Genomic DNA, 121,896 nt, shown 5'->3' with positions numbered 1-121,896 from the left:
CCTTTGGGGATTTGCCTGTTCTCATCTGCTGAAATCATTCTCTATAAATTAAATAAATCTAAGACGCATCCTCTGGGCAAGGTTATATCCAGGACAGTGGTCACATACAGGTGCTTGGAAATCAGAAGACATGCTGTTCTGCAGCTGAGAGAGCTGAGAGCATTCTTGCAGGCAAAAGCCAAGAAATATCATATAAAATAGGAAGTGATAATAAAGGGACTGAGAGCACTAATGATTGGGGGGCCTGGAAAACCCCCCAGCAGTTCAGAAGGCATGTGGAAAAAACAGAGGGAATCAGAAAGCATTATCTGGTGAGAAACATGTTTTAAAAGCAAATGTTTGAATACTTCAGGCCAAGAGATAGAGCATAAACAATAAACAACAGAAGGGAAAGCAGACAGACAAGGGGACAAACTCGGGGATAGGCGCTGCTTCTACAAAATTCAGGCTGGAAATTATTATTCTCACTGCTAAAAAAGTGGAGAAAACTTCCACAGTGAAGGTAAACCAACCTTTAAATTTAGATTGGACTTCTCCCTACCAGAGTGGAGAGAGCCAGGCGCAAAGCAGGATCCCTAGGGCAGGGCTCTGGGTGCAGCTGCAGGTCTGCGATCAGTCAGGCAGCAGGGCAGAGGAATCAGGGTGCCCCAAGAGATCTGCCAAGAGTACGGCTCTTGGGCGCACCTGCATGCTGGAGAGCCAAGCAGAGACAGGGAATGACAGACCCACTCTGTCTCCCTGGATTCCAGGATGCCTTGAGAGCTCGAAATAATACATTTCGCCTCTGTCCTTCGGAAAACTCCAGGCACTGCCACCACAAACCCCTTTCACTCTGCTGCCTTCAGCTACAAGGAGGGCAGGAGCCCCAGGCTCCACGTCCACGTCCCGCCTGCTCAGTCTCCATGCTGTAGGCAAAGAAGTTCTGCCAGCGGGACCTCCCGTGTGCCCAGGAGGCAGCCTGGCTCCTCTCGCAGCAGCACCTGTGGCCGAGGCTTGCTCCCACACGTTCCCGTTTGGAGCGGCCTCTGCTCAGCCCCTCTCATTGCCCCGGCCTGCTGTGCCAGCCTGCCCTATGGAGTTGGTGGGTAAGTGCCTTTTCCTTGCTGCAGGATATTAAGGTAGCTATGGCCAGGCCGTGGTGTGTATTTGAGTTGCTCTATAGACTAGCTCCTCTCTGGAAGCCAATGCGCAGCACAGAAACAGGTGGGAGAGTGAGAAGCTCTTCTTTTATTTTCAGATCTCAGAGATTTTTACCTGTCCTGAACGTTTAGAGACTGTAGAAAGTGCCCAGCTGCTTCCCTCACCTGCCCTGTGGCTGGCAAGGGAAACACGGTGGAGGGGGCCCCAAACACAAGGTGAGACAGGAGCTGAGATAGGAGTGGGCCAGTGCCAGGACAGGTTCCCTCAGCCGTTGTTTGATGAAGGGTTAACGGATAAGACTGTCCTGACTGCTGAGCCCTTCAAAGGCAGGGGATGTTCTCTCTGAAGAAACCTCATTAGAGTCCTCCTGTAGGCAAGGAGAAGGAGAAGGAGGAGGCGGTGGTGGCGGTGGTTTGTAGGAAGGGTCATCTTCAAATTCCTCTTTGGCTAGTGGAACTGCTCTGCCCGGATACTGGACTTCCTGGATGTAGCACAGTGCCCATGTACCATCCTCCCTGCTCACAGCGCGCCTGGCGTATATGTTGTCCCAGCTCCCTTTTCTTGTCAAAGGCTGCTTGTGCTCTTCAACACCTGGCCAGAGGATAAAAGAAGAGGACGTGACATGGGACCAGCATTGCCCCGAAGTGCTTCAGTCCGCTGTGTTCAATCAGACAGAACAAGAAAATGTCCCCAGAGCACAGAACATGAGACTGAAACCATGATGGATGGGCTTCTTCTCACCTATCCTGGGCTCCCAAAGGCAGGTCTGAGTTAGTGGCTACACTAGCTCCTTCCACCAACTACCAAGGACCCTGGATGATTATCATGGATGCTCCAGCTTTAGATCCTTGATATTTCATGATATAAGCCCTATTTCTCAAGAAAAGAATTGCATGCCTTCAGTTCAGGTGCAGTTTGGAGTGAGTCTGCTGGACTTGGCCCAGTGCCTCTGACCTGTCCTCAGGCTTTCCACAGTAATGTCCAGTATGATACCAAGTCTTTAGAAATATTTAGTCTGTCACTTGCAGTAGTGTCACACTTGCTCCTTTCATGCTTCTTCTCAGCACAACCATCCTTTCACGGGCCAGCAAATTCTTGAAATGTGGGCATTTTGAGTGATTTTCTTATAAAATACCGTTTTTGCACCATGTTTTGGTGAACAACAGATTGATCACCTATCAGGCAAGGAAGCATTAATCTCTCAGTCAACTCAATCAGCAAAAACAGTGCTCCAGTCCCCCCCAGAGAGACCAAGTGCACTGGCTGAGAAGCGCTTGTCCTGCCCTTCCCACACCCCAGTTTGCTCTCTGGCTACTGCACTCCAAACGCAGAGCAGCACCAGCATCACTCACCCTGAGGCACCAGATTTGCTGTGCTACTCTTGCCCAGCACAGACTTCCCAGAAGATCTCCTTCTCCAGAGCTCCACGAGCTGTGCCACAGGGCTCTCCTTTCCATGATGCATGCCCTCTTTAAACTGAAAAGGGGCACAAACATTGCAGATATCATAGAAGGAAACCGTACTTTTTGGGGGTGGGACAGAGTCATGTAGGTAAGCAGTTGGGAGCAGACACAGCAGGACTCTTGCACTGGGCGGCCAGGAGGAGAATCAACCATGTTATTTCCCTCAACAGTGTCTTGCTTTTCTCAATGCATTGCTGCATCCAGCCTACAGCTACAGTGATCTTATTTACCTAGGGCAACCTTCACCACACATTCATTCATCATTAGGAAAGTCTGTTCAGCTCCACCTGGCCAAGCTATGAGCACGTAAAAAGCCAGGTTAATGGTGACATTAGCATCTCAGAGAGGATATAGAGAAAGGAACCACCTCAGTTACTTATTGCTAGGAGAGGGTGGGAAAGCTCAGACCCGTGCAGAGTGCGGTGACTGTCCAGCAACACTGAGGAAATGAAGAGTCGCAGGCCTGTTGTAAAATCTGCTCAAGCATTTTCTTTAGTCCTGACCTTGTGCTGAAGGACACTAAAATGAAGGAATTGCTGTCTAGGTCATTCTGTGTGCCAGGTTTTATTATACCTTTGAGGCTTAGAGAATGAACTCTTCTGGGCTTGCTGTTGAATAGAAAACACACTATTCTTGAACCAGAACCCCCTGCAGAGAAAAGACGAGGTGGCTACACTCACCATTTCCACTTTGTGACTTTCTTAAGTAGCTCAGCATACAGTACAGGGATTCAGGACCAAGACTGAACATGCACTAAGGAGAGCGGTACAAAGAGGGAGCCACCTGCTTTGAGATTTGAGCTGCTGGTGGTGTTTCCTCTTGTAACTGCTCCTGACAATGTGCATGACAGAAATACACGGGTGACTGCTCTTAGCAAATCTCCTGCTTTGACCAATTAAAGACCTCGGTGGATTATGCTTCCTGAGCTGCTACGGGGCTCTGCTTAAGCCACAAAGCCAGGGAGAGGCAGGACAGGAAAACTGAGATTCCAGTTTGAGTTATGACTGAACCTAGCACTTACTGTTTTGGGTGACAGATCCAGCTCGGCAGGGGGCTGCTCAGGGCCACCGTCTGTGCAGCACTGCAGAAACTCAGCAGGAAATGCAAACAGATCTGAGTAGTCCGGCTGTTCTTCCAGTTTCGAAAAGAGGCACAAGGGCATGCTGTCTGCGTGAAACAGGGAACAGACCGATCAGCCCCTCTGCAAAGCCATCCCTTAAATGAGCTCTTAGCTCAGAAAGCCTTTCTGTAACCAGGGAAAAGCTGACACCACCCAGTCACCAGCCAGAAGAACTCAGGCTGCACACAGGGTCCCACGCTCCACACCCACACAGCACTCATGGGACACACGCAGGGCCGCTCTGCATCTGCCCTGATGCTGCTTCTTCCTCCAGGGTCATGCACATCCAAACCACTCGCTACGGGCCGTCTCTCAGCCCTGACACAGCCCTTTAAAGTGTTCAGTTAGGTTCATGGCACAGAGAATAAACCAGAGACACAAAGAATCACAGTCATGTTGGAAGATACCAGATACCTGACAGTCCAAAAATACTACGGAAACACCCACAGAGCAGGAACACCATCTGCACAACATCTACCACAGACATTCAGTCAAGAAGGGAGCAACTTAGTCTTGTGCTTCTGGATGAATTTACACCTACTCCTAGTAACATCTGAGACTATTTTCAGTATTTTCCCCTCATGAGGACAGAGAAACATAGGCAAAGAGACATACTGGGCTGAGTTAAGGTTTGGCTGACTAAATTGTGTTCCTGAACCTAACCTGCTTAAAAGCGCTCATGGAGCACATGCCCTTTGAGAAAGTGTTGAGGAAACCGGGCTTGTTCAGCCTGGAAGAAAAGCAGCTTTGGGGAGACCTAACAGCAGCCTTCTGGTACCTACAAGAAGTTATTGAGAAGGCAGAGCCAGGCACTTTACAGAGGTGCACAGCAGAACAAAAGACAGTGGTCATAAATTGAAACTGTAGTGGTTCTGACTGGATACAAGGAAATATTTTTAAAATTATTATTAGAAGTTATTATTAAAGGTTTCATATCTGAACCAGGAACCCAGAGAGCGCCTTCCTTTGGATATTTCCACTAACAGAAACACCTGAATGTTACCACACTGTTTTGGTGACATACAGCCGCTGCAAAACAGAACACTAATCCCTGTATTCTGATTGCCTTCAAAGATTAAAAGGAAATGCTGAAATTTAAGGTTTAGGCTGCAGATCTGCAAATCATCAGAGATACATTACAAGGAGCACTCTTTTCAGCTTAGTGTCTATGCATAAAATTTTAATAATACATTTTAAAAAGGAATTTACAAGAGAAAAAATATGTATTCCCCAGAGTTAAGTTTACAAAGATCCTAGTACACTAAAGCACAGAAATGCAGTAGAAGTTCTTAAAGGTATACCTGGAGTTTTTATTTTAATACTTGGTCCGGTTTTAATTTTTGTTGGTTTCTTCAGATACCGGCTGTTTTTGATGCTTTGTGTGCTTTTTTCTTTCAAATTCACCATTACTGGAGCCTAGCAAGCAGGAAAAAATAAATAAAAAAATCACAGTTGAATTAATAGCTGTAGTCATCACTATAATATATTTTTTCCACCTGCCCCACACGGGCCCAGCTGACCCCACCAGGACCCCTTGCTTCCCTCTCAGCTCCCCAAAGTCACCTATTCAGCCTCCATAGCTCTGTGCTAAGATGATATTCTAAGACTCAGTTGTCAGTTTGAAAGGGACCGGCCTGGAAACGAAAGATGAGCTCTTATGTGCGCTATCACAGAAAAGAATGAACCAGTGGAAGGATGCAAAAAGAAGAGGTAAAACGATCAAGGTGAAAAATTAGGTGAATGATCTTAGCAACTTTTTGAATTAACGCAACTATGGCAAGACTGCATTTGTCAAGGCCACAGTCGTTGCAATGCAAGATAACAGAAAACCAGGCGAGAGTTTTCACAGGTGGTATCACACAGCACAAAGCCCCTCTAATGACGCGAGAGAGTAGCTAGCCCAGCGCCACAACAAAACAGTGCAAAGATGAAAGGAATCAGCCCAGGAGCACAATTCCCAGCTGACAAATTTAAATCCTGTCCAAGCCAAAAATGGCAGAGACATGCTTTATGTGACAAGGTATTTTAGAAAGGGAAGCTTCCCCAAAGGAGTTGTACAAGCAAGACTTTGTGCAGATTCACAGTTTTCAAGCAAATGACGCCCTGGCTTATTTGGATGTACCTAAGAGCAGTTTAAATATAAGGCAACTTAAAATAAAAACAAGTATATTCTAACAAGACATTGAGTTACAGTATTCATAAGAAGTGACATGCAGAAAAGAGAAACAAGTAGGAAAATTCAGATTTTAAACATAGCTGGGATTAGTCTCTCTCTTGCTAATTAGAGAATTGCTCAAGGTTTCTTACATCTCTTCTTGCTTCTCTAATTTTCATTCTGAACTTTTTGAGCATGAGCTTGTAATCATTTGACCTTATGCCAATATTATCCTTGAATTGTTCTTCCTTCTTGAAATCTACCCCAACAGTATTACAGAAACAACGTATCCCCTCTTAACTAGCGTTTGACTGGGCTCTTCATCTCCCTGTAAAATAGCCAATTCATTCCCCTCTCAGTGAGGGTTAGATAGAAGAAGCAAAGAGTTTCCTCTGAGAACGGCATCACCTTCTCAGTCCTGGTGATGTTGACGCTGGCATCAGTGTTGAAGCTGATACTGATGTTAGAACAATGTCCAAGTCAGCACCAGGTGGAAAGAGAGAAGTTCGATCTTAGAAGCAAGCCCTGGATTTCGGAGCTGGGGGCTAGCATTCCTTCTGGGATGGCTTCTCAACTCTCAGGACAAAAATCATGGATTCTTTTCGGATCTGGCCACAGATGTCTTGCTATCAGCCTCTGAACTTAAATAATTCAATGATCTGTCCTCGGAGTCTTGTTTGCTAGACAGGTATGTTGTGCTTTCACAGTTGTGATTATAGATGATCCTTAATGCTCAAGGTTGAGTATGTCACAAAGTCCAGGAGTTTGTACTGAAATTATTCGTATGAGGAGAAGCCTGTCTTACCTGACAGCTTGTCATCACCTCCCGTCCTAGTATGGGTGCTGGCTTGGCTGCTTCTTTATTCTGCTCTTTGTGAGGGCACCAGAAATACAGTAAACAATAGGGATGCTCACAGAAGGCAGCTCTGTAGATCTCTTCCCTGGGGTCAGAGATCACGATTACAGATTGCTCCAGGAAACGCAGTTTAAGCTTTGCCTCCCTTAGGAGGGCACGGCCAATGAAGCATTTTTTGGTGAGTAAGGCTTTCTGAGCCAGAAAATCTACTGCTGTGTACATTTTACTGACATACCGCACAATGGAGAGGGTAGATGCCAAACCATTTCTCATGAATCTTCTTCGCAATGTCCAAATGAGAAGACAACTTGAAAATCACAGCAAAGAAAACCCGAGAATTTCTTCACAAAAGAGTGCTCATCAGTGACAAAGCAATTGCAGAGCGTCAAATGCAGTCAGGGCTGTTTCACTGCTAAAGGCAGTAATATACCTTTTTATGTCCTTAAACAACAACATGAGTAGGCCTGGGGCTCCAAGGGTCACATCTATTAAAAAGACCCCTACGTTGCATGCACTAAGAACAAGAAGCACATTAAGGGATACCCAGAAGACATGGAGCTCCCTGCTCCGTACTGGCTCAGGACAGGCAGACCCTCGCTTTCTCACAGAGCTTATACGAAGCAGGTACCTTTTGCACTAGCAAGGGACGGGATGACTTTGGTTTAGCATCAGACAAGCCTGGTTGCCTGTTCATCAGCTTCAGGCCACCCTCATCTTGCAGCTCCACCATGGTTGCAATCTGCAGCCGTCCAGGGCAAGACTGGCTTAGTACCCCATCTTTTTCTGCAAAACTAAAAAGAAAGCAGAGAGGTTTTTTATTACTTTGGTTCAAGAAGCAAGGCACCAAAGAGAGGAAAGGTTGAAGTCAGCAACTCTAAACCCAGGAAGAGAGTGAGACAAAAATAGCGGAATAAAGTCTTACATAATAAGCGCCTTTAGGAGTTTGTGGGGATTCAGTCTTCATATGTAACTTTTGGGTCTCTTTTTACACTTGCTAGTAGAATTTCTTTGTCCTTTTACCTTGTCAGCCAGGCAGCTTTTAGGCTGGTTGGACCCAAGAGAAAACAGATCTTTGGACTGAACAGAAGAGCAGCACGAGAAATTGCCTTTGTTACACTTCTGCCTTCAGGAATTCTCCCCACAACCTTCACCATCTAAGTTTTCCCATATATCCTCTCCCCAGCATCAGCGCCAGTAGCACAGGAGCAGACTTCCCTCCAGAAATCAGGAGCTGACCCACTCAATGAGGGGCAGGGAGGGGATAAGGCAGGCAGTTAAGACACCTGCCCTACCGTGCACTACCTCTGCAGATGCAATTGCAGCACTGCAGATTAGGCAGGGACTAAAAACCCTTCAATGTCAGAGCACATTGCTATGAGGAGTTCAGACAAAATGGCTTACCCTTCGGTTTTGTAGTTTAGAAGTGATTTTATTGTTTTGGATGGGCAGCTAAGTATCTGGCTTCTCTTTGGATACATGAGACTGGGCTGGCCTCCTGCAGGGATTTTCCTGGATTTCATTCTTCTCTGAGGAACAGAACAGTTATGGTAAAATACAGAGCTAAGAGGAAGATGAGTCAAGCCTGGAATGCTTAAGTCCCCTTAATGGCTACCTCTCCAGGAAAAATGTCTTCGAGTGGAGAAATCAGACAGCTGGGCATTTTATTCAAGAGCAACAGAATGCCCCAGCTCACACTGATTATTTCCCCAAAGGCGAGAGAATGGGATAACTCATATGCGTAGTCCAATCAGGAACACAACATAATCAGTCCCAATCAGTGTCAAATTACATCTCATTTATAGGCCTACTGTTTGATAAACGTTAAAAATCAGAAAACTCAGACGCCCACCATATAACGCTTTTTGCAGCAAGGACAAATAAGGAGTTCCCTTCACAGCTCCAACTACCCTGATCTTTAACCCCATCTCTCTTCTCATCCTCAGTTCATTTGGAAATGATCCCTTTGAAAGCACAGCAATGCTCCTTGGTCACTGCAGAAACTGCCTGTGCAAAGCTTTTCTTCCAGGGACTGGCAGAGCATCCCCCTGCCACTCTTTATAACTATACAGTGGAAACAGCAGCCATAAATGATACAGGCAATCAGAGCAACCTGTGAACTATCTTCAGGAACACGGCACACAATCTAATTTACTCTCAGAAGGCCGAGAGGAGATACTGACTCTTTAGAGCAATGGGTCAGAATATTTTTTCTTCTTCTTTCTTTTTCACTTTTGCCATTTCTAGCCTGCAGAATAACAGCAGGCTGGGTATAGAGCTAACCTAGGAAGATTACACAAACACCTCAAAACCCTACCGTGTCAACGTCTCGTCCTTGGCTTTGCGCTTCTTTAAGGTCACTGAGACTTTCAGAGGCAAGGTCTTTAACACATATCTGTCTTACAGGCTTCAACCTGAATAAAAGCAGAATAAAAGCAGTGTGAGCAGTATGCGAACTCACGGCGTCATTCTTCCCCATGCACTCTGAACCCTCAATTACACTAGCAAAGAGTTGTACTGTGAGACATTCCAGTACCATTAGAGGACGTCTGGATATCTTAACATCCAGTTCTCTTTCTGCAGCAGTCCTAGGGCCTACTACAATTGATCAAGAAGGCAGTCTAGACAACTAGGTCACACAGAGACACAGACATTGAATTAAGCGTGCTGAGCAAGATGCACAAAAAAAATACAATGGAAGAAGGGCCAAAACTTCAACAGCAAGTGGTGAGGTAGAGCAATCCCTGGACAAGCGTTATTTAGTCCCACAGGTCGCAAGAGTGGCTGCTGCCACTTAGCAACTCTTGTGTGAATAGGGGGGCTACCCGATCTCTGCACTCAGCCCCTGCTGGCCTGCATACAGAGCTGGGATAAAATATTCCTCTGCACTCTGCTGCTGGAGCAATTGTTACCTCTGTGGATACGTTACTCACTCTGACACTGCTTGCAGTCCAGGCTTTTGACATTTTCGATGTTTATTTGGGACCCACTTAATCAGATTTCCACTCTCTGAACAGTAACCCTGCTTAGGAGGAGCTATCTCGGGAAAATGAAACACTCGAAGCTAGAACACAGATATGGTACAATTAAACACTTTTAGAGGTATCCTTTTTTGAGTCAATTTTGAGCCTGCAGTGCTGCTGTAGATTACTGCGCTTTGACAAATGCTAAGTATTACGCCACTGCTGATTTATTTTAATGAAATAAAAATGATGTATTAACCCTGATCACTAAAATTTTCAGTGACACTTCTCATAAGAGATAGATTTTTAATATAGCAAAAGATTTGTTGGGAATTACGATTTTTGCCTTAGTATGGTCACATGGACTAAAACAATTAAGTTAAAACAGCTTAAAAAGTTACTCCCTGTCACCTGAGCTGAATTGTGTGCACAAAAACAGTTTGAAGCTGTTTTCAGGAGATAGTTGAGCTGCTCCATCAACTTGCTGACAATGTAAATCCAGGCTCTGCTCCCTGGTGCTTCACCAGGTCTGGCACTATCCAACCTCTCCGTGAGCCACTTCAGCTCACTAATCCAGCAGAAAAGTAACTATTTTTTGCATTGGCATAGCAAACTGACATGGCCAGGGGGTGTGGCGGGAAGAGACAAAGATCAAATGCCAGAAACAGCACAGCGGAAGGGGCCGAGCTACCCTTTTTGTAGGTAGAGATCTGTTCCAACATCTGGTGAAACCCTACCTCTAGGCTGCACAACTGGAAAGTAAAATGCATTAGGTTCTCCTGCATTTTCATGTCGAGATTAACCTAATCTAACTGCAGCCTGCTGCTGACAGGGCAGCCCTCTTCTCTGTCTCGCCCCAGCCGTACGTTCCTGACTGCTCCCTTGTGTCTGCTCTCATGCTCGTGCATAAGAACGTTAGAGCGGACGTACCGGGTCAAACAAAGGTCTGTGTAGCTCAGTATCCTGTTTCTGACAGTGGTCAAAAGGTGATGCCTAGAGAAGAACATAAGAATAGAACTAGCAGATGAAACATTTTCCCAGGACAGTCACCCAGCCTCCAACAATTTTCAATTCAAGGACTTCCTGAGCCAGAATTGGTCTCCAGGTATTTAGTAACCGTCAGTGGATTTCTCTCTCATAAACTTGTCCTGTCTCGCCTTAAACCTTAAACACTTTTAGCAACTATAGCATCTTGCAGCAAAGAGTTCCACAGCTAAACTATACACTGCGTGACAGCCTTTTGTTTGTTCTGCGCTCACCAGCTGCTATCATCATTTGACCCCTTAATTCTTGAATTGGAAGACGCAGTGAACAATTTAGTCTCCATCTACGTTCTCCATGCTACACCTGATTTTTACAAACCTTTGTTATATCCAGCCTCCATCATCTCTTTTGCAGACCAAAGAGTTCTAGCTTGCTAAGTTTTTCCCTGTATAGAAGTTATTCCAGACTGCGCAAATGTTACAGCAGGGTACAACTACATGCTTCCTATATACACTTGGAATTTCAATCCATAGTAACTCTGCGTTATTCCTTGCTGTGGTTACCTTGTCAGTCTGGTTTGACTCTAAGCTTTCTATACCACAGAGCACTTTCCACTACAGCACGGCCTATTCTTCTTTACCGTACATTTTGTAGCCATAGGAGGAGTTGGATCAGTCCATAGATCTGACCAAAAACAAATGATTTTTTGGAAGATTACTTTCCAGTTGGATCAGCTCAACCCAGTCACATACTCCTAGAACCAGCAGTAGTTCCTAAAGCAAATAGTAGAAGCACGTGGCCAGGAGTAAGCTCTTTCAGAGGAGTGAGGATTAAGATCCGCTTAAATTGGTCAGGAAACCACATTTAAAGAATGAAGGTACATGTCACCGCCAAGCAAGTCAAACAGTTTACCGTCATTGAAAGTCATCCCGTTTTGGTAGTGGCACACCATTAGTTCAGCCTTAACGTGGCCCCCTTAAGCCACCTCTGTGGTTTCATTTGCATCCCGAATAGATTAGCTGAGCGTACCCAGTCACTGCAGATATAGTTTCACAACTGTTCCAATCTCTGTAGTAGTCAGAAAGACACTGAATGATCTATCGTTACTCGATGCAAACCACTGAATATCAGATGCTCGGACGGATAGCGTTTTTCTTGGTTATGCCTTTGAAAGAGTCCAAGCGCTCCATACAAAGGCATCATTGCTCAGTTTCCAGAAACTTAAGGATATGCTACAAATTTCAGTAAACAGACACACGTTTAACCACTCTGACCAGCCTCCTCCAAAGCTGAAAACACTCACTTTTCCAATGTTATTCAAGACCATGAAGCTCATCTGTCTAGGTGAGATAACGTTTGACCCTGCTGCAGAGTTCAAGCCTGGGAAAACAGGTCTTTCTGAACTGGAATACAAATAGAAGTGAGATTCACGATGAGACAAATGCAAATGAACAGCATGAAAAGCAAATCAGAGGTTACCCTACAGGTTTCCTTTTCAAAGCACTTTCCAAAGAGAATTAACAAAGCCAGCATTAATGGAACAGTTGGTCCATGCAGCTGAAATAGCTCCTTAATTCTGTCTGCATACAAATAATTTGTGCTCATATCATTCTCGTGTCAGATGGGAAAATCTTCCCAATCAGTAGAATTTTAGCCTGATGATTTTTCTCATAATCAGAACCACTGAATCAGTTTATAATAAAAGGGACTCTAGGAAACGGTTTTGATTTTGACACTGTGATGGCTAGAGTGGTTTAAGCTTTGAGGATGAAACAGTTGGATTGGAAAGCCTTAGTCAGAGATGATCTAACCTTGGAAGACCTGAGTTAGGAAGAGGAGTGTGTGAGTGACATCTATATGCCAATGCATTCCACTGGGAACTGGGCTCCTCTTTGTTTCTAGGCTATTTTTACTTTAGGGAAAGGACAGCGGGAATGTTTTGAGATATTAGAGCTAAGTTTCAGGACAGAAGTATAAAGAATAAAAGCTCATTTTCTTTAAAAAGAGGATACCATCAAGTGTTTAAAATTCATTCTTCTTCTATAACGAAAAAGAAAAGAATGCAGAGCGGCAAGTCTATGACAAATTTCAACTAGTAAAAACAAATGCTGTAACAACAGCCCACACCACGGGAAGCCCCTCAGATTTGAGCTACGTAGCTATGTGCCTGCCTTCGGCTATGCGAGCATTTCGTCCCTTCCTGTTTTGTTACAAAAAGGAGCTAACAGGACACGCGCTTGACTCTGCCCTTGAGCGCTTTACTGTCCCCTCTGACTCAAGCTCTGTGATAACTTACTCTGTGAATAGCTCCACAGCAGGTGAGGGTGGATCCAGATAGCACTAATGACGGGGAAGAGGTGTGAATTGACTCACAGGCCTACAGGGGTTATGAACATACCCAACCATTTGCAGGTTCAAGGTCTAATGACCAGATTCTACACCGCTGTAGGCCCAAATTTAATCAGGACCTGTGTTTCTTCAAGAATTTTATTGCACCTATCTTAATAGGGCTTCAGTACTGACAGGGACCATATACGTACTCCACAGCGATTATTCTATAGAGGAATAATCTGTACTTCAAATTTGTTATTTATTTGGTCTTAATGATACAGAAGCATCATTTTCAAGGAATTAAACTTAAGCAAGACTCAAAACCGTTACTGCTAACAGTGTGTTCTACACAGTACAAACAACACTTTGTAAGCTGTGTCCACTACAGCTGAACCTAATATTTTCGGGAGCTCTTTGAGAAAAAACAAGCAGGCCATCACCCTCTTGCCCACCCTTACTGCAGGCTTAAAACTCACAGATGGACGTTCAGAGCAATTCACCTGACAGTACTATCTTCATCTGAACTTCCTTGAAGCATGGAATTTAGAAGAGAGGGTGCAGCAGAGATGGAGAAAGTTCTGGGACACTTGGAACATCTGACGCATCTTCTCAAAGACTGGCTGGGAGGCATGTTTACTATTTTCAATGTTGGAAATTCATCTAAGCAAAGTAAAGCAAATGCAAGGTGAACATCAAGGATCTGATAATTAAAACCTGTGGAGTGTTTAATAACTATTTACTGCCACTGAAGACAACAGCTCCATCAGTGTATTAACTCCATTTAATAGGAGCCAGAATTTCTAGCTAAGGAAACAATAATTCACCTTATAGCAACTGTGATTCTTTGAGAAGTTCTCTATGTGCAGATCATCTATGTGCTTGAGCAGGGGAGTTGGACTAGATGATCTCCAGAGGTCCCTTCCAACCTCAGCGATTCTGTGATTCTGTGATTCCCAGGGCCCAAGCGCCAAAAATACAAGAAATCACCACCTTCCACACCACAGCATTTGCTGTGCCGTGCATGAGCCCTGCAGACCCTCAACCCTTCATTCTAAGAGCACGAAGGTTAGTGCAACATCAACCCCCAGTCAGCTCCTTAGCTGCTCAGAGTCCCCACTAAAGGGCTCTGCGAAGCTACAAAAGAGAAGGGCACATTGTCAGGCCACTGTGTACAGTGTATCTTGAGGAATTATAGCAACACAAGTAAAACAACTCTTTCTTTTTAATTATCTGTCCATAGCGACCCAAAGATGACAGCAAGATTTGTCAAACACTGATGAATCGCTTGGTTGAACAGGAGATCAGACCTACAGGCAAACACTAGGAAGCAGTGATCAACGAGTACACACAGCTGATATGGAAACCTCACTTACAAAGACTTTCCTGAAGCGCGTTGCTGAGGTCCTCAGGTGGAATGAAATCTGCTATTAGCGAGTGAGGTCTTATGGACATATACTTAAGGAAAAATGCATGTTGGAGATTGAGCACCTAAATTTAACAAGAAGCCATTGAAACAAGCTGCCAAGGAGAGTAATAGATTCCATCTTTCTTGATATCAGCCAACCTTAGGGAAGGGATGCTTTATCTGAACAAGCTATTGAAATAAATACTGAAGGGCATGAATACTTTATACAGGTCAGACTAGGCAATCTAGTGATTGCTTCCAGCTTTAAAAATCTAAAAATCTATGAACAGTCTTCAACTTCACTAGCTACCTCACGTGAAAACTGAGAATTGCCTTGACTTCACTAGGATTTCAAGTTAGTTATCTCAAATGTAAGAATGCTTTTTTCCCTTCTTTTGTGAAAATAAGAATTTAACCAAAACTTTACCTTCACTTTCCAAAAACATTCTAGAAATTGAATCAGAATTTCTTAAACAGATCCGAGGATGTCCCTCTTCAATCCTCCTCAGTGTATCCCAGCACTGGGGATGTTGACAAATAACCTTATCACAAATAGTTTCATCCCACTGGCTTACATCTGCAGTCATCATTTTTGCAACCACTCCAGGACGAAGGCAGGGCAGTAAGATGGTATCATCTATTTAAATACTCTGCAAAATAGAAAATTAGTGCATATTAATTTAGCAGAAGAAAACAAACCTGAAGATGTACACAGTATAAAAATAAAGTTAAAAATAACAAAATTGCGGGGGGGGGGGGGGGGGGAATCAGATCACAGGTTGTCCTCAGGCATATCCATCCTAGGTCATGACGAGCTGGCATTGTACCCTGTAGATCCAGAGCTTTTATATCAAAATACCTTTCTAGTCTCATCTAGCTGTAACTTGTAGAACATGTAACATATAAAATGTGACTTGCAGTAGTGAAGCTTACTACTGCAAGTCACGTTTTACACTGGTACAATAATTTCTGCTTGTGGCTTTGGCATAACTACAGTGACACAAAAGGAGTGGTTTGGCTACGCTAGCCTGTGTGGAAAAACAAAAAAGCATGAGACAATATTGCCATTAAATGTCTCAAAGAAAACATAAGTTAATTATTACTTTAATAGACCCAGCTTCAACCCTCTAGATATTGTAATTAAAAACAAGCACACCTTTTTAGTCTCAGTTATTTCATTGGTAATCAAAGCATCCAAGAAAGAAGAGAGTCCATCACATCAGAAAGATATACACCTCTTCACGACGAGAAGCGTCTAGAACAGGTTCATGAGAGCAGAAGCTTTGGGCTGCACCATTTCTGTTTCTACTCCAGTCCACCTCCTTCACCAGAAAGCAACATAACTCGCCTCGCTTTCTTCTCAAATTAGAAAAGGTGTGTACAAAAGACAACCTTGCCCTCTGGCAAAATGAAAAACAAAACAAGCTACAATGGCTTCTAATGACTCTTCTAAGAGCAGTGAGCAGACAGCCAGCTCCAAGCCAACATTAATACCATCTATTACACTTACAAGTGGACCAGTTACAATCTGTCATCGCTTTCATTAGAAACTAATCCAACGCCTGCTACAACATCTTGTCTCTGCACGCCATAAAGTGGCCGTACAGTTAACAGTAGAATACGTTAAACTGTGCTAAAAATGAGACTCAAGAGCCATGATTTGTACCTATGGGTGACGGCTTTTATTAATCCAACCAGTATAACTGGAAACGCAATCACGTTCTCAGGCACACAAGCCTTTCTTCAGGTCTGACCCTTCTATACTCAAAATGCGGTGTACTATTCCCGGAACACTATCAGCTCCAAAACAAGCTCCAACCTTTTCATATAAACTCATCTCACAAATAAGCACAAACTACTGCTGGAAAACGTATGCTTTGTACAGAGAAGAGATGCACTGACAATTAACACTCCCAATTTCAAAAATCACCTCTGACACTGCACCAGATCAATCTACTACCTGCTAACACCCTGAGTTTGCTTACTTTAATTGCCTTATCACATTATCGAAAGGGATAAAAACTTATGAACTGAACTGAAGAGAAACTGAGGCCCAGCGTTACACGCGTGGGGCTGGGGGGCAGCGATGCCTCAGCTGAAGGCGGCTTCGCGCCCAAAGGCCCAGGCTGGCCAGGAGGCCCTGCGCTGCGGGCACGCTCCAGCTCCAGCGCCAGCGAAACCACTTCTCACCCCGAGACTCGCTGCTGGCGCCGGGGCCGGCGAGGCGAAGGCCCGGGGGGGGCGAGCGGCGGCGGGGCGAGGCGGCCCCCGCGCGGGGCTGCGCTGCGCGAGGCCGGGAGCGGCTCGGCGGGGCCGCGCGGCCGCCTCGAGGGCTCCCACCAACCGCCTCTGCCTCCCCTCGGGCTCTCACCCCCCCCCCCCGGCTCCCTCACCAACCGTCCCGGCTCCCACCACCCGCCCCCGCCAGGGCTCCCATGAACTGTCCCCCACCCCATCCTTCCCCCCCCGCAAGCTCCCCCGAACTGCCCCGCCCTCACTCCCGCCACCCGCCCCCGCAGGCGCCCCGCCTCCCTAGCCCCGCCCACGACACCCCAGCCCCGCCCCCGATACTGCTGGCCCCGCCCCTGGCCCCTCGATCCCCGCCCCGTCCTGCGCCGCCCGCCCCTGGTCCTGCCTCCCGCCCCTCCTTGCCCGTGCCGCGTGCCGCCAGGCTCCCGCCCGGGCCCAGCGTGCTGCCGGGCCTCAGCCGTCGCCCGCAGCGGCCCGTCTCCTCGTTAGCGGGCGTGCGCTGCTTACCAGGCAACGGCCGCGCTCGGGCGCGCGGCGGCCGCGGGGCAGGCCGGGAAGGGGCGCGCTGCACGCTGGGAGGGGTCAGAGGTGAGAGGGCAGCGGCTGGGCGCGCGGTTCGGTTCGGCGCGGCGCGGTGCGGCGGCCGGCACGCGGCGAGGTACTGCGGGCACCGGGCCTCCCCCCGGCCCGGCCCCGGCGCGGCGAGTGACGCTCCCGTTTGCCTTGCAGGGGGCGCAGGATGGCGGAGAGACCCGAGGACCTGAACCTGCCCAACGCCGTCATCACCCGCATCATCAAGGAGGCGGTGGGCGCCGCGGCGCGGGCCGGGCCGGGCCGGGGAGGCGGCGGGGATCGGCGGCGGGGCCCTGGCGCCGAGGCGGCGCTTCTGGGCGAGCCCCGGGGGGCTGCGGCTCGTCCACTAGCTCGGGGCCCGCTGCCCCGGGGCGAAGGCAGTGCCGGTTACCGGGTCACCGGGCCGCGTCCCCTCGGCGGTCGTGGCGGCGGGGGAGCCACAGCTCAGCGGTGGAGTCGGCCGTCAGCGGCCCCCAGCGAGCGAGGGAGAGGGGGTGGGTGCCGACAGACAAACTCCCCCAAAACAGCCCCCGCAGCACTTTCTTTATTCCACGTCTTTGCTGCCAGCTCGAGTTCCCCAAATGTGCCCAAGCGCCAGGAATAGCTCGTCCCAGGAGAGCGGTGGGTGCAGCCCCGCGTGCTGTCACGCATATTGTGCACCTCTGAGGAAAAGCTCTGCCCTCAGCCCAGTTTTCCAGGTGCCAGGAGTAACAATCCAGGCTTTGAAATCCTACAGTAATGTTCAGAGGCAGGAGTGATGAGGCAGTGAGAACGCCTCTTCCTGAACCGGCTCCCAGAACAAAATCAGAGCAGAAACATGAGTTTTTAAGTGCAATTTCTTGTCTATGCTGAAGACTGGAGTAAGTCCTAGTAACTAAGTTAATGATATGATGGTCTTAAGCCATGAGGCATCAATGAATGAATTCAGATATTGCTGGGTGACTGTTCTGTATCAAGAATTTGATAGTAATCAGATGAATCGTCACCAAGATGCTGGCCAGACCCACTGCTGATGCAGAATTTACTTTCCTTCTATGTAGCTTAGAGAACGCAGTAAGATCGTTAACTTTCAGCTAGCATCAAACTTTCTGTAATAGCATCTGAAACAAATAGTTTCTAGTCATGCTGAACTCTCTGAATGCTTTAGCTGAGCTGACACGTGAATTATGCAAGTCTGGAGTCATTTATAGCAGCTACTGATAAAACTTAAATTTGCTTTTCAGCTTCCTGATGGCGTAAATATTTCTAAAGAAGCTCGGAGCGCAATATCTCGAGCAGCAAGTGTGTTTGTGCTCTATGCAACATCATGGTAAGAAATGGTTGGATCAGATCACCAGTGCAGTTCATTTATAACTAGCCTCTTTGCTGGCTCTCCTGGAGATGATTTTTTTCAGTGCTCCAGTGAAATATTGACTGTTTATATAAATAAAACAATCTTCAGCATAGCCCAATCCATCAAATTGCAGCAGTGAGGGAAGACAGCTAGGACTCTCTAAATGAGGGTGTCAGCCTACACCATGAGGAATAAGAACGGCTCCCGCACTGCCATCTGGCCTTGGAGCACGGCCAGATTTTTCCAGGCAAATGCGAAAGCCCTTTGCTCATTTTCCAGGCTCACCATGTAGCTGAATTAGCACAAACCTGAGATAACCTTAGTCTGCCTTGGAGCTGATCCCAGAGGATACAGTAACCTCTTTTGGGTGGCTGGGAATATGGCCATGTGTGTTTGCTCGGAATATGCTGTGCAGACAGTCCCTTCTCGGGTATTAAGTACTCACCCAGATTATGGAATTACCATCTTATAGCCAATGATCAAACTTCTCTCCTTCTCCCGGTTACTTGTAGGAAAGGTCCATACAAACAGAATACTATCAATGTGGGGAAGCAATGCAACTAGATGAAAACATGAACAGCCAGTATAAACAAGAAAATATCTTTATTATAGTAAGTCAGCTATAGTATGTGATAAGAACAACTGAATGTTTAGGAGCTCACTTTTTTGGGGGGGGAAGTTGTTTGTGACCTTAAGAAGCAAGAATAAATTGATAGTTATCAATTATCTCTGTTCTTGTTTTTTGACTAGTGCAAATAACTTTGCAATGAAGGGGAAGAGGAAAACACTGAATGCTGGTGATGTTCTCTCTGCCATGGAGGAAATGGAGTTTCAGCGATTTGTAGCCCCTTTAAAAGAATCACTGGAAGGTACTGGTCTCAGTTCATGTCGAAGGAGTCTAAGTAGCACCAAGTCCTGTTTTTCTAGAAGGTTCAACAAGCAACACTTATTTCCCTGTCTTGTTTCTCTTTTCTTTGCCCAGCATCCTACACTGCAGTTTGCCTGGGGAATAAATAATGTGCACCTTAACAGGACTGGGATAACATTATTTCACAACTGATGAGGATTGGGAAAGTCTCATCTGATATCACTCCCCTATTATGTTTGTCTAAGGAAAGTCTTAGGTGCTGCCTGTAAATGTGAACTCCTGCGGCCTTTTCAGCATAGTTCTGCTGAACAGCACTTAACCTGATTTCCTATGGAGCTGGTCAGCACAGCTCAAATAATAGGGTGAGTCGCTGCTCCGAGTTCGCTGCTCCCGTTGTAACCCTGGAGAGCAAGTGGGCGTTGGACTTCAGCCGCTCTACTCTTCATGCAGTGCACAGGCTGACCTGCGCTTTTTCAGTGTTCTCTTTTGTTTTAGTTTACAGACGTGAACAGAAAGGAAAGAAAGAAGCAAGAAAAGATAAAGACAAGAAGGCAGACTCAGAAGAGCAAGATAAGAGCCGAGAGGAAGAGAATGATGACGATGATGAAAGAATGGAGGAAGAAGAGCAAAATGAGGAGGAAGAAGTGGACAACTGAGCTTTCTGATGAGACGTGTGCGGGAGTTGGGCTCTGTTCATAGGGAGATAAATGCTGTAAATCAGTCTTGCTGTGTCCCCTCTTGGTTTCCAGTAGAGCTTTGTACTGTTCCTCTGGGGCCCATCCCTTTTTGGCTTTAACTTGTATATAAAGGACTTCTACTACAGCTTTTCTAGTGGAAGGACCACCTCCTCCCTGTGCACAGGGAACTTGGCACTCTCTCCAGATTCTGACCAAACAGTAATGACTGGGTAAAAAGACTGTGCTTTTTATGCTGGGTTGGCTCTGAAGTACAGGAAAAAGAAATGTCAGATTCTCAGTATGGAAACTGGTCAGGAGAACATGAGGGAACTGTTGAATAAGCTTGTTAAACCAAGTCAGAGGCTGAATTGAATAGGTTGTAGCTTTGGGGTTTAGAAACTACATGATGATGTTAAGAGAGAGACCTTCACATCTCAGAAGCTGAACGTTTAAGGATTTTATCTAAGTGACTTCATTTTCCCTTCATTTTCTTGCATTCTGGCTGTGCCATCTCTTTGTGCTGTGACACTGATAATGTGTTTTACAACCTTACCAGTTGTATGCAGTGATACAGTGCAACTGCACAGGGACCAGTGGTCCACTGAGCTGACTTTCTACCCGGAATCAGTCCAAATCAAAAGAACTTCACTGCAATTATAAACTAAATACCCAAAGTGCTTGTTTTATGTCTTTTAAAGCCCCTGGGAGACCAAGAGCCATTTTATTAAAAATATGAAGCAAAACTAAGAGCGAAGATGTGTTACGTATCAGCAGTGATGCAGTGTTGTATCAAGCGGTACATTTGTTACAGGTCAGCAGTGGGCGCTGGTGGAGCTGACGGTCTCACCACATTTCGAGTTGCAGTTCCTTCTGCAGACAGGTTGGTGACTGCAGCAAATTTACACGTGGTATTAGAATAGATTGGTTGGGTTTTCCTGTGGGTTTTTATTTTTTCAGATTGGAATGGGCTAACTACATGGAACAAAGGTCCTCCATTAGCCTTTTAATACAAGCTATCCAGAGCTTATCAAAAAATACAGTCTACCTCCCAGTGTGATGGGCTCTAGGAGTGCAGTGAGGACAGGGTATTCCTACGTAGGAAGGCCAGCCTCCAGCCTGTGGTTTTTGCATGACTCCCCCCAAGAAAGATGGGTTCAAGCAAGCTGTTTGTATTTCTAGCATTCCTGTAGTTTTGTTCTTTCATACTTGAATTCTTAGTTTTGATACCTTTCCTTTCTCTTCTGTGAGAATCTATTTTACTAAGCCCCTTTTAGGAAAAAAAAAAAAAAGTTTTATCATTTGACTGCTCATTTAAAGGCTTAATAAACCTAATAACTGGACTTAAATGAGCTCTGCTGAAGGAAACCTGAGGAAAATTTTAGGTACATTTAAGTAAACTCAAAAGTTTGCTGATGCGCAGTTTAAAAGTGAGCAGTTGTGTGGAGTGGTACATTCTTTTCAGTGTTTCTTCTGAAAAACTGATGCAAAGCTTCCCACAAGAGCTACCCTGCCTTTACATTTTCATGGCATGATGTTTTTTCATCATGCAGAAGCCCAGCTCATGAAAAGAACTGGATCAAAAGAGACTTTCTGCCGTCTAGCTTCTGCTGCCATGCAGTCAATAACGACAGAAAAGACTGAAATGTTGACAGTGTCTCCCCAAGGTCTCCAAGTACGAAAAAGGCCTTCTCTCTTTTTTTTTCATCCTCTTATAGTACAAATCTGGGGTGTATCTTCTGGAAGGGAACAATATTTAAATAAAAGCCAGATTCTTCACAGAAATGGAGTCAGTTATTTCTGTTTTTTAATTAAAAAAAAAAAAAAAAAGCAAAGCCATTTGCCATTGCATAAGCACACATCTGAGCATGTAGCAAAGGCTGAAGCAAACTGTATAAAACTAGCTACGGAGTAGATAGCGAAGGACAGTAGTGTCTGCCCGGGTTACTGCAATCTGGCGTCCGTGAGAGGAGCAAGGGAAGCGCTGAGACTAAATAACTGGAAGGTTTCCCGTTATCGAGGCAGTGAAGCTCTGGCGCTGCCGCCTGCGGGGCTGTATCGCTGGCAGCGGCAGCCGTGGCCTTGGGGTCACCCTGGTACCCCGTCGGACGCCCTGGCCGGGGGGAGGGAGAGGGGAGAGGCGCCAGGAGAAGGGCGCTATGGCGTGGGAGCAGCAGGCGGCTTCCTGCAGTGACCTCGAGCAGTGTCTCCTGGGAGCGGATGAAGCAGAGTAAAAAGCGTGACCCCCAGCACAGCCCTGCGCCCCCCCCATTGCCCCCCAGCATGGCTCCGGACCCCCACATTGCCCCCCAGCATGACTCTGGGCCCCCACATTGCCCCCCAGCATGGCTCCGGGCCCCCACGTTGCCCCCCCAGCATGGCCCTGAGCCCCCACGTTGCCCCCCAGCATGGCTCTGAGCCCCCCACATTGCCCCCCAGCCTGGCACCAGGCCCCTACAGCCCCAGCTCCAGCCCCCACAACTCCGGCCCCCCCCCCAGCCCGTCTCCAGCCCCGGCTCCCGCCCGCCGCCAGGGCCCCGCCCCTCCCCCGCCCGCCGCCGCGCGCGGCTTCCCGCCCCGGGACACGCTCTTGGGGCGGGGGGAGGGGATATGCAGATAAGAGGGCGGGTTTATGCAAAGCAGGTGGCGGGTTACTAAGGGGGCGGGGCGAGTGCCGGCCCGCGGGCGGCGGCGGCGGCGGCAGCAGCGGGAGACGAGCGCGGCGGCGGCAGCGGCGGCGGCAGCGCGTAAAGCACCGCGGGCGGCGGGTGACGCGCCGGGGGCCGGGGCGGCTGCGCGGGGCCGCTCGGGAGGACGAGGCGGGGGCGACCGGGAAGCTCCTGCGGGTGCTGCAGCGCGGGGGCGAGGAAACCGCGCTCTCGGCCTTGGCCTGCGGCGGCCGCGGCTGCCCCGGGTCCGGCAGCGGGGCTGCCCGCGCCTCCCGCGGCGTCGTCGGTGCCGGTGCCGCCGCGGCCTCCCTGAGCCTGCCGCCGGCCCGGCGGTAGCGCGCGGGGCGAATCCTCCGTGACGCCCTGCCCGCCGCTAGCGGCTGCTCGCTGACCTGCCCTCGAGGGTGCTGCAGCCCATTCGCCTCTCCACCAAGCCCTGCTTCCCGGTATCCGCTCCGCCCGGCCCTGCTCCCACCTGGAATTTGGGGAGCTTGTGCGTCCCCAGGACGCGGAGCAGATCGCTGTGCAGCGAAGGAAGGGGCCGCTTCCATTCTCGCCTCTTCAAAAGCTGGAATGTGGCTGCCGCCAGGCTGGAGGGTTCGTGGTTCAGCAGCGAAGAGGCAGCTGCCAGCTCGGTAGTAACGTTAGCAGCTGCCAGCTGGAATAAACCTTTCCAGCTCGTGCTGTTGGCCTGCTTTTGATCTGGCTTCAGTCCGCAGAGCAGGTTTGTTTAACGTGCACTAGTGCAAACTGGAGGGTGCCGCGTGCTTAGCTCTCCCTCGTGCTCTTACAGCCGGCCTGGGATGTCTCGTTCCTGCAGAGCTCGCGCAGAGGCTGCAGGAGCCCAGAAGAGTTTTGCAGTGACGCCTCTTTCCTCACGTTCTCTGTGTTGTAGCTAAATATAGTGATGCAACTGGTTGCTTCACCTTCGGAGGCCTGGAATGAGTGAAGGAGCCACTCCAGGTCCGGAGCGTTTGGGCTGGTTCCGGGGCAGTCCCAGCACAAAGGAACAAAGCCAGAATGTTTTTTTCTGTCCTAGAGCCTTTTGCTCTTGGGGTGGGGGGGCTGCACGGTTGTTCTTAACCGTGTATTTATTAGCGCTCTGGAGGGAGGTGGCCACGCGACAGCTTCTCAGACCCTTCAGCTTCATGTGTGTGAAGCAAGCTTCTTTAGAAAGACAGATTTGGTCCCAAAGAAAGGCTACGTGCTCTGGTGGGAGCCTTTGGGGGATCTGCCCAGCCCTGAGGGGAAGCAGGTCCTCAGTCATGGTTGAGGAGATAACGTAGGTGAATCATTCTCGCTTTGAGGGGCCCCTCGTCGCAGGCTCTTTTGCTGTCCTCCCTCTGCATCGCCGCAGTCTTTCCCTGGCTTTCCGGCAGCAGGTGCACAGTGGCTCTGGTGCAGTAAGGTCCCGGTGCCGTGTTCTGACACTGGTGTCCTCTTCTGACACCGTGCCTCGTGCGGGTCAAAGGAGCGTGCGGGGTGGCTGCAGGGAGCTTCACGTGCGAGCAAGGCGCGTAAGGAGGGCCTCGGAAGAGAGCCCATCTGGCACCAGAGCGTGGGCGCTGCAGGCCCACCCATGGGGGCTGCTATCTCCGCTCCACAATTCTCCCGCGTGACCACCTCCTCCTTTCCCCAGAGAGCTCAGTTTCTGCAGCTGCAGCCTCTATCTGTCTCTTACAGAGCAATTGCAGTCCGTTGCCTCTGATCCCCCCCACCACCACCCCCCTCTCCTTCCTCCTCTGGGATTAACTGTGAAAACAATTTCTGGATTCTCGAGGTGCATTTTGCTCGCTGAACCCTTTGTTCCCGAGAGCGGCGGGCTGCGAGCCGGTCTGGCACCCGGCCCCGAGCAGCTGACCCACGCCGCGCCGGAGCTGCCGATTCCCGGCCACCGCGGGGCTGTCGCCTTGGGTGCGAGGCAAGAGCGGAGGGGCAGCTTTCCAGATCTAAAAATTGTTTCCAGAGTGATGCAGTGACGCTGCCAGCATGCCTCCCACGCCAGCACCAGCGTATTTGGTCAATGGGGTCCATTCAGTGTTTATTTATATATATATATATTTTTTTTTTTTTTTACATATATGTATATATATATATTTAATAATAAGTCACTGAGCCTTTGCCCCCAGCCCCAAACACAGGCAATTGCCGGGGACGTGAGCGACTCGATTAAAGCCCTGGATCGAATGTGGTGCTCCTGCGTTATAGGTGAGTGCCCTAGGCACTGGGCTAGTCTGATGCAGGCCGACAGCTTGGATTAATGTTGAAATTGTTTGAAAGGTCTAGAGCTTATCCCCATGCAAAATAGCAAAACCCTTCAAATTTTAAGGCTTTTAAGAAGAATGGAGCCTTTTCCTGCACAACTCCATTGCTGACTGGTGTAGCAAGGGGCCAGTGTAAAACTCGTCTCTGGACCGCGGTCCTGGAAAGCTAACGAATGTTTCTGTTTTCCGGAGCGAGCCAGGCGCAGTGGATGCAGGTGGAGGGGTCAGCAAGACTTAGATCATTGGGGGAATCGCTCCTGGCTCTTGGATTTAAGCCTGTGCATGGGAAAGCTGTGATGGGATTGGGGACCGGGGGCTGCTCCCCAGAGATGGGTCACACAGCTGTGTTAGAAGGATCTTCTGCGTGAAGCCTGGTCCTGGCCTGGGGGTCGCCAGGCTGAGGAATCTCTTTTTCTTCTTTCAGAAGTAAATCGCTAGCTCTTCCCCCATCCGCATCCCTCGACTTTTAGCTCTGAAAACAAAGTCCGTGATGTCCCCTGGGGACTTTGCTAGTAATTTCTGGAGGACAGTCCTCAGACGCTGGAGGAACGTGAAAGCTAGCGGCGCTGGGAAATGTGCTCCGACCTCTGCCCGGGGAGCTGCCTGGGCTCCGCGCTCTCCCGCAGCGGCTCCGTGGCTCTGCGCCTGGCGCTGATCCAGAGGCGCTAAACCCTGCGGCACTGCAAACGGCGATTCTGGGAGCAAGCGGTGGCCGCTCCGCGGGACGGCACAAGGAGCCTGGCCACGGAGCAGCGAGGAGGCCAGAGTCACCCCGGGCCTGGGGCGCCGTCGGCGGGTGCTAACCTCGCTCGTGCTGCTTTTCCGGGCTCGCCTGACCACAGGCATTTGCAGGATGTGGCCCTGCGTGGGCAGAGGCCCCAGAGTGCCTGGCACTGCCGGTTAGCGCCTGCATGCCGTGCGCTGAGACGGAGCAGGAATCCCTCCCGGCGGGCACAGGTGAGCAGAGGCAGCCTCTGCTTGAACCATGGTAGCTGTTCCACAGCCGGAGGCTCGGCGGACCTGCCGCCCGGAGCCGATGCGCGCAGCCAGCAGAAGTCCTTGGAGCCGCTCCGTTGTTCAGGCTGTGGTTTCCAGGGCGTCCTGGCCGTGACAGCTGCTGTTGCGCCGCAGCCAAGCGCCTGGTCCCGGGCGAAAGCGCAGCCTTCCCCTGCAGGCTCCTTCAGTCGCGCTCTCGCCAACCGAACGTCACACCCAAAATTTTATTATTGGCAAAAGGGAGAGCTCCTTGTAAGCAACACCAAGAACTTGCTGTTGGTGAAACTGAAGTCTTACCTGTCTAATCAGAGAATTATTATTAGCCAGGTCTAATCATTACAGAAAAAGAAAATACTTACGGAAGAGGTTTCAACGCTAACACAGCTAAAGTTGTTATACATTTGCCTCCTAGCATGTACCCCTCTCTCTGCCCCCCGCCTTCCATTGCCCCTCTGGATCCCAAAGTCTCGGTTTCATCCATCAGGGAGCGTTACAGTGAGTCCTGCAGGAGCTAGAAGTTCACGGTGGAGGGTTCCTCCTCCTTTTTGCCGCGAGCAGCAGGGTATTGATGTCGGTTGTTTCTTCCTCCTCACTTTAAAGGCCCCTGGGGGCTATTTTGATATGTTTTCCAGCATGCTCTGTGCCTTGCTCTTTCTTAATGTGTAGGCAATTCTCTGTTGTATCCGAGCTTACCGTATATGATGTGGTTTATGTATGTTGAATAACTGTTCTTCATTATGCCTAAAATCAGTTATGCCCAACTCCCAAGGCTGCATTTCTTTATCCAGCAGTAAGTGACCACCAGTGAGTCCTTTATAGCCCTGGTGTCTTCGGGATCATCCCGTGCCCTCTTTCCTCAGCCTGTGCCTGTACTCTTCTGTGACTGCCCCATTACGCTACAGCCATAAATACTTCAGTCTACACTGAACGACTTGTTACTGCTATGTATATGAAAGTTAGTTATTCTTATCTCACAAAATTATACAGTTAAGTAACACAAATTAAGCAATGACCCTCTCATCGTTAGAAAATTGCTGTTACAGCTAAACAAGCTAAAACAAAGCCCCAGACAAAGCCCGACAAGTCCTGAGGCCTTGCAGAGCGGGTACCGAGCCCGTGGCGTGGTATTAGCAAAGGCCATGCTGCGTTTACTGGGCTCCGGGGCTAAAGAATCCTGTTTCATCCCCGCGCAGCCCGGGAAGCAGGTGCCCCAGGGGCTTCAGCAGACTTAAAAAGCACGTGGAGTTGCTGTGCTCTTCCCTTCCTCTGGCAGACATCAGTGGAGTCTAGCGGCTGGGATTTCCAGGCTCAGGGACAGCTGACAGCAGACAAGCCAGCTAGTCCCAGACCGGTATCTGCCAAGGCAAGAGGTGTTTGGTACCAACACGTGCAGAGCGATGAAAGAGCTTTCTCAGCGAGCAGCAGCTGCCCTGGGCTGGCCGTGGGGCTTCCCCAGCGCTGGGGGCACGAGGGTTGGACTGCTCCAGCCTGCTCTGCGCCCCCCGTGCTGGAGCGCTGAGCCCCGAGGGGCTACAGAGTAGTTCTGAACGTGGGGGAGAACATGGTTCCTGCTATAGGATGATGTTTGTGGCTGTAAATTGATGGTTTTGTACACAGAATGGGGAGGGTTTTGGGGGGAGAAGATCATCCCCGCTGATGGGGGAAGTGCCATGCCGTGATTGCCGGTGCTGGGTCTCCCAACACCCACTCCAGCATGGGCCAGAGCCTGGGAGAGTTGGGCTGGGTGCGAGAAGCAGCTTTTGACAGAAACTGGCTGTGACTTCCCGGGACGCAGCCGCTAACCTGCCTATTTCTTTTGGTATTTCAGACTCTCCTTCCACGGTCTCCTCGTGAATTCCCAAGATGCAGGCAGAGTCCCTTCTCCACAGTGGCTACTTCCACCCCGTGCTACGCTCCTGGCAGTGTTCAGCAACCACCTTCGATGCTTCCAACCTCATCTACCCCATTTTTGTCACGTGAGTGAGTCCTGGTCCTACGGAGTAGGGATAAACCAAACTCAGGCTGACTGTGCTTGGGGCTACAGGCTTAGGCACTCCCTGAGCTCTTAGGGAGCTTCAGACTCCCTGAACGATTCCCTGGGAGCAGGCCGGGATGTGCTGTGTGGTACTGTGAACGTCTGGGAGAGGGACTGGGTTGGTTGGGCACAGCCTACCTCTGATCTTCCTTGTCACGCCGAGTCCTCACATCTCTGTCCCATCCCACTTCTGCAGCGACAGCCCTGATGCGGTGGAGCCAATCGCCAGCCTGCCCGGGCAAGCCAGGTAGGACTCCAGACTCCCTGAGCTGCGTGCCAAGCTCTGCCATGCCCCAAACAGGGCTGATGTACGGCCAGCAGTGAGCACAGGCCAGGGCCAGGGCTAGGGGACGACGCTTCCATGCCTCTATATTCCCTGGCTTGGGGATCCCTCGGAATTGGGCAGGGTGGGAGCATTCGCCTACGGAGAAAGGGAAGGGAATCGGATCGAACATGCTGCCTTCAGCAGGTGTTAGCAGGGATAGTACCGGGATCCCACGATGCCCCAGAGCACTCGCATGTTGTGTGGGCAGAGAAGTTGGCAGAGAATGGGGTTTCCAGCAGCAGCTGGAAAATCTGCGCAAAAGCACGGCCTCTTGTCCTGCTGTGGATCTTGTGGGACTGACAGATCCTGTCTCCATCTGCTGCTGCATTAGGCTTGTGGTCAGAGGGGCCGGAGGGGGATATTCCTGTGGGGAGGCAGGCTGGATCTCCCTTGTATAGGGCAGATTTTCCAAATAAAATCTCTGTCTTTGCGTTTGGGTGGCGGGAGGTAGATCAGGGCGGGAAGGGCACCCGCTGCACCTCAGCCAAGCCGTGCAAAGGACCTTGCGGCCAGGAGCGCTCTGTCTGGCCTGCTGGCCTTGGGCGCTTGGCCCTGCTAGCCCCAGTTGTGCAAGCAGAGAGCCCACGGCAGAGCGCCCGTGCCACTCTAGCACCTCACCTTGCGCCCCAGCTCACCGTGCTGAGCCCCAGCGTGACTTGCTCAGGGCTGAAACAGGAGAGCTGAGATAAGGGATCCAAGAATAGGGTGCGCTTCTCATCTCGGAGCAGAGACAGAGCAGGGCCCAGCCCCCTCTGTGTCCCTGCCCGGTAGATGACTCTCCTGTAGCCCCAGATAAGGCCCTGGATTGTTCCTCCCAGTGTTCAGGCAACACCTCTGTTTCTCCAGCTGCTTCTTGGTGCTTACAGACTAGCAGCTGAGTTAATGATGAACCGAGGTCCATCTCTGGCCCAGCAGGCAGGCAGTGGCCCCACAAACAACCGCCTGGGCGCCTGAGCACTGGTCAGGCTGGAGGGTTGCGTGTTTGACCTGGATGCAGTCATGGTGTTTTTGCGGGGGCCGCAGCTCCGTGCAGCCGTGCATCAGCCATGATAGCCGGGCCGATGCCAGGAGCCAGTCCCAAAGCTGAAGCATGTGACAGCTTTTGAAACCTCCCTGAAGAGCAGCGAGCAGTGGACTCTGTGCTGCCTCTGGAGCCTGCTTGGGAGCAGCCTGGAGGTGGGCCCAGCTGGGGCTCTGCACGGCCACCAGGAAGGTGGATCTGAGCACAACACTGTGGCAGTGTCCTGCTCAATCACCCCAGCCCCCATGTATGAGCAGTCCCCCTGCTTCGTAGCTGGGCTGTGGGGTCTCCAGGGAGCTCTCGTAGCCAGAGTGAAGCACCGTCCCTGGCCAGGAGAGCAGGGCTGGGTGCCTGGCAGCCCCGCTTCACTTTGCTCTTCCCAGGTATGGAGTCAACAAGCTGGAGGGGATGCTGCGCCCCCTTGTCGAGGATGGCCTGAAGTGTGTGCTCATCTTCGGGGTGCCCAGCAAGGTCCCCAAGGTCAGTGTGCGTTAGCAGGTTGTGGGAGCAGGTTTGGGGTAGCCACAGAGGTGTGGGAGAGCAGTGTGGGATCTGGGGGGTCTCCTGACCAAACACGGAGGTTCAGGGTGTCTGGGCATGCTTGTGCTCCGCTCAGCAGAATGGGACAGGAATGGGAGACTGCAGTGACACCTATAAGGCTCCTGGTGGCTCTGGGTGTCTCCTCTGTGCCTGTGAACATGCAGTGCAACACTGCTTGGTGGAGAACGAGGGAGCTCTGCACTGCAGAAAGCAGGATGGATGACTTGAGAAGATTGTTTCTCTTGATCTAGTCTTGCACTGGGAGCTGTTGCTAGGCGGTCCTGAGACTTGCAATCATTACCAGAAGCTCCACTGCCCTTTTCCATCATTGGTGATCACACTACTCTACACCAGAGGGTCTTACAGTTCAGAAAACATTTCTTGGGCAGAAAACTGCCAGAGGCACTAGTACAGAAAGGGCACGGGAAGCCCTTGGCTCTGTGTGCGGAGGCATTTCTCTTCTCTCACAGGATGAGAGAGGCTCTGCCGCGGATGCGGAGGACACACCTGCCATTCAGGCAATCAAAAAGATCCGCTCCACCTTCCCAGAGCTGCTCATTGCCTGCGACGTCTGCCTGTGCCCTTACACATCCCACGGGCACTGTGGTGAGTGCACGGTGTGGGATCCCGGGGGTGTTATTCACACACCTTTCTGCAGTGGCGCCTTCCTGTGACTGGGAGCCTCTGGGGGCCTGCTGTTTTCTGCTAAGGAGCAATGGGTGCTGGTGGGCCTGGCCAGCTCCTTCCCCGAGTTGACTTGGGCTCCAGGTACTGGGTGCAGTTGCGTTGAGCCTGGGGGAACCTTCTGGGTTATGAGAGCAGCCAGCTAGGGTGGGGGGCACAGACGGTTAAGGCACCTGCAGCAATGGGAGAAGCAGTGTCACCCACTCCCTGATCAGCTGAGAGTCATCTGAGCACCCATCTAGGCCCCCCACCTCTGTATTCCCTTCCTGGAGCATGCGTGTGTTGAGTTTGGTCCCTGGAGTGCCGTGACGTTGGTCTCCTGGTCGCTGCACCTCTTTACTCAGCTCTCTAACAGTTCCCACCGTTGGTCAGAGCATCTCAGTAACTTGTTTTGGACATGTGTGAGGAGCCCTGAGAGCCATGCTCCCACCCTAGGGATAGAGCCAATAGGCAGGCTGTCCTCTACCCTGCCTAATCCCATCGTCTCCTAGGTATCCTGCGTGAAGATGGCACCATCCAGAATGAACTCAGTTGCCAGCGGCTAGCAGAAGTGTCACTGGCTTATGCCAAGGCAGGTGAGGAGTCTCCTGGCAGCAGTATCCAAGTTTGGCTCTTGCAATTTTGCCCCTTTTTGCTTACTGCAGACCCAAAAGCAAACTATGCCTGGCTCCAGGCGGGAGTGCTTGTGCTCTGAGCTGGAAAGGGCTCCACCTGCCCTCAGTGCACTGCATCCCAGACTCACCTCTTTGGTCCCCTGACGGGAGGTGCTCTGGGGTCACCTTCTGCAGCAATGGAAGATTTTTTCCAGGTTTGCTGAACGGTACTTGCCAGAGCGAGCTGGGGCTCTTGGCACTGTTACAGCCTCAGGCAGTTCTCGGTGTCTCTGGTCTCTCCCTGCAGGCTGCCACATCGTTGCCCCCTCAGATATGATGGATGGGCGCATCGCGGCCATGAAGAAGGCACTGATCTCCAATGACATGGGCAACAAGGTGAGCGTGGGATCCGTGTGTGCCAAAGTCAGGAGCAACTTCCGTGGGGCCCATATGGAGGCTGCACTGGGAAGTGACCTGGGCAAATGCTGGAAGAAGTAAGGCTCCACCTTCCACAGCGTGTGTCGCAGGGCGTTCCCTGCGCCAGTGCATGCAGGAAGGGAATGCTCTTGGCCAGACGCATGGGGAAAGTGAGGTGCCAGGCCTCTGGCAGGAGAAGGAGGGTGTGGGGCTGAGTACGAAACAGCTGTAGGAGGTAATCGCTCTTGCTCTGGAGCTGGGATGCAACAAAGCACCTCTGGTCCTCATGGCTCCCCTCTCCTCTGCAGGTTTCAGTGATGAGCTACAGTGCCAAATTTGCATCCTGTTTTTACGGTCCCTTCAGGTGAGTTTCTTTGCAAGGAGCATCAGCACAGCACCAGGCTGGCCAGCAGGTGTGTCCTCAGCTAGTTATTAGGGAACAGGGCTCAGCCCAGAGTCTAAGCCATGGCTGGGTCCACACTGGCCACTCCTACTGTGAAACATGTTTTCCATGCTTGCTGGGGCTGCCAGCATGGGACAGCTTGGGCCTGTTGGAGCTCCCAAATTTGCAATGGCTCAGGGCAATGCAAGGGGGTGAGGTGGGTTGGGACAGCCCACCCTGGGCTGGATGGGGAGGAGGAGGAAGCAGCTCAGACAGTTGTTCCAGTCCATCCTCATGCTTGTGAAGCAGCACGGGGTGAGGGGCGCAGGGAACCGTGTCGATGCTTTGCTGATTTCCCGCCCGCTGCCTTGTTCCCAGAGATGCTGCGCTATCCAAACCTGCGTTTGGAGACAGGCGATGCTACCAGCTGCCTCCGGGCGCCAGGGGCCTGGCCGTGCGAGCCGTGGTGAGTGAGCCCTGCCCAGCGCTGGGCTAGCAGGCCAGGCTGCCTGAGGCTGGGCCAAAGAGTCACGCTTTTATAGCTGCGGGGACCAGAAAACCCTTGCGCAGTGACAGGGCGAGAAGCCTTCACACGCAGCAACACAAAAGGGTTTGGGGAAAGCAAGCCCAAACGCGTTTGAGGCAGGAGGAGGTGGGAGGCATGCTGGTCTGAAATGGCTGAGGGTGTCCCCCTCCACAAGCTAGCGAAACGTCACTGCCCATCAGCTTGCTAGAGAGCTGATTCCCAGTGTGGGCCTGAGCGTTGTGCATTAGGAACGATGGAGTTGGTGACGCCGTACCCCACTGCTTTCTCCTGGGGCTCTGAGTGACAGGGCATAGGACGGGCAGCCACCAGCTTCCCCCAGGCACCGCGCTGCTGGTGAGGGGAGCATCGTATCTCCGATCGCAGCCTGCCCGTGGCGTCCTGTGACCTTTAGAGGCTTGCCAAACCCCTCTTGTGACAATATGCTCCTGGGAAGACCAAACTCTAGGTTAAAACTTTTGGAAAAACCAACTCAACACTCCCTGGAAAGTGTTCTTTTACCCAGAGCTGAAGGGATCAGGTGTGTGTTCTCCTCACAGGACCGGGATGTGCGTGAGGGAGCAGATATGCTGATGGTGAAACCTGGGATGCCCTACCTGGACCTCGTGAGGGACGTCAAGGCCCGAGTAAGCCCTGCATGCTTCTCTGCTCATGAATGAGGGCACTGAGTATCCCCAGAGACTAGGAGGAGGTGGAGGAGAGATGCAGATTTGGGTTAGCCAGCGACATCATTCCAAAAGTGGAGGGGATGCAACTTTTTCTTGGTTTAACATGTTGCATTAGGGCACTAGAGCACCTCCTGGGCAGCCTCTGTGCTCCCCCCCTCAGATCACAGTTTTGGTGCTGCAGTGCTCTGGGAGGGGAATCTGCACCGCCGAGGGGCCGGAGTTCCCTGGGCGGCAGAACGGACCCGAACGGGTTGTTCCCTGTGGTCCTGCTGATCTCCTCGCTGTCGTTCTCAGCATCCCACCCATCCGCTGGCAGTGTACCACGTGTCCGGGGAGTTTGCGATGCTGTGGCACGGGGCGCAGGCTGGTGCCTTCAACCTGAAGGCTGCAGTCATGGAGGCGATGACCGCGTTCAGGCGCGCAGGTGAGCACGGCAGCGCTGGGCGCTCGCTTCCCCTGAGGGCCGGCTGGGGCCAAAAGCCGCCCCCCCCGGCAATGCTTGGCTGGAGCTAAACGTGGGACAGAGCCGGGCGCTGCAGTCTCCGGGGTGCCCTGCTTCTGCCGCACGCGCACGGCTGCCCTGGGCTCTCGCACAGCTCCTCTCCCGCGGCTGTGCAAGGCGGCAGGGTCACCGGGGACCCCACCGGCCAGCGCAGGCAGGGACGGGGGCCCCGGGCTGCGCAGCAACGGTGCAGCCGTGTGCGAGAGCGGCACCGGCCTGGCGAGGGCAGCCTGTGTCCCAGCCCCGACCCACGGGGGGGGGGGGGGCTCGCCCCACGCCACCCCCGACCCACGCAGGCTGGGGGGGGGGGGGCTCACCCCACACAACGTGACCCACACCGGCTGGGGGGGATCGCCCCCCTCCAGCCCCGCTCCTCGCAGGCTGGGGGGGGGTCTCGCCCCACGCCACCCCTGACCCACGCGGGCTGGGGGGGGGGCTCACCCCACACAACCTGACCCACACCGGCTGGGGGGGATCGCCCCCCTCCAGCCCCGCTCCTCGCAGGCTGGGGGGGGGGGGGTCTCGCCCCACGCCACCCCTGACCCACGCGGGCCGGGGGGGTCTCACTGCCCTCCAGCCCCGCTCCTCGCGGGCCGGGGGGGCCCGGGGGGTCCCTGCGGGGGGGGGGGGGTCCCGGCCGCGCCCCAGCGTCTCTCCTCTCCGCAGGCGCCGACACCGTCATCACGTACTTCGCGCCGCAGCTGCTGCGCTGGCTCAAGGAGGAGGCGGCGGCGGCGACGGGCCGGGCCTGAGCGCGGCCGGGCCGGGCCGGGCGGGGGCAGTAAAGGCTCGTGGCGCCCGCGCCGCTCGCTCCGTCTCTGCGCCGCCGCGGCGGGAGGGGGCGGGGGGGGAGGGGCGGGCCGGGGCCGCGTTTCCGCCCGCGCCGGAAGCGGCGGCGGCGGGAGCGGCCACAGGTGGGTGCGGGCCGGGCCGCGGGGCTCCCGGGCTGCGGGGAGGGGGGCGGCCCCGGGGCGCCCACGCACCTCACCCCCAGCCTCCCTATCCCCCCCCCCCCGTGACCCGGCTGCACCCCGGACGCCCAGGCCCCGTATGCCCGGCTACACCCCATACACACAGCCTTCATACACCCTGAGTACAGCCCCACGTGTCCTGCCTACACCCCATACACCTACCCCCCCATACACCCTGAGTACAGCCCCACGTGTCCTGCCTACACCGCATACACCTAACCCCCCATACACCCTGAGTACAGCCCCACGTGTCCTGCCTACACCGCATACACCTAACCCCCCATACACCCTGAGTACAGCCCCACATGTCCTGCCTACACCCCATACACCTACCCCCCACACACACATACACTCTGGGTACAGCCCCACATGTCCTGCCTACACCCCATACACCTCCCCCCACACACACACACCCCCTAGGTACAGCCCCACGTGTCCTGCCTACACCCCATACACCTACCCCCCCCATACACCCTGAGTACAGCCCCACGTGTCCTGCCTACACCCCATACACCTACCACCCCTGTACACCCTGAGTACAGCCCCACATGTCCTGCCTACACCGCATACACCTAACCCCCCATACACCCTGAGTACAGCCCCACGTGTCCTGGCTACACCCCACACCCCCAGCCCTGGGTCATACCCCCAACCCAGGGGGTTGCAGCACCTCCGCTATCTTTGCGCTGTCGTAGCTGCCCTGGCCCGAGCGACTTTGCACCCTGGGACACGGAGCACGACCAGGGTTAGCGCTGGGCCTTCCTCCCCCGTGGGGTCTTGATGCCAGCCCCATAACAGGGGCCTGAGCCCCCCTGTGAGGCCAGTGATGGCAGGGGTGTGATGTCCACCAGGACCTGGTTCACCCCCACACCTCTGATACCCACCGGTCCCCCCGTGGATGTGAGCCACACTCAGTGTAGACACGTCTTCAGCAGCGCACCTTGCTGCACACAGCGCTGCGGTAGTCTGTAGGTGAAGCGTGTAACTGCACTCGCCTGGCTCTTACCTCTGCATTTGCTTTAGGTTTTCCTTAGTCCTAAGCTTCACTGAAGCAATGCTTAGACTACGCTTATTAACATGGGATGTGAAAGATACGCTGCTCCGGCTTCGGCAGCCGGTGGGAGAAAATTACTCTGCTGAGGCCCGGACTCACGGAGTCCAGGTGCAGCCGGAGGCTCTCAATAAAGCTTTCCATGAGGCTTACAAAGCCCAGCAGAAGCACTTCCCCAACTACGGCCTGGGCCAGGGGCTGAGCTCCAAGCAGTGGTGGGTAGCTGTTGTCAAACAAACCTTCAGGCTCTCAGGGGTGCGTGAAGACAGAGTCCTGACGCGGATGGCAGAAAACCTCTACCAGGACTTTTGCAGCGCACACACCTGGGACGTGCTGCCAGGAGCCAGCGAGACTTTAAGTCGGTGCTGCGAGCAGGGCTTTCGGCTGGGGGTGATCTCCAACTTCGATAAGCGGCTCGAAAAGATTCTGTCCCAGTGCAACCTGCGGCACCATTTTGAATTTGTCTTGACCTCCGAGGACGCGGGTGTTGCCAAACCGGACAAGAGGATCTTCGAGAAGGCCCTGCGCCTCTGTGGGGTTCTGCCCGAGCAGGCGGCTCACGTGGGAGATGACTACATGAGGGATTACAGGGCAGCCAGAGAGGCGGGCATGCACAGCTTTCTGCTCGCGGCTGCTGGGCAGCGAGGGGAGCTGGAGGTGCCGAAGGAGCACGTCCTGCCTTCGCTCAGCCACCTCCTTGCTCTTGTTGAAAAGGGTTAGCTGCGGTAGCTGTATTTCAAAGCAGGACCAGTGCTGCTGCTGAGCAGGTAACGTCCCTAGCGCTTGACTTCTTGCTGCCGTTTGAGCGAGAAACAAGTGCGTCCTTCTGAGCACAGGGAGAAACGCTCCCCATAGCCTGCCCCACTGAACAGAAGGGGCATTAATATAATTAATAAAGCATATTTGACATGCTCTGCTTTCATGCCGTTTTCTTCCAGAGCTCTCAAAACACTGTATGGTAGAGGGTTAGTGGCGTTGTCTTCCCCCAATGGAGCTGGGGATGGGGTGCAGAGCAGAAAGTGTTTCACCTGGGGACATCCAGAGAGACCCCAGAAAGCTAATTCTAGCAAGGAGGGATGGAGGCAGACATTAAGATCAACCCCGTTAATCTCTGTTCCCCACCCTGAGGAGGGGGCTCACACACAGCCCTGCGCTAGCACGTCTGCATGGCCGAGGTTATTCGCTTTGGAGGGGTAGGTCTGCCAGCAGAGCGCAGCCAGGAATCCTGCACGCTGCCCTACGGATTTCAGTATCCTCCCAGTTTGCCTTCATTGCCAGCATCCCCCTCTTCCTGAGTAGCAGCAGCTGGGAGGGAATTACGCCTCCCTTTCACCAATTTCTCCATCCCTCATGCCAGAGCCTGGACCCATAGGAGCTGGTGTGTCTCCAGGGGAGCTCAGTGCTGTGAAGTTGGCAGCTGATCCTCACGCCTTCCCCTACCTCTGCCCTAGCTGGGCTACAGTGATGAGGTTGCATCTGCATTCAGCAAAACCTTGCCTTGAGCTGTGGAGATGCAGGAGGAAACATCACACTGGGAAGGGGAGCAGCTCCGGTCTCCCCAGGATCCCGAGGGCAGTTCAGCTGCAAAGCACAGCCCACCGCTTCTTTATCTAAAACCTCAGCCAGCACCCCACCAAGCTGCTGCCCCAGAAAACAAAATGACAGCACTTTTGCCAGGTGCTGTGAAAAATCAATTCCAACACCTTGCAATACCCAAGATAAAAGAACCTGATGGAGCCCCTTGCTGTTTTCTAAAGCCCACCATCACATTTGCAACTCGACTAGAAGGTTTGTAATTGCTGCAGTTCACAGCACATGTCGTCCACTCCTCCCCACCACCAACAGATGGAAATAAGCCCTTGTTCCACAAAGGAACTAAATGATTCACTCAAAACAGACTGGCAAGAGCCAGGACAAACTGTTCCCAAGTCCCAGCACTGCTGCTCTCACAGTTTGTCTTAGCCTTGATCCTGCTTCTAGCTCAATGCTGAGCAAACTGCACGTGCTAGGTCTGAGGTCCACCTCAAGCTGACCTGGGCTCCCGGGGGAATTGCTGCTGCTCCTGAGTAGACAGCTATTCTCCATTTCTGGACTAATCAGCCCCAAGCAGATCTCTCCTCTGGCTCTCCAAGTCAAGGCTAGCAACACTAAAGTCAACGTGGCCGTATTTTGCAGGGACAGATCCAGAATGGGGAATGCTCAAAAAAAGCATTTGGCTAAAGCAGTGCAGTTGGCAGCACGGTTACACCGAGAGCACAACCTGTCAGCTCCTGGCACGGAAGAGTCATGCCCCATAAATGCGTAGCAAACAAAGCTTCACGTGCCTTCACGCACGAGTTGCTTCCTGCAGGGTTCAGGAAGCACAGCATTATGTTCCCAGGTACATCAGGACCTGTTTCTGCTTCCCCTTGAAACTTGAGGTCCTGGCTACAGGCGAATAGTTGGATGCTGCAGGGCAAATACAGGGTAACTAGGTAGCCTAGAGGAAGAGAGGAGAGCTGCCATAAAACAGGCAAGGAACAGGCACTCAGCTTGAAGGCCTTTTCTGAATGCCACCGTATGCAAGCTGGTAGCCCTCTCTGGGTTCCTTGCATTAAATAAGGAGACTGTATATTGTATATACAAATATATATTAACAAGGAGATCTGCTCCTCCACCCCCAGCCAGTGCAATGCTTCACTTAGTGGACAAGCGAGATGCTCTGGTGGGCCACAGCAAAGACAGGATAGAGGGGCGCAGTGAAGGTCTCCCGGTGGGAGAAGAGGATGGCGCAGGAATCGGGGTCGTAAAAGAGCACCTCCCCTCCAGCAAAGTCAATCAGCACGCCGAGCTCTGCTGGAGACTTGATCAGCTCCACAGTTTGCTGGTGACCAGCGTGCAAGAACCTGAACTCTCCGTCATAGCGCGAGAAGACCCAGGAGGCGGGATTGTAACCCAGGCGGGCTTCGTTGCCGGAGCCCTTACGCTGCAGCGAGCTGTACGAAACCCCCAGCTTGTAGGCACGGCTCTTTTCCACGCTGATCCTCCAGGCGCAGACTCCTGTGTGGAAAGCCGTGGTAGCCAAAGCATTGGGCCAGTGGTCGAACCTCTCGGGACAGTCCAAGTACACCTTTGCTTTCTTGGGGCTGAACGTCAGGGTCCTCTTGTCTTCCGACAGGGTCAGGTGGGGGCTGACAGTTTTCTCGTCTATGTGAATCTCTTCGGAGCCTGGGGAAGAAGCCACGCAGTGAGCACAGACTCCGCGGCCCCCGCCTGAACCCCCCCAGGGGACCGTGCCAAGAATAAGTCACGGGCATCAGCAGCAGAGTGAGAATTGCCTTCTCATCGTACATCTTGCTTGTGGGCTCGCCCGTTCCCCCAGTGCGACTCGGTGAGAAGGGGGGATGCGGCACTCCACACTACCACCGCTCGTGGCTAGCGGGTGCCCAGAAATAACGGAAGGAGCTAGCCAGGAGCCTGGGAGCGAATCTGCTCAGGATTTAGTAAGCTCACTGACTTGAGCAAACACTACCAAGGCAATGGCTTGGGACACTGGCCCCATCCAGCCAACCTGCCAAAGCCACCTCTTCTTCTGTGATGTGCCTCCCCCTCGTGCTAGGGAATGGTTGCCCTCGACCTCAGGCTTTCCGCAGAGGAGGCAGCTCCCTGGGAAGAGGAGTGCTCTGTTCCAAAGCCTAGGACCCAGCACAACAGGGAGCACAGGGTGACAACAGCAGGAAGAAGGTACACGGCCTTTGGAGTCCAGCAGCACAACACCCAGCTATCGCCCCGACTTCCCTCCAGCGCTTCCCTCGGACTCCACCAGGAAAGCAGGCACAGATAAGCGCAGAGCTTCCCGCTCAGCCAGATTCCCCACCTGCCTAACCCAGAAGGTGCCGCTTGCTTGTAGGACACTGGGGGACTTTCAGACCAGGGCTGAAACAACGTAGAGACTCGTCAAGGTGCAGATTCCCCCAGGCACGTCAGAAACGCCCAACTCCAGAGCGAAAGCGCGTGGGGGCACCGCATACGTGGAGCCCCCTGCTCTCCCCCCAGGACACCCTCTACCCTTGCACCAGAAGTTTTGCAGTCACATCCTGCAGAGTCAGAGCTACTCATCTTATTCTGACCCTGGCCTGAATCGTCACAAAACAGAATTCAGCAGCGTGGCCAAGCAGCGGCTTGGTTTATCCTGGTAGCAGGAAGGAGATCAGTGACTGGAGCAAAGACTCAGCCAAGTTTCCACGTGTGGCGAGGAGAGACCCAAATCTCAGCCCCGTTCCCTGAAGTCCCTCTCAGTCAGGTTGCCACCCCTACCGCAGAGAAGGGTTGAGCTTCTCCTCCCCTGGTTGAGAGCCTGAGCAAAGACAGCGCTGCGCTGTTTGTAGAGAACCAGCAAAGCCGGTAATACCAGAACAAGGAGGGTCGGCAAGGGCTGGGCTGGGGTGATCCCTCTCCTCCTATAAAGCACACTCGAGGCCAAATCATCATCAACCCACCACCCATCAGCCCAGAACATGTGTGGAGCAGCCCTGGGAGGTGACGCCAGGCGTTAAGAGATGAACTCAACCAGGACTCAGTTCAGTTTGGCTGTGACTTAAGGGGCTGCCCAGTTGCGCTCGTACCACACCGCAAAGCGAGCGATCTGCACGCCTGGGGTCAAAGCCAGGCTTGGAGACCACAGGGCAAAAAGGACTCTGGGCGCCAGTCGGGGGGGGGCTGCACCAGCTCTTCAGACCTGTAGGCAGGGCAGGGGTGCTGGCAGCACCCAGCACTGCTCACCTCGCCTTGACTTTCACATTTCTGTTCCCACCGTGAGACACCTCAGCAGGGCTGCAGACCAGGGCGCGAGGGTGTTGAGTAACTGCACAAATATTTCCCTTGCTCTAAGTTGCCTAAGCAAGGAGAAAAGGCTGAGGCTCAGCTGACTCACCTCTGCCTGCTCCTAGGGGAGATGGAGTTTGCATCTGTTGGTGCCTCTCCTCGCCCTGCCTTCCCTCTGCCCTCAGTTTATTCATTTTATGTCTTAAACTGTCACAGAAACAAGGTTGGGGCAGGTGAGTCATTTGCTCTCCCAACGTTACCAGAGGGTGAGGCTGGAGCTCTGCCGGCAGGAAGAGCTCTATTGCATGAAGCCCGTCCCTGCCATATGCCAATCACCTCTGCTTGGCATTCAGCACTTAGCAGGATGAGGCCCGTAATGAATCAGACCATTACGCTGCCCCGTGAACATGGCCATCTCAGAACCTAATCTGCTCCAGCTCCTACACACCGGCAGAGCGTTGCAGGAGCAACGGGAGCCACGCCAGCACCCGCCTGACCAGCCAGCACCACGGGCACAAAATAGCCCACGACATTAAACAGCAGCGCTGCTGGGTGAGGGATTTCCTAGGACTGCAGTTGCCCTGTTGCACCCTGGCAGCAGATGAACCGAGACTGAAGCTTCAGTTTGCGCAAAGTGGAAGTGCCACATACGCATAACGTGGCAAACTTGCACGTGAGGTGAAAGCCGTTGTGGGCAACGGCAAGCAGAAGGGTGCTGAAGGCAGCATCCCCTTCTAGCCGAAGCAGCCGGCCTCATTTGCTTGATGATTTATCATCAATAAATCCTTCGCGGCGTGCCTGCCTGCCGTACTGTGCTCTCCATACGTCTCCGCAGCTCACTCGCACTGCCCATTTGAAGGCTGACTTTCCAAGAAGCCAAACACTGCTACGAATTCATAGAAGATGGAGCAGTGTGAGACTTTCTCCATCTTTCGCTGGGAGAAGGAAGGCACTAAGCCTCGTACTGTGCAACGCACATCCAGTCTAGGTACGACGCTGCATTCTGGTGTCTGCGTGCAGGGATTACCTGCGCGGGGCAATACCAACCTGACTACACCAGTGGAACTTCGTTAGGGAAATGATTCCAAAAGCGCATCCAAGCAAGGAGCAATGCTGGTATAATTAGCAGAATAATTTAGATTAGCAAATTTTCCCATGCAGACAAGTGTTTTGTCATGCTGCTATTCTCATATATTCTGATGAGGAATTCCACCAGGGATTCTTCTCACCTCAAAATCCATTTTATTTGTGCTACTCCCTCAGTATAGTACCTTCCAGTACAGCCTTGCCTCTTTAGAGAAAGGATAGATGCTGTGTAGATAAGTTAATGTCTGTTAAGTACATGTGTATTACTTGAAGCACATTTTACTACTCTTAAAAATCCAACATCCTATTTCCAAACTCTCGTATCTGAAATTAAAATCCTCTTATCTAGATTTGGGCACCGGGGTGAAATCTGGACCCAGCCTGGTGCTTGGGGCCAAGCAGCAGAACATCACCATGCTACGGCTCAACATCTCAGCTACCTGGGACAGCTTTAAGCTGTGTATTTTCGAGTCACAGGATGTCCCGCTTCTAACAACCCCCAACCTGCTAAAAGTAGAGAGGCTACGAGATGGGTCACCTCTGCAGAGAGTTTACTCACTCCAGTTTCTAGTCAGCCTCACCACTTACTTCCTGCCCCCCAGCAGGACTGACGTAGGTAGCTGCGAACCGAGCTCCCTCCCAGAACTGTGCTGGGAGATGTACCTCAGGTCTTGGTTTAAGGAAGAAGCTGCCAACCCCACCCACAAGTGATACAGAAGCTGGCCGCCAAATAAAGAGATCAAAGGAACCGTGTTTATTTTTGAGGTAATGAAACGTAGATTCTTTCGCGTTCTGGTTTCCAAGTTTCCGTGAGCTTTTACGGACCAACTGCTAGAAATTAACTTTTTTCAAGGAAACAAGACTGTCACTTATTCAGCTGACTTCGGGAGGAGGGACCACTAAATAAAACATAACATTACCGTGTCTTAAGGAAAGCTAGGACTACTGCAGTTAATATTAAATTTTTAAGGCTATGCCCTGGGTGGACTACGGACTCGTGAGATTAGCACGGATATGGCAGGCATCCTCAGCATATAATAATGACATGCTAAATGCAACCACAAAAAAAAAAGTCAAAGTGAAATTTCGGTGTAATGATTACACCGACAGACCCACCGCTAGGACTGAAAGCCTTAGAATCATTACATTTGACAAGTATCCTACCGGAAAAAGAAGCCATAAAGAAATAGGTCACAACAAAGAGAATTAAGGGAAAGGTTTCCTGACTGCCTTGATGGCTTTTAAAACATCTGCTGAGAACCCGTTCAATTTTGTCAATGTACAACTTCAGGATTTGCATAATTGCCAGCAATCAAAGACTCGAAACAGAGAAAGGTCTTTGGCACGGGCAAAACTGAGTAATTGCAAAGGGAGAGCAACATCAGTTTGCAGTAGAAGAGGAACATGGTATGATCTGGTATGCAGATTTTCAAGTTAACACTTAAGAACACTAGAGCGATAAAAGTCAGAAGCACACACCTTCAAAAGGGAACTGAAAGCAGGGAAAAACTGGGGAGCACTCATCAACATTTAGAGCAAGATCAGCAAAAAATCAGAGGTTATCGCAAAACCTTTGGGAAGATCACCCCAAATGCTGTTCATGCGGTAGCACCCAGGATAAATCTTTCCAGATTATGAAGGATGCTGCCCCCCCTGAGGAACAAACAAATACATTTGAAATACCCTACTGATGGCCTGGAAATAATACTAAAAGGAAACATTTCACCATCAGCAGTTCAAGCAGATCACTGCCAGAAGGAACCTGTCTCTCACCGTTCAAGAGAGCTGACACCAACTTGGTAAGATGGTATCTCGAGCGCACTGCTGGCCTGACGAACGCCTCTGATGCAACCCCAGCTTTACAGCAAGAGCTGAACTGAATCACAGCTCCCAGGTGTCTCCAACAAACTGCCAGCTCCTGCACAGCCACCACCTCAGCTTACACAAAGCTATTGCATTTATCTATTTCTCATTTCGGCACATTAGAGCTTCTTACAGATACCACACAGGTGAATTTACCCTCTTTTAAAGTTACCAGTAGGCCAATGCTGAAAGGGGCAAAGAGGAATTTCTGTAGCAAAGATTCCTATGGCAGCATCACTCTTACTGGGGTGTCTACATGATCCCGGAAAATAGCGAAAGAAACAAAGAGATCATGCAACGGAGCCAATTTTTATGGCCTTTTCAAACTCCAATTCTCCTCACAGCCACAACCAGCTGCTTTGAGCCACAGTCCACCCCCTTTCTCCTGATCCCCTACAACTGCTGCTGCCTTCCTGGCCTGGGGGGCTCCAAGCAACTAGCAACAGGAGCAGAGCTGGGACAGCAAAGGGGGCTGGAGGCTCCAGACTCTCCCCGTGCCCAGGCAGTGGTGACAGCACACAGGCACACCTGACCCCACTTAGGGAGCACGTGTGGCTCCAGGAGCTGCAGAGGGGGCCGAGGCCAGGCCTGTCTCCAGGCTGGGTCCTGGGCCAGTTTGCACCCAGCAGCAGGAGCAGAGCATGCCCGGGAGCCCGTGCTGCCCACCTGCTTAGCGGCTCCTCTTGCACGGCCTCGCGGCTGGGAGCAGCCTAAGCCAGGGCAGCACAGCTTCCCTTTCGCAAGGGACAGCTACTGCTTCCCCGGGACAGATCCTCACTCGCAAGCAACTGTCTCTGTGGCTCAGTGCCCATGTTTGTACACCAATTCTGAAGCATGGACTGAAGCTGCGTGTTTATTCCCAACATCCCCTTGCTTTTAAGCACTGGGCAGATATAGCATCAGGATGTTTCTTTGGGGACAAAAAGGAATGACTTTGCTGCAGGAATCACCAGAGAGCGCGAGACCTGAGCAAGACACTGACCTGCGATGCAGCAGAGAACAGCAGAGGCCCATAATCGGTGCAGCAATGGACTCTGAACACACTTCTGATTAAAGTTTAACTTCTCAGACTCCTGTGGCTCTAAGATTCCCTCCGCTGCCTCTGTCCTAGCAAAGAAACACAAGGGTTATTTTGAAACACTAATTTATTGACCAGAGCTGAGAGGTGCTTATGAAGATCACTAGGAAGTACTATAGAAATATGAGCTGGAGCTGCTGCAAGAGCACCACTTGTTGCGGAGAAACTATGCAGGGGGGAGGTTTCTAGACAAGCTCTGCCTCCTGACATATTTTCGGTGGGTTTTGATTACAGGCACTTCTGAAAGGACTTCAGTGTTTTAAAATACAATCCCGGTAGCCTGAGCCGACAGCTTCCTTACTCAGCTGACGCGGAATAAATGGGTCTGAGACCAGCAATCAAGACCCAAGAGGAATACAATGAACAGGCTGTGGTGAGAGAATCAGGTTTCCCTGGGAGGCCTTTTGTCGACAAAGCCTTATTGTTAGAGCAAAGGGGGATGCTACCGGAAAGCAAGCCAGCGCTCCAGGAGACTGCACGCAGCACAGCAAGGAGACCAAGGACTTGACAGGTTCCTGCAGCCTGCAGCGCACACAGGGAACTCCCTGTTTGTAAGTAAAGGCTGAGGCTCTGGCACTGGCTGCTGGTGATGTGCTGCGGTTCACTTCTTTTTCTCTACGGGCAGGCTCCAGGCAAAAATACTCCTGGAAGGTCTCTGTATAGCAGAACCCAACAGTGCTGGTTAGCGCGGTTGTAGCAGCCACTGAAACGCCTCTAAAAATCCGGCCGCCAAGCTCCCTTCACAAGCAAGGGCAGCCCAACATTAGTAACGCTCCATAAGAGATGACCTTCAGAAATATCGACATCTGCACCTGGTCCTCCATTCGCAGATACTGTGCGAAGGGTCTGTCTGCTCAGGAAGGAGGCAGCGTGAGCGCAGAGCTCGGACACATTACCCCTCCAGGCAATGCCGCACCAGCAGTTCTCCAGGCATGAAGCATGCTGGTTTTCCAGGTGGACAATCCTACGGTCAATCAGCCAGGGTCAGGTTTGCTCCCAGGGAGCCCCATGGAGCTTTCTAAGGAGCTAGAGATGGTCTCCTGTAAGCGAGTGCCAGAGCATCTGCCAATGCCCCTGCGGACACTATGTGTGCCCTGGTCTCCATGTTTCTAGGTGCCAGGTCTCTGTCCGAGCTGCGGTGCAGCAGGTGAAGCAAAGACAAGAGGACACATTGGTATCTCTTTGGTCTGTCCTCAACAAAAGCAGCACAAGGAAGAAAGAGAAGGGTGTCACCTGCTGCCTGGGCAATGGCACGCTGCTCACAGCAGGAGCTGAGGAGGGTACAGCCAAGCTTGGAGAACAGGTCAGGAAAAGGCCAGGGAATGGCCAGGTACTAACCTCTCGAAGATCTCTTGTTCTGCATGCTGTGGACAAGGAGAGAAAGAGTCATCACAGCTGAAATTCCCACATTTAAAATCCCAAACACAGGCTGAGTGCTTCCAAGGACTACAGCTCTTCAGGGACACAGCAAACCCCCCACCCTCACCTGGACAGCAGAGATGCCCTGCCCCAAAACAGGCTAGTAATGCCTTATATGGGGACCAAGCCTCCACTACAGGGATTCCCTGAGAAACCAAAGTTGGAGCAAAGAGAAGACCCACCGGACACAATAGGGTGGGGGAACCCTCTGCTTTTTTTTCAGGCCTCCTTTCCCCAGCTCTGCTGACTATTCATCCCCACACTCAGAGCCTCTACGAGCCGCTCCAGTGCGTCTCCTACAGCGGCAGAGACTCCTCGCAGCCAGCAGGAGACCCCCATGCCCCACATCCTGCACGTTTTGCAGCAACACGTCAGAAAGGCCTGCTCCGTCCACGTGCCTTTCTGCTGATGGCCTGCACCCCAGGGAGCACTGCTCTCCTTCCTGTCCCAAAGAGAGCAGCTCCTCATCCCAACCTTGGCCTTGCAGAGCAGGGGGAAGTGTCCAATATATATGTTCTGTAGCTGCAGCACTTCTTTACTCCTTCACTGAGAAAATGAGTGGGAATGGCTGAGGGTGATACATCTTCTACGTGTCCAGGGCTACTTTCTGCTGAGCCAGTGGGACTGGGTAGGTGGATGACAGTGGCTCTAGCAGGGCATCAGGACTTCTAGACAGAGCCCGCCAGGGCCAGAGCACAGCTCTGCTGAGCAACGCAAGCACTGTTAGAGCAGAGCCCTGCAAGTACAGCTGGATCAGCTGGTGCAAGGGAAACACGTGGGAGATCTAAGGCAGGTAGAAGGTCTCCGGAACCATAAAGAATCTGATCTGCTTCCAAAGCCTTTGGCAAACACCAGGCTGCCAGCATCTGGGAGCCTCTTACTGCTGCACCTTTCCCCTAGTCAAAGTGTGAAAACCCCAGGGCTGTGAGTTTGTCGTCACATTCTCTTCCGTGTCCCTCCCTCTTCCCCCACCCCGTCAGGCCACACTGCAAGAACATCCTGTGCTTAGAGCAAACAACCCTGAGAGCTTTTGATAAGAGGTAAAGCAGTCCTGCTGCTCTGACATCCTCAGGGCCTCCTTCAGAGCAGATGAACAGGAAAAGTGCTTTTGCGGCACAGAGGAATTACCCAAACATTTAGAGAGACATCGACCTTCCCTGTAACACACCAGCACAGTTATAACAGAGCTATTTAAAAACAAACCAACCAACAAATCCCTCTGTTTTTAACATAATGGCTGCTATGTGCCAGGCCCCCACCAGTTCTCTGACCCCCAGCATTTCAGAGGTGTATGCAGCTGCACTGGGCACCAAGGGCACGTAGCATGTCTCAATCCCTCAACTATCACAAGAGAAAGGCTTCAGAGTATTAAAAAAAAAAACGGGGAAATTCCTGCTTACATGCCAGGCACTCTTCTGCTACTACCCCAACAGCTCATTTTGGTTGCACGGTAGAGCCTGTATTAATTAGCCAAAAACTGTCCAGAAAAAGCATGTATTTTTGCATAGGTTCCAGTCCAGGTGTGGCCCTGCTGCTACACGGGTTGGAGAACCTAAGCCAAGAGTCAAATAAGCTTGGGATCAATTCCATTTGTTTCTGTACCTGCTGACGCTGGTGCATTCGCACTGTTCAAGGGATAGCCCTACTATCAAAGCGGTGGAAAAATAGACACACACCCTGCTCCCAAATACCGAGCTGCACAGTGAACCTACGGACCCCTTCTACCTTCCTGTGACACGATATGTATTAGTTCCTGATAGACACGAATGCCAAGACCAACAATCCAGCGTGGAGAATTTATCATCTCTATTTCCCCTCCATCACATGGCAAAAGAAGAAACAGAGGGTCTCGCTGGTCTCTTTTCCCCGCTGGCGTTTGACGGAACTTGCGTTCCAACCTCTGCTTTCTGCAGTGAGGCCACAACCCAAACAGCTACGGTGCCTGGGCAGGACACACGTTGCGCTCACCATCAAAGGAACAGCCAGCTACGTTCTATCCTCGGGACCGATTCTGCTTTCCAAGCAGGGCTTCTGCCACCCGCTTCAAAAAGTTACATGTGACAAGCAGTGGATAAGAGCGAGGAGAAGGAGAAGGCAGAATAGCTGCTTGCCCACGTCTAAAACAAAAGGAACTGCTCGGGTACACCGAGACAATTTAATAACCAGAAAAGGAATCGAGTAAAGGGAAGCACAGGCTGCTTTGCAGGATAAACATACAGAGGTATTTTAGGTGGCAAAACAGACTTTTAAGAAAAGTTGCAGGTGCCCCAAAGACCACATTTTGATTAAAACTAGACAAAATACTATAAAATTCATGGTACAGTCTCCTGCTCTCAATCCGTAAGCCAAACCTGGTTCTGTCCCAGCTGTCAAGCCTGAAAGACACCTAAGCAGGCAGGACCAAGCCAACATCTCGGAGACCTGAGCCTGGATGGTAGTTCTGACAACCAAACCTCACTTCACGCAAAGGCAAAACCAGGCAGAACGTGTGCTCTAGGAACCACTGAGAAACCATGGGGGCTTGTTGGCGCCAGCTGAAGGGGCTTCCTTGAGCTAGATCTGCAAACGTAGATCCTGTCCAATTCTGACTTCTTTGCTGTCAGTGCAGCAAGCTCCTGAACCCCATATTTGAGCCCCATAGGATCCAGGATAAAAAGTTTAGGTTCGCTTCTAGGCTGACTGACCTGTCCCTCAGTACAACGAGCAGTACTTACCACCAGGTCCTGGTCATCCAGGTTGGTGATCATGTCCACCAGGTAGGTCCGGAGGGCAGACAGCTTCTGCAAAGCCTCAGCCCAGTGCACCCGCTGTGTCAGGATGCTCTGGTGTGCCCGCTCTTCCTCCGTGTGCACCTTCTCCAGCAATCGCTGTTCTTCGTTTTCACACATGTTTCTCACAAACATCAGCCTCTGGATCACCAGTTCCCGTGCTTCATTGGCTGCACTCTGGCAGAGCAAGGAGAGGGAAGAAACATCAAGCTTGCTTCAAACCAAGAGCACCAACAGCTCCTGCCAGCTTTCTGCGGGCTCAGCTTTTAAGATTATCATGTTAATTCAGCCCAAGGCAGACTAATCATCATGATGCAAGCAGGTGAGTGGGATAACCAGTCCCAAACCTGCCTACCGCCGCCTGGCTTAACCAGCCGTCAGGACAGCTCTGCGGCGACTGCTAATCACTGTGGCACCTAAGTGACAACCTGTGGCTCTGCTACGGACCAAAGCCCCTTCCCCTCAACAGAGAGAAGCGCTATTAACAGGAAACAGAGCCGACGACAAGAACCGTCTCTTGTCATCGTTCAGGGTCAGCGAGGAATCCACGAGCCGCTGGGCCTAGTGAAACGTTTAACAGCATTACACTAACACGGAGAAGCTTTTTGTTTGCGTAGCCGCCGAGACAGAGATGGAGAGCGCTCAGCACCACCGCGCAGCGCTGCCGCCACCGCCACAAGTCAAACCCGAGCCGCCGGGCAGCCAGGCACCCACATCGACCTCCTTCCCGTGCCCCGAAAGCCACGGCGCGCTCCTGCCGCGCCTCCCCCGCCTGCCCGGCTCCTGCAGCGGGGCCGAGCTCCGGCCTGCACAAGCAAAGCCGCTGCCGGTTGAGGGGGACGAGGACAAGCTGTGCGAGCGGCCGATCCGCCCCGGCGCCGGCGCGTCAGCGGGGAGAGGCGAGCGTGGTGCCGGGCCGTGCCGCTCTGCGACGAGGGGAAGGGAATTACCAGGACGGCCCGGTTCTTGGCCGGCAGCACCTCGGCCACGTGCCTGGCGATGGCAGCGCTCTGCAGCTGGAGCCGTTCGCACTGGTCCACTATTTTGTTCTGAAAGGCAGAGCAGAGCGCGGGCGGTCAGGTGCCGCCGGGGCCCTCGCGCGGGGCCCTGCACCCCGCCGGCTGCTCCCCACGGCTCTGCCCACTGCCACCTGCCCCGCAGCCTGCCGGGGACACCACACACGGCCCCACGCGCAAGCCCACAGCCCACCACGTGCCCCACACCTGCCACGAACCCCACACACGGCCCCACACACAACTCCACAGCCCACCATGTGCCCCACAGCCCACCCAGGACCCCCCACACAACCCCACAGCCCTCCACGTGCCCCACACATGGCCCCACGCACAAGCCCACAGCCCACCACGTGCCCCACACCTGCCAGAGACCCCACAGCCCACCACGTGCCCCACACATGGCCCCACACACAACCCCACTGCCCACCACGTGCCCCACAGCCTGCTGGGCCCCCCCACACACAGCCCCCCACACAACCCCACAGCCTACCATGAGCCCCACAGCTTGCCAGGGACCCCACACACGCCCCCACAGCCCACCACATGCCCCACACCTGCCGGGGACCCCACACACAGCCCCACACACAACCCCACAGCCCACCATGTGATCCACAGCCCGCCAGGGACCCCCCCCACACCCCCACAGCCCACCACATGCCCCACACCTGCCATGGACCCCACACACAGCCCCACACACAACCCCACAGCCCATCGCATGCCCCACACCTGCCAGAGACCCCACACACGGCCCTCCACACAACCCCACGGCCTGCTGGGGACCCCACAGGGCCCCACACACAACCCCACAGCCCTCCACATGCCCCACAGCCTGCCAGGAACCCCATACACGGCCCCGCAGCCCTCCACGTGCCCCACACATGGCCCCACACACGACCGCACAACATGCCCCACAGCCCACCAGGTGCCCCACACCTGCCGGGGACCCCCCACACGGCCCCCCACACAACCCCGCAGCCCAACACGTGCCCCACAGCCCACCAGGGACCGCACGCACAGCACCACAGCCCTCCACGTGCCCCCCCCACCACGGCCCCACCCCGCTCAGGTGCCCCCCCCCACGGCCACCCACGCAGCCCCGCACCCCCGGGCGCCCCCCCACCGCGCCGGGGCCCCCTCGCTCCCGGCCCCCAGCGCGGGCAAGGGGCGGCGGGCCCGGTTGCCCCGCAGCCCGCCGGGCCCCGCGCAGGGCGGCGGCCGCTCCCGCTCCCGCTCCCGGCCCAGCCGGCGGCGGCGGCGTTGGCGCCCCGGGCCCCGCTCGCCTCCTGGCCGCGGGGACCGGCACTGCAGCGCCGCGGCCGCACCGGGCCGGGCCCCCGCCGCTTACCCGCAGCTCCGCCGCCACGTCCGCCAGCGCCCGCGGCCCCCCGCCCCGCCGGGCCATGCTGCGGGCTCGGCGGCGGCGGCACCGGCACCTGCCGCAGGTGCGGGGGGCGGGAAGGCGGCGGCAAGGCGCGGCCCGCCCGCGGCCGCCCCGCCCGGCCCGGCCCCGCCACCGCCACCGGGCGGGCAGCGTGAGCCGCGGGGGGCGCGGCGCGGCCTCACGGCAGCCTCCGTCCCTGCCTCCCTCCCTCCCTCCCTCCGTCCCCGCGGTGCGGCCGGGCCCCGCGGCCCCCCGCCCCCGCCCTGCCCCTCCGCGCGCTACGCACGAGCTCGGCGGGGCTCGCGGCGGCAGGTGCCACAGCGCGGCCCCCCGCGGGGAAGGGAGGCGCCGGCCCGGCCATGGCGGCCCCGGCTCGGCGGAGGCTCCCGCGGCGGGAGGCGAGAGGCGAGAGCCCCCCGCGCCTCGCCCAGCACCGCGCCGGCACCTCCCGTAGCGCAGCGCGGCGCGGCGGGGAGGGGAGGGGAGGGGAGGGGAGGGGAGGGGAGGGGCGGGCGCGGCGGGGACGCGCTGGCCCTGCCCCGGCCGTCGCCAAGCAGCGGGGCGGCGCGGGGCTCCGCCCGGCCCGGCCCGGCCCGGCCCGGCCCACGGTGAGTGCGCGGCGGCGGCGGCCCGGTGCGGTGCGGTGCGGTGCGCGCCTACGGGCCGGGGCGGGGCTGGGGCAGCGCCGGGCTGCGGGGACCCGGGGCCGCCCCATATCGCACCCACGGGGCTATCGGGAGCCGGGGCCGCAGCCCGGCTCGTCCCCGCGGGGCTCCCCCGGCTGTGGGGAGCCGGGGCTGCCCCGTATCCCACCCGCGGGGCTCCCCCGGCTGTCGGGAGCCGGGGCTGCCCCGTATCCCACCCGCGGGGCTCCCCCGGCTGTGGGGAGCCGGGGCTGCCCCGTATCCCACCCGCGGGGCTCCCCCGGCTGTGGGGAGCCGGGGCTGCCCCGTATCCCACCCGCGGGGCTCCCCCGGCTGTGGGGAGCCGGGGCTGCCCCGTATCCCACCCGCGGGGCTCCCCCGGCTGTGGGGAGCCGGGGCTGCCCCGTATCCCACCCGCGGGGCTCCCCCGGCTGTGGGGAACCGGGGCCGCGGCCCGCTCAGCCGCCGGGGGCTGCAGCCCGGGGCCCCGCGGAGCAGCCCGGGCACCGTGCCGCCTCCCGCTGCCCTCCGCAGCTGGGCCGCTGCTTTCCAAGCGACGTCTCTGCTGTGCCGTTAGGTGTAATGAGGAGCGTCTGCAGGGGACACCAGGTGACCGACCGCCTCAGCCCTCGGCACCGCGGGTGGCAGCTCGGGGCAGGAGGCGGCCGCTTGGTTTGCAGCGGTCGCAGCCCTGCAGCGAGAAAGCTGCTTCGAGATAACGAGGTTTTCTTTAAACAGATAAAATTTCCGGCCTTTGCCTTTGCCGACAGGAAAGGTTTAGCTTTGCCCGTAGGAAATCCTGGGGGATCGAGTCGTGCGCTCGTTACTGCGAAGCGCTGCGGGAAGCCCCGTGCGCCGCCTTTGCGCGGGGTTGCTGCGCTTGTTTGCTTTGCGCAAAGCCCGCCGTGCCCGGCGGCGTGAAGACTTTGCAGCAGCCCCGTCCGTGCTTTGGTTCTGCCACGCTAAAACCGGGCTTTATTTACAGGGGAATCACGGCCCTCGTGGCGCGCCCACCGGCTCAGCGTCCCTTGTTTTAAATGCAGAAGCTGTTTGCTCGGCTTCTGCGGGTTTGTGCTGCTTTTGCCAAGGTTTTGCAAAACGCTTCAGGAAAAGACGCACACGTTTCGCTGGATTTAAATGCCCCTTTTCTATGGCTAAATGAAACGTGTGCGTTATTATTGCTATTATTCGGCACTGCATTGAGGTGCTCCCTCTGGGGCACTGCACAAACATACAGCGAATAGAAGTTTATGATCTAAAGCAGTGGAAATTGCTTTCCCTTCAAAATATGTTGCCTTTACATGCAAAATCCTGGTGAAAGACACGTCTGATAATGTGTTTTTCCTGCTGTTTTATACAGCTGATATCACTGTAATTAAAAAATCAGAATTAAGGTCTTAGCTTTTTCCTAGAATTTTATTTTGCAGGTGAAAAAACTCCCCGTGTTCTCTTGTTGTCAAAGAAAAATCGTGTTTGTTCCTAATGTACTGAAACAATTTGCAAACTCGATCTCCGTCTGACTGAAGGAAGTAATTTACCAAATTAACACTGCCCCGAACTGTGAGATTTATTTTCCTTTATATCTTTGGAACATGCAAACTCCCAGATAGCACAAGCAGAGATTAGCTAGGTCTTGCTAATTGCTTATCACAAAGGCTCTCAGGGTAAAATTAGAAAGGGAACGTTTGGTAGAAAACTGGCGCCTCTCACTTGTTGCTTCCGGTGTTTGGTTTTCAAGTTTTTGTGAGCAGAGACTTGAAGCACTTTTTTTTTTTTCCTTTGCTAGAAGCAGCATCTTGATTTTTTTTTTTCTGATTTTTATTAGCAAAAAAACTACACGTCTGGAAGACGGGAATGCTAATGTGCACCTAGCACGGACTGAATTCAATCCAATTAGTGTGTCTGGAGCTAAGAGGAATCCAATTACTGTGAACGGCAATTCCCTGACATTGAAATGGGCTTGTTGGCCGTGGCCCTTCCTTGTGTGCCGCCGCGGTGGGTGTCTTTCCTGAGCTGGCGTCGGCATCACGCGCGAGGAGGACTGGTTTCCCAGAAAGGCAGGAATGAGGGGACGGCTCTTTGCTTTCCTCTCTCCCCGCTTTCTGCCCAGCCTGTGACCCGCAGCGGCGGGTGGGAGACTCGGTGCGTCTGCTAAGAGATTTAGCAAGGTGGTCTTGTTTAGCCTCGACCTGGGGCTGGAGTGTGGACATGGAAGCTGCTGTTCCCAAACCATTACTTGGCCTAAGCTAAGACCAGCTGAGGCTTTACATTAAGTCAGGCTGAACGAGTTGAGTTCAGGCTGCCCGTGACCGACGTTATCTTGGTCTAAAGCTGCAATCACATCAGTCAGCCGTACAAACCAAAGTCTGAAGTTGTTTGCATCAGCCAGTCTGGAAACTGGGATCTCCAGGGAACCTGGAAGCCAAGACCATGGTGGCTGGAGATATTCCCCAGCCTCATGTCCAGTGGTCGAAGAGCATCAGCCCCTGCGGGCTCTCAGCTTGGGGGTCTCTCTTCTTGACTCGCTTGCTGATTTCCATGAAACACCTAAGAACCTAATGGTCTTTAAACCTGTCAAAGTCATTTGGAATGGGCCAGCTCAGAGGCAGAAGGCTCAGTAACCTCGGTTTTGAAGCTAGTCCTGCTCTAAGCAGGGGTTTTGCCTAGCGACCACCAGGTGTCCCTTCCTCTGATTTCTTCTTCTCTGATTCTAAACGAGGTTCAAATGGCGATGCCGTGTTATCAGCACCTTATCCTGGGTGCGTAACGGTCAGAAATCTCTGCGGGTTCTGGGTAACGTTGTGTCTCCTAACCTCCAGGTCGTGTCGCAGCAGCGAGTGCCCGAGCTGCTGGCGCTGTGATGCCCGCCGCGGCTCGCTGGAGCTGGAGCCGTGCGCTTTGGCGGCGCTATGGGGAAACTGCAGAGCAAAACCCACCTCCACACCTCCAAATACAGGTAAAAGCCCCAGATGAACAAGTCTTAATAAACCAGGCTATAGGAGTGAATAGAGAACAGCAGATGAACAGAGGATATAGCAATAGGGAATATAGCAAGTATCTGTTTTAAGTTGTTATTAATGAATGTATGAATCCGATTTGCATTTTTGACTCCTGCTTCTGAGGTCTGCTCAGCTCCTTGGGGGACTGAAGTCCATGTGTAGCTCCCAGGAGTGGCCAAGCATGTAAGCGTGAGCAGCAATCATGCACTGTGATTGCTTATTCAGAGCAACCTGCATGCTAAAAACGCCAGGGGTGGCTGTTTGGCCAAAATATCCAAACTGCTTCACTGCCTCCTCAGAGACTGTCATGACTTTCATCAGCGGTGGGAGCAGGATAACATAGATCTTAGTCTGTTTTCTGTGAAAGCGGCTCCTTTGCCAGAACAAGTATCCCTCTGTCCGGTGCGCTGCGGACCGCCTGAGAAGCGGGTGTGAGCCGCTGAGCGGCAGAGTGCGTGCTTGAATCCCGGCAGTGCGGGCTGAATATTGGTAATTTTGCTGCGGCACAACTGTATGGGAGGAAAAGAGGGGTCCAGCCGGCGGGAGGAGGCAGCCAGCCCACAATAAATGCAAGGGGGTTACTGGTAAGTCCACAAGGACGTTTGCTCTGGCATTCAAGATATAGTTGTATTTCCAGCTTCCTCCACCTTGGCGGGACGGAGGGTGACTCGTGAGCCTGCAGCCTCCGTAATTAGGTATTTGGAGCAAAAAGGGTGGTCTCTGCCTGGGGATGAGCTGGGAGCACAGAGTGGCAGCAGGGGCACCAGGAGTGCTTTGGCAAAGCTGGTTTCAAAGAGCAAAGTTGTGGTCCCAGCCAGGACGGTAGGCAGGCTTGAATGCCGTTGACGTAAGCGATCCCAGGAGACTAGTAAGATTGAAATGCAATGTTTTTTCTTTGCACTGGCATGGAGTGAGTAAACACCTAAATATTTAGCAGCTACGGAGGCGGAATCTGCTTCCTCTATCTCGCCCAGTCCAGCAGACACATTTGTCTACGCATAGCTTGCCTTTGGCTTTCTGAAATCAGATGTTATTGTTCTTTAGTTCACTACCACTGTTGTCTTCTCAACATCAGTCTAAGTGGGGAAAGTCACCCTGACTTGGCCATAAGATGTACTGCAGCTCCTGCCGCTGTCTCTCTCCTTGCTGCAGGGCTGATGGCTCCGCGGAGAAGACGGGACCTGTTAGAGCTGTTCAGCAGTACAGCCCTGTGCATGCCGATGCGGTCACTTCCGTGGCTGCTCTCAAACCTGACCTCTGCGTGTCCGGGGGAAAGGATAAGGTAAGGTACATGTCCGTCACAGGGGACAAAAGGCAGTCAAAGACAAGAAAATATTTCTGGAGTTGTTTTGCCAGGGAGGCTAGGAAAATGAGGCGATGTGGCTCACATGTGACCTTTAAACATTTCCATGAATGATAACAACTTCAGCACTGATTTTCCTGGATATAGAAGGAGAAGATGAGCTCAGAGCGTGAGGGCACACACTGAATCACACTGGCTCGGGTGTGAAAGTCCCTCCGTCTCCCAGAGTCCGAGCCCAATCAGAAATTCAAAACCAGACAAGTGGATTTGTATACAGTGATCTCACCTTGGGGAATTAATGCATGACCCGCCAGGCTCCGGGGACATGGAACGGATCTAGAATGAGAATCCCATTTCAGCTGTAGCCTGAGGCAGGGTGCACAAACAGTGGGTGCACAAAGACTGAATGAGGAGCTGTCTCTTAGAAAAAGCGTGAAAAACCTTCTTTGGTCCGTGCTCCTGCTGCTGCTGATTCCTTTCACGGGCTCTCTCCGCAGAGCGTGGTTGTATGTAACTGGAGATCCGGAGCCGTACTGAGGCGGTTCGTTGGACACGAACGTGAGATCACCAAGGTGAGCGCCAACTATTGGAGTACAGTTGGGGTGTTCCATGCTGTTACGTGGCAGAAACTGGGAAAACAGGAACAATAGAGCGAAGGTTTGTCATCCACAGAGGGATCCACCTTGTTCAGTCAGAAAGCAAGCCGCAGAGTTTGTCTAGGTATCAGAACTCGTTAGGTTTTCCCCAGGGCTCCAGCTGATCCTTTGCCCAGAAAAGAAGCACCAAGTGGTTGTGTCCAGACCAAACAGGGCTCCAGGAGGCTTGGACACATGCTTATTTTTCCACTTGAGAGGCTGCATGGCAGAAAGTCAGGATAAATTGCTCGGTCGAGTTTTTGATTCAGGGATGATGTTCGCCTTTCTTCACGTCTCTGTCTAGTAGACTTGGACACAAAATAACAGCCGTGCGCAGACAGAGTGGGGCCTTAATCTTCCAGGTGACCTCCTGATTGCAAAGCTAAATATACTCCCTGAGAGCAAACATGCTAGGATGGGTACGCACTACGCATGACGTGGCCAGTGCACATCCCGGCTGGGAGCAGCCCTGGTTGTCCTTTGTGCAGTGAGATGTTGAAGGCAGGAAGGGAATATTGCAGTAGGAAGGAGAACTTAGGGGACACAGATTCAGACTTCACACTTCATTCATCCCGCTGCTCAGAGTAATTTTATCTGGGTTTATCTGTTTTTTTAAGGAAGTTTTTCCTGTAATGTTAATAGTTTCTGAGCCCAGGACGGGGAGATTTTGCAACATTAAGTTGATTCCAGTTTTTTCTTTCAGGAAGCTCTAGTGGCTGCAGAGCAGGAATTCACACTTGGCAGCAAGGTGTCTTTGTATCAGGAATGTGATTTTTCTTATTCTTGGGATAATATGTTTATACTTTGGCCATTTTTTTGCCTTTAAAAGCCTCAGTTTGTGCATGCTGAGAGTATGTAGACTTCTCTTATTTTTCAGAGCTCCCTGTTTTTATATACAACTCCATGCCCCATCTCCTCATGGTTGCTATTTGTGCATGTATCCTTCCTGCAGAGTGGAGTTGACATGATTTACTGGAGTGAGAATTTCATGGTAACTGCAGCTCCCAGTCAGGTGCCAGAACTGAGAGCAGAAAATCTGTTTTCTTTGCTTTCTTTCCTTCCCCATCTTCCCCAGGAGACTCCTTCCTTGAGTAGAAGAAAGCTGCCCAGCTCAAATACTAGACTGAGAGGCGAAGGGCAAAGTGAGGCAGCAGCAGTGAGTAGGTCAGGTCCCAGACCTGGTGGGGATGGGAGTTGGGTGAGGACACAGCGAACCAAGGTTCCCTGGGAAAGGAGTCGGGAACCCCCAGAGGCATCAGAGGAATGACAGTGATGGGATGCCACAAGGAAAACGGTGATGGATGGGAAGGAGGGAAAAGGGTGTAAAGAGGAACAATGAGAGAAAATAAGAGGAGGGGATAAAAGGAGACTAGAAGTGGCTGGACCAGGGCTTGGAGATTAGGAACCCCCTACCCCACCTAAGTAAACAGGAGGGGAGTGGATGTGAGGCTACAAGCCATTAAGCCTGCAGATATCATCATCCCTCAATAGCTGTTTGATTATGGAAAGATGTAGGAGAAAACAAGAAAAAGACAAGACAAAAGTTCTAAAGAAACATTTATTACCCAAGAAAACGCTGAGAGGAGGAGAGCTTTTGGGCATGACACTGACTGGGGTGAGACGAGTGCAGCTCTCACCTCCTAGTGCTCCAGAAGTGAGACTTTACTGCCATCCTGCTTACTCGCCAAGGCAATACATGTAGAAATACCTGTCTCAACCACCAGTTTCTTCCCTTAGTATAAAAACCTTCAAAGAGGCCAAACAATGAAAGGATCTGCTTAAAAATGAAGCTAGCCTGCCGCAGTGAGTGGCCACCAGGAGCCCACCCGCAGCCTGGACAGCAGTCCAAGGGGCATCCCTGACCTCCTGGAGTCCGGGATCTGGGAGCTCAGTCTGTTTCTGCACTCGCTCTGGGGAAAGTAGGTTAATCCCTCTGTCACCTGCAGCTCTGGTCACAGGGGAGGTGATCAGAAACTGTCCCACCTCGCTATAGGCCTGCTTGGGTTGGTTTCAGAGCTACGGCCTATGCTGCTGCCTGGGACTCACGCTCATACGGGAGGCAGCAGGAGGAGAGATGGCATTTAATGGTCGTGACAAGTGTCTCCAGACAGTATGCAGCTGAGTTAAGTGGTCTCTAAGTAACTTTGCCATTAATCCCTTCCTTTCAGGAGCATCTGTTGTCACTCTGTTCTAGCGGTCAGGAAAAGAAACTACCCTTGAGGAGAGGTCTGTTCTTCCATCAACCATGGTTTTTTTCTTGGTGATGAGCTTATTGCTTAGTGTGTCATTGTCGTGATATCTCTGTAACTCCACAGCACCTTTTGGGACTAAGAATTCATTGTTGGTGCTTCGTTACTTCTTTCCTCTCTGAAAATAGCTTGTGGCTTAAGTTTGGCATGAAGTGCTCTTCATCCACCTCCTGGGACCGTCCTGCCCTTGTGTCTGCTCCTGGTGCATCTGTTTGGGAGCTAAAGCCCCACGCTGGATTGTCAGTTGTGCCATGCGAGACAAACCAAGTGTCCTGAGAGTCCTGCAAGCTTTATCACTGGCCTCTCTCCAGACCATTTTTGGTGGCCCCTGACAGTGGTGGGGCTGAGGCAGCAGAGTGTCAGAGGAAGCAACCATAAGACCCTGCTGTTCCCAGGACATCGTGTCCCTCTTCCTTTCTACCTTGTCTGCAGCGGGCCTCTCTGGCAGTTCAACATGAGATATCCTAGGTACCACCTCTCGGTTGGCTGGCAGCACGTTTGGTGGGGTTGATGGTAGGAGCCAAACTTTGTAATGACAGGAGAACAGTCGTCAGCTGCTACAGATGTAATTCCTAGCCTTGTCTACAGCTAAGTGCATTCAGCAGAGTAGTCAGCAGATCCTGAGGCTGTAGGGTATGGCCCATTAACCTCTGGCTGATGGTCAGCCCAAGGACACCCTTCACAAGTGAGTGACACTGAGGCGAATGGTGAAAATGGTTCTCCTGCAACTCCCCTGGGAGTCAAATTTGCACCTGTGAAACTGAGAGCTGGTGTGTATTTAGTCTTCCTCGCCTAAGACAGCTCATCAGTCCCACCCTTGAGATTGGCACCAAACTGGAATCTAGCATTTGTCTACCCGAGCCCAGTAGGAGAGAGCTCATCCCCTTTAGGCAAACGCAATGGGTCTCAGCCATTTGTTCACCAGGTCCTCAGTCCCTCTCAGGTTCATCATCGCTGTCCCCTCTTCAAGTCCCAGGCTGAACCACGAGCTGCCTTTTCTTGCCTGCTTGAGACCAGATAAATCACTTGGGTTAACCTTTTGCGTTGCTTCATAAAGCCGCTGCCAGTGAGGTGAACTCTGAGGCAGAAACATCAAGTGCTCTCCAGGTTCAGATGTTCTTACTTGGGCTGTTTTATTATGCTGCCTCTGTTCTTCATGCTGAGTTTCTTTTAGGTTTTCACAGGCTATTCCCAGCATGTTCTCCAGACTGTCTCCGGTTAGGGCATACCTGAGGGCACGTGGAGATGCTGAGGGCTTTTTCTTCCATGGTTCTTACTAGATCTAGATGTCTTGAAGCTGTTGTCTTTGCAGGAAGACCAAACAGTGACAGGTCTGTACAGGTTTGATGGTGCACCACGGGTTTGATGAAGGCACCATTTCAGGGCAAGGAGGGACATAGCGAATCACACTGGCAGGCTAACCTCCCTTTGAAAAATTCCCTTTTAAGGGGAAGGGGATCAGAAGGACCCTGGAGACCTTCTCTGAGCTTGGCATTCAGGGCAAGAGAGAATTGGTCTCGCCAACTCAGCGTTGTTATTCCAACCTTGCAGTATCATTATTGCTCCTGACCCAAAACTAAAAACAAAAAGTGCGTTTTGAAGGTCAGGCGCTCCTCTGGTCACATTTATGCACTTCTGGAGCTTTGGCACGGCTGCGGGAGCGCTGTGGGTTCCCTGCGTGCTGCTGGCTCGAGCAGGATGTCTGAGGTACATCTCCCATCTTGTCCTGGGCAGGTCACCTGTGCCCTTGACTCAAACAGAATCTTCAGCGCATCCCGTGACAAGACCGTGATGATGTGGGAGCTTCTCGGGACTTCAGGACCAAGGCAGCACTTCCCAGGACACGACCTGGTCGTTACTGGACTAGCCGTGAGCCCAGGTGAGGCAAAACTGACTCCTATTCCCCAAACGGTGATTTCTTTACAATTTTTCTTTACAATTTTTCTTTACAATTTTTGGACATTAACTTGTGGTTGCAGATGCCTCCCACCTGTGCACGGGTTCACGAGACAACACCGTTTGCAAGTGGGATGTAGAGACGGGGGCGCTCCTGTGCAGAGCTGGTATCTCCAGGAATCTGGTAGGAGCCGCTGGTTCCCTTTGCCCTGTAGAGGCAACTCTGCCTCCTCAGTCGTTTTGCATGTAAAACTGCGCAAAGAGGATTTGCCCTGAGCTTGGCGCTACTCTAAGCCCAAGATGTGCTGCACGGGTGCCTAAGCACTTGTGGAGATTTGAACTTGAGGCTGCTTACCCTCTTTTCCAGGGAAAAACAAACCCCACTAGCACAAGGATATTGAGACACATACAGCAATTATTAATGCCTAGTGCTGAGCGGAGCTGTTAGGAAGTTTGTTTTGTGGTGGGGTCTGTATCTCCTTTTGCATCAGCCCGGTGTTGCGGGTGTCTTCAGGTGCCCGTGCTTCCACGGTGCTGGGTCCCGTTCAGCGTTGGTGCCTCCCTGCCTGCTGATAACCACATGGGACTGAACCTGTCGGCCCCAGTAAGGGAGCAGCACTGATGGGAAACAGAAAAAAAATGCACCCGGCGTTTCCTGCTCAATACGCAGCGCAAGGAGAGCGAGGACGGGGGAGCTCTGTGGTTCTGCATTACAGGCGGACGTCAGCCCGGGCTGCCTGCTCATCCCTTCCCCTCCGCAGGTAACACATCTGTGCTGGGTTCCTGGGGAGCCTTACGTCGCCCAGGCGTCAGAAGACAAAATGATCAGGTAAATCTTACCGGTGGCCACAGAAGAGGCAGTTCTAGCTTGGGGAATATGCCAGCAGATCATGGAACGAAGAGAGCGGTCGATCCGGGAAATGGGGATGTGCCCGTCGTCGCGGTAATGTGTCAGAGCCCCCCCCTTCCCTGCTCTTGTGCTTTCAGGATCTGGGATAGCCGGGAGCTGCAGGTGGCACATACGTTCCCGGGCAAGCGGCACATTCAGACGTGCTGCGATGTGAGCCAGGACGGGCGCTACTGCGTCAGCAGCAGCGGCGGCTTCGCTGGGGAGGGCTGCGAAGCAACCGTGAGTTTGCTGGGCAGCAATTCCTGCGTTTTCTGTTCTTCTGCTTTTTCTGCTCTTCTCTGATCTCCATGGCATGCAGCAGATCAGTGCCCAGAGGGACTGCTCATGGTGCTTGTTTGGCTTCACACTGGTATCACCAGCTGGGCCTGAGGCTGCTGGTCGAGCTCCTCAGTTTCTTCCTGTCTCTCCCTTTCGTGAGTCTTCTGTAGCAGCAGATGTTCATCCTTATTAAAGCACAGGGACAACAGTTTTAGGGACTGCGAGGTTCTTGCAGAAAGCCTGGAAGGGACCCCTGACTCAAGGTGCTCTTTAAACAAAAACACTTGCTTTCTTTGTAAAACAGCTCTGTGTCATCAAGTGACGGTGATGGACCCAAGAAGTCACCCGGACTCTAAATGCTTCCCGTTGCCTTGCAGCTGTGGGACCTGCGGCAGACGAGGAGCCAAGTGCGTGAGTACAGAGGGCATCTCCAAACCACCGCCTCGTGCGTCTTCCTTCCCCGGGGCCTGGCTCCGGCCCCCCTCATTGCCACGTCCTCGTACGACTGCAAAGTGAAGCTCTGGGACCAGGACAGCGGAGGTAGGAGAGGGAGCTGCCCACTGAGCAGGTGTCACCCTGGGCTGCCGCAACCGCTGCCTTGGTCTCTGTCTCCCTGCGGTGATGGGTTCAACTGAGCCTGTAACCTCTGGGTTTTACTCGAATCCGGCCACAGGGCTGGGATGGAGGAGATGGATACGCCCCAGAGCAGCTGGTGTTGCTCTCCAGCAGAGGATATTTGGGTACGTAACACCGGGGGGGATGAGCCTCCTTCCTAAACTGAAGGAGACAAGGAAGAGATGAGCTTCATAGGCGTGAACAGGGCTTACGGGGCTCTGGAAATCTGATTTCCGTTTCCCTCTTGGATTGTCATCAAAACTGCGTGTTGAACATAACACAACCCTTAAGAAGAATTTTCCCGAGCCGTAAGCAATTCGGGGGGAGGAAAAAAAGCTCATGGGGAATGGCTCTGCGTGAGCCCTGCTGCTCTGCCCAGCGGCACTCTGTCCATCTGTCCGTTTGCCCTCGGGAAGGGGCCGAGCCCGATCGCAGCCTGGGTCCCCCCCGGCTGGCAACCGCCCGGCAGGGCTATGCCGAGATGCCGCGCGGGGGCCCAACGCTCGAAGCCGGCGCGTCCCGTTGCCATCGGGCCCGGCGAGCCGGGAGGGCGAGGGGACCGCAGCTCGCCTGCCTCCCGCCGCCCCCGGGAGGGGAGCCTGGTGTTCCCCTGCCGCCCGCCAGCGTTTACCCCCGGGTGCAAGGTTTAACGTGTTCCTCTCGCCTGTCTCTCCCGCAGGCAGCGGGCGTTTCTCGGCTCCAAAGCAGCGCTGCGCGGCGACAGCTGCCGGAGCTGCCGGCCCTGAGTGCCGTCCCCGTTCCCTCTGCAGCCTGCCTGGCCTCCCGGTGCCTCGGAGGAGCGGGCCCGCTGGCCTCGCTGGCCGCCTGCGACGCCGCCACGCTGCTCTGCGGCAGCTTCGACGCGGGGATTCGCTTGCTGCGGCTGAGCAGGCGCACGGAGCTGGAGGAGGTGGCGGCGTTTTGACCGTGGCCACCTTTCCGGCAGAGGCTGGCTCGCTCGGAGCAGCTTTGCGGAGCCCGTCCCGCTGCCCGCCGGCACCCGCAGCGCAGCGATGGATTCAGTCGTTTCATTTTGTAGCTCCCGGAAAGCAGCTAGAACTGTTTAGATGAAAAGCCAAATTGTAGGTGCCTTCAGGCCCAGTTCTGACTCTCGAATGAGCCGCGTGTGTTTTATTTGCAAAACATCCAGGCTAGCTGCACACAGCATCAGGGAAGGAGAGATACGTGTGCTGCCCCGGACGGTGGTTCTCAGTGGCGACCCCTGGTCAGAGCGCTGCTGCCCCGCTCTAACAAAACTGGTTTTTAATGGGAGGAGAAGACAGCCTTGGACCATGTGCTGGAGCAGCCACTTATACTCCAGGTGCAACGTGAGTAAATGCACCCACAGCAGCTGGGAGAAAATTCTTTAGCCTCCAGAATCTCATCTTCGGAGGTAGAAACACGCTGTTGTCCTGCACGGGGGCCTGCTAGAGAACAAGCGGTAGCTGTTACAGTCTGCCAGGTTACACCCTTTCGGGTTGCTGCCCTTCTCCTGGTGGCCTTGCTTTGCAGCCCACCAAGTCCCCCAGCCACCATCGCACCGGAGGAACCTGGTGAGCATCGGTGCCACAGGCCATCCCAGCCGCGCACGGACACCAGAGGGAATCATTACAGCGCGGGACGAACAGAGGAGCCTCGGGAGAGGCGGAAAGGCCAGTTGCGCCTCAGGTTGGTGACGCAGCAGCTCTCAGGCTCCAGCCTAGCCGGTGTGGGTCTGACTGCTCAGCAGGCAGGCTGGGCCGTGCCGCCCCGCAGGCTGGGCCAAGCGAGGTCAGCCCGTCCAGCACAGAGTCACCTCGTTTACGGTAGCACAGACCAAATACTGGTTGCTCAGAGATGGATCTTAGGGCAGCAAAATAAATTTTAGTAGACACCGCAGGAGCTACTAAACTGGCTTGCGAGCAGATAGCTGAGTATCTAGGCTTATTAGACAGGAGGAGATTGCAATTAAATATTTTTCTGTTATTCACCGGCCTCTGGTCCCATACCTACATTTTCCTTGGGAATAAATAAAAGGTGGCATGCAGCAGATGCCACCTTACTTCTGGAAGGGAGGAGAAACCCACAGCACTCTGGTAGAAGGGGGGATGCAGTGATATTGCAGCAAAGCAGAATATCAACTCAGGAGTGGGGGGGTGAGGGGGCTGGTTCTTAGAACAACATGATCCCCAAATGCATTAAGGCAAGTATTAGAAACAGAACTGCGTTCCAGTTTCCCAAGGAACGTGGACAGCTGCTTTCCAGGTGACCAAAGGGAAAAATCTTCTCTTTTCTCCTGAAGACTTTTTAAGATAGCAGACAGAGAAATCAAACTGTGTGTGTTGTGAAGTACCTGTAACGTCTCTGTCCCTTAGTCAAACCCAGAAGCTAGGGTGCATATTCAGAACACATTTTGATTTTCCAGAACATCGCATTTGCAAAACTTTAAATTGAAGTTTAAACAACAAAAAAGGAAGTTTCTCACAGTGCAAACTAGAACAAGAAAGTCCTACAGTGAAATAGCCTGCTCTGTATTAACTCAGGTGAGACACAGCAACAACTTTAACAGTAGATACCTACAAGAATTTGAAACACCTAATTCTTGAGACAGCTCAAGGAGCTAGGGTATGAGATAGGGCATGGAAAACTAAAAAAAAATCCCCTGGCCTTTGAAATCTACTGTGAGTAAATACAAAGGGGATACAGACTTCCACATTCAGAGACCAACTTTACACATGTAGGAGAAGGAGGGTACCATTTTCCTATAATTCTGACAGCCAGTATCAAGTTTGAAGCCATAGACTTCTACCAAAGGCTCCTGGGAAACAGAAGGTGAGAAGGATGTTACTAGAGGCTGTACAACATGCTATACTTGAAGAGTTACGTAGCTATCTACAAATGTTTAAAAACAAACTGGAGAAAATCTGTGAGACTGGCTGGGAGGCAAGGTGATGCACCCAAGGTGATGCATGTGAGTAGATGGTTCATCTCCAAATTACAACAGAAAAACAATGTCTAGAGTGTAAAAATAAAGTTCTAAAAAGTGTGAGAAACTCATCCAGGCTTTGATTCCAACCAAGCCCTGGCAAACACAGATGCTTCAAGACCACCTCAACCAGGAAACCAAGACCAGCCAGTGACTACAGCCACCATAATGCATGTTGTGATAGCTGATTCCTTTTTTTTCTTTAATACAAAAAAGCAAGAATGTAAGAATGTCCGAGTTCAAAGCCATTAACATCGCAGTTCCAGTTCATCAGAAACTCTGAGCTATTCCGCTGTCCACAGCTTGAAGGTTCTGTCATACGAACATGTTGCTATCAGTTGGCCATCGAGGGAGATATCCAGTCCCATTACCTTCCCCTCATGACCAGCCAGTGTTTTCAAAGGGGACCAGCCAGGGTGAGTCCAGATCTTTGCCGTGTTATCGTAAGCGCCTGTGAGCAGGAAGTTACCGTGATTGGCTGCAATTGAGGATGAGAAAAAGGGAGAAGTAAGATTTGCAAATAAAAAAGTGAAAAATCTTCTACTGTTAAACAAGAACAGACCCTCTTGCCCTGAAGACGTGTTTGAATTGTCCCCGTGAATATCAACACTACAGCCTGTCATATGTACTGCCCATCCTCTGCCATCTCAGCTCAGGAAAGGCAGGGATAAGGAACACGTGACAGGAGATGCTTACGTTCAAACTTCACCCCAGTCACCAGGTTCTGATGGGCAGGAATGGTGTAGATGCACTTCCTCTGACGGAGGTCCCACACTTTGCAAGTATTGTCACCGCTGCCAGTTGCGATGTGGTATCTGCCAAAGAGTCAAGGAAGGACATACTCATAGAAGATGGTGTTTGTACTCAGAGTTTCCACGTAAACCGTGCAGGCTCCTTTCTTACCCATTTGGGGAGAAGTTAACCCCATAGATCTCCTTCAGGTGGCCTTCTAGAAACATGATGCAGCGTCCTGTGCGCAAGTCCCACACCCGGCCAAAAGCATCCAGTCCGCTGTGAAGAAAGAACCCACGCGTTACACATCATAGACTTCAGCAGCTGTCAGAATACACTCAACCTCACCACCAGAATCACTGGGGCACTCGGAGTCAGTCCACAACAAATCCTTGATAACGTTTCCTGTACAGTCTTTAGACAAAACAAACTCACCCAGTCCCAGCAAGAGACCCATCTGTGTGAAAGGCAATGTCGTAGACCCCTTTGCTGTGTCCCTCCTGATGGAGGATCTCTTCCTGAGCTTCCAAGTCCCACAAGCGCCATGAGTGATCATAGCTGTAAAAACAAAGCATTTATCCAACTAAATGCATTTTTCCGGATCCCCATTCTAACCTTATAATCCTGCTTGAACTAGGCACACATGTAACAGCTGTCAGCACATTTATGTGGGTTGGTCCAAAGCTTGGTCCGCTGTGTAGGAAGACATGGCCAGGGACGAGCCTGTCCACTCTGAAAAGTCAGAAATCCTCAGCACTACGTCCCTCAGCACGTCCCTCAGAGAGCAGGGAGCTTCCCTAGTTCCACGTAAACATGGCATCCTGCAACCTCAAAGAGATCGCGCAGCGGGTGACACTGTCTGCTGGCAGGCTAAGAAACACACTGTATGACAAGCACGCGTGGCCTCATCTGACGCCTTTCCCTTCCAAGCTGCTAGTGCTGGGCCCAGCTGACCTCAAGAAAGCCACCCAAACTGCCAGCTACAGACACAGGATGATCAATACAAGAGCAGAGACTGCTTCTCTGCATTTTTTAAGCCCTTAGAACTGAAATTGAAGGAAGAGAGAGCAGAATGGAACAACGTAATTTATAAGGATCATCATCCTTAGCTGCCAATAAGAGCGTGGGTAACTCATTGAAATCTGCTTAGCAGTAGCATGCATTTCTGCTTCCGGAGCCAGCGTTTCAGATCATCTATGCGTTGCTCAGCTTCAGCGGAGCACAGTGGCTCCACTGGGTCTCTCCCATCAGTGTCAACGTCTGCCCCATACCACTGTCCCACTCACATCTCCTGTCCCACGCTCACTCACTGGTCAGTGGCAGACAGGGGGCTGCTCCCTTGGCAGTTGGAAATCTCCAAGGAGAATAACAGGTTATTTCATTAACTCTGTGGACATTTTATTTCCAAGAGGAGCAGAGAAAGGAGGTCCTACAGGAATCCCAATGACTTGCTTTTTTTTTTTACATTGCAACGGCTCAGACTAGGTTAAGCTGTTGTCAAGAATGGCCGACTGTTGCCCATGTTGGACCCCCTTGCAGACAGGCAGTGACGCCTACCAGTTTACTAGCTGGACAGCTAATGGTAATGTCTTAAAGCAAATAACCAAATCCCCATACCAGGTAGTGCCCAGGAACCTTCCAGATGGGTGCCACATCACACGTGCCACTCTCATGGCGTGACCTTCGATATCTGCCACCGGCTCATCACTGAAAAACAGAAACCAAGTCATTGGACACTGGCCGGGGTGGCTGGTGCTAACGAGGCCTTTGCAGTCATTACAATCACAGTAAAACAGCTGACACTTAAATACATGCAAGACAGGAAAGCCAACATTTTTGACCACCAAGGGTATCTAATGCTGTCTTTTGTTCACATAGCTAAAGCTCTAAGTGAAACTCCTTTATCCACACTTACATCCTCAGTTATAAAGCTCTCCTGGGATAATTACGTTATGAAAATTAACAAGGCCCTCATTATTTTCAGGCAGTTAGCAACTTGAACGTCAACAGCCCAGTGATGTCATTCTCAACCAACCGTGAGCTCTGGGCAGCAACATCTCGCAGTGCCTTGCAGAGAGTCGCCCTGACCTGCGTCGGGAGTCCCAGGCACCACTTTATTTAATAATGGTAACAGCAGAAACAAAACGCGGACTGCAGAGTAGGGAGCTTCACTGTGATTACACAGAACGCGTCCCAAACTACGGCAAACCGCGCTATTCTCAAGGCTCTACCCGTGGCAGGCAGGCTAGGGGGAATATTTATTCTACCCTAATTGCACGCACCAGCTCAGCAGCCTTTAGTAGAAAATCTGAACAGCATCTAGTTTCTTTTTAACTGGCCAATTAAGGAGACATGGTCACATGAGACTGATAAGCATCTCTCTCTTGGCACAGGTATGCTTCTCCCAGGCCCAAAACCTTAGAAACGATACCTCCGGGCTAAGGATTATAAACCGAGGATCTCAGAGCTTCCGGAGGTACATTGCAGGGCTCTGCTTTTCAAACACGCAGACGCTAGAGCTTGGTGTCTATGCCACTGCCTTTTTCTCAGGCTGGAAGTAAATGCTGCCTATCTTCCAAAACCAGCTAACACTACGCAATGACACAGGGCCACTCGTTTTTGTTACAGGATGAACCTTTTGCGCATCATTATACATTTAGTTCATCCCTCTGTAAATACTGGTGTTTTCAAACATGACAAAAGTTCATTCCTTGATTCCAAAGATGGGGAATCTCCTGCCAGATGAAAGGTTTGAATGAAACAACCTCTGAACCTTCCATCCATCGCCCAAAGCAGTTTGCCAACGCTCAGCAGCAATTCTGACTTGATTCTTTCCAGACAAGTTCTCTTCACCTTGATTCCCCTAATCAGGATGATCTTTTCCTGCTGAAGAGGAACTGCTCTGATATAACTACAAGAAGAGGTTACATTTGCAGGAGGATGGCAAGTGTCTGATGTCTAAAAAACCAAAACAAACCCCAAAACAACAATGCTGCAGCAGTGCATGTCCAGTATCATTCTAACCTTTCAAGGCTCCAAAGTTTGACAGAACCATCAGCCGCACACGAGGCCAGGTTAACGTCTTTCTTGTCTAAGGAGACAGTGGCTTTGGGATGGAAGACTATTGCTCCTACGTTGGTGTTATGTCCTCAAAAGAAAGGAAGGAAAGAGTAAAAATTTACTATTTGCCATGAGATCTCGGCCAATTCTTCAGAAAAGCAGCACTTCTTTTGTTGCTGACTAGTCAAGGACCAAAGAACACTTTCATAGTGTCCTCCCGTGTTGGGTGAAGTTGCATTGTGACTGCCAGACACATCTGTACTGCAAACAGCTAAACTGCAATTCCAGTAGCACCCACTTAGAGTATCAAATGTCAAGTCTTGTAGTTGTCAAAACAAAATGAGATGAAAAGTCACATGCATGAATCAAGAGATTTTCCCTCATATTTGTATTTAGTCAAAGTCGCGACCACTGTGCAAGGAACTTCGCCGTTGTTCTCAAGTGAGCTGGCCAGGAATGTTGATATTTGACTCAAAACAACTAAACCCGGGTTTTGAAACAAACCAAACCAAAAAGCATCATTCAGAAACACAGAACAACAAGCTTAGGCCTTTCCTCATCTCAAAGAGAAAGGCCAGGACTTCTTCTGGAGTACAGGACACACACACCCACGTCCCATAAGTCTGAGTGATGCTCTTGTTAGAATAAAGTCTTTTGAGTCACAAAGCAATGCAGAATTCAGCCCAGAGGAACAAAAGAACTAAGCAAACGGTTTCAGTGAAAGTCTCTCTACCTCGTAAGGTATGAACAAGGTTGCAGTCAGGCACAGACCAGAGCTTGCACAGCCCACTCCTGTTGAACACAAGAAATACGAGTCAGTGCAGGCAGGAACAGGAACCTCAAAGAACAGATCAAACACAGAGCTGCAGAACCACACTGGGAGTTTCTGCAGCGGCTATAATACCAGCACACTTTGAGCTACCAGCCACAAGAACAAACGGACTTAGATTAGGATCCCTGCAAAACTTTAAAACGGTGAAGACAGAGTTCAGAGCAGGAACAAAGAGCACTTCTGAACTCTCGGGTTTCACAGACCTTCAATAACATCCCTCTCCTTCATTCCTATCACGTTCCCCCCCCCTACTCTAAAGCAAGCGCTTTAAAAGAACACTTACCAACAGGCAGTAGCTAGGAATTTGGAATTGGGGCTGAAATGGCAGTAGGAAAGTGGGCGATCATCTCCAATCTGACTGCAGAAGTTATTCAAGGACTGAAAACAAATACAAAGACAAGGGCAAATAAGTAAAGTACTACCAAGCTAGAAAAAGCCTTGCCCAAAGAGTGAGATGAAGTAGGCAAACGTACAAAGGACGAGACAGAGGCCTTTGGAAAGTCACTTACGCAAAGGCAGGAGCTGCCCCAGAGCCACTCCGGCTCCACGCAGGAGGGCTACAAAGCCCTGACTCTGACTGATGTAAGCTTGCACTGCTCACTGGCACAGCTTAGCTCTCAACATGCCACCCGCTGTGCTTCCACAAATAACCTCGCAGGCCTACTTTGCAACAACAGTTTTGACAGAGAACCCGCTGCAGTTTGGGCCTCTCTCTACATCTCATCCAACGAATGTGATCAGAAAGACTAGGACAGGCAGCGTGGTCTCTCGGGAGAGAACCAAATCCTCTAGCAGCTAACGCCTCTGGATGTAAGCAGAATTAGAGAGGCAACACACGAGCCATTCTGTTCAGTTAAGCCAGGAATCCGACTTAACATGCTGGAAAAGGGCATCTCAGAGTCATTCTAAAACATGATTTCCATTACTGTGTCCATTATTATTTCCCTTGGTTTCATGCAATAGAGCCCACAGTACAGGATGAGAAAAGCGAGCAGTCCCTTCCTAGTCAACTAAGCCTGTGACAAACTCAGGAAGCAATTTCTTTAGCTTCGCAGGCAAGCGACAAGGCAGTGCAGCGATGTCTTTCCATTCAGAGGAACAATTAAAGCAGGTCTCTGAATCGCTAAACAGGATTAGAACATGCTTTATGCGTATCACAGGAAGAGAGAGAAAAAGCAGAACTTTGCAACACGTGACAGGCACAAGCAGAAAACTACACACATCTGGACAGCCGCTCCAGGCAGCTGACCTCCTTCTGATCTCTTTTGACAAAAACGAAGCCGAGCAGATGCCAAACCTACCCTCAGGGATTTGTGTAGCTCCTGTCTCTGCGATGTTCTGGTTGCCTCTGGAATCTCTTTGAGCAGCCGGGCTTCTTCTAGCCGCTTCACTGCCCTGTGCAAAGCAAAATTAGAGTAACAAGTCCCTACGATTCCCCGGCCTTCTGCTGGAAACAGGCCTTTCCTCTGCCTTTCCTAAAAGCGGGCTAATGCCAGTGCAGTTACCAAGAACACAAGCTCTAATCTCGCTGGGTTTGTCTACCAGCACAGGTTCCCCGTTCTCTTGACCTCAAGTTTCCTGCGTTACCCACAGTGGGATTCACAGTTAGATTTGACAAAAGGCTGCATCTCTCTGTTTCTCATTTGTTTTGTTTTTCCTTACCTGGGGAGCGAGTAGTTAGCAAGCCACAGCCTAGCTGTCTTCAGACTGCGGGGTCCTTCATGGTACCAGGTTTGCTGATACTTAAAGAAAAAGAATAAAACTAAAGAAAAAGATAATGCGATAGAGTTCTTCCATTCAGTTATCTTAGGTGACCTCCTCTTAGTACATAGCTGCCACCCACAGCACCTTCTCTTAAACCTTGCTGCCCTAAGGCCTCTGCTTTAAGGGGCTGAACTGGGGATTTTGCATAACTATAAGTCCTAGAAAAAGAGATTCAGACAGACAAGTCAAATTCTCTGTCCTACAGATCAGATCCTGGCGTACTGCCATGTCCCACAAGCGTATTCCACTTGAACACAATCTTATTTTTACTTGACCATGTACTGCTGCTGATTTTACGGGATGATGTGTGGAGAAGGAGGGAGTAAAAAGGAAGCCTGGAGCTGCAGAAATTGTACTTCCTTACAGCAACCCTCCAAAATCATAAGGAAAACACAGGCTCAGAAAAAAGAAGCAGAAAGAAAGAAGAATCAAAGACAGAACTAGATGTAGTGGCAGGACTATAGTTTTTTCTTCCTGAGTATGAAGATGATCAACAATAAAGAATTTACTAAATAACAGTCCCAATGCCCAGTCTCCTGGTCTATAGGCCATATGCAACGTGGAATTTGGCCTGCAGTACAAGCCAGACTTAATTCTCTTGATTTAAATACGTTGCAACCCTCACTGTCAGTCTGACTGAAACCAAAAGCACTGCGTGTATTAGAAAAGATCTAAATAAGGTCTCTAAAAACTTTTTAAACGTATTTCCTGCCACATTAAGAGCTAGCAGCACCAAAAAAAGGAGAAAATATTACCTCTTCTTTGGATTTTTTAGACTTGTCATCATCTTTCCTACTCTTTTTCAAGGCATCTGTGCCAACCACCGAAAGGATATTTCGTAATCTGAAAAAAAACATATTAAATCATATTCACTCAGTGAGTTGTCAGTCTGACAAACGATCATTGCCTCCCTTCTTCCACCCCCCAGAATTCTTGCTACATCGCAAAGAAGCATCACTGATTAGAAGCATTCATTAACACCCAAACCACAAGAAATATTTCAGGAATTTGACAAACAGGGTGGCGTTAACCGTTAGCAACACACAAGACTGGGCACAGCACCTCTCCCTCCTTTCTGCAGGACCTTCTCCAAAGAGCGTGATGGGCTCCCCAAGGGCTCGTAAGCAGGCTTTCACTTCGGAGTCGTCAGTGGAAACGTTGATTTGCCGGGCTCTCTTCCTGCGCTCAAACTCGGCTAAGACTTCTGCCTGACGCTCGCTCATATGGTCTTCGAGATCAAAGACCTCACCTAAACCAAAAACGAAGCCATGAAATTGAAAGCAACGGCTGGACAAAGGCGTCACATTCTTGACTTTAAACTATGCTCAAACCCAAACACAGAGACTTATGAATATGTCAAAATCAAGAGTGAGAATCAAAAGGTGACAGGGTTAAGCATTCTCACCGCTGCTTATGTTAATGTTGCCAGCCTCAATTGCAGCTTTCACCCCATCTTTTCCCAGCAGGCCAGACTCTCCCTTTGCAAGACGCTCTCTCTCCTTCTCTTCCAAACTACCATAAAAGATGTGGGGTCTCTTGGGTGGAGGAGCATCGCTCTCCTCCGAGACCTTGCTCTTTGTGGCCTGGAAAGTAGAAGAGGAATTTTAAGACTTCTTCAGTGTGTTTTGGCTAAAAAGATGACATTGAATGAATGGCTTGGCTGTATGAGAAAGCATTGCTCTGCCAGAGAAAGTTAGTAAGGACGTCATGAAAAGACCCCGACGCTATACATGAGATGCTAATTTTGAACAGCAAGGCTACGCCTCAAGCGCAAAAAATCAAAAGTTAAATGGCACGTTCAACAGACTTGCTTAAATTAGATTTGCAGCCTTTTCCATTTCTTCAGTGTCTGCTTGGGCATGGTTTTTAAGTCTCTCTCCCCCCCCCCCTTTTTCTTTTTTAATATGAAGCTCTTCCCGATCTTGCAGAACTTCTGGAAAAGGCATGAGATACTGAGTGCCACCTCTCAATGCCCTCGCTGAAAAGCAGGAGATGTAACATTAATTTAAAAAAAAACACCTTTATTTCCAGTCCAGAAGCCCGAAAGCAGGCTCTTCAGGAAAATTAAAGGATTTTGTAAAAATCCCCCCCAAAATACCAACAGTCTGGGCACGATCCCTTTCAAGAGCTCGGGTGTTGCTGACTGCACTCAAGTCCCCGCTCGCTGCTTCCCCGACACCCGGGGCCTTCCCCGCCACGGAAACCGCTCCGCTGCCTCCCGCTCCCCCCTCCAACCGCGCGGGTATCCGGCGGGGAGCCGGGCGGGAGGCGTCAGGGCCCGGGCCCGGTCCGCGGCCCGGCCGGACACGCACCTCGGGGGGGGCGGGAGCTCGCGCGGGGGGCCGCGCGCCGCCGCGCGCCGCCGGGGCCCGCGGGGAGGCCATGGCGGCCGGCACCGGGACACCCGCCGCGCCGCGCCGCTCCAGGCAGAGCGGCTCGGGCGCCCTGCAATCACTTCCGGGGCGCCGCGCGGCGCCTGCCGGGAAGATTGGGCCCGAGAGCTCGGCGGGGAGAACGGCGAGCGCGGGGCGTGCCGGGAGGTGGGGCCCCCGGGGAGGGGCGGGGAGCGCGGGGCGTGCCGGGAGGTGTGGCCCCCGGGGAGGGGCGGGGAGCGCGGGGCATGCCGGGAGGTGTGGCAAGCGGCGTGCGCTCTTGCTCTTTGCCGGTGGCGGCGGCTGCGGCGGAGCGGCGGCGGCGGGCGATGCTGCGGCGGAAGCCGACGCGGCTGGAGCTGAAGCTGGACGATATCGAGGAGTTCGAGAGCATCCGGAAGGACCTGGAGGTGCGAGCGGGGCCGGGCGCGGCGGCGTGCGGGGGCGCGGCCTGAGGAGGGCGCGGAGCCACCCGGCAGCGCGCGGGGCCGGTACCGGGGCCCGGCGCGTCCCCTCCCCTCCCCTCCCCCCCCCTCCCCGGCGGCGGCGGCGGCGGCGGGTCCCTCCCGGGAGCGGGCGGGCCGTGACGCGGCGCCCTTCGCCCTGCAGAGCCGCAAGAAGCAGCGGGAGGAGGCGGAGGTGGCGGCGGCCGGCGAGGAGGCCGCCATCGCGCTGGGCGCCGAGCACAAGAGCCGGGAGCAGCTCATCAACGACCGCATCGGCTACAAGCCGCAGCCCAAGGCCGGCGGCCGCGCCGCCCACTTCGGCACCTTCGAGTTCTAGGGCCGGCGAGCCCCAGAGAGCTTTTTTTTTATTATTGTTATTATTATTTAAGTTTTCCTCGTTAACAGGCCCGTGAATGCCCCCTGGCTGACTGTTCTGTTTTAAATAAATATGTCTTTTTTTTTTTTTTACAAACGTGCAAGCTGCTTTTGCTGGCGGCGGAGAGCGCGAGGGCAGGGCTGGAAGCACCGAGACCGGTGTTCGCTTCGCGTGCACGAGAAGCGAAGCGGGAACTGAGCAGGTGCCCTGCTCCGCAGAGGAGGTAAAACACTGCTGCTGCCGAAAGAGGTTTGGGGGATCTTTTGATTTAGTAATCTTAAAAATTGAGCCAGCAGGATGTGTTCATTGAAACCTTCAGCTCTACAAGATCATTACACACACACACACACACACACACACACACGAAGAAGAAGGGTGCTAGAAAGTATTTTATTAATGTTTTACAAGTCTGGGTGAATAAAGGCACTGGGTGTCATGGACCTGGGCCCAACAGGCAAAACTTCTCACAGACGCTCCTCTCTTTTTCTGAGAAGGCGAGGAAAGCAGCCCGCCACAGCTGTTAAAATGGACTAGTCCCAAACGTGTTTCACAGATGGCTGTAGAGCTGCTTTACAGCCAGGGGCACAGCTGGGGTTTGGATTGTTTCCTTTGAATGAAAAGGCCACAAAGCTCAATGCAGCAGAACATGCTGGGCACATGGAAATGGAACAGTATTCCATAGTTTCTGATTAAGCATTTTTTTCCTTTAAATCTATTCCCTTCCCTTCCATTCAGACCTGGTGAATGCATCATGCTGGCTGCATTGCTATGTAGCAAGAGATGTTTGTTGCTTGGATCAAAGGTTACCAAGTATCTCCTTATAGACAGTGTTACACAAAAAACAGGAAGGTGGATTCATTTCTGATAGTAACTTATTGGCAAGTACCCAAATTTGTAACAGTGACTGGTACCGCTGTCAGTTGGATGGGTACAAAACTTAAGAAGTTAGATAACGCAGAGCCCTGAGAAGGAGTCTAGTCTGTAGCCAGGTGATCTAAAGGAAGCAAAATAAAAAATTGAAGCAGGTTGTCAGTATTTAAAGAATTCTCCGTTTCTGCCAGCCTGGGGAAGGAGGCAGAGCAGGCTGCCAGACCTTGGGGCCTCTATCAAAGCATCCATGTGGAATTTAGAGATGGAACGGGAAGTTTTCTCTACTCCTGTATAGCATGGTTTTCTACCATCTTCTGGTGCAGTAACCAGTTTTATTTTCAGCGTCTTGAGCAACAAAGTTCCAGTCATCTCCCTTGAAAGGATATTCCACAGCCTGTTACCACTCAGTCCCTGTTTTTCTCCCTGCCGTTTGTCACCAGTCCAGCCTTGCTATTCACCTACTTCAAACAGTCTTGAGTTTATATCCCAGGTTGTCAAACTGTATGCAAATTCCTTGACAGTCTTTTTAATACAGCGCTAAAGATGGTTGAACTGTGGAGCCTTTGGCCCTGTGAATTTGGCAATGCTCCTGAAACCTCGACTAATGAATTAAAGCACACGGAGTGCAACTTTGACTCTACAGTATTCACTGAGAGTTACTTGCACACGTGGCAGCTGTGGTATTTGTGCATGTATTGAGTTAGGAGCGTTGGCTGGAGAAGTGTGGCAGAAGCATGAATGTGATAGAACTGAGCAGTAGCAGAGCTACAACTGAAACCTGAACAGGTTCGGGATGACCCACTTCCGTGATAGTCTTGGCCATGTTAAAAAAGAGACGTGGGGACTGTAAGCACTGGTAGGGGAGAAGTGGACTGGGAGGTTGTGCAGGGATGTGAGGGTGCATATTCACCCCAGCTTCTCTTTTTATGCAGTTGGAGGACTTGCATAATAGTGGGGCTAGGGGAAAGGTTTTATTGTGCTTGAAGTTTGCTAACGGGAGCAATGTTTGGGCAGTGACAGTTATTCTTGCACAAGGATAGGGACAGGAACAAGTAATGCGATTTATTGGTTGTGTACTGGCAACACAAAGGCCCATCCCCTGCCTGAGGTCAGCAGCAGAACCCAGGGTAGAATTCAGTTCTCCAGAGTCCAAATCCAGCGTTCTCTTTCCTAATGTCTGTTTGGCTCCCTAATTGCTTCTGCCCTCCACTGTACAACCTGTTGCTGTGGAAAGAAGGGGGTGTTGTCACGTCTGGAAAGGTGGGAGCACCCTCTCTCCATGCGATCCAGGGAGGGCACATGCTGTAATTTCTGAGGGTTTAGTTTTGACATTTTATTTGCATCACCTTTGCAGCCCTTCTAGCTTCTATTCCTCCCCCAGGGAAATGCTCACCTTGTAGTTCAACACACACAGCTGTCCTTCACCCTTCTCAGGGATCACTGTCTGCAGTCTCCCAACCCTGACTTGAATCTCCACTCAACAGCCATTCATCTCTGTTGCAGTGCCATGTTTTTCTTCGCTTATTTTCTCCTCCCAGTGAATTTCTCATTAAAAAAAAAAAGCCCATTCTGATGTGTTATGCTCAGTTTACAGTCTCCTCCTTTCCAGCACAAATCCCTTTAGGAAGCTGGTTTCAGTGAAACAACTCCAATTCCTTCTCAGGTTTCAGCCCACAGTTCAAACTAACATTGCCCAAGTTCACAGGGTGTGCCTTCTTCTCCAGGGCACGTGAAACCTTGGCTGTTCTTTTCCTCCTGCTCGTTATAATCCACCTGACAAGTGTTCCTAAAATCAAACATTCAGTATAGCTTCCTTGAAGGGGCTGCACCTACCTAGCAGTTACTGATCACAGCCCTGGGCATACGCAAAAAAAGCAGTGGTAGATTTGCAAATGTAAGAAATATTTTTGCCCCCGAGTTATGTTTTAGGACTATTGTGCTCCAAACTTGACTTACAACTCTTCCAACTGTTCTTCAGATTGGAAGGAGTCACAATGTTGACTAGAACAGATCCGGTTTTCCCATCTCACACCATGTGAAATTATGAGGGATTGCTCTGCTATGCATTCCCAGCATGCCCTAAATCCGACAGGGAAACATTTTAGGAGCAACAGAAGGAGGTTCCAGACATCCTTTGGTTGCATATGGAAAGAAAAACCAACCCAAACCCCTGTTTTTCTTGTGTGGATGAATACAACCTGGAATAAAACTCTGGGAGGGAGGGCTTCAGTATTCCTTGCTGCATACAGACATCCTCCATGACCAACAGGGTTTATTATTACATCTCCCCCAAATTTGTGTCCTTTGACCTCACCCTCTATACTGGAAAGCAGATCTGGGAGGCACTAGTTCCTCTTTCCATCTCAGCTTTCCCCAAACTCAGTGAAGTTTCAGTAGACTAAAGCAAACAGCTCCTTACCCATTAGCAACTTCCAGCATTCCCATTCTAGCAGCTTCGGGGGTTATCGCTCACGGCCAGCCACGGGCCCAGAAGATGCTGCTCCTTATTCTAATCCCCAGCCACAGGAAGGTGGACACTTAACCCCCGCTGCACACTCACGCTGGCATGACAGGCACAGAAGAGCAGTGCAAGAGAAAAGGGGCTGGAGAAGGCCAGACTGTATCTGCTTGGCCACTGCTCTTTAGTTAATAAATCCAGGCACTTACTCTTGGAGTCATTTGCTGAATGTTTCAGTAGAAGCTGCTGGCCTCCACTTTAGCTGCAGTCTCTGCTTTGAGGGTTATTTCCGAAACACACATACGCCACAGTAAAATGCAATCTATTTTATTGGCTAATTATTTACAGGGGATTCTTGATATTCACAGTAACATTAGACAAGTTACCTCCACAAAGAGCAAGAGTAAAAACAAAAGTGACAGTCCACTGTAAACAAAACTATATGTCCTGCTGGATCTGTTGGGACTGGCTTCAGATCAACTGAAAAGGCACTCGGGGGAAAAAAAACAAAAGCCAGCCGATGAGCACAGCTGGGGTATTTTGTGCACTTCTTCCAAGATGATAATCCGGAGGCACAGTCAGAGAAGACAGACACAGGACATCACATTCTAAGCTTGCTACATAGGTGTCGACACGTGAATTAATTTCCTCAAGTCTAGTAATCGTTAGAGTCCTCACCTCCCTCCAAGCACTGCTTAATGCAAGTCTAGTGTTAACATCAGGACAACCTCAAACACAGCCAGCAGAAAGGCTGGGACTGCAGCAAAAGGAGTCAGTAGAAGTTATCATCAGGGAGGCCAAGTTTTGCTCAGAGCCTGGCAAAGTGAACAGCAACCTGGGCCAAGAACACAGCAGCCTGCGGCACGCGGTGAACCAGAGGGAGGCTGTGACACAGGGAGGTAGGTGGCTTCTCTGGATTGTCAACAATTAACAAAGAAAGCATGGCCAAAGCTCGTAGGGAGACAGGGACCAGAGACATCCCTTTTTCCGTTGTACCTCGCTATTTCAGCAAGCTCAGAAGTGCAGAGGACACAGCCCTCCTCCACCGCGTGCCAAGGGAGCACAGCTACAGACAACTGTGAAGAAACACAGTCCCTATTGCAGAGAGCTTATTCTTTAAGAATGCCATCTTCTCTCCTCAACCATCTTCTCAGACCTTCCCTTGGGCCCTTCTCCCCAGACCCCAGCCTGGACTCCTATTTCTAACTCTGGAACTGCCTGATATTCAAATGATCATTCTTACAAGCTGCTGTAAGTTGTTGGGGCACAGGCTAGGAACTTTGGAGTCTTCTGCTCAGTCTCCTGCTCCCTAAGTGACCACTGCTAAGTCAGTGTCACTTCCCTCTCTGCACTCCGCAAGCAAGTTGTGTGCCCTCTTCCGTATGAGTGTGAGAAGGGGATGAACCCTTTGAAGGCTGAGGTGCTCATCCTCATCAGTAAAAACAATTTGGAAGGACTAGATGCTGCATCTAGAATGAGGCAGAAAAGCTAATGGATGAACTCAATTTATATTGGAAGAGCCACTATTGCATAATCCCTAAGTCGTCCGTCTCTGACACGGAGGTAAGTCTGGTCACTTGAATACAAAAGCAAAGATGGCTAAAAAGCTTCAGCGGCAGCAGGAAGATCAGGCCAAGCACAAGTTTTACTGTAGAGGAAGATCTAGCAAGTCTAGAGGTATATGAAGTTATTAGTGTCAGCGTACGAAGCCACTAGTGACTGTACCCTGTAATCAGACATCCCTATAATGGTAACAACTCCAGTTTGTTCAAGAGAAACCAGTCAGAGCACATATCAGCTCCAAACTCCTTCAGAGATTAAGTCTCCGCAGTGTAAAGCTTTCAAAACTTAAAAAAGCAACTTCAGCAGTTAACTGCTTCTGGTTTCTCTAACAAGCGTTGAGATTTCCTCCCAGCTCTCACACAGGGACTGGAAGGGCCCCATTTTCCTCTCCCGCAACGAAACATGATTGTTTAGAGAGCACGGAGGATTTTTACCTTTGTGACAGATGTAGAGAGAGGCCATCAGTCTAGAGATGTCCTTCTGCAGTCTGTTGCAGACTCCAGTCTACTACATAGGTCTTTCTGTAGTGTTACAGACTCCCTTTGAAGACCAGACTGGGGAAGAGCTTTTCCTATCTCTTTTGTCAGGAGGCGGCCAGAATCTTTCCATGAAAGTAGCCGTGCTACTTTCATTCAAATGTGGATTTGCTACAGAAATAAGCTCTTTAGAAACCGGAACTTGATTTTAATTCATCTCCTTTTTTTTTCCTGCATTTGCACTGCCGAAAGAAAACAAGATGTCCAAATAAACGCCTGGCATCATCTACAGGAAGGTTGACCTTAGGTGGTGCAATACAAGATCCTGGCAAGAGGCCTGGCAGTGGCAATAACAGATTTCCTATTGCTTTTCAAAGAGGGTGGTACGTTGAGAAGGGGCTTAGTAAGAGTAGTAGCACCAGCTCATTGAAGAACCCACACACCCAGGGATAAGCCTTGCCCTTTAAAGCTTACAGGCTAACGAAACATAACTCCCCTTCGCAAGGGTCACCTTCCTTACACGGCTGCTAACAGTGCCACTAGTAGCGTCTTCAGAGCAAAAACTGCTACTGTAGGTGCCCGGATACTTTCCTTTCAGAAGGATTCCCTGTCTACAGGGCGCATCCCAGTCATCAGTCTCAGTCCAAAAGTGATGCCTATTTTTCAGTGGCCTTCTGAAAATCCCACCGTCTTGCCCTTCAGCCATTTACAGTCATGAAGAAGGCATCTTGGGCAGAGGGAAGGCTCCAGCTTTGCACCACGCTCTAACAGCACAGCATTCCCTACAACAGGAAGCAGTTTAATAACGAAGTGCCAAACCAAAACTGTTCCCTAGTAAACCCAAAGTGTTTTCTGGGCAACACCCATCCTGGAAGCTATCCTTTTTTGCCTGTTAAATCTGCAGAGCTCATAGCCCTGAATGGGAAGTTTTCCTACTGAGCTACTATACCTTTCCGCCCCTGGCACTGACAACTCTTGCGCCTACAAGCTAGCAAGGTCACAGCGTGATTATTAAAACAAAGAGGAATCACTTGGGTCATGATTATTTTTTTAAATCAGCCCACACTGCTCCAAATTTCACCTGAGAAGAGCAGATTGAAGGCTGCTTTCTTCTCTTCCCCAAATCTCCCCTTCACAGGAACATGGTTGTCTTATTTCCTTCATCTCAATCAAGGAATGCCCTCTTCAGACAACTTAACCTCTAGAGGCACAAAATTATTATTTAGGTCCTGCCTCTTTCACAGAATGAGTTTTAGTAAACTGAAAGCCTAGCTCTAGATCCATCCAGGTGCAATTTAACATGAAGTCAATGTGGATTCAATGGTTTACTTAAAATCTTTTTTGCCCTATGAATACGGAGTCACTGTCCTGCTCCTACTCAGCACATTTCCATGATCAGGAAGTGAAAGCAGCCATGCTGAAATGTTAGCACTTAAAGCTGAATAATGCTGCTGGATACATCAGAAGCCTAACAACACTCACCATACTCTGATGGGCTTGGAGGACAGACTCTCCAGGTTCCCAGAAGTACGGGGCTCACATACTCATGTCAGGATGCTCACTTGCCAGGACAGACCCGAGCCTGTCTCATGTGCAGCACCAAGTCTTCCCCAGCAGCTGCATCTTGTGGAACTCTGTTCCCAGAACTGAATTAGAAGGTGCCATTGGCCCCAAAAGCCACAACGCCAGGGAGATCTCCTCCCCTGGCATTACGTACACATTAAAAAAAAGTAAAATAGCCATTTGCACACGTAGGCTCCATTGGCAACTTTGATCTTTACCTACTGTTCATAAAACCCTCACAGATAAGGATTTACAATTTAAAAATAAAATGTTAAAAAAAAAAAAGGAATAATCTCTACATTTCTGTCAGCCAACTAATTTCAATCACGGCATAATCTAAGAATAAAGCAAATCCTAGCCAAGAATGGCTACCACGGGATCCTCAAGAGTCAGCCCGGCCGCCAGCCTGCAGCCTGAGGGAGCAGCATACCCCAGCTCCTCACATCCCTACAACTCAGCTAGGAACTTGTGGTGAACTTGGATTGATTATATTGTTTCTCTTTCAGCTTAGGAATGATCCAGTCCTCATGACGGCTGCATTTCAAGAGAGCAGAGGTGGAGAGGCTCCTGGGCAGCATCCAGTATTAATGGCAGTGCTCAGTGATATCCACAACAACTGCCTTTTTCCAGCTGAAGAAGAAATAACCCATCCCTGCCCCTGCTGCTACAGCTATGCAGAGGTAGCCGTTGTACGTCATGAAGATCAGCATAAGGAAGTAACTGACCACGACTTGGATGATGTGCAGTACTGTCTGCAGGAGGTGAGGAAAGCTCAGCATCTGCTGTCTGAGAACACAAAAAACAGAGAACAGTCAGTGTGCAGGAGGCACAGAAGGGGAAATGCAGAGAAAACTTAGCCCATAAGCTGATGGGATGCCAAGGTGGGCATGAAATATGAGGGGATAAGGAAGGCTGAAGGTGCCTGCATAGCCTTTTGCATGCATTTGTCACTTAAAACTATGGTTTTCTCGACAAAGCTGATTAAAACAAAGGAAATACGGTGCTCACTGGGAGGACAAAACTGTTTACCTGAGGAAAAGATTTCTGCAAGGTTATCTCACCCCTGTTCAACAAGCAGGGTGACTTGTTTTGCAAGCAGAGGCTTTGACTAGCTGGTCACAGAAGGATCCTTGGCATTTTCTGTCAGCGTTGCTGGATACCCCACCCAAATTCTCTTCCCAGGAACTCCCCAAATGTGTTCTTTACCCCTCCAGAAAAAGTGAGCTCATTTAACATTTTGCTGCTTTCCCCCTTTTCTTCCCCATCCTAAAGCGTAGCCAAGTGATTCAAGCACAGACATTAGAATCCTCCAGGGTCAAGTAATGCCCCTGTCTGGAGTTAATAAACTTTGCAGAGAGTTATACTGTCTGCAGTAAAGTTTTTTCTGTCCCACTTTTTGCCCTTCACAGCTGCTGAAGAGACTTGTCTTAGAAGAAAGGGAAATTCTTACCCAACAGTTTTATGCGTCTCCATCAAGATGGTGCCATTTGGACCTGGCACTGGCATAGAGTTGTAGCGAATGCTGACCTGGGATTTACGGAGCAGACACTCTCGGGCAATCTTTAGGCCTTCATAAAACATGGCTAGGAAGAAGACAGCCACAAAGGCACCAGCCATTTCTGACAAAAGAGGAAAAGTTATTGAATCTGTGCAACATGAGACATTTGCTTCAAAACATGTCGGAAGAGGCACCTTGTGATTCAACAACTATGTCGCACTGCACGGGCTATAGCTAGGCACTATATGCACACTTATACAGATGTAAATGTGAATTTAACACTTAGTCAAATTGGAATCGAGTCCATGAAGTGAAACCAACAATCGTTTTTGCTAATAAGACCAGTCAAACTCTGGAACTACATGAACATCTTCCCTTTTCTTTCACTCCACAGATCCCATGTAAAAACAGGTTAACCACACTGCGCCTGGATATTTGTGCCATAAATAGCCTTATAGAGCAGGGTAGTTCCAGCAGTGTTCATCATCTGCAAGCCTTTTGTTTGGATTGGACAAGATAGTTATACTAACCTCCAGGAGTATTGATTGTAAGTCCGGAAAACAGCAGTGGCACATTCTCATAGCTGAAGTGGAAAGTCATTGCCTGCCAAGACAAAGAACATCAAGACGAGCCTCAACAGCTCATTCTCAGGTGGAGCTGACAAGATTTAGAAAAGGCTGTTGTATTATGACAAGAATTTAAAGTAAGATTGTTTCAGTTGGTCACCAGCTAGACTCAAAGAAACTCTTCAGCAAACCTAGTGTAACAGACACAAGCTAGGCATGGCTCAGGATGCTCCAATTTCCAGTACTAGTGGGCAGCTCTTTTAGGCAGTGCCCCTGGGCAGAAGGCATTTTCCTTCAAAGCAAGTACCTGCTATGGAGAAGTGCCTTCTCCTTGCTTTCGAGCTCCTTTTCTACCCAGCACCAGAAGTAGTCAGGGATGTCTCTGTGGATCTCATCCCTGCCACCCCATGGCTGCTCGTGGGCTGGGGTACTGGAGCACTTTCTTCTCTCCCCTTAACCTCATATGAGCTCATGCAGACATAGGTTGGTATAGCTGAATCCTCTGGCCCTGTCCTGTACTGTGCCAGCAGGCTACCGTCTCCTTCCAGAATTTCCTAATATTCTGGGGGAAAAGGAGAGTCCTGAATACAACAACTAAGTATTTTTGCAGGACCAGAGCTTTACCTGGGTGACAGTAAGGGGTCCTGGACCTGCCCAGTGAATGCTGTGGGAAGGAGAGACATCAAGGATCTCAGGCAAGCTGGAGTTCATATAATCTTCCCATCCAGGTAAATACATTGCAGTTGTTTAGTATGTCTTCAGCACAGTTACTTACAATGTCTTTACATGTAAAGTACTCAGTAAGCTAGAGGAACTTCTGTTTGAACTTCTCTGATTGTTTAATTAGGATTTTTTTGCTGAAAATCAGAGTTACGATTCATTTCAGCATCCATAAGAATCAGCAGACATTCATTAGCCCCAATGTAGAAGTGACTATAAAACAGCTTTTAGAGAGAAGATCCATTTCTTTAATGAATATCTTTACATTTAAAACAAAGACCCCACAAACCAAAGGTCTAGCGACAAAGACCCCCAAAACTATCATCTAGTTCCATTAACTACAGCTGAAACAGGGGTTGTTACTTGATGCAAGCGAGGAATGGGGGTTAGACATACATTAAGATGTGTCCAGTCTATTATCTGACATACTGCACTTTTTCCCTTTCTTCCCTGACATTTATCCGTGCAATGTTAATTCAAAATCTTGTGCACTTTATCACAGCTTTCAATTGCAGGGTAAGGCAGGGTCCTGTAATTATCCCCCTGAAGACCAAATCACTCGGCATTTGTAAAGAAAGGGCATTTATATGGAAAGGAACAGATCAGAGAACGTCAATACTTAACAGTTAGATTACATGAAGACCTTCACGAGGAGCTCTTGAAACTCTTCTAGAGGCACCACCAGTGAAAATAGTGGGCTGCAAGTTCCAACAGCACCACTGGGCTCTGCACTGGGCCATGTTCACAAAGGGGAAGGGTGCTCTAATCCTCTCCTCTCCTACCTTGATACTGCTTGCAATGAAAGTAAAGCATTACATTTTGCTTCCTTTTGGGGGGGGCATGTGCCTGGCAGGCAAATTTAACTGAAGTTTTGCAAAATATACTCCTGAGTACATTCTCATTTTAAATTGAAACACACACTCCCTTCCTCCCTTCAAAGTTTAAACATAAAGAGTTATGTCTTAATAATCTGAAACTCTCTCCAAAGTATTTAGAAAAGGGAGAAAAACCTGAAAAAGTCATTCCTAGAACTGCCTATGCACAATGACACAGATCCTATAGTTGGATCCATGGAAACTCTGGTCAGCATCTTTACAAAGCTTCAGTGGTGCCAGTGAGCACAAGTCTGAACTTGTTTAAATCAAAGTCGGCTAGAACAGCAGGACGCAAGACCAACACACCCTGAATGCCATCGTGGCAAAGAGCCTGGTAGCACTTTGCTCCCCAACCGCAATGTGTACTAATTAAGTTCAGGAGGAGGAAGGCACAGAGATTGCTTGCCTGCAGGTCAGCACAATCCATCCATTACAGTGCGCGTTCCTCTCAGCGCCAGTTAAGGCTTTTGCTAACAGCACAAGAGAAATCCAGCCATCTCCTCTTCTTGCAGGAAAATTCCAGCTCCTCTCATTCTGTAGCTTAAATGAATGCTGAGTAACTACCATGGCAAGTGGCTCGTAAAAGCCTTCCAGAAATGCTCACTTTGCATGTCTGCATTCAGCTTGCTAGAGCACAGATGCCAGGCAGGCTGCTAGGAAGGTTTTTACATGGGAAGACCATTTTGCCATAAGACTCCTCACTCTGGAACATATTTCATGTTGCATATTGCCCTGTGACACTCTTTGACATTGGAAGAGCCACAGTGATGGGTTTTAACGAGATCAATACATGCCTTCCAAAGCTAAGTTCGATTTCCGATTCTGAAGAGTACTGTCTTCAAGATGACAGGTTGCTCTGAACCATAGACAAGGAAAAGCTCTGGTTAATGCTGACTTCACTTACCATCATCATCATCCCAGTTTCATGACCATGTCCTGGGGCTGCTGTAGAGTGGTGATGTTCAGGAGGATGTGAGGTTGCCAACATGGAGCTGTTCATCATATGGTGATCAAGAGACATCTTTACTTCAGAGATATTCAAAAAGGCACGTAGAAAAGTGGAACCCTGGAAAAACAAGGAGAAAAAAAAATTATAGGAAGCACTTTCTAAAGAGAAGATGGTTTCTCTACTGCTACTACAAGAGAGAACACTCTATGCCACCAAGATACTGTCTGAGAACTACTGCCCACGGATGAGCATCCGACTACACAGAACACAGCAAAGTGAGCAAGCGAATTTAAAGGAGGTGTTTCCCTCTAAGCTTTACGTTATCATATTGCTGCAACACCCTAAATGTTCCCACTAGCGCACAGGGACAAGTGCTCAGCATAAAGGAACAATTCTTATCTGTAAGAGGGGAAAAAAAAAACAAATTTCTTCTCAATCACAGTCATCCAAGAGGCAAAAATAGCTCAAGCCCCATTTTAAATTGCATATACAAAAGGATCAGATTACAATATTTCTCTTAATTGACAGTCATGCATTTTATTGGGAACATGTTTAACAAAGAAATCATGTTAGATGGTACAAGAGCTATTACCAGGCAAAGGTCTGCAACAGCCACAGGCAATCCAATCTCATTTCCACAAGCTTTACATTGTCACATCTCTCCTCTAATCACGTTACGCACAATAAGAGAAACACTCAGAAAGCTGCAGGTCTAAACCCTTAATCTAGTTACTGCAAATCAGATATGTCTGGACACACAACATTAAAAACAAAAATACGCCTAGTGGTTAGATGTGGTCATGGCTTCTGCACTCTTCTTACCCCAGTACAACTTGGGATGGGACCAGCGAGAATTTCTGGTGTGAAATGGAAGATCACCAGGTGGGAACAGCAACAGGAAAGAAGAAAGCCTGGGAATACCAGTCAATTCTGGAATGATAGTATGCATCAGCGTGGCAGAGCCAGGCAAAGGCAACCGTAGGATAGACCAGGTGAGATACCACTAAAGATAAGTAAGTACCGACGCTGCTGTACTAAACCTCATCTGGAATATTGCGTACCCTACGGGTCTAATCCAGTGCTCAAGTACAATCAAATGAAACCAGAACAAGTAAGGAAGACAGTGTTCTTGCAAGGAAGAGAGCAGACACTTTAGCCTATTAAAATAAAAGTGAGACAAGACATATTTGCATAAATCCTCAGGAGAGTTTGTAAAGGGGAGAAAAGAGCTTTTTAAACTAAAAGACAATTTTGTATTTGAACAGATAGGTATGAACACATTTAGACCAGAAATCAGAAGTGAAAAACTGAAACAGCAGGTTTTTTCTGAAAAAAACTGAAGCAGCAAACATGCAGTGCTGGAACTGGTTCAGTTTGCAACAGTGACGTTATGACAGAGCTGTGCAGAATCGCAGGTGGCCCAGAACACGACTGTCAGTGTGTCCTAGCAGAGCATTAGTGACAGGAGGTGATCTCAAAAGGCTCTGAAATTAAACTACAAAGAGCAATGAGAAAAGTTAAAGATTTGGAAGAGATACGAAGTAAACAAAGTCGGTGCTGGGGAAGAATGCAGGAGAAAGGATTCACATTCTTTGCAGACACTGAAATGAATAACGCGAGGAAGCAGCTGCATGCACTCAAGTCAGCTGCTAAAAACTATAGCAGCAGTTTGCAGCTCAGGTATTTTCGGTGTTAGCTCTGCGCAGATAACATTCATAGCAAATCTCAAGTTCTCCCCAGTGGCTGCACGGGGACAAGCAGGGTGTGTAGGCAGGCTACGCTTGAGGCTCACCCACGTAGCTCCTTTCCAGCCCGCTGTACTAGTGCTCCAGCCCCAAATCCAGCCCCCTACTACAGTTTCATAACATTGAAAGACGTTTTATAATACCTTGAAAGGGAGGGGGTATTAAGTAACATATGAGGAAATAACCTAGACTGAGACATTTCAGCTGTCTTGCGTCTTACTGAAGGTAACCAACACGTGGATACATTTTTGTTCAAAAATAGAGCGTTTCCAGTGAAACACCCCACTACAATTAGTCTCCGAGTTACAACTTAGCAGCTCCCTCCCTACCTGTGTCTTGGGGTAAGAAGACAACATCTAGGGCAGCAGCACCAGCAGATCAATGGATATGTAACATTTCAAACCTGCAAATCTCTGGTTTGCTTTTGCTGACTCTAAGAGACAAGCTGACTGTCACGGCACTGTGTTCACCATGAAGCAAAGGGCTCTGTTCTTAACCAGTCTCGCTCTATATCTGGAGAGAAAAAAACACGCAAGTTTCTATTTATAGCAAATCCTCTAACTAGGTTTGGTCTTGTACAAACCCAGCACTGCAGCAGCAGGTATTTTTGTCTGAATGGGTGACTTGATCTCTTGACTGCGGCCTGCTCCATGTGTTTGCACGATGAGAGAGAGGGACTCTGCAGTGGATTCCTGAGGAAGCCTTGGGCAGGGGATTCGGAACAGACAGTGGCTGCAGCAGCCTCAGGTACTTTGACATGTTCCCACACATGGAAGTTCACAGACCTCGTGGTGCACCTGCCTCGCTGCCGCACTGCTACCAGGGACACACATCAAGGATTTTTTGCGCTCTATGGTAACCTACCGCCTACGGAAACAAGCAGGGTGGGACGGGACGGAGGAATGAAGAAATTCTGTCTCCAGGGCTCGTTTCTTCCCCGTTCTCTGCTGTCATCCCAAGTCAGAAGACCCACAGGCTCCATTTTACAACCCCTCAAATTCTTAAGGAAAACAGCAAGGATCAGAGCATACACATGGAATTTCTCTTATTTTAAGCTATCACCTGGGAGCAGGGCTGATCTCAGCACCTAGGCGGGATCTGCACAGATGCAGGTTCCTATCTCTCCTCTGCAACACCGCCTCGGCAGTTCAGCAAGCTGGCCTGGTTCAGGGGGATCATGGAAATGCAGAGCCAGGAGCAGGATCTGACAGCAGCAAACTGTTAGCTCAGGTTCGGCATCAGAGCTTGCTTTCGCCCTCAGTCAGCATTTCACCAGCGCCGCCACGTCTCACGCGTGCAGGGAAGCAACGTTAGCAACTCCAGGGCACAGAAAAGGGGAGGAAATACAGCCACCCTATGTCAGCGCACAGCAGAAGCCATGGGGAACGGAGCTGGATGCGGTGACATACCCTACACAAGCAGTTTTCCCAAGCAGGTCTCAGCCATAAGACGATTGCTCTTATATACGTCTACAGTAGTTTCCCAAACTGTTCTGGCTCTGTTCTGGAAACAGCCCAGTTTCCTGCCACTTCACAATTTAAATCACAGAGTTCCACTTTTCTGCAGGAAACGGCCTTTCGGACACCCAGCGAGATACACCTTCTAACGCAGAAACGCAGGACAGACTATGGGAAGGATCTGCCAGGCTGCCAGAAAGTCCTTCACAATTCAGCTCGGTCCGAAAGCTGGTACGCGAACACAGCTTCCTTAGAGCCGTGTTCCAAAGGAACGAACCCACCTTCCAAATCGGAGGTTTAACAGGATTAACAAGGGAGCCCGAAATGAATGCCTGTTAGAGCAGCGAAAACCCAGCCCTCTTCCCTTCAAAACCGCGCTTATACTCTTTCGCATGCCAAGGGCTGAAAAGTGAGCAAGGAAACCAATTCCACTGCCTCTGCCCCAAAGAGCCAGAGCCCTGCAAAGCACCTCTCCGGTTTCCCGTGTACTAGTTGTTTGCTCAGGAGACACAACGCTCGCTGCAGCGGCAGCAGGCACGCCGGCCATGCCGACAGGGCTGCCTCCCGCGCAGAAGCCTCCGGACTTCTGTCTCAGCCCGGCTGGGCGGCTTATCTAGAGTCTCTCCACCAAGGTTTTTGCTAGCAAGAACACGATCCGGGAGTCCCTGTCTTCTCCTGAATAAGGATCGCAAAATATCCAGGTGTAAGATTTACAGGGAATTAAAAGGAAAGCTCCTGAGAGAAATGCAAGAGGGAAAAATTAAAAGCAGCAAGTTTGAAAGACAAAGATTTCTTGCTTGCACATCACGTCCGTCTCAGGCTTGCATGACACAGAGGAATGCTACGTACAAAACACATGAGTAACGGAAAAAAGGCAACCAAAAGTTATCAGTGCTCTACTTACAGCAGTCCAGCTGGCAGCCTGTGTGTGTTACACTGGCTCTGAGCTTGTGGTCTCAAGCCCAATCCCTTTCTAAAAAGTGCTGTAAATGGAGGTGGGAGGGGAAGAAGGGAGCCTGCAGACACTGCAGCACTGTTCACTGGCTCTAACTGTGGTCTGTACTGAATAGTCTGAGCTAGTCATCATGAGATTTAAGCGCTGCTTCTAGTTTATTCAATTTCCTGGCAACCTTGGTAGCTTTAACCGCTTCCTTTCCAAATCTGTGGAGCTGCTGCTACAATTCCAGGCTCCTAGTCTTAGCTTCAGAGCTACTTAAAGGCGCGGGTGAGGGACAGGCATATTCTACTTGTTCCTACTGCAAGAGTATCTAGCAATGCTAGCCAGAGCCCTACTGTGTCACGCTGTATAGGCATACTCTAAAGACACCAAGAGCGAGCAATCGTTCTTCAATGATGCAATATAATGAGCTTTACAGATATACGTCGTTGGTCTCCAAAGCCAATCCTCCCCTCCGAGCTTCAGCAATCCCAGACTGGAGCTTGGGCACAAGAGGAGGGACGGCGCTGTGTCCACACTCACCACCCGGCTGTGTTTGACCTACACAGCTCCTAATTGCACCCCTCTGTTTTTCCCTTGCGCAGCTCCTGAAGAAGGAACTCCTAGTGCTATATTAAGAACTTAGGCTATGTTTGTAAGGTCATACCAGAAAGGTGGGGCTTGGCTGCATCACCACCTCAGAGTCCCAACCATAAGCCTCTCCCTGAAGTTCAAGGCTTCCTAAAAGCTTGACACACTAGCAGGAGTTCAGATAAGAAGCGAGAAAGACAAGGGAATAGCTCGGGAGCGGAACCCTGATACAGTTTGAAGGATAAGTTGTCAGTCAGCATTAATTTGGGCTTCCTGGATTTTCCTCACGACGAGAGAAGCTTGCAACTCACATCAACACATATCAGTGGAGTCAAGCAGAAGTGGCAGAGGTCACAGTTCCCTTCCTCTGCCTGTAAGCACAAGATACACAGCCAAGCTATTTACACAGACAGGTTTCAGAAACTTTTTAAAGGAAGAAGATAGGTGCTCTGGAGCATGTCCAGCTGGAGATTCCAGAAGGTGCAGTGCCAGGAGTGAAGAATGAAGGGCAGAAGAAGAGCCGAGCAGGGATACAGGCAACACGCTGCTGTGTTCGGCTTCAGAAGGGGAAGATGTTTGGGCAGAATATGACACGCAGAGGATGGGAGCGCTCAACAAGAACGTTAGCGGGGAGACAGAGTCAAGCTAGTAGCACGTGGAGACCAGCTCTTCAACAGCTCTCATGCACAATACAAATGGAAGAACAGAATTTTAAAAATAAGCTATAGGGCTGTTAGATCTCAGTGAGGGGGGGAAGCCATGCAGGAAAACCGGATCCTCTATCATCACCTCCAACAAGGATCCCAGGCTGGCACTGTTACAGCACAGCCATGGGTTGCGAAGTTGAGAGCAGAGAACATGGCAGCTCAAAATGTTCTTTTGCTAATTAATCATGCCCAAGACTAACAATATTAGCCCATGTTGAGTTAAACCTTTTCTTAGGGCTACCCTGACAAACCCATTGGTTAGACGCAGGATATGGAGAGAGAGTGCCTTCTACCACCATACCGGAGGTTTGGGGGTGGATGGTTACGCCCAAAGTCAGTTCAGGTCCTCCACAGAGCAGCTAGATCACAAGGCTGGGGCCGAGAATTGTGCTTTGTGAGTACATGCCTCTTCTTCCGTGCCTGGGGGAACTTCTGGGGGAGACAGTGGGTCTTCGCAAAAATCACAAGGGAACCCTGCCAAACGCAGTCATTTTGTTGGCTTTGTTTTCCCACACTTCTACTGAGCTGCAAACCTTTATCCTTCAGAGCTTCTGGCTGCACCTCTTTGCTCGTTTTTCTTTTCAAGTGCTTATTTTTCTTTCCCACATTCCACATTCGTACTAATACGTGTTTGTTCCTCTCACTGTAGAGCTGTTCTGGCCCCAAGAAACAGAAGCTGCACCCTCCTCATGTAACTGTGGCATTACACTCCTGGACATAGCAAAAAAAAAAAAAAAAGAAGAAAAAAAAAGACTCCAATTTCAGACTATGGATTCCAGTTGAAGCGCTGGCTCACACAGACTTCCTGGAGTTGCACAACATTATTAGGCAGCTCAGAGCAGTTTTATACATTAGTCAACTTTTTATTTTAATTAAAATTGAGCTTAAAGAAGCTGATGAGGTATCAGCCCTGGTCCAACACTTTACATCCTGCCCTTTGTGTTGAATCAAGGCAATACTCAACTATACAGTTTAGGTGAAACTGGCTGTATTCACTTTGCATGATCCCTGTTACTGGAGGAGGAGCTGGAGCTCTTCCTCTTAACATGGTTACAATCACGTCCCTTTCATGGAGTTTATTTTCATAGCAAACTTGTCTGGTCACCTTCTGTTAGAGACCCTGCTTGATCTGCTTCCCCAGAAGGGGAAGGTCATTCCTAATCTTCCAGTTTATGCAGACTCCTCCGGAAATCTCAAAATCTTTGAACAAGAAAAAAAAAATTAACTAAGGACAGACTGTTCTTTACAGGACAATGCGCTGAGCTTTATGAAGCAGAGCATCGTTCCAGCCAATTTCTTTACCAACAGGCCCACTCAAGTGGAAGGCAGCAAAAAACAATCCTGCATAGCAAAAAACCTTTGTGACTGTAAGACTGACACGATCAGAGGAAAGACTGAGAAATGCTGGCAAGAGATGCACACAGGTGGAGAAAATTATGGTGAGTTAGGCAGGCTGAGCAGCGAATGGACTCCCCTCCAGACAACCTTTTTGCTCAGCCATACTGAAATTACAGGAGATGAAAAAGCAGTAAATGAAGCGGCATGTTCCTGAGCAGCATGGCAGAACTGACAAATTGCTGACAACGTTTTCCTGGCTGTAACCGGCTTCTACTAGAGAAGTCTGGCATTTCCCGAGCAGGTTGAAGCACCTGGAATGCACACATCTAGATCCAGGAGTGATCCTCCACTATTTCACAAAGGGTCCAAACTCGATCAAGCTACAACGTCTCCTCCGCTTCTGCTGGCCAGCTCTCGAACCTCACACCATTAGAGCAGGAACGTTTACTCCACAACGATCACGTCCACCTTTAGCAAGATGCAACAGAATCAAAGGCATCACTCCTTGTTTTGTGTCTTTTTCTCCTAAAATCTAGGCCAGCAGTGGCAGGGGGGAACATGACCATAAACCAGCTCAGGAAACAGCAAGAACTCCCTCCACTTAAAAGGGAATCAAGGACACCTTCCCATACAGACTAGTGAAGATTAAGTTTTTGTTTGACAGAAGAACTGCAGTGTTAGAGAAGGATCCATGCCACATCTCAGGGTCACCACCTGCACACGCTCCCCAGGGTACAGACACGGGACAATAAAGGCATCTCTCCACCACAGCAGTAGCAGCAGGCTGCTTCTCACTGCCACATATACCATGCTAAAAATTAAAATGTTTTTGAAGGTGCGCAATAGGCTTTGGGGCTCAGAATACAGCAGTGGGTACATCCGACCGCACCATCTTCATGCAAATGCAAAAATGATGCAGCCCAGGCACTGGGACAAATCCAAATCCATAGGAAGGTCATGATATTAGGAAAGACACTGGAATTGATTTTGGCAGCTCCCGTGGAGCACCACAGGATACAGGCTTGCAAAACATGACCTGGCACTTGCCTTGTATACAGGTGCTGGTTTTGCAGACAGTGCTGAGTACACATCTGTCACAACAGGTTGGTTCAAGGGAGCTATTTCTGGATGACAGACTGATGTGGAAAGCTGTCAGGCTGAAGATGGTTGGTGATGGTTGTGCATGCATGCATGGCTCTTATCCACACAAAGGACAGCCAGGCAGGAAACAGGGAACAAGTTCTGGAGAAACAGGTATTAGAAACAATGTGAACTGAAGTACTCTAGTACTCCAGCACTGCCCAACTAACATCCCAAAAACCACAAGTGCTTTCAACCTGAGTATTCCCAAATTAACTCAAAGTCTCCAGTGGGACAATTGCTAAGGCCAGGACTTTCAAAGGCTCTGAACACGTGCCACTCTTAGCTTTCTTTGACAACCCCACGCAAAGGGACTATTACAAACTGAGCAAATCAAAAGCGTGGTTCAGGGAACAAAGCATAGCTCACTTGGCCTGCAGCCACCCACCCACTGACCAGAAGCAGAAGGCCAGCAACAGACAGGCCAACTCCGAGTTGTTTTTCACTGCTAACAAACTCCAACAGGCATTTTAGTCACCACTCAGAAAAGGTGAGATGCCACGTTAGTGCACAGTGAAGTTTAACAGTGACAAACGTGGTACAATTAAAAGACAAATTAGAAGCTCTTCATACATCTCACAAGTTGCCTGTTCATTTCTCAGTGCCACAAAACATTCCCCTCTCTTTCATGTTCCTATTCCAGCTCTAACAAAATAGCACCCACCTTCAGCCATCTCTTCTCATTGGACACAAAGATCAAGAAAGCGCAAGCGCCATATCAGGTGACAAAGCCAGAGCAGACTAACTCTGCGGCCAGACTGTGACTTTTGCACCTGGAAGGAATGATTTGCCATCAGAAGCTCAGTTCAAGCTCATCATGAGCTCCTCGCAAGCAGTTTTTTCCCTTTTGTACATGTGCAGTTTCTCCCCTCCCTGTCCTCATTCCTTTATTTCTTCCTTCACTGTCCTTTTGTGTTCCTTAATGTGCTCTGCAGTGTTTATTCCCCTGCTTCCCATCAAGGTGGATGAAGCAGTTGCCACCCTCTTTTGACACCCAAGAGCAGCAGAAGTTTCTGGAGAGCAGAAGAATTGAGGCCCCCCAGAACATGCAAGACCTGAGAAGAGATTCAGATTCCTGCAGCTCCCAAAGCACAGAAGGCGCCACATAAAAGCTGTCTCACATACTCATCTGGAGAGAAGAGCATGGGCTCAGAGATCCCAAAACTAACAGAGAATGATACATTATGATTTCTTTATAAAACAGCTAGGCTAAAGGGCTCCTGTGAAAGCATGTTAGACACCAAAACTCCTTACAGTCAACAACAGCACAAATTCAGAGCTAGTACTAACAAGTTTCCATTAAAGGCAATTCCCAGGAGGCATCCACAGAAGAACCTCTTCAGCACTCCCTGTGCATGTCAAAGACTTTTGAAGCAATTATCCTGAGACTGCAGTCTGGCAGGCCAGTTTATCCTAGCTTCATCTCTCTTCTTCAGATCATCAAGGGTATGAAACAGTAATGTAGTAATATGTCCCCATCTCACAAAATATCCAGTATTCAGCATCCAGGGAGCAGAAACCAGAAGGCCTCCCATTCCTCCCAGGGATTGTGCTCTATTTAAGCACAGATAAGGTCAAGTGGCTTAAAATCACAGCGACTTAACAGGCCTTATTTGGATGCCAGAATAGTTGAGCACAATCTTCTTACTGTGCAAAGCTTGCACAGCGTTCAGTCAGAAATCACCGCTCAGGACCCTTCTGCTCAATGCCCCTGCCAAACGCTCCCTTGTCAGCTGGAGGAAGTTGCCTAGCCCTTGTTGTCACCAGCGGAGAGAAACAGGACAGCAGGAGGGAACAGGAGACAGAAGAGAAGTGCCATGTGACCAATATTTTCCAAGATTATGTAACTTCTTGAATAAATAGATACTTCCTTATCCTTGGCTGTAGTTTCTGCAGAGACATTATGCAACTGAGCACAGGAATGGCGACCAGTGAGATGTGATCCACATGGCTAGAGAGTCAGAAACATCCTGCTGCTTCATCTTACGCTGAGGAACTGAAGTGGGGCAGAGCCCAAAGCCTTCTGATACTCTTTAAAACATTTTTAATCTAAAAATCAGTATTTGGAACCTTATCCAGCAAGACACAATAGACAACTGCTGCTGCCTCAGAAAACCCAGGTCTAGTGAAAAAGTTTGCATTGTTTCTCTACTTATTTTATATGTCCACATCAAAGACTACTTCTAGCATGATTTCTCCTACCTACAACTGACTATTTTTTTTAAGATTCAAATTTTCCCTTTATAAAACTTTTGCACACAAAATTTTCCATCATGCTCAAGAATTCAGCATCCAGATTCCTGCAGGTTCACACCACCTGCAGCATTGGTATGTATAAAACAGAGCCAACTTGTGTCACACCAAAAGGGTGTCTCTGTCCAAAGGTTTAGGAATTACATTACTGTTTTGTGACCATTCAGTGGCCATATGAAGAGTCCATAAAGATCAGAGGGATTGTGTAGATATGTTAGGATGTGAGACAAGATACTACCTGCAAGCTGATTATCTGATAGACTGTTAGCCCATCACATGACTGGAGAGCATCTCCATATCATACCACATGGTCTGCTGAAGTGAAAAGGACATGCACCACTGATGAAGGGTATAAACAGCTTTGACCAGATTTATATAAAATGGCGCCTTCTAGCCTTAAAGTTTGTAAGATTGCAAAATAATCTCAGGAGACACAAAATAAAACTAGGAGTCAGCAAGTGCATTTCCAAGTTAGCAAGCAAAAGTTTCTTCAACTGTAAAAGATGCAATGTGACTCAACATGCCCTAAAAGAGCATCAGCTGGCCTTAAATTCAGCTGCAAGATTACAAATATTACCTAGCCAGACCATAAATACCTCTGTCCCATGTAGATAAAACTAAGGCAGAGGGTAATAGGTTGGGTGGCATCAGTTTATTACAGGCCTCATAAAAGGGAGCCAAAGGTCCATCAACACCGAGCCCCTTCACCTCCTCGTGAACACCTTCATTGTTCCAAACGTCACTTCAGGAGAACATGCAGTTAGAATTTGCAGCCAACACCCTATAACCACATAAGCACAACACCTGTCTACATAGCTTGTTATTCTGTACATGTCAAAGACCTATTAATGCTTGCAGAGATGATGAGGAGCTGCTGTGTGCTCTGGAGAGCAAGGCCATCATTTATGGACCTGGATCCAGATTCAGTAGTTGAAATTAAAAGTTCCCGTTCTTGAACATTTCATCCTGGGAATCCTACAGTAGAAAAAAAAAATCTTCCCTCCAGTGAATTCAGGCAATGCCTTAAGGCACTGCAGTGCAGTGGTACCCAGGCCAGTTTTAAGTAAACAGACCAGCAGCTAACAACAACCTAGCCACAGAAACAAACCTGGACACATGGAAAATTAGCTCCTCATTCCTCTGGCTGTTTGTCTGCTTTCCCTGCTGGATACAAAAGATTCTTTCTTCATGGAGGGAAAACTAACCCCAGCCCTAAAGGTCTCTATCATCTTCACCTGTATGTTCCCTCCTTTGGTGAACTGCCCAGGTCACCTCAAATCAAACAGCTATGTGAAGTTGCTCTCCCCAAATTCACAGCGTTAACTAACAGAATCCTCCTACTGTTCAGGAGTGTGCAGAAACTGAAGTATGTCCAGTAAACATACAGTAAGGCTTTTCCTGTTCTTAACCATCATACATGGACTTAGCCCAGAAAGGGACAACATTCATTTGTGAATGAAAAAAGACATTTTCAGTTGCTTTTCAGGTATGTTTTGAGAATTCAGACAAGTAAAAAAACACCCTCCAGAAGTCCTTGTTAATTAAATTTTAGGAACCCATTCCACACACATGATATGCAGACCTACTGATTTAAGCGATTCATATGCGTTCTTCCATCTCCAGTGTTGTCGCACACTCATTACATAACAGGGAAACATCTTCATTGCACATTAACATCCACCACCTGTGAAAGCTTCCTTAAACAACAATCCCAGAAGCGCATTTCACTCAAATTTCTCCTCCCTCTCTTTTCATATTTAAGTAGTCGATTGTCTACGGTTACTCTTGAAAAGTGCGCCCAGGTGCTTGGGCAGACGCAGCGGTCATTTTAAAGCGGCCACTCAAGCTTTCACCTTCCCTGGAGCTGTCACGCTCCAGCCCGTGCCAGACACTGCAGCAGTAGCCACGTTGTTGATGTCAGCGCATAAGGAAATACGCCGGGATTCCCAATTCTATTGTGGTGAGTCAGGGTCACTTTTTAAAAACTTAGGCTTTTCACTAAAGACCTAATAGGTCATTCCTACGCAAGACAAACTTTTAGAAAAATATTTAGTCTTTCCTATTTAAAGAAGTGTAATGAATGTCTTTGAATTTCACTTTGCGTTACCATCTAACTATGACTCTCAAAACAAAAGCTTCGTCTACCAGAGCCAAGAATCAAATTCTTTTGTGCTTCCATTGGTCAAAACACCTGTTGTTTTGAGAAGCCTGAAGCTGTTTCTGAGCAAAATACAAGGTAGAATATATGTCACCATCAGCAACATTCATTCTACAGTGTTTTTAATTAAGCCCAAGATGTCGATCTGTTTCAGCAGATGGTTAAAACCAAAATATACATCTCCAGAGGCACTTTCCTACTCTTACTGTCTGATCTAGGATAACAGAAGAAAGATAGAACACATGACATACAAATAGCTTCCAGATAGACATCCAAACATTCATAAGAGTTAGGAAAACACATTTGTAGCCCTAGTCCATAGAACAGGACACCTCTGTATTTCCACTTCTCGAGATGCAAAAATACAATCCCACTCCACTTTTCAGCAACTCAGCAAGGTAAAATTTCTCCTGAGATATCAAGAATAGGGAAAGGGCAATCAAATCAAGCTGTTCTCTGGGAGGGAACTTGCCTTTGGAAGAGTCAAGCAGTCTTGGGCTCAGGATACTCTTCTGACTACCTCTAGGGCATGGAAAGTTGGAACAAACAGCAATCAACAAGTTTTTGATACTAGCTCTGAGTGACAATAATCCACTTTGGGAAAAAGCCTTAAACACTGCCTTTTTTCATTTAGCTTTCAAACATTTAGACTGACACAGAGCTGTTAAACCCAAGCAGAAAAGATTCACAGCTGAAAAAGCTGAGTACTTACTATTCCAGAGGCAGGTTTTCCATCTACTGCCTCCAGGAGAGCAGTCTCCTGAAAATAGGCTACAATTCTGAGACGGATCAAAGTTTCTAAACTTTCAGATAATGCTGACAGGCAGAACCCTTATCATTATCTATATCAAAGGCTAATAATTAACTTCTGCTCAGATTTAACTATGATCACTTTTCTCTGCTTTAAGCCTGTTTATTACCCAACCCTCAGCCTATTTCAAACCAGATCCATTACTTGCAATATGGCCAGTGGGAACTATTCATATTTAGCTTCTCTTAGCTGTGCAGAACAGGCATAAGGGCCGGAAGCAGCAGGGATTTCATCTTCATTCTACTCTGGGTAAAACCATCTCTCACAAAATATTGACAATTCCTATTGTTACAGCCAAAGATATCATGAGACCCAAGATAAATATTTACTGATCGGCCCATGCAGCCCACTGAAGGCATCAGCCAACCGTGTTAGGCCTGACCCTAGGACAAGAACAAGGACTGGGATGCTCATATAAGACTCCACAAACCATCTTAAGTTACTCCTGAGTTTTCCTCATGAGATTGGTGCAAAAATGCAAAGAGATTTCAGAACTCCTTGACCTCCTCAGACAGATTAAGCGTTTCACAGAGATGACTTTCAAATACATTACAAATCTGTCGGAGAAATTAAGGTGTTTTGTTTGGTTTTGCATATTGTAATGAAGTAAGTTTAGTTTCAACTAGTATTTACCCCATAAGGAAGAAATGTTGTTTTCAGTGCTACAGTTAAGGGTTTGGGGCTTGGGGTTTTTTTGTTCAAAAAAAAAAAATTGTTCAGAAGCTGATGTCAGCAATTGCCATGGAAGAAAAAAGAAAAAGTACAAGTGTAGCTGTACTGTGCTCTGCAGTACAAACACCCTCATCGTATGGACAGTGGTTTCAAGCAAGATCAACTGCAAGAGTTGCACGAAAAGTAATCAACTGGCAAGTGGTGCCCAAGATACTACGATTGAGATATACTGAAGAGTTTTACTTAAGGAATTCAGAGAATTAAGGAAAGTCATGCTACTGCCTGAAGCTTTTTTAAACTATTAAATCTCACCTAAGAGCCAAAACAGGCAGAATAAAGAGTATTAGCCTCAACTATGCAATTAACGGGATATTTTATGGCTAAGGACACTACTCTGTGTTTATGCCCTGCATCAAGAAAAGGGCAGCACAGAAATGGCTTTACAAGTGCAACCGAGCATGGAGCAGGAACATGAGGGCAGCTGCAGAACTCCCAACTACCTTTCATTTAAATTGTCTAGGCTTCAGTTTGACACTGCCTGTAACACATTTCCCTGGCAACTTTCAGTCTCACCAGGCACCACCTTAAACATTAAGATTCATTACATACTTGTGAGATAAAGTCTTATCCCAAGTTAATGACGGGCACCAAAGCCAATGTTAACTTGATTTGTATAAAGCTTTCCTGGCAGAAAATCCAGAATTCATGACTCAGTCTGCTGTTAAACCCATTAGACCAGGAGTGTACAGCTCTGATAAACTGGTGGACTGCAAAAGAGACAATGGAGAAAAACAGACCAACACCATAACACCTTGAGCAGGGGGGCTGGACTAGATGATCTCCAGAGGTCCCTTCCAACCTCAACCATTCTGTGATTCTGTGATAAGTTGTATTTAACTTCCATAATGTTCCAAGGGTGGGTGTGTTGGTCAGGAGCTTGCTCTTCTACTTCCTTCATCACTTTGATGTACAAGGGTTGTCTTACCATATCGGAAACACACAGGGTATCTCGCTGCCCTCCCACAGAGCACTACACTGACAGCAGCCACTGCTGTCGCTTCCTGAGGGCTGGAGGAGAATGAGGAGGGATCGCCTGCCTGCTGGGAACGTTCGCTTTGAGTCTGCTGTGCATTTGTTAGTATTTTTCGTTCCCAAGCAGAGGATGCAAGTTTGAAAACGCAGTCAAGCTGTGACAAGACTTTGTCAAACCTCCTTCATACAATGCCTTTCAGGGCAGGAGAAGTCAACTGAGCTGGTAACTGATTAATCAGCCCTCTGGTGCTCAGCACAGCCTGCGTCCAGAGGCACCATGGAGGAACCTAGGCAGGAGCCGCAGGGTGCTGCTGAGGTGCACACTGCTCTGAGGCCAGGCACCCAACCCATGCTGGGATGACAAAGAGCTGCTCGGATTTTCCCGTTTGAAAGAAATTGGACAAGCAGCAGGTTGGCTCACAGGGACAACCATCTCCATGAGGAGGCTGAAGAAGCCGTATACCATGGGGTTCTACCTTACAAATAGCTGCTTTTCCAAGTTTAAAAGTAGCAGGTTGGTGGGCAGGCTAACAAGCATTAGCTTGCAAGAGCAGGAAATGCACTGCGTCTCGAAGGTGGCCTGAGAAGTACTTTATAATCCAAATCCAAGTCCAATTAGATTATCTGTAAAGTGAAGAAAAGCTTCAAAGTGAACTTTTCACACACATATCCCTTTCCCCAACAAGAGAAACTTAAAAAGACTTAAAAAAAGAAAGGAAAAAAAAAAAAGCAAGATTGTCAAGCCTTCTCTTCTCCAGGTTGGCTAAAGGATCAGGTAAACATATCACAAAGAGCACACTCCAAGCTCATGTATCTTAATCAGAGAAATGAGATTTGAATCTTTAATAACTAATGAGCATGTGTGGGAAAAGAAGGCTTTATTAAAATTAAGCAGTTCTCATGAAGTCTCAGAAGAGAGCTTGGTTCATTCGCTTTAGTTTCATTGCAGAATAGCTGTATTCTTTTCCTGTTTTCTCGTAGCTTCTCAGGCTTGATGTTAGGATGTGCTGAGCAGCCTATGAGAGTAGAAGATGCTGAATCACTTATAATTTGGGGTGCGATCTAAATCTACATTGGTCTGGTATATTAATTTAGATAAATATTGCAGTGAACAGATTATATGCAGGTAGAGCTTTTTAAAATAGATTATAAACAACCTTCACAGCTTCACATCCATGGCACAACAATAACTGCAAGATTTTCTAATATTACAAAGTGAAAGTGCATAAAGAAAAGAAATTCTAAAAATATCTTCCATATAATCAATTGTTCTAGCTGGCAATCAGAGTCGCTAAAGTACCACTGGAAATGGATAGGACTCTTGCAGCTCTTAACTGGAGAGACAGAGGGAAGAAAAGACATGCTGTGAAACTTGATTTAGGAAGATGACATCAAACGTTGTGTAAACAGACCAGGAAAGAGTCAAAAAAGAGATATTTCATCATAGCCCTCCACATCTAGATTGGCTTCTAAATCAGAAAGGTCAATTTCCAGGACCAGAGAATGAAAGACTTTAGAAAGTTGATTTGTAATAAAGGAAAACAGAAGTTTAATTTGTTTATGATAACTAGTTCCATTACTCTCTGCATTAGCAGATTCCAGCTTTCAGCTGAATGAGAGGTTAATGAAAAAATCATTGGTCTCAAGTCTCCTGGGACTTGAGATTGGGAACTTTTCCAGAAAATGAGATTGAAACAAGACACGATGGAGTAGTTTAACTAAGACTGCATTTTCCAGAGAAAAGCAACACAGACTAGATTAAGTCTTTTTCATCCTTCCCTAAGAAAACATTTGCCAAGACTCCCAGTGATCTCCTGGCAGATTTCTGGAGAAGTTCACATAGGCAGCATATTTCAGCTCAACTTCAAAAAATCCTGATGCAGACTGCTAACCTTCAAGGTGACCTTCAGTCAAGTAGGGAGATTGGAGGTCTGCAGAGACATGAAATTTTCCTTTTGGGCAGAGGGTCCTTACCACAAATATGGAAGCCAAAAAAGAAAGGAAAAAAATGTTCTATTTTAGCTCAAAGAAAAAAAGTTTCGTCTCTTCTCTGACCTAACATCTGACTGGAAAACAAGATAACCGAAAGGAAGAGCCTTCTGGTCCTGACTCAGAACTCACTGTGTGAATATGGTGCTCTGTCCTTCCAGGCACTTCAGAGGTCAAAGCAATGAGCCTTAGGCAGAGATAACTGAGGGGTAGGGTCGTTTCTATAGAAGAGGGTTAAAGATACTTAGCAGAGATCTTCTCATCCATTTGTACTAGAGGACTGTTAAAGATTAGTATTTTCAATGCCTTCCCTTTTCAAGCCTGAAGCTTCTGTTTGGGGGTGGGGTGTCTCACTTCTCCAGAGCTTGAAGTTGCGATGTAAAAGGGGAAGGAAGAAAAGAATCCTCCCAAACCTCTTTCCTAATCAGAAAATAAATATAAAAAAAAAGAAAAAAGAAAAGAAAACAGACCTCCTTATCTTCCTGCCACTGCAAGTCAGAATAAGGGGCAGGGACTCTACCTTTAAAACAAAAAAGTAAACAGGCGAAAATGACTTGAAAGGTTTATTTAATTCCCAAGTCTTTACTGCACCCCACAGAAATTATTCTAATTCTCAACCTAGTTAAAAAACTGCTCTAGCTTAGAAATGTGATAGGAAAAAAAAAAATTCCCTGGGACTTCCAATAAGCAACAAAACCTCATTAGAAAACAGTTACACAAAGTTTCTCAACTCTCAGGACAAAGTTGTATCGGAAGCTACAACTCCTGGTAGCTTTATTCTTTTCAATCTTTTTTTTTTTTTTTGAGGGTGGGAAGGGGGGGGCAGAGGAAGAAGAAAAGGTTTGCTGGCTCTGAACGTCTTTGTGTTCATTACAAAAAGCATCATTTTGATTTTGTGTCATGCAGAAGGGCAGTCACAGCCAGCTTCACAAAGGCATCCGTGCTGTTATGAAGCCAATGTGCATTTAAACAGCAACATTTATATGTCATTTCCAGTAACCCTCTTTTTAAAGAAAAGGGGGAAAAAGTAATGTATAATTTAAATCTTACAGAAAATCTCAGATGATATTACATCATAAGTTATATAAACTGGAACAATTAAATTGAATGTTAACTTACCCTATAAGATCACACATTTTTATTCATGAAAAAATAATGCAAAAGCTTCATTTACTTCAGGCTCAAGCAGAGGCGGGTGTAAGATCAAACAGAGTAAAAGTTAATTTAATGGATACTTGTGAATACAGTTAATCCACCCTTGCACCGCATGCCATGCCATTAATCATTGTGAAGCTTGGCATTTGCGCACAAACAGGAAAAATTGGTCTTTGATTGTGAACTCCTGTGGAGCCCCAAGCCTAAACTTAGGTCTAAACTTAGCTGCAGAAGGGGGCTATGAACAAAGATTAAATAGAAGGATGACAAGCAGTTAAAGACAGGGCTTAGATGCGATGCTTGTCTTAGTTCTGCAGTACGTATCTCTACCAGCTACCTTCCCTCACTTCAGAGAAACTAAGACTTGCCAGTGCTTGAATCCTAGTGTTTGAAAAGCACCTCAGCTTCTCAGGTAAGAGGTTGTTCACAGGATAGCAATCGTGGATTGTACCTGAAATGTTATGTTTTAGCTTCCAGCGTTATAAGTTATAAACCCTAAATAATAATAATAAAAAAGCTGGGTAACATTTTCAGTTGTACCTAACAAGACATGTGCTCCTAAGGCATTTGAGAACTAAATTTTGGTGAATCACTAGGACTTAGCTACCTAGGCTTTCACTGTTTAAAAAAAACACATCATGACTGCCAAATTGACAAACATACTACAGGCAGCAAGGAAACAAGTTATCTCTTCGCCTAAGGGACACAGGCACCACATCTCCTATTTGAAGTTCATGTCCACCAGCCCTACCAAGGAGGCACAATCTGCTTCCACTAGGATTTTACATCAGATCATTGTATAAGATAACGATCATGGCGGGTTTTTTTTAATAGAAATATGCTCTTGGCCTTTTGCCAAGTTTGCGAGTTTTATTCTGTATCTACTCCAAAATAATAATCATAGATTCTGCAACAAAAAAGCCACCTGGTACTTCCCCTAATTCTTGCCCTTTAGAACTGAAATCACTGAGATCCAAACTATACTACACTCCCCTTCCAATCAAACTCCCAAATTATTGCAAACACGATACAATACACCCAGTAACTTCACGCTCAAACACCCCCCAACTTAGCTATCCTTACAAACTTCCAAACAGAACCAGGAAAAATATCCAGCACTGAAGGTGGGAAATTATTCAGCCCGTACTGCTATTTTGTTTTTCCCTCGCATTCAGTTGTATTTCGACACCGTCCAGCTCCGCAGCTCCGCGGAGGCAAGCAACAGGCCTCACTAGACCCCTACACAGACACCAGCTTTTCAAGAGGAAAACAAACAAATGAGCCGGGTTTTTGTCTCAAAGCTGCAGGGAAAGGGGGAAACTGCCTGGACCAGAGCCAGCGGAAGGTTTTTAAAACCAAGAAGACACTCTGAATGCAAAAAGAAGAAGTACATTGCACGCTGCTTGCCTCTCCTCCATAGCTTCCCAGCGTGCAAACCAAACCTGGAGCGTGACCATGTGTCCGTGCCTCCTTAACAACCAGGTGTCCGTGTGTCCTTAATAACCGTGGGTCCGTGCGTCCTTCATGACCGGGTGTCCCTGTGTCCTCAACCTCCGTGGGCTCAAAGCCCACCAGAGCTGCACGCGGTTGCCACTCGCACGCCCGAGCAAAGCCGCACGACCTCTCGCCGGGCCAAACCGGACCGTTCCCCCACCGACACGTCCCCGTCCCCCTCCCGCCGGCCCGCGGCGGCTCCGCTCCCGCACGGGCCCGCTCCGCACGGCGCCCCGCGAGGCCCGGGGCTGCCCCCGGCGCCTCACGGAAGGGCGAGACCCCCCCAACACCACCCCGTGAGGCGGCCTGGGGCGGGGGGGACCCGGACCCCGGTCCCGGTCCCGGCCCGTCACGTCACTCACCGCGCGACCAGCACGAGGACGCCGCTCGCCGTCCCGCCAGCCCCCGCCGCAGGCCACGCCCCCGCCTCCTCCGCTCGGCTCGGCCCCGCCCCCCGGGGGCTTTTCTCCAGCCCACCTCCTCCCGCCGCCCCATTGGCTGCGCGCTAGCCCCGCCTCCCTGCGGCAGGCGGGAGCGGCGCCAGCCCCCGTCGTGGCCGGAAAGCGCTCCGCTGCCGGGCAACTCTTTTGCGACAGCGCGGGGCTGTGGCGGCTCCGCGGCGGGGGCCGGGACCGGGAGCATGTTCGGGGCGGCGGCGGAGGAGGACGACGCGGACTTCCTGTCCCCCGCCAGCGGGTGAGCGGCCGGCCCGGGCCCGGGGCAGGGCGGGGCGCGCAGCCGGGCCCTCCGGCGCCGCCAGGCCGCGGCCCGGTGCCCTGAGGCCGGACCGGGGCGGAGGGGAGCGGGGCCGCGCCCGGGCGAAATCCCGTTCCGCGGGCAGCGCCTGGGGCCGGGCTGCAGCCCCGGGGGAAGCGCGGCAGCCACCGGGACTGAAGTGGCGTCCATAAATCCTACATTTCTAAACCCAGCTAGGCTCGGAGCTCCGCGCTGTCCCGCGGTAGCTGCGTTTAGCGATGGCGTTTCGCCGTCCCGTCCCGTCCGGTCCCGCCGCTGCGGGGTTTGTGGCGGCGTTCGGTGGCCGCGGCCCCCTCCCGGGAAGGAGGCTGTTGCATGAGCAGCCTTGGTGCCTACTTCTGCATTTTCGGCGGAATCGGAGTCAGGCCTGTGACAGCCTTGCGCGGGGGAAGCTGGATAGCTGCACGCTCGGGGCCCACGCGGGCTTTTCTGGATGAACTCTTCCCGTGAGGAAAAGGAGCGAAGGCTCAGTGCTTGCTTTCACTGCTGTTCTCGCTTGCAAATAACGGCCAGACAGATATAACCAGAGCAGCCCGAAAATGCCGGACTGTGGGATTTTTTTAAACAGCAATGACTCCTTCAAGTGTGTTTAAGCATTGTTTTTGCCTTTGCTTGGTATCATTTTCAGTGTGTAGTACATGCAGTTTTTCCTGCATCGTGTAACTTTCTGCTGTTGGACGATTCCTAGTGGCGCTTGTAATTTCGGCTGTGCTCGCTCCCCACCCTGTTCAGGGAGCTTCTGTTTAACAAGTCTTATGAAATATTATTATTTTTTTAATAAGTGCTTATTTTTGACACTACTGGAACAAACAAGTATTTCATTGAAATGTAGTCTTTTTCATTGCTTTATAGTAACTTTTTTTGGTGTAGTTTCAGTTCTTGTTTGTTCCTTAAGCTAGGTTTTGAAGAAACGAAACATGGTTGTACTAGTTACTGCAGCTTCTTCATCTAAAAGTTCTGTTTATTCAACATTAAATGGTTAATTCATATAAAGCTGATTAATATACACCCGTTTGCTTATCTTTATAGTGCTGGTAAGCACTTCATATTATGGTGCAATTTATAATTAGCAGTCTTCCATATATTTAAAGCTTGTGTCAAATAAGTTGAATGAATTCATTTCTCTTCCTAGCGCCAGATTGGCCTCTCTCTTTGGACTGGATCAAACAGTCTCAAGCCATGGAAACGAATTTTTCCAATACACTGCACCGAAGCAGCCTAAAAAGGGTCAAACAGCAGCTGGTAAGGAACTGGGCCTGAACATGGGGGAAAAACTCTGTAGCGTGTATCTTGTTGGGAGAACGACAGCCGTTGTGATGAACAGCAGTACAAATAATTCTTTATTTTTTTTCTTTTTTTCCCCCCGATATTATTTTCCTTTAGTATTCTCTCTACACCTGGATACTCCAGTGACCTTTAGTGACTATGGCAGGCTTCCTTCTTCAGTGTCTAGGAAAGACTTCCTGGCTTTTCAGGGGAGTTTTGCTAAAGACATAAATCTACTTTGGGCCTGCTTTGCTTTGACTTTCGTATTGAATGTGTCAGAACTTATACTGTATTCTCTCAAAGGATTTCTTTTTGTTTTTTATTTCTGATAGACTCTAACTGTTTTTCTTCCACCATGCTGGTTTGGGGGGGAGGGAGCTCTTCTAATTTCTCCTGTAACACTCACTAAAGAGATAAACCTTTACTTTGCCTCTGGTATCTTCATTTATCTCTGACTGTTCTTTTTCCTTTTCTGTTGTCAAGAAGCATGGATGCTAGCTGTTTTTCCCCCATCTTCCTTCAAATTTAAATGTTAGTGTGTTGGATTTGTTTGTTAGTTTGTTTTGTTGGGGGGGGGGGAGAGGTGAGGGAGAGATGTCTTCTCTCTCCCCACTCCGGTAATTTTGAATATGTGTAGTTAGAGCTTGAGCCAGGCCACGTGTTTCTTCACTGACTGTATCTTCAGAAAGCAAAGTAAGATGATATCCATCCAAGGTAAATTAAGGGTTTCATTTCAACCACAAGTTCCTGTGGCTTCACCAAAAGTGGAGACCTTAATGGTATTTCATGTTGCTGTCTTGTTTTACGCAAATAATGAATAATCCAAGAATAGGAAGTCTTAGTACTAGTTTTATTATTATAATAATCACAACATCTTTTTTTCTTCCCTCTGTCATCCAGATGTGGATTGATTTCAAGCACAGGTTTGCAACAGCTGTATTAGCAGTAGCTGTTTGGAGACCATCACTCTTTGGGCTTTTGGTCCTCTTCTGAAGTTACTCCAGTGCTTGGGGGAAGGAAGACTTTCTGGCATTGGCACTGGCTGGCAAATGTGACAGTTCTGTATCACTGAGAGGTATTCCTGCTTCTTATTCTTCAGCAGGTCAGCCAGCCCAGAAGGGTCCCGTGGCCCCAGCAGCTTCAGGAGCACCCTCGGTGTTCATGGCCACTGCGGTTCATGCTTATCGATAGTAAGTACAATAAGTTTCCTGCATTACCTTTTACAGTCTAGGTCTCTGGAGGCCTGTTGTAAGACTTGATCATAAAGGCAAGATATTTTTGGATGAGTGGGAAGAGACTATTTCTTACAGACGTGCGTCTGCATGCTACAAACGCTGCAAGTCAACACAAGCTGCTGCTCAAAAAATTCTTCACTTATTGTGCTGCAGTTCAGGATTATGCAGTTGTCAAATGAGCAGGAAGTCCTGGACTTGTGCATGGCAGGGAAGCATATAAGTGGGGTGCTGGCCTGACATTTACACTGTTTCTGGGCAGCTCTGTCAGGCGCTTATGTCCCATATGTTCACTTATGGAGAACTAAAGGATGAGCATAGAATGAGAGCAGCAAAATTCTCTGTCAGTTTGACACTGCTGTCATGTAAAGACTTACTTGCCCCGGGTCCATGAAAAGAGCAGTTTTCACTCCACAGCGTCTGCTCCTATAATCTGTGGGCAAGCAAGAAAGCTGTGGTTTCTGTAAGCTGAAAAAGGCTGCCTAACACTTCAGGCATGGGGAAATGGACCTGAACTCTTAAGAGGAAAAGCTCAGCAACAGCAGAGAGAAATCTGAGGCAGGGATGGTTCTGCAGCTGAATGTCTCACTTGTCTTCCAGTACAAATGGGCAATATTTGAAGCAAGGCAAGTATGGAGCAGCTGTAGTGGGGAACCATGCTACCAAAGAGGTGAGAAACACTTCACTCCTTTAATGTTTTCATGCCAAAAGTACGCTGGTATGAGGCAGTGTTTCTCTGAGCTCACCAGCATGTCTTTGCTTTGATGTTGGAGTTCTTAGTTCCACTGCTGCTTGTTTTTATTTATGGCTTAAAACCATGAATTCCATTTGCCTTGGTGACATCTTTCATTTCTGCAATCTGCATTTTTTTTGTAAAATTTCTTCAAACTGAAGCCTGAAATGTTTTGGAACGGATCAGGTGTTATGGCTTTTGTAATACTTGTGGAAGTTATTTTGGCATTTATTCAGAACCTCTTTGACAACTGGATTGCAAATCTGTGCATGTGAAAATGAATATGCATTAAAATTCTGTTCAGACAGTATGGAGATGCTTTAATTAAGTTTTGTTTTTTGGTACCAAAAATATCTCTTCTCCCCAACCCTTCCTTCCCAAGTACTCCTCTGAGAACATGGTGCTGGGGTACCCAGTAAAGTGGTGTGTTTAAAGGAAGAAATGTACTCTGATCTGTCCTTGACAGTGACTTAGTGCTACAGATGAATATAAGAATACAATAGCTTTGTTTTGACAGATGAAGTCTAGTAGAGCCACATGTGTTAATGTAATATTACAGCTGTGTTGTTTAACACCTGGAACCAACTCCCTCCAACTTATTAGTACCCAATCTTTTATGTTGTATTACTCCTGTACATCATATATGTATGAGTTTTATCTAATGAAGGGTTTTATCTGATGAAGGGCTATGCAATAACTGGACAAAAATGTGTATTGAATTGATTATTTTTCAGTAAGCAGGATTCCTTAGCTTGAACATGCAAGGACTGCTTGATGCCCGTAGCTAAACAACACAGTTTTGTAAGAGCTATTAAAAACACTTGAAAATATGCAAGTTAAGTACAGTGTTAACCTTCTTTGCTGTGAAAAATGCTGCTGAAGTGGTGTATTTGGCAAATATATACTGCAGCATTAGACTCAGAATCTGACAAAGCACACTAGAATTGAAGACGTTTTGAGTTTCTGCTCTTTGTCCTTTTCGTCTGTCCAATTCTTTGTGGAATCCAGTACAGGATCCTCCTTTACATCAGTCAGCAGCAACAGATCGCAACTGCGAGGATCCACCCAGGCTTCATACTCACGGTAAGACTCTGCATTAGAAAAGCTTTGTCTTAAGCGTCCAATGTTCTGTCTTGTTCACAGCAAACAAAAGTCGACTCTGAAATGTTTTCTTAAGTCTTAAGTTGTAGCCTTTGAGATCAAACACCTGACTGATGCAGCAAGAGATGAGCAGTCCCAGGCACTATGACTTCTCCTAATGTGCATTGCACAAGAGACTTGTATCTGCCTTTGGCAGAGCGCTTCCTCAGCAGATTTCATAGTGCAAGTTCCTGCACTGTAGGAAGTGTGTCATTACCTCCAGATTGCTGAGGAGGTGTTTCGATTTTGCAGTCCTATTATGGGTAATAACAGAACAAAATTCCTCTCGCTAGTACTTTGTAGTGAAGTGGCTTAGAGAATACAACTGAGCAAGCAGATGGAAAAGATGACAAATATTTCCTACATGAAATCTGATGCTCAGTGTTTTCCTGCCCATAAGAACCACTCAAAACATTGTGACTCCTGAAACAGGATTTTCCGGGAAGACCTTCTTCTTTCCTGCCAGTCTTATAGAGACTTGGTGTACTTGTAATCAGGTGACATTGAATTTCTTGATTTGATAAATAGGAGTTCTACTCTGAAATAGTAGAATTTCAGTCCAAATTTCTGAGCAGGGTTCTGGCAGTTATACAAGCCTATTTTGAAAGATTAATGGGGTATGTAGTCAACTTGTCATGAAACAGATTTTTAGAAATGAGGAATGTGTGACTCCCATTGATTCTGAAAGTTCATATCTAATCAACACTTATGAAGAGGAGGTTTCTTATGTTCCAAAAATCTCAGTAGATACTTCAGAACCTAGCTTTAAAGGAACATCTTGTGAAAGCTGCAGCATTTATGAAGAACTTAACAACTCAAATACTTGAGCAAATATTATAATTCTTCCAGGATAATGAGCACAAGAATGAGGGCTAATTTGTGCATTCTGAACTTGGGTAATAATACAGCAATATTCTTCCTCTACCTCTGCTTGATTTCAGTAGCTCTTATTTTAAACTTCTGCTGGATTGAGTGTGTGGTTTTTTTTTTCTTTTTTTATTGAATGCATCTTTTAACATATAATACAGGACTGTTTTCCTTTCTCACAGGTTCAACCCAACAATTACAGTACGTTCTATGATGATCAGAGGCAAAACTGGTCAATCATGTTTGAGTCAGAAAAGGCAGCAATGGATTTCAGTAAACAGGTAATTTCTTAAGCCGGCAAGCCATACCTTGCTTAAACAGCATGTTTGGAACAGAAAAACAAATGTTGATTTCTTTTTGAGAGCACCTTATTGCTGAAAGGTCCTAAGTCATTCTTACCTGTTTGTTCACATTCAGCTTGGAGTATCTGCATCGCTGTGGTTGAGGCGGATTTGCAGTGAGCCTGGCTGAGTCTTGTTCATTAGACACAGGCCTCATTGAGGCAGGTAGCCTGTTACTTCTGATAGTATTTCTGAGAAAAAATTGTGAAGTACTGTAAGACCAATGGCTCTGTAAAGCGAAAGGTGTTTCCTGCTTATAGCTGAGCAAAATTCAGTACAGGGAAGCGTGGAACATCTCTTAAGTGCATCTATAACCTGGGCTTGATCAGTATAGTAAGAAATACATCAGATATGATGCGATCTGTGATAAGTCGGAGTGGAACCCGTCACTGGTTTAACGGCCAGAGATACTGACGGGCCATCCTTTTGCAGGTGTGCATTGCTAAGTGCAACAGCTCCCCAGTGTTTGATTCAGTCCTCCAGCAGGATCTCCTTCTTGGAGAAGGGCAAGGAGTAGAAGGAGGAGACTCTCTGGAGATTGCCTATACAGGTTGGCTGTTCCAGAACAACGGAATTGGACAGGTAAAAACGTTTCTGCTACCTCTTAGTACTGAGTGAGTGTAATAGTCACGGGAAGGGGGTTAGAACTGTATTGGTGCTGATCTTGCAAATATTTTTTCAGTCACTTACAACATCTCTAAAATAAATGTGTTGGCTATGAGATAATAAAGGAGTCTGTTCCTGTTCAGGAGGAGGTGATTGAAATGCTTTTGAATTTCAAAGCACTTTCGCACATTAATTTCAAACAAAATGGTGAGCAGGGACAATGAAGCTAGTTATGCTCCTTTGAAAACAGCTTGATGAGGTGATAACAATAGGCTTGTCTGCCACAAAATACATCTCTAAACAGGAAAAGAAGGAAATTGCCTTTACATCTTCTAAAGCTCTGTCATATCCAGTTTGTTATTAAACAAAAGCATGAGATATGCTTTAATGTTTCAAAACATTACCTCTAAAACACTTCTGTGGGTTTTACTTTTAGTGGAATGCGTGGAGAAGGGTTTTGCATTTGTACCCATCTGCAGTTGAGTCTTCTTGTTATAAAACAGTTGTCTGTTTTTCATTGTTGGGGAGAGTTTTGTGGGGTTTGGGGTGTTTTGTTTTGTTTTTTCTTTTTTTTATATATATATATATATAAAATAAATCTTCTTGATTGGCATGCTTCTTTCCTTAAATCAGTGGTACATACAGCAGAGCTTACATGTAACCTCCTTTAAGAGTTGTTCAGCTGCATACGTTGTAGTTTAATATGCAAAACTGCCAGACAATTGTTTTCTGCTTGGCTGGGTCCACTGCTATTACTGATGCAAGCTTGTTGTGTAGCGTTTTACTTGCCTGGCCTGGCCATCAAGCTCAAAGCACTTCTAAAGTCCAAGTCTCCAGCTATTGTTCACTTCAATAAATTGCTGTGTGACGGACTAGAAGCCCTAGCCATGCTGTCTTACATTTTTTGGGGGGTTAATTTTGGAAGATAGTGGAATGGGAAATACTATGTATGAAATGGTAGGAGTTTGTGAAATGTTTGTAATTTTTTTGCCGTGGTTATAAAGTAACATTCGGGATCTTGAAACTATTGGGGAATCCATATGACTGTTTTTCAACTCTGTAGGTTTTTGACTCAAATGTCAACAAGGACAAGCTGTTGCGGCTGAAGCTGGGATCTGGAAAGGTCATCAAGGTAGAACTTGTAGCACTTTCATTATACCGAGATTGCAGAAGTCTTAGATCTTTGGATTACTGAAGACATTGTGTTCAGGATTCATATATACTGTTTCTGTTGCGTGTTCCAATTGATAGAAAATGCTCTGCACTGGTGACACACTCAAAAAAATGTTTTTTTTTTTCTTTATTTGCACAGCATAGCCAAGCCTCTCTCTCAGTGGTAGTGTTAGAAGGAAGTTCTGTTCAGTAAAAAGGAAGCTTACTATTTTCAATAGTTTCAAGAATTGTTTATTCCATAAAATCAGTCTGTAGATTAGAGATGCTGTTGTTCAGAGCACTTCCTTTACATGAATAATCTATATCTGACCTATTAAAAGTTGTCCTTCCTGGAAGCTGCACTATTTTTATTTATTTATTTATTTTGTGCATCTTCTTATTAATGTCTAGCTGTAGTAGTCATCCTGTTAAACACTGGCACCCGCTTGACAGTTTGCATTGCTCTAACTTCTATCTCTCCTTCTCTACAGCTGTTTTCCATGGGTGCTTTCTAAGCCTAACCATAGCAATTAGGAAGTGTTCTTTGAACTTCTCGGAATACTGTTGTCTCCCAGAATACTGAGAGAGATTGCCACGGCGTGCTCTGCAAGTCACCTGCAACTCCAAAACTTCTGTATGCAGCACAGCATGCAGTTCTTTTCTCCAGTATATCAGTGTGATCTGTGCTAGCTGCTTAAGTACGACACGTAAAACTTCAGCTAGAGTTCTGGAACCATACTATAGTGCAGCACGCCTGCAGCCTTCTTGCTAGAGATTGCTGTCTCTGTCCGATTTCATTATGAACATCTTGGGAGGGCATCTTTATTTAAGACTGCAATATTTTATAAGTACTGCAATTTATATTTGGTCATTATGACTCATCACAAAAGTTTTCCATGCTGCACCACTAAAAATAAGTAGGATTTTACAAGAATCTCTGTGTTCTGGAGTCTTTAGTAACTGGTGCCTGTAGCAGTCTTAATTGGTGTAATTAAAAGAAATTGTAGTGTCATTGGTCAAACTGTTTACTTTCTCTTCTGTTGTGTCCCTAAAAACCAAAGGGCTGGGAAGAAGGAATGATGGGGATGAAGAAAGGAGGACGAAGGTATCTCATTATTCCCCCTGCCTGGGCCTATGGGGCTCAGGGAGTGGCTGGCCGTGTCCCTCCAGACTCTACGCTAGTTTTTGAGGTGGAAGTTAGGCGGGTGAGTGTCTCCTCCCACGTAGTTCTTTTACATCTGTTTTGTGACTGTTGACTGGCAGTGTCTGCCTGCAGGGGAAGAACCTCTCCTTGGTATGAGAACCACAGCTCAAACTGTTGCAAACAAAATACCTTAGGAGGATACATCTCTTCTTTTAAAAAGGACAAAACCTCCGCTACACTGTTTTACTGAGACGTGTCTGTTCTAACTTGTTTGGGGACCTTTTTGTTGTCCTATTTGTGAGTCACTTGAGAAAACAAAATACTCGGATTGTGAGGAATGAGAGGACGTAAAGGTTCAGCTTCTCCAGCTCTGAACCAGCTGTATGTTTGTATGTTTTTACTTGAAGTGAATAAGCTTGGTGAAGAAGTAGCAGTCAGAAGTAAACAAGATGCTGAAAACTTGTCTCAGAACCCAGAAAAATGTCTAATTTGTTATGCGCTTTTTGTTTTAGGTGAAGCTGGTAAAAGAAGGCTCTGGTTCAGATGGACAGAGTGTTAGTTCTAGGGATTCTCTTGCACCTTCTCCAGTACCCAATTCAGACGGTTTCTCTGCAGACCCTGTTTTATTTCCTCCATCTACGGTACCCCCAAAGCCTGGGTAAGGAAGAACACGGCTAAAACAACCTGCTGCGTTAAAAGATGGTAGTGTTCAGAAACAGCCTACACAAGGCTACATTCGCACACCACTTGGCAAATATGGGTCCTCCTGTGTGCCCACTTAGTGTCAACGATGTGGCAAAGGAATGCTTGCTGTTAAGACTCCCAAGAAGTTTTCTGCTTGAATGTTGACTTTCAGATCTAAAGAAATTAGAACAGGTACAGATGAAAGAAGTTGGTGCTCTACAGCATAACTGAGATGTGATGATGTTAAGATGCATGGGTGCTATTGCAGCAGCTTTCTCAGCTGGCAATATCATCATAAATTGGCCTTGAGTCCTGGCCGACTTCCATTTGTTTAATTGCAAATTTTACATTGACATCTATTTCTTAAATTAACTAAACAGGGCAGTCATCCTTTTTAGAGAGTTATTTTCAAGTTTAAGTGCTTGTTTTATTGCTACAGCAAATAGCTTATCCGGCTCGGTCACAACTGTACAGAATGTGATCCTTGCAGCGATCAACAAAGTTACCTTTCTGTAGTCCACTGTCCCACAGCGTGGAACTTGCCTATAATAATGTTCTGAAATCTACATATAATGTTGCAAAGAATCTTACAAAAGTAAGCAAAGAGATCTTCATGCTATAAGAAAATGTTTTGCTAGTGGGAGCTGTATTTAACAGTTCCCAGTATTTAGAAATGCAGAATATTAAATCCTGAATTTTACCTCGGTTAATCTCTAATATTAACACACAACTGTTTGGCTTTTCAGGGAGCCAGCTGTTCGGGCCAAGTCAAACTCGATCAGTGAACAATTGGCAGTAAGTGTTGTTTTTTAGCTAATTAGGAGCATTACATAGGGAAGTGAGAATACTGATTTCACCTTTGCATTCAGTATTGCTGAAGATCAAGTGAAGATCGTGCAAACAAAACACTCACGTTTACCTTATTAATGGCAGATTAGAGCCTGTTTTATGAAGGGCTCAGCAGAGCATTAGGAGGCTCAGTGACAATTCTGAGTGCTAATTCCTACCCTTAAATGCAGAGTTTCTCTGACCACATGGATAATCACAGGACTAGTTGTCTTCTCAGATAAACAGACAAATTTAAAACTGATAGCAAAGAGTAGCTGAGATATTGAGCATAAGTTTGCTTAAATACATGAGCGAGTTCTTGTATGCACAGGATAGAACAGGCTGTTGAGAAAAAACCTCTTTTTCTTTCCTTAATTTACAAAAGCCATTTTTGACAGACAGAAAACCCTGTTATACCTCGTTTTCTTGTTACTGTGTTTTGTGCAGGGATATGATTTCTGTGTAATGATGACAGCAATGTCATCCCAGAAGGAGAGTGTATGTATAGTAATCCAGATTAACAAATCCACAGTGTTATCTTGTACTCTCTAAAGTCAGAGCTTTTCACCCAGTCATTGAAAAATTGAAAGAACCAGGCTTATAGGTGAGTTTACATGCTGAGTCAGTGACTTAGAAGAGTCTAAACCTGACAGATATCTCTATAATGTCTGAAAATGCTGGGCTGAGGGACAAACAAAAGGTAACTGTGAACATCTCTTTCAGAATCCAGATGTAGCAAAGGCAAAGCTAATTTCTCGGATGGCTAAAATGGGACAGCCCATGCTGCCTTTCCTTGCTGGGACAGCAGGTAGTCAGCTTGACTCCAGTGACTCAGAAATAGAGGTACTTCACCAATCACAAAAATGTGAATTGTTTTCTTTGATGCTCTTTCTACGGTGCGAATAGCTCTCCCTTTGTACAGGGAACATATACTTTGTTTCTGATTAGCAATATAATTTAACAATTCCAGTTTTCCTGTATAGTTCAGAAGGGTTAATTAGGTAATACCTAATCTCTAGAGGTCTTGAGTTCAAACTGTTTGCTAGTTCTTTAGTGTTCATTGTAATACTTAGAAATGTTTTTAGGATCCAAATACACTGAAGGGGACAGCACAGCCCGTGGCTTCATCTCCCATGAGACCATCGCAGCCAGCTCATGCAGCGCTGCCTGCAGTGTCAACGCAAGGTAATATGCTGGTGAGCAGCTTTGCTTTGGTATAGAGAAACTTCACTTCTCTGTGGGCTTAAAGTACAAGGGCTGTGAATAGAGGATTCCTCTCAGGAACTGAAATTGGAACTGATGCATAGCTTCTAAGGAGGCTTGCTGAGCCGAAGCTCCATGGGTAGACTAGTTCATAAAGCACAAGACTGACCTCCTTGGAGTATGTCTTCGTTGTGATCTCCTTGTGTGCACATTACTGCTTGAGGAAGAGCAGCCACACTGCAAAATAATGCATGAGCTGCACTGTTACCACTGTCAATATGTGCACCTGGGGTGACACTAAAACTTTTAGGATCTGTGCTTTGTGCTTCTTTGTGCAGCAGTAAGAAGGACTGTTCTATAAAGCACTTCCCAATAAACAGAAGGAAAATTCTTGTGCCTAAAAACGATGGAAATAAGAGCAGAAGGCATCAGAAGACTGACAGCTCTGGAGTGGGCTTGACCTGTCTTCCCATGATGAAATAGTAATGCCAGTTGAGCACTTCTGAGAGTTAGCCTGAATGCTATCTTGTGCTAGCCAACTGCAAAGCACCTCTGAATAAAAATAGTGCGTCCAAACAGAAATTGTGGCTACAGGGGAAATTTCCAAAAAGATAACTCTTTTCTTGACCTTATTCTTGCTGCTTTGACTGGTTTTAATTTTTTTTAAGAGTTTTTTTTGTTTGTTTTTGTTTTTTCTTTTGGTCTGTGTAGTTATTTTGGCCATTGCGAGCTTAGTGAGTTTAGTTATTTTTAGCTACTTTTTCTGCTATGCTGGATTTCTTTCTCCCCTTTCAGTACCTCAGGCATCTGGTTCTACACCCCTCGTATCGTCTGCTGCTTTAATACCTGCCACCGTTCCACCCCACTCGGCTCTGCCTGGAGGATCACAGGGCTTTCAGGTACCAAAATCAAATCGGGGGCTTGGCACTTCTATTTCTGTCCATTCTCATAAATCTTATTGTCCTCTCCTTAGCTGAGAGCAAGACTCCATAGCAGCAGCATGTAAGGTTGCTTCCTGTGATTCTTCTTCGGCATTCTCACATTTCTTTCATGTGCCTCTTAGATTTTAATCAAAAAGGGCTAATTTGTTGTGTGCTGATGGTTTCTTAATGTTGGACTAAGAATAACCCGACTCTGTTTAATATCAGCTCTTGTAGTGGTGGGGGAAAAACAAACCTCCAAGAACTTGTAAAGCAGGTGAAACCAAAAGCATTTTAGTTGAGGTTCCTCTCTGTCATGGTATGCTTTTCTGTGAGAGCGCACACTTAGCATGTTTATAGGTCATGTTTCATCCAGCAAAAGAATAATCTTTTTAAAGGCTTGTGCTGCTGCTTTTAAGTGATGTGACCTGCTTGCTAACATGGAAACTTTTGGGGGGGCTGAACGTGCAAGCTAAAGTATGTTTTCCACATCAAGTAACAAAGACTCAGAACTGAATACTGTACAAACAATTTCATGAAGTCTAAAGTCTTCATGAAGTCTAAAACTAAGCTTACTACTCTACACTTTCTTTAACTATTTTTACTTAAGCTGTTTCCAGGAGGTTTTGGAAGTCAGTGACATATACCACATACAAACACTGTTTATTTCTAAGGGGTCTAGGCTGAGGAAAACACTTGATAGTGAATAAAAACACTACGTAAAAAAGAAAACCAAAACTGATGCACTGCTTTGGCTTCACATTTTTCCCAAGTGTTAAAACTGAGGAAGTTGTGGCAAGTAACAGGATTAAAAAAATGCATATTCTTGTTTGAGTAGTATCTGTTTCAACAAAGTGAAGTTTTAATCGGACAGTGATTTGGATAAATTGTTTTGAAAGTTTGACGCTGATGTCCTGAATCCTTCTAGAAACTTGGCTCAAGCGGTATCGTAACTTTTATTTTTTGCTTCAGAGAGTAAATTAGTATAAAGATGCCCTATAGTTGTAGGATTTTAGTTGTCTTGAGTGAGGTACTCCTAGCATTTAATGTATTCTTAAGTCTGTTTTGTGGCTTCTGATTAGCACTGAGCAGTGAAGTTGTAGTCAAACAGGATTGCACTGCTTGAGCCTTTCCTAGGAAATAGCCTTGTGTTCAAGTTAGCGTGACTTTGAATTACTGCACGTCCAGTAACGGCAGTAAGCCGTTCACGTGCTGCTCTTTGCCTGCCACAAGTGTAAGGTAGCGTGCTTTTGCTTAAACTTCAGTGAGGAAGGTCATGTATTAAGCTGTGGTAACTTGAACACACATCTAAACCTTGACATATGAGTGGCTGTGTTATTTTCCCTTACCTATGAGTGTTTTGTAATTTGGCTTCCCGCTCCCTAACTCATTTTTTCAAATGTCAGCCTTGTTCTTGAAGGGGGGGTTGGGTGGAGAAAATGCATATGAAACCACATAAGTGCGGGGAGAAACATCTGAACATATAATCTAGTCTTCTAATCCATTGAACTTGTTCTGCAAGGCTTATACAGGAATGGCATTTGCTTACCCCCAAACCACTGCGTCTGCTTCTCAGCTCCAGCCTGTAGGACAGGTGTATCCTGCACCTTACCAAGGTATGTTAAGAAAGTGCATGTGTTACAGAAGTTTTTAATACCTGCTGTAAATGGTATTTATAATGAATATTTATGTAGCAGTGGTAGACATAGACATATCCATCCTGTATGGAGTGCCATGCTGTTTCACAAGTTTGTATTTTAATGCCAAATAGGGGCAAAGAATTCGTAGTAAATCTTTTCCTTACCTTAAGGAACTTTGGACAGTGTGAAAGGGGAGGGAATCTCTAGGTGTATTCCCAAGGCTGTGTATTACTAAAGGCATTTTATAGCTGATACTTCCAGTTATAATTGTGTAACAGTAAAGGTAAAAGTAAATAGCTTTCCAGATATCGTGTCTCTCTTAGGATGGCCCCTGTTCTCCCAAAACCATCTGGCAGGCTTAGAACTGCTAAGTATTGCTCTTGATATGTCTGCATGAAGATGTTTTGTCCTTGTGACTAAAGATCTCTCCTTTCCGTTCTAGCGCCTGGGGACGTTACTTCCTTTTTAATGACAGAGGCTCGGCAACATAACACTGAAATCCGAATGGCCATTAGCAAAGTAGTAGATAAAATGGATCATCTGGCTGCGAAGGTAACGTGTGACATAGGCAGGCTTGTTAGCAAAGTTAGTGCCACTTGCTCTCTGACTGTAGTCCGGGGAGTTGGCTTTACTGAAATACCTGCATTAAGGTTGTAAGTGATCAACTAACTTAACAAAAATTTCAGTATTATCAGACCTTAAGTGGTAGCAATTCAGCTCCTATATAAAAAGTAAGAATAGCTTCGGGGAAGGTGCTGTCTCTTACCATCTTAAACATCATATGATGCATTCTGTTTGGAGAGTGTCACTGCCCTTCAGGAGATGTCACAGCTGACACAGCAGCATATGACTTAGCACTGTGCGTGGTTAGGTGGAATGGTTCAGTGGTTCTTTATGTGGGTGTCTGACTGTTATCTGCATTCACAAATTCATTTCATATGCCTTAAGAATGACTTATCACTACAGGTGGAGGAGTTGAAGAAACAAAACACTGGTAATAGCTTATTGCTACCTGGTATCTCGTCTGTTACCATGGAAGCCTCCATGATCATGAGCAACATCCAGCGCATAATCCAGGTGAGCATGGCCAGCCTTATTGACCCTTTTCATAAGGATTTGGAGC

General features: G+C 49.2%; 10 protein-coding genes across 21 annotated transcripts in view; 6 read left to right on the top strand and 4 right to left on the bottom strand.

The window, feature by feature from the left end:
• Nucleotides 1-1,209: 1,209 nt before the first annotated feature.
• C21H9orf43 (chromosome 21 C9orf43 homolog) lies at nucleotides 1,210-17,238 on the bottom strand. Its single transcript, XM_067309378.1, has 13 exons — nucleotides 17,172-17,238; nucleotides 14,842-15,064; nucleotides 13,510-13,669; nucleotides 11,982-12,081; nucleotides 10,625-10,687; nucleotides 9,665-9,795; nucleotides 9,049-9,126; nucleotides 8,136-8,255; nucleotides 7,363-7,525; nucleotides 5,025-5,139; nucleotides 3,625-3,770; nucleotides 2,493-2,616; nucleotides 1,210-1,731 (listed from the first exon to the last, which is right to left on the bottom strand). The coding sequence occupies exons 2-13, from the start codon at nucleotides 15,002-15,004 to the stop codon at nucleotides 1,427-1,429; spliced, it is 1,668 nt and encodes a 555-aa protein (XP_067165479.1). The 5' UTR covers nucleotides 15,005-15,064; nucleotides 17,172-17,238; the 3' UTR covers nucleotides 1,210-1,426.
• POLE3 (DNA polymerase epsilon 3, accessory subunit) lies at nucleotides 17,176-21,897 on the top strand. 2 transcript variants are annotated; one of them, XM_067309049.1, is made up of 6 exons: nucleotides 17,176-17,252; nucleotides 17,394-17,469; nucleotides 18,461-18,546; nucleotides 19,321-19,439; nucleotides 19,934-20,082; nucleotides 20,927-21,897. In XM_067309049.1, exons 2-6 carry the CDS (start codon nucleotides 17,404-17,406, stop codon nucleotides 20,951-20,953), a joined length of 447 nt encoding a protein of 148 aa, XP_067165150.1. In that variant the 5' UTR covers nucleotides 17,176-17,252; nucleotides 17,394-17,403; the 3' UTR covers nucleotides 20,954-21,897. The 2 variants fall into 2 exon arrangements, with proteins under 2 accessions (XP_067165150.1, XP_067165151.1); XM_067309050.1 differs by lacking the exons at nucleotides 17,176-17,252; nucleotides 20,927-21,897 and having other exon boundaries at nucleotides 17,274-17,469; nucleotides 19,934-20,858.
• A 902-nt stretch (nucleotides 21,898-22,799) lies between these two features.
• On the top strand, nucleotides 22,800-34,522 carry ALAD (aminolevulinate dehydratase). 2 transcript variants are annotated; one of them, XM_067309074.1, is made up of 12 exons: nucleotides 22,800-22,859; nucleotides 27,870-28,017; nucleotides 28,273-28,323; nucleotides 29,806-29,902; nucleotides 30,433-30,568; nucleotides 31,138-31,221; nucleotides 31,547-31,635; nucleotides 31,965-32,020; nucleotides 32,417-32,504; nucleotides 33,122-33,208; nucleotides 33,545-33,674; nucleotides 34,419-34,522. In XM_067309074.1, the coding sequence occupies exons 2-12, from the start codon at nucleotides 27,905-27,907 to the stop codon at nucleotides 34,502-34,504; spliced, it is 1,017 nt and encodes a 338-aa protein (XP_067165175.1). In that variant the 5' UTR covers nucleotides 22,800-22,859; nucleotides 27,870-27,904; the 3' UTR covers nucleotides 34,505-34,522. The 2 variants fall into 2 exon arrangements, with proteins under 2 accessions (XP_067165175.1, XP_067165176.1); XM_067309075.1 differs by lacking the exon at nucleotides 22,800-22,859 and adding an exon at nucleotides 26,748-26,986.
• A 126-nt stretch (nucleotides 34,523-34,648) lies between these two features.
• On the top strand, nucleotides 34,649-36,688 carry HDHD3 (haloacid dehalogenase like hydrolase domain containing 3). Its single transcript, XM_067308954.1, has 2 exons — nucleotides 34,649-34,666; nucleotides 35,747-36,688. The coding sequence occupies exon 2, from the start codon at nucleotides 35,778-35,780 to the stop codon at nucleotides 36,492-36,494; it is 717 nt and encodes a 238-aa protein (XP_067165055.1). The 5' UTR covers nucleotides 34,649-34,666; nucleotides 35,747-35,777; the 3' UTR covers nucleotides 36,495-36,688.
• A 1,728-nt stretch (nucleotides 36,689-38,416) lies between these two features.
• BSPRY (B-box and SPRY domain containing) lies at nucleotides 38,417-51,588 on the bottom strand. Of its 2 annotated transcripts, none has more exons than XM_067308960.1 (6): nucleotides 51,475-51,588; nucleotides 49,742-49,840; nucleotides 48,738-48,968; nucleotides 45,943-45,968; nucleotides 44,509-44,633; nucleotides 38,417-38,981 (listed from the first exon to the last, which is right to left on the bottom strand). In XM_067308960.1, the coding sequence occupies exons 1-6, from the start codon at nucleotides 51,547-51,549 to the stop codon at nucleotides 38,455-38,457; spliced, it is 1,083 nt and encodes a 360-aa protein (XP_067165061.1). In that variant the 5' UTR covers nucleotides 51,550-51,588; the 3' UTR covers nucleotides 38,417-38,454. The 2 variants fall into 2 exon arrangements, with proteins under 2 accessions (XP_067165061.1, XP_067165062.1); XM_067308961.1 differs by lacking the exon at nucleotides 51,475-51,588 and adding an exon at nucleotides 51,153-51,232.
• Nucleotides 51,589-54,723: 3,135 nt separating this feature from the next.
• On the top strand, nucleotides 54,724-64,636 carry WDR31 (WD repeat domain 31). Of its 3 annotated transcripts, none has more exons than XR_010886132.1 (9): nucleotides 54,724-54,788; nucleotides 55,984-56,113; nucleotides 56,632-56,706; nucleotides 60,753-60,897; nucleotides 60,998-61,098; nucleotides 61,676-61,743; nucleotides 61,902-62,043; nucleotides 62,460-62,822; nucleotides 63,468-63,486. XR_010886132.1 is itself a non-coding variant. In XM_067308963.1 (9 exons), the coding sequence occupies exons 1-9, from the start codon at nucleotides 54,742-54,744 to the stop codon at nucleotides 63,766-63,768; spliced, it is 1,263 nt and encodes a 420-aa protein (XP_067165064.1). In that variant the 5' UTR covers nucleotides 54,724-54,741; the 3' UTR covers nucleotides 63,769-64,636. The 3 variants fall into 3 exon arrangements, 2 of the variants coding, with proteins under 2 accessions (XP_067165064.1, XP_067165065.1); XM_067308963.1 differs by having other exon boundaries at nucleotides 62,460-62,622; nucleotides 63,377-64,636; XM_067308964.1 differs by having other exon boundaries at nucleotides 62,460-62,622; nucleotides 63,468-63,701.
• Nucleotides 64,637-65,835: 1,199 nt separating this feature from the next.
• Nucleotides 65,836-74,437, bottom strand: PRPF4 (pre-mRNA splicing tri-snRNP complex factor PRPF4). 2 transcript variants are annotated; one of them, XM_067309000.1, is made up of 14 exons: nucleotides 74,363-74,437; nucleotides 73,456-73,633; nucleotides 73,113-73,299; nucleotides 72,806-72,893; nucleotides 71,949-72,028; nucleotides 71,588-71,681; nucleotides 70,570-70,664; nucleotides 70,188-70,246; nucleotides 69,419-69,542; nucleotides 68,012-68,101; nucleotides 66,830-66,952; nucleotides 66,566-66,673; nucleotides 66,359-66,477; nucleotides 65,836-66,140 (listed from the first exon to the last, which is right to left on the bottom strand). In XM_067309000.1, exons 1-14 carry the CDS (start codon nucleotides 74,432-74,434, stop codon nucleotides 65,947-65,949), a joined length of 1,611 nt encoding a protein of 536 aa, XP_067165101.1. In that variant the 5' UTR covers nucleotides 74,435-74,437; the 3' UTR covers nucleotides 65,836-65,946. The 2 variants fall into 2 exon arrangements, with proteins under 2 accessions (XP_067165101.1, XP_067165102.1); XM_067309001.1 differs by having other exon boundaries at nucleotides 71,949-72,022.
• A 233-nt stretch (nucleotides 74,438-74,670) lies between these two features.
• CDC26 (cell division cycle 26) lies at nucleotides 74,671-75,442 on the top strand. The gene is made up of 2 exons (XM_067308923.1): nucleotides 74,671-74,832; nucleotides 75,032-75,442. Exons 1-2 carry the CDS (start codon nucleotides 74,671-74,673, stop codon nucleotides 75,203-75,205), a joined length of 336 nt encoding a protein of 111 aa, XP_067165024.1. The 3' UTR covers nucleotides 75,206-75,442.
• Nucleotides 75,443-78,883: 3,441 nt separating this feature from the next.
• Nucleotides 78,884-106,651, bottom strand: SLC31A1 (solute carrier family 31 member 1). Of its 3 annotated transcripts, none has more exons than XM_067308921.1 (5): nucleotides 106,624-106,651; nucleotides 86,738-86,899; nucleotides 84,203-84,275; nucleotides 83,625-83,793; nucleotides 78,884-82,960 (listed from the first exon to the last, which is right to left on the bottom strand). In XM_067308921.1, the coding sequence occupies exons 2-5, from the start codon at nucleotides 86,852-86,854 to the stop codon at nucleotides 82,759-82,761; spliced, it is 561 nt and encodes a 186-aa protein (XP_067165022.1). In that variant the 5' UTR covers nucleotides 86,855-86,899; nucleotides 106,624-106,651; the 3' UTR covers nucleotides 78,884-82,758. The 3 variants fall into 3 exon arrangements, with proteins under 3 accessions (XP_067165022.1, XP_013808446.1, XP_067165021.1); XM_013952992.2 differs by lacking the exon at nucleotides 106,624-106,651 and adding an exon at nucleotides 99,821-99,863; XM_067308920.1 differs by lacking the exon at nucleotides 106,624-106,651 and adding an exon at nucleotides 88,857-88,968.
• A 168-nt stretch (nucleotides 106,652-106,819) lies between these two features.
• Nucleotides 106,820-121,896, top strand: part of FKBP15 (FKBP prolyl isomerase family member 15) — a 28,568-nt gene continuing 13,491 nt past the window's right edge. For 3 of the 4 annotated variants that reach the window (XM_067308816.1, XM_067308813.1, XM_067308812.1), the window contains exons 1-17: nucleotides 106,820-106,957; nucleotides 108,150-108,259; nucleotides 109,383-109,473; nucleotides 110,116-110,185; nucleotides 111,257-111,331; nucleotides 112,438-112,536; nucleotides 113,029-113,178; nucleotides 114,266-114,334; nucleotides 115,416-115,559; nucleotides 116,011-116,156; nucleotides 116,929-116,977; nucleotides 117,734-117,853; nucleotides 118,096-118,195; nucleotides 119,009-119,112; nucleotides 120,656-120,749; nucleotides 121,216-121,325; nucleotides 121,740-121,850. In XM_067308816.1, the coding sequence (XP_067164917.1) occupies nucleotides 106,902-106,957; nucleotides 108,150-108,259; nucleotides 109,383-109,473; nucleotides 110,116-110,185; nucleotides 111,257-111,331; nucleotides 112,438-112,536; nucleotides 113,029-113,178; nucleotides 114,266-114,334; nucleotides 115,416-115,559; nucleotides 116,011-116,156; nucleotides 116,929-116,977; nucleotides 117,734-117,853; nucleotides 118,096-118,195; nucleotides 119,009-119,112; nucleotides 120,656-120,749; nucleotides 121,216-121,325; nucleotides 121,740-121,850 (1,698 nt within the window). In that variant the 5' untranslated portion in view covers nucleotides 106,820-106,901. The remainder of the gene's footprint in view (nucleotides 106,958-108,149; nucleotides 108,260-109,382; nucleotides 109,474-110,115; nucleotides 110,186-111,256; nucleotides 111,332-112,437; nucleotides 112,537-113,028; nucleotides 113,179-114,265; nucleotides 114,335-115,415; nucleotides 115,560-116,010; nucleotides 116,157-116,928; nucleotides 116,978-117,733; nucleotides 117,854-118,095; nucleotides 118,196-119,008; nucleotides 119,113-120,655; nucleotides 120,750-121,215; nucleotides 121,326-121,739; nucleotides 121,851-121,896) is intronic. The other variant, XM_067308815.1, reaches the window with a different exon arrangement.

Source organism: Apteryx mantelli, chromosome 21 (genome assembly GCF_036417845.1).
Source record: "Apteryx mantelli isolate bAptMan1 chromosome 21, bAptMan1.hap1, whole genome shotgun sequence".
NCBI lineage: Eukaryota > Metazoa > Chordata > Aves > Apterygiformes > Apterygidae > Apteryx > Apteryx mantelli.
Note: the sequence above shows the minus strand (reverse complement) of the source record. Positions and strands in the feature narration are given on the sequence as shown.

What these genes read in the sequence shown, in the direction of transcription:
- C21H9orf43 (XM_067309378.1), bottom strand. Translation starts at nt 15,004, where the DNA reads ATGATGACTGCAGATGTAAGCCAGTGGGATGAAACTATTTGTGATAAG. An exon ending in CTAAACTACAAAACCGAAGG is followed by an intron (nt 7,526 to 8,135) that starts GTAAGCCATTTT and finishes CTTTCTTTTTAG; the next exon opens with TTTTGCAGAAAAAGATGGGG. An exon ending in TATTAAAATAAAAACTCCAG is followed by an intron (nt 3,771 to 5,024) that starts GTATACCTTTAA and finishes TGTTTCACGCAG; the next exon opens with ACAGCATGCCCTTGTGCCTC.
- POLE3 (XM_067309049.1), top strand. Translation starts at nt 17,404, where the DNA reads ATGGCGGAGAGACCCGAGGACCTGAACCTGCCCAACGCCGTCATCACC. An exon ending in CCCGCATCATCAAGGAGGCG is followed by an intron (nt 17,470 to 18,460) that starts GTGGGCGCCGCG and finishes TTTGCTTTTCAG; the next exon opens with CTTCCTGATGGCGTAAATAT. An exon ending in TTTAAAAGAATCACTGGAAG is followed by an intron (nt 19,440 to 19,933) that starts GTACTGGTCTCA and finishes CTTTTGTTTTAG; the next exon opens with TTTACAGACGTGAACAGAAA.
- ALAD (XM_067309074.1), top strand. Translation starts at nt 27,905, where the DNA reads ATGCAGGCAGAGTCCCTTCTCCACAGTGGCTACTTCCACCCCGTGCTA. An exon ending in ATCTACCCCATTTTTGTCAC is followed by an intron (nt 28,018 to 28,272) that starts GTGAGTGAGTCC and finishes CCACTTCTGCAG; the next exon opens with CGACAGCCCTGATGCGGTGG. An exon ending in TGCCCAGCAAGGTCCCCAAG is followed by an intron (nt 29,903 to 30,432) that starts GTCAGTGTGCGT and finishes CTTCTCTCACAG; the next exon opens with GATGAGAGAGGCTCTGCCGC.
- HDHD3 (XM_067308954.1), top strand. Translation starts at nt 35,778, where the DNA reads ATGCTTAGACTACGCTTATTAACATGGGATGTGAAAGATACGCTGCTC.
- BSPRY (XM_067308960.1), bottom strand. Translation starts at nt 51,549, where the DNA reads ATGGCCGGGCCGGCGCCTCCCTTCCCCGCGGGGGGCCGCGCTGTGGCA. An exon ending in CCGCGAGCCCCGCCGAGCTC is followed by an intron (nt 49,841 to 51,474) that starts GTGCGTAGCGCG and finishes TCTGCCTTTCAG; the next exon opens with AACAAAATAGTGGACCAGTG. An exon ending in CCAAGAACCGGGCCGTCCTG is followed by an intron (nt 48,969 to 49,741) that starts GTAATTCCCTTC and finishes TTGCTCTGCCAG; the next exon opens with AGTGCAGCCAATGAAGCACG.
- WDR31 (XM_067308963.1), top strand. Translation starts at nt 54,742, where the DNA reads ATGGGGAAACTGCAGAGCAAAACCCACCTCCACACCTCCAAATACAG. An exon ending in TGTCCGGGGGAAAGGATAAG is followed by an intron (nt 56,114 to 56,631) that starts GTAAGGTACATG and finishes CTCTCTCCGCAG; the next exon opens with AGCGTGGTTGTATGTAACTG. An exon ending in TGGACTAGCCGTGAGCCCAG is followed by an intron (nt 60,898 to 60,997) that starts GTGAGGCAAAAC and finishes TTGTGGTTGCAG; the next exon opens with ATGCCTCCCACCTGTGCACG.
- PRPF4 (XM_067309000.1), bottom strand. Translation starts at nt 74,434, where the DNA reads ATGGCCTCCCCGCGGGCCCCGGCGGCGCGCGGCGGCGCGCGGCCCCCC. An exon ending in GCTAACTACTCGCTCCCCAG is followed by an intron (nt 71,682 to 71,948) that starts GTAAGGAAAAAC and finishes TGCTTTGCACAG; the next exon opens with GGCAGTGAAGCGGCTAGAAG. An exon ending in CCTTGTTCATACCTTACGAG is followed by an intron (nt 69,543 to 70,187) that starts GTAGAGAGACTT and finishes CTTTCTTTTGAG; the next exon opens with GACATAACACCAACGTAGGA.
- CDC26 (XM_067308923.1), top strand. Translation starts at nt 74,671, where the DNA reads ATGCCGGGAGGTGTGGCAAGCGGCGTGCGCTCTTGCTCTTTGCCGGTG. An exon ending in GCATCCGGAAGGACCTGGAG is followed by an intron (nt 74,833 to 75,031) that starts GTGCGAGCGGGG and finishes TTCGCCCTGCAG; the next exon opens with AGCCGCAAGAAGCAGCGGGA.
- SLC31A1 (XM_067308920.1), bottom strand. Translation starts at nt 88,883, where the DNA reads ATGTTGTCTTCTTACCCCAAGACACAG. An exon ending in AAACTGGGATGATGATGATG is followed by an intron (nt 84,276 to 86,737) that starts GTAAGTGAAGTC and finishes TTGTCTTGGCAG; the next exon opens with GCAATGACTTTCCACTTCAG. An exon ending in GAGACGCATAAAACTGTTGG is followed by an intron (nt 82,961 to 83,624) that starts GTAAGAATTTCC and finishes TTGTGTTCTCAG; the next exon opens with ACAGCAGATGCTGAGCTTTC.